Genomic DNA, 143,101 nt, shown 5'->3' on the forward strand with positions numbered 1-143,101 from the left:
AATGAAGTAAGGGCAGAACTCAAGAGAAGAGCTCACAGAGAGAGAGCAGCTTCCAGTGAGAAGAAGAAGAGACAATGCATATCTTATCCCTATTATATGGCGCAAGACACATAATATTTTGTAATTGTTTGCTTTGAAGTCCTTCGGGTCACTGGGTTCCATCATCTCACTTGTACAGATTTTGCCAAGTAACAGATGTTTACAAAAAAATGCATAAAAAAAAGTCTGCACCCACTCCAAACTCTATAACCATAAGAGTTAGGCCACAATCCTTGTGAACTGTTGCCCTCTAGCCAGTGCTTCAAATGGAGTACAAGAACATTTAGGGTCAAAAGTATATATATTTTTCCCACAGATAATGTCATAATCTATTCAAATCTCTTGTAGCCTATCTGTCAGCACATCTCACATGGATATGACATTAAAATGCTCAGAGAATGTATTTGCTACCATTTTACTGAACCTTATTTCGGTAAACGCTAGTTAATAGAGTTTCAACAAGTTAGTCAATGCACAGGTTTTAAACAACGCGTGTTTGTCTGCATAAGAATTGGGTCAAACCATTTCTGTAAACCTGGGGGGTTGCCTGGCGCTCATAGGCAACATGCTTCCACCATTAAAGATCATCCTGTTTATTTGTCCTTTTATTGTGTAGTTATTTATTAGTGAAAGTTATATTTCTTAAGATAAAAAGCCAATTTTGCACATAAGTAAACATTCTGACTGTAAAACCATTTATCACACTTTAGTTTTCTTATACTAAAAAACACTAAAATTTGTTTAATAAAAAGTTTACAGATAGTGGTTCTCCAAATTTATGATACATACCTGTTTTGATGAAAAATGTAAACTTATAAATGTGGAGTTTAATTTACAACTATGGCCAGTAGGGTGCAACTAAAATACTCCACAGGGCCTTATTAAGAAAACATCCCATTTTAGACGCATACCTTTCAAACTCAATGTTCTTTATGGGTTCCAAAATCAAATCACAGTGGTTACTAAAGAGATAAGATACTGACTCAAGGTTTTGCTGTATACAGCCCATTTCAGGTCAGCATTTCAACTCCAACCTTGAAGGAGTTGAAATGTACACTGTACACTGCAAATTCACTAGTCAAAATTGTTGTGTTAGAATAGTTTAGAGTAAATAGTTAGGTTTTTGGTGTTGGTTCTTACAGAAAGAACTCTGTACCAGTGACAAATCATAATATTGTAGGGGTAACATCACGGGGTTGAGGATATCACAGGAGTAGAGAAGAGCGTTTAAGGTTACCTTTCCTACAGAACATGTCTATACCTTCTTATTTTATTAAACAAACTAAATAGCATTATGGTCTTTATCTTATTTATACGGCGGCATGTCATTTCAGTCTCTACGTTTACAATTCTCCTTTGTTCTCCGTATCGAGTTCCAGTCCGATGCGTGCGCACACACAGACACGTGCGCTCCGCTCAAACACAGGTAAGCACACTCCGACCAGTGGACAGAGAGCGTGTGTCCGACAATATTTCGAGTCACACGCCGGAAAAGCAAGCAGATAAAAATATTTGCGTTTTAAAACGCTCCCAGGGTGGTGAAAAAGTAAAGGAAGGACGCACGCCCTGCCCCTGACAAGCAGCAACAGTCCAGTCATCACTGGATGACAGGTTTTCGCCCAGCTTGGCTTCGTTCCATTCGGACCGCGGGACATAAGGAACCATTTACATCATCAGACAATTTTTGTAGTTTAAATTGAGCAGCGCGTCTACATACATGAGCTGTACACATCACACGCACTCAGGGAAATTTATTTTAACTATATTTGGCCGATATCTTTAATATCTTCATTTAGTGCCAAACGCATTTCATTTTAACCCTTTCTGCTCCGTAAATGCTGCACACGCGTCGGATATAGAGACCTGCAGACACCAAGATCAGGTAAATTAATGGACACTTTTACTGTAACTGTAAATGAAATGCAGCAGTAATGAAGTATTTTAGGCTGTCAGTCAGTTTACTGTTTGCTATATAAGTTTGTTGCATTATAAACTATAACGTCTTGTATCTACATTTAGGATTACTAATATCAATAGCATTGATAATAAGCATGTTAAGAGCATTTCATAATGAATCATGTTTAAATAAATTATTTTCAGTTGTGACATTTAGTTGTCAGTAGTTTTATTAAAATAGTCCACTTCGCTTTAGCACGAGTGGCTACAAATTGTGGGTATCTGAATAAAAAATAAATGGCCTGATAAAACGTTTTATCTGAAAGAAAGAAAAAGAAGAAAGCGCATACACTATATACAGTCATGGCCAAAAGTTTTGAGAATTACATAAATATTAGTTTTCAAAAAGTTTGCTGCTAAACTGCTTTTAGATCTTTGTTTCAGTTGTTTCTGTGATGTACTGAAATATAATTACAAGCACTTCGTACGTTTCAAAGGCTTTTATCGACAATTACATGTCATTTATGCAAAGAGTCAGTATTTGCAGTGTTGGCCCTTCTTTTTCAGGACCTCTGCAATTCGACTGGGCCTGCTCTCAATCAACTTCTGGGCCAAATCTTGACTGATAGCAACCGATTCTTTCATAATAACTTCTTGGAGTTTGTCAGAATTAGTGGGTTTTTGTTTGTCCACCCGCCTCTTGAGGATTGACCACAAGTTCTCAATGGGATTAAGATCTGGGGAGTTTCCAGGCCATGGACCCAAAATTTCAACATTCTGGTCCCAGAGCCACTTAGTTATCACTTTTGCCTTATGGCACGGTGCTCCATCGTGCTGGAAAATGCATTGTTCTTCACCAAACTGTTGTTGGATTGTTGGAAGAAGTTGCTGTTGGAGGGTGTTTTGGTACCATTCTTTATTCATGGCTGTGTTTTTGGGCAGAATTGTGAGTGAGCCCACTCCCTTGGATGAGAAGCAACCCCACACATGAATGGAGTTAGGATGCTTTACTTAGGCATGACACAGGACTGATGGTAGCGATGACCTTTTCTTCTCCGGACAAGCCTTTTCCAGATGCCCCAAACAATCGGAAAGGGGCTTCATCGGAGAATATGACTTTGCCCCAGTCCTCAGCAGTCCATTAACTATACTTATTAAACCCTTCTGATAATAGTTGTGTTTGTTATAAGTATCACGGGAAGAGTTTGACCAAATTGTAGCAAAAGTGTAGCAAACACTGACGGGGCTTAAAACTGTGACCAGGCTTGAGAAACAGGCTCCATCACCCACCGATTCAATGTTTGACTTGTCTAAAGGATCATAAATCCTAAAAGATTATTCTGGCTCTAACACAGAACAGCAAAGAGTTTAACCATGCAGAGATTATATGGTTGTCTGTGCAGCATCGCATATCTTAGTATTCTATTTACCTATGAAATCATTAGTCTGTGAACAATTTCTCAAATCTAAAATTTATTAAAACTCTTTCTATGAAAAATCACACACCCACACAAAAAAAGGCCATAACTTCGCCATCACAGAACATTACCATTCCATTATATTTGTGTCAGAGTGCAGAATCAGAATAGAAAGAATATGTCAATATCATTTCCTACAGCAAATTTTAATATTGTGAACATATGTAATCACATATTTTCATTATCTTTTTAAAGCAATGACATTAGATTGCAAAGCAGCACCCTCAAAGAAACTGGAGGTGTTTCGGAGATGTCATGTACTAACAGACAAACAGACTGTTAATGTGGGCACATTTTAAAAGCTCCCGTGCTATGCCACTGGACACACATTTCGATGTGACAGTTTCTTGAACGTTAAACTTCAAACAAGTGTTGAAAAAGGAGCATGAGTTCAAATTGCAACATTAAGTTCAAGTTGAGCTTTATTGTCATTCCACTACATGTTGGACATATAGCAGGACGAGATGTCGGGCCTCACAGGACCACGGTGCTACATAAATACAGATATACAACACGAAGTAAAACAGTAAAAACCCAACTGGCCTACTGTCAGCTTTGACTATACATATGCTATATATAAAAGTGGTTATATATACATAAACTAACAAATAAAAATAAAATATAAAATACAAACTGTACATATGTGCAAATGGCTTCAAATACTGTACATGTGCAAAGAGAGAGAGACATTCAAGCAGCTGGCTGGGGAACAGTGTAAGGTGGTTTGTGGTGCATGAGCCAGTAAGCATACCTACAGTACAGTCATATATTACAATCAGTTTTTTGTGGGATTTGGAAACACAATGGTGTGTGAAAGTGTCTAGTGCATGCAGAGGAGAGTGTGTTGCTACAGGTGGCTTGTGCAGGCCCGCTCACCTGAATTGCACAGAAATAAAAGTTAAGCGTTTTTCCTGAGATGTGGTAAGGTGTATGTGGGGGGGGTTGTTAGGGGTTTCAGGGAGGGGCGGTGTGATGTGAGTTCAGGGCTCTCACAGCCTGGGGGAAAAAGCTGTTGTACATTGACTTCATATCCCCTAACATTCATCGATTCACAATACATGATGGTATATGTAACATCCTACAGTAAGGTAACAAGAGGAGAGATCCTTAAACTGTATATGAAATACAGTAAAATAAAGTTGAAGCTGAAGGGTAATGATGAAGGTGTAGAGTAATCAATGAAGAACAGTATTATTTAAACACTATTCTTCACCAAATTTATAAGAATTATCATGAGCTTTGATCACAATTATAAGCAATATATTCTCCACCACCCTCTGTAAGGGAAACAAAGATCAGCCCAAATTGGGATGAATTCAGTTGAATATGATCAATTATACTTATCTGGATAAAAGTTCATGATGTGAGGAAATCACTTAGCATTTTGAGCAGGTAGCAAGAATCTGCATGTTTACAGACTTCAGATTATAAACATGAACTACAAATAACATCACGTGTGAAATAAAACAGGACTTTATTAGCTTGACTAGACACTTACTAATCGAACATACACACACACACATACAGTTTAGCATTGGAAGAAGTTTGAAAGTGAAGCAATGAGAAGAACAGAGCATTGATTTTTGGTATATGATATTCAGAAGATCTATATTTACAGGGATGGTTTACCTAAATGTTAAAATACTGTCATCATTATAATTACCCTCATGTGATTGCAATCCCATACGCCACAGTTCCCATTCACATGACATGTAACAAAAATCGCAGTGTCAGCATTTGTGATACTGTAGGACAGTGGTACTCAAACTTTGGTGCTCGTACCGCTGTGGTAGCCTACTTTAAGAGAGCCCTGGTGATAGTACGTGACATGACAGGAAATTAAAAACTATTTGTTTCGTGGTCTAAATAAAATGTTAAGTGGTAAATACACGAAGTATTAATACAGCTGTATTAATTATTGTTAATTTATCATTGGACTATCAAGGACGAGCAGATGCCCTGGATTTCTGCAGATGGGGAAAGATTACAAAGCATAAAAATCTCATCACATGGATCTCAAATAAAGACAAATACAACATCCTGACTTACAAAGATATGTTCTAGGTAATTTCTTTTGTTGTTGTATGGCACTTTTGCTATATATACTTCAAATCAATGGCTTTAATGGAGCAGTTCACCCAAAAAGAAAATTCTGTCATCATGTACTCACCCTCGAGTTGTTTAAAGCCTGTATACATAATATTTGGAAGACTACTTGTAACCAAAAAGTTGTGGGCCACCATTTACTACCGTAGGAAGAATTACAATAAATTTCCCTCAGATCTGTTTGCTTTTCTTCATTCTTCAAAATATTTTATTTTGTGTTCAACAGAGCAAAGAAATGAATACAGATTTGAAACAATTCAAGAGTGAGGAAATGAAGACAAAATTATTTTTTTCCCTAAACGGTCCCTTTAACACAACAAATTTACATGTAACGTTTTCAGCTACATCTACTGATTCTTTTGCCGTCGTTGTGAAAATCTGTGAGTTTGTGGTGGAGAATTTGTCGTATGAATTTGTCATACGATTGATGAAGTTGTGGAAACAGCCACTTTCAGCAACATGAAGAAAGACCCCAAAGCCAACTACGAATTCCTTCCTGATGTGGTCACAGTCTGTCCAAAAGGACTATTTGTTCGCTAAAGTCAGACAAAATCGTATAATCATTCTCATCCATTGCAAGTTAAAAGATTTTAAAGTCCAGTGTATGACATTTAGCGGCATCTAGGGGTGAGTTTGCGACTTGCAATTTGCGACTCATTCAACTGTTTTTCAGTTAAAGAAATAAATGAAGAGATAACAAAAGTAGTATTTTGATTATTAACAAGTTCGTCTTTAAGACGTATTTAGGTTTAAATGTGTAATGTTGTATTAACGTAACCCTCTTAACATACAGGAACAGTTGGAGATTGGAAGAACTCTGACTGTAGCGTTGAATGAAGGATTTGACCGCGTCTACCCGGAAGTTAGAAGGGCCTTCCTCTTAACTTCATCTGGGACATTAGTTACACCACTTAATAATAATGCATTTTGCTTCAAAATCTAAGATACACATTTGAGCTCTTCTCTGCATATACAGGTTAAAGTATAAATAAATATGAATCTGTATATTATAATGGCCTTCCATATTCATAGCAATAACATGCACTTTTCCACTTCTTGCATATTTGCCTGGTTTTATATTGATCATGAGAAGGATTCATGTTGATCTATTTTCTGTCAATTTTAGACATTAACAAGCATATACGATACAATCCCATTTCATGTGAATCTAGTTTAGTCAGAGCTCAGACATCGCTCGACAAGAATACAAGGTGCTCGGTGAAAAACTCCTCACACACAAAGGAATGGTGTTACCATGTTTAAGACAGTTTGAGGGATTTTGAAATAAGGGATGACGACATTTCTTTGTTGATTTGTCATTACCTTGCTGATGTCTGGTAAGTATATATCTTACAAAGTCGTTTTTTAAGTGCATAATGAGTCTTGCAGTAGTCGACAGTAAGCAATACAACTATGAAGTATAAAACGATGATGAAGTGCAAGACAAAATTATATTCAATGTTAGTTTATTAAAACACATTTATAACGCTGATAAAACACAAATCTTATTGACAAAAGAACACAAAAGAAAAAAGAACAGAACAGAACTATTTACATGTTTATATACAGTACAGGGCAGAGAGTCTGCAGAAGGGGAAAGATTAAAGCGAGACTCTTCTCCTCCTTTACACGGGCACAGAGGACTGCAAGAGAAAGGAAAAGTGTGAATGAGTTAAGAAAAGTTCACAACAAAATGAAACAAAATGCCTTTCATCATTTACACATCCTTAGAACTTTCTTGAACACAAGAAAATTGAACACAAACAGTTTAATATATATATATTTTTTGCACGAAGTAACATATACATAACAAACTGCCGAGGCTCTGCAGTAATTATCACATAAGAAAAGAATACAGTTGTAATTATCAGAGAAAAAAGATTGAACAGCTTCTTTATTTGTACTATAGAAAATAGCATGAAGATCATTTTAAATGTCCACTTCTAATATTGTTCAATAAGAAAGTTTTTTTTATACCAGTGGCGTGGTTCTGTAGTGCACTAGCTTGGTGATCATGGTTTTGTCCCCCAAATGAACAGCCGCCTCCATTGCTGTCCACCCATTGTAGTCAGTGGTGTCCATGTCCACCCCTGACAGAAACCAGGCATGAAGTAGCGCATGATCTCTCTTTCGTACTGTTCTGTAGAGGGACAGTTGAAACAAAACCATTTATGACTCATAGATATGTATGTGTTATAGAAAATGTGTGCAATTTGGGGAAAAATGCTTGTTGCTTATATACATATGTAAGTGAAAAAAATGAAAGAATTGACAAAATTACTGCTTACTGGATCATTTCAATGGCAATTCTCACTGGGTGTAGTTTCACAGTGAACCCTCTCAACCGCAGAAGCTTGATAACTCTAAAATGCCTACAAGACACAGCAGTCTATACCTGATAAATCCGGGAGCATGTCATAGAAGAACTATTTTTAGTAGTTTAACTTTTTATCTCCATGCACCTGTTCAGGTTGCCAGTCCATCACAGTTACATATAAGGTCAATTGAGCATCTCTATTTGAACATGGCAATAAATGAATGAATGGCTAGTGAATGTCAATTTAGCTATACAAAAAAACTTCTTGGGCTGGTTTCCCAGATAGGGGTTATTTTAAACCGGGACTATAGGCCTTAGGTAATTTAGGACATTAAGGTAGTTTTTAAAAACATGACTTGTGTGCTTTTTAAAACAAAACAACTCCACTGATGTATTTTAACATATGTCAGTGCAATTTTAGTTTAGACAGCTCTTACATTTTTTTTAAGTCTAGACTTAAACCCTGTCCGGGAAACCACCCCATTGAGTTCACAGCCTGTTTAAATTCCAAAAAGGCTTTTTTTACCTGTTCTTAATAGCCAAGTGGAATGGCCGTTGTCCAAAGCTGTTGGTGAATTCAGGTGAAGCCCCTTTTCCCAGCAGGAACATTGCCATGTCCAAGTTGCCCAATTCACTGGCTGTATGGAGAGGTGTATGTCCATTATAGTCTCCTGAATTGACATCCACCTTCAAACGATTGTCAGAAATGTAGAAGAAAAGGCAAAATTTTGCCAATTACACATTTCACTATTTGCTGTGTTGGTTCAGATATATTCTCACATGAAAAATTGTAACAATGAGTTAGATTACGTGTTCTAGGAGGACTAGAAGAGAGTTGAAATCATTGTTCTTCACAGCATTAGACGCAAACGAGGGAAGGGTTTTTTCAATCAATATATGCTTCCCCTGGGAAATAGATGTTTTAATCAAATTAACAGACGACCAAAGCATTGATATAACTCTCAAAAATGAATTCACAAACTAGACTTAAATGTGTAAGGCTGCGTCTAAAAACAATACAAATTGAATTGTATAGTGAATATATAAAAAATGTGAACGTAAAGCACATCTGACACGGCTCACAACTAAACATACCTGCTGGCTTCTGATATCAAGCCAGTTGAGTTGCATCACTTCCTCCAACATGTGCAGGGGTGGTCCATCACACAACACAACACTCTTATGGAGGTCTATCTTTAAAGCACCTGGTGTCTGCATTATAAAACTGTGAAGTGGACAGAAAAGAAGAATACACTCAACAAACAAAAACACAAATTTGAATGAAAGTAATATTCCCTTTAAATTCACTCTAAAAACGTTTCAAGCCCGAGTGATGATCGGGGGCCAGTTGTATAGCTAAAAAGTCTCAACAACTATTCTCACGGACTAGCAATTAGTTAGGACTAATCGGTCTTGTGTTTCATATTTCAATGAGACCAATTTGCATTTTTATGTAACTGACTTGAAGTTATGACCAGTCTTGAAGAAAAAAACAGACGACTAGTCAAGCAGATTATGCAACTGGCACCTGATCAGATGTCTATGTTCTGTAGCCTTCAACTTTTCTTCAGCCGAGACCTATGACGCCCCAGTGGATAACTGCAGTATTACACATTCACACATCTAAAAGGTTTACGGAACATTTTTGGCATTCGTTTTTAGGGATGGTTATAAAATGTTCATCTAATATGTGTAATGGGGTAAAAGATATAGGGACTACAAATGAGATGAACTACAAATCCCACAGGTCAGATTATTATAAAAGGAAGTCCAATTTTAGGGACTTCCTCTTTGAAGCACCATGTGGTGTGGGTACTTAAGGCTGTGTAAGAGCTGATGATAAAATCATTGATTAACAGAACTGAATTGGTGAGTGCCCCATCAGAAAATGTTGTTTGTTGCTTCAAAGAATAAAGCAGACCTATTTTAGAGCATCAATGGTAATTTTAGTCCAATCCTTTTTGCTATTGCGAGTTTGCTTGGTTTTAATATTTATATCTGCCTCTTGTTTTAGTGCCTGTTTGGATCAGCGTACTTTGGGTGCCTCAGAGATTTAAGCATGTAAATGCAGGTATTAATCCGTACTAAATTCGTGGATTAAGTTTAAACGTTTGATAGTTTAATTTGTTTTATACTTGATTGTAAATGCTTTTAATTATAGTAACTTTTTATATGGCAATTATACTTTGTGTTTCTTCTTTTGCAGAGAATGCATGATTGCCGTTTACTTTTACTTTTCTTGTTTTCTTTACCAGAAATTATGATGGCTTAATGGGTATCTTGGTATGATCCAAATGTTAAACCGGGTCCTTTATGGCAACGTGATTTGAGTTATTTTTGTATCTTTACTTTCTTACTTTGTTTGTTTGTTTTCTATCCATTGTGGACCCACGAACTGTGGGGTTCTCGCTTGTGTATGCCATGTGAATTACTCCGCCAAGGTGAAGGTATATAGGTGTTGTGATTTTGATTTTGGGTGATTACCGTTGTCTGGAATTTGAAGTGAACCTTTGCTTTCTCTTGTGATGTAGTGTGAGTGGGCACTTATTGGTGGAGTATTCTCTATGTGATATAACTGGTGGGCCCCATGCTCTGTAGGTGTTCAAAAGTGTCTTGTCGTTTTTGTTTAACTCAGTTTCTTTGCCCATTACATTTATCCTTGAGTTATTCTTATTATTGTTGAATAAATACATTTGTGCAGAGAAACAGACTGTGGTTTGTGCTTTGTTGAGTACTCCTAATCCCTAATTAGATGTTGGGGTTACATATGTATATATGTGACGGAACGGACCACACCTGCTCCAGGCGGGCTTCGAACCGAGTCGGTTCTGCACGGGAGTCACGCGAACTAGCGAGGAGGCTAACGACCGCAGCCTCTAGCGTCTGTCGCTAGAGAGTAGTTGAAGCAGATGAGTGAGGTTTACATACTTGCTCAGCACTTCACCGGCTTGACTCTGTTACATTCACCCCTCTAAACCTCACTCCAAATCCGGGTCACGGCACCAATGTGACGGTCTTCTTTTGCGTGGATGGAATCACACTGAGAGCAGGTGGATGGTCACTCAAGATCTCTTTATTGGAATCTGGGACAAACACGACCAAAAGCTGGTTAAAGGACAGCGCATCAACGTTGCATAAAGTCAACAGCGAGAGATGTGAAACTCTGCTGAATATACATAACATATAGTGGATAAAACATACATTAAAGAAATAAAATATAAAATCACTTTCTCTGTTCTCATCAAATCACATAAATGCAGAGAAATTATAAACTTAAGTAACCATCTTTTACATATTTTGTATAAGTGAGATATTAAGAGAGAAAACGCACATCTAAAATGGCGCAGTTACACAGGTCAGCACGTGCGAGCACATAGCACGTGCGTTAATGCTAATACTCAACTCTGAACGTGACAAATCTGAATATAACACATACCTGGGACAAACACGACCAAAAGCTGGTTAAAGGACAGCGCATTAACGTTGCATAAAGTCTTGAATGAAATAAACAGAGATAAATCAATCTAAACTCATTGTTTATAACGCAGCGCTTATTGATGCGACTTACCAACTGCCAGAGATGTGAAACTCTGCTGGTGTTGACGTAGCTCCGCCCTTAATATCACGCATGCTAATGCAGGTGACGCAACAGCCAACGTCGAGTTTTCCCAATTAATGCATGAATTTAACAACATTATTTAAACTCTGTTACATATATATATACAGTGTATATTGTAGTGATAAATTGTCCTGCATTTTTTTAAGTTCTTTCTTCAGTTTTGGATGAGAACATGTTGGTTTGGAGTCAGACCGTTTCATTTAATGAATGCAAAATCTCACAGTGAAATTAACAAATGTATAAGATATATTACATCTTTATCCAATCCTTGATCATTGAAGTATAGTAATATGTCCAATCCCGTCAGCTGTAAAGCAATGTTTAACTCTTCATAATAAACCGTTTCATATCAACCCAAAGCAATTTTGTGTGAATGCAATGGAAAAATAAAAAATAAATGGTTTCTTTTTCAATATGACAAGAACAACAATGGTAGTAAATATTCAGTTTTAAACTTTCCAGCACATGTTTAGCTGTTTATATCCTATGCATAATTTTAATGGACACTTCTTTTACTTTATTATCAATAAAAAACTATCCACTGTTCGCCAAGCTTTACGTCAATTCACGTCTCCAAACACTGAAGTCCAAAAGAAATGAGCATGACGAATTCTATGTGAGGGGACCTGCGGTGTATGTAGATAGAAATAGCTCATTCTAAGACAATAATAACATAAAGCTTCTGTCTGGTCTAGCACCTATGGGTTTTTTGTCTCTGTCCTCAGTTTGTGTCGGGCACATGGCTTTGTTGTGACAGCTCGCCATGTGTCTGGAGTCCGTGTTGAACCAGCCCCTCTTGTTACCTTGTTAATTCTTTCAGTACAGTTTCCATGTTTCACCTGGGGTTTCTGATTTTCAGCTCTTTTCTTTGGCTGTTCCTCGTTATCTCACTGTTTGAATTCCCTTATAAACCCGTGTTTCTCTTGTCCTGTGTCAGTCCGTTTTGGTTTAATCACCTTATGGTTGTCCGTGTTGTATCATGGCCTTCCATATTTATAGCAGTTTGTGTCGGGCACATGGCTTTGTTGTGACAGCTCGCCATGTGTCTGGAGTCCGTGTTGAACCAGCCCCTCTTGTTACCTTGTTAATTCTTTCAGTACAGTTTCCATGTTTCACCTGGGGTTTCTGATTTTCAGCTCTTTTCTTTGGCTGTTCCTCGTTATCTCACTGTTTGAATTCCCTTATAAACCCGTGTTTCTCTTGTCCTGTGTCAGTCCGTTTTGGTTTAATCACCTTATGGTTGTCCGTGTTGTATCATGGCCTTCCATATTTATAGCAATAAAAAGCCCTTTTCCACGTCTTGCATATTGCCTGGTTTTATTTTGATCATGAGAAGGATTCTTGTTGATCTATTAACTCCCATCTTATTAACAAGCATACGATAAAAAACCATTTCATGTCAATCAAGTTTAGTCAGAACTCAATATAAAAGGTGCTCTGTGAAAAATACCAAACACATCGTTTCCAAAGAATAGTTTGAGGGATTTTGAAATAAGGGATGATGACATGTCTTTGTTGATTTTTCATTACCTTGCTGATGTCTGGTAAGTTTATAACTTACAAAGTCTTTTTTTACAAGCATAATGACTCCTGCTGTAGTCGACAGTAAGCAATAAAACTATGAAGTATAAAACGATGATGAGAATGCAAGACAAAATGATATTGCATGTTAGTTTATAAAGTTTATTCAAACACATTTATAACGCAGATAAAACACCAATCTTATTGACAAAAGAACACAAAAAGAAAAAGAACAGAACTATTTACAAGTTTATCTACAGTACAGGGCAGAGAGTCTGCAGAAGGGGAAAGATTAAAGCGAGACTCTTCTCCTCCTGTACACGGGCACAGACGACTGCAAGAGAAAGGAAAAGTGTGCATGAGTTAAGAAAAAGTTCACAACAAAATGAAACAAAATGTCTTTCCTCATTTACACATCCTTAGAACTTTCTTTCTTTAATTGAACACAAACAGTTTTAAAATATAAATATTTTGCACAAAGTAACATATACATAACAAACTGCCGAGGCTCTGCAGTAATTATCACATAAGAAAAGAATACAGTTGTAATTATCAGAGAAAAAAGATTGAACAGCTTTTTTATTTGTACTATAGAAAATAGCATGAAGATCATTTTATAATGTCCACTTCTAATATTGTTCAATAAGAAAGTTTTTATACCAGTGGCGTGCTTCTGTAAGTGCACTAGCTTGGTTATCATGGTGTTTTCCCCCAAGCGAACAGCCTCCTTCATTGCTGTCCACCCATTGTAGTCAGAGGTGTCCATGTCCACCCCTGAGAGAAACCAGGCATGCAGTAGCGCATGATCTCTCTTTCGTACTGTTCTGTAGAGGGACAGTTGAAACAAAACCATTTGTGGCATAAAGATATGTTAAATAATATATTTTAGAAAATGTGTGTAATTTAAGAAAAAATGCTTCTTGTTTCCCATATACAGTTATATGTGGATCGAAAAAGTCTACACACTTTTGTTAAAATTGCTGTTTTTTTTGTCATGTAAAAAAGGAAATCAAGAAGAATCATGTCGGAACATGTTCCACCTTAACTGTAAAATTGCAACCTATATATTTAAGTGAATAACAAAAAGAATCATTTAAATGAAAATAATTTTTTTTTCAATAACCAGGTTTTAACCTTGCAATCTGATCAAGGGTGTGTAGACTTTTTAGATCCACTCTATTAGTAAAAATGAAAGAATTGACTAAATTAGTGCTTACTGGATCAATTCCACGCCAATTCTCACTGGGTGTAGTTTAACAGTGAACCCTTTCCACCTCAGGAGCTCGATAACTAGAAAATTCCTACAAGACACAGCAGTCTATATGCTAAAAATATGGGAGCAGTTCATACTAGAAGAACTATTTGAGCAATTTAAAGATTTATTTCCATACACACTTTCAGGTTGCCAGTCCATCACAGTTACATGTATGGGCAACTGAGCATCTCTAATTCAACATGTCAAATTGTGATAAACCACCTTTGAAAACTGTTTTTGAAATTGACAATGAACAGTTGAATAGTTTTTGTTCATGAAGAGATGGAAACACCCCCATTCAATAGGTCTGGTGTTACGCCTGATGCTTGTCAAGAAACTGAACTATTAATTTGGCCTGAAACTATGGGATTCTTCCAAGGTAAGATTGGGCAACATAAATGAATGAATGGCTCTTTAGTAGTTGAATATCAATGCAGCTAAACAAACAAATCATTGGAGCTCATTGAGTTCACAGTCTGATTAAATTACATAAATGCTTGAGATTACCTGTTCTTAATGGCCAAGTGTAATGGGCAATGTTTAGAGCGGTTCACTGCACCATTGTCCAGTAGGAACATAACCATTTCTCCATTTCCCAACAGACAGGCTGTATGGAGAGGTGTATATCCCATATAGTCTTCAGAATTGACATCCACCTTCAAGTGATTATCAAAAATGAAAAAGATTTTCCAATTATGAATTTCACTGTTTGCTGTGTTGGTTACAGCATATTTTTACATAAACATTGTAACAGTTAGTTGATTACATGTTCTAGGAGGACTTGAAGATCGATGAAATGATTGTTCTCCACAGCACGAGAGGCAAGGGAACTAAGAGTTCTTGCCATCAATTCTGACTTCTCCTAAGAAATATTTGAAAAAGATTTAATAAAAAAATAACCGACCACAGTGCTGATCTAACTCTCAAAAATGTATTTGTAAGCTGAAATTAAAATGTGAAAATCTGCGTCTAAAAAACTACAAATTTAATTGTAAAGTGTAGGGCAGACTATATAAAAAATGTGCATGTACAGCACTGACAGAGCTCACAATTACTGTACAACTAAACATACCGGCTGGATTCTTTCATGAAGCCAGTTGAGTTTCATCACTTCTTCCAGAATATTCAGGAACTTCTCGTTGTGGATCACCAATCTACTGAGGTCTATCTCCAAATAATCTGGTGTCTGCATGATAAATCTGTGACCTGCACACAAAAGGAGCATACACTCAACAAACCAAAAGAAATGTGAATAAAAGATGTCTTCCCTTAAAATTTACTCCATAAACCTTTCAAGCCCAGATCAGATTTCCCCTTTTCTTCAGCCGAGACCTATGACGCCCCCCAGTGGATAACTGCGATATTACACATTCACACGTCTAACAGTTCACGGAACATTTTTTACATACGTTTTTAGGGATGGTTATAAAATGTTCATCTAATATGTATATATATATATACAGTGTATATTGTAGTGATAAATTGTCCTGCATTTTTTAAAGTTCTTTCTTCAGTTTTGGATGAATACAGCCCCTCGTACTGCACGACCAATTTACCGTCGTAATGCAGCCAGAATCGTGATCGTACACGGAAAGCTTCAAGGCGGTTTACGATCTGTGTGAGGTAAACTATTACATACCAAAAGCTACCAGATGAAACAAACCTTAAAAGTTGTGTCTGGAAATATCTGCTAACCTGCTTCAAATTGAACAAGAACAGAAGCTGATGAATGTTTACAGTTCGTGCGGTTGTTGCCTGGGTAACCTGCCTCTCAACGTATCCGCCTTTTCTTCACAACAAGATATCGCGATAACAGCGGCTTCTTCTTTTAGAGATTTATGGTGGTTTGCAAACAGATATTTGGTGCATTCCCTTCACATACTGGGCTGGAGTGTGGAATGGTGATGGATAGCTAAACGGAGAGTATAAGATTGCTTCATCTTGTTAAAAACACATCTTTATGACGCGATTGGCAAAGAGATCGCAAATATTGTTATTGGAGGTGAACATATTATAGATAGAAAATGTAACAATTTTCCTATTAGAAAGTGTCTCATCCAAAATGTTTGTTTCTGTCCAAATGCACTTGTGAAACGGAAGCCCATTTTTTCACATCTCTTTTATTGAGAAAATATGGTGAGAATGTAATAGTTTCGTATTGCCCAATAAGGTAAAGGAAATAAATTTTAAGACATTGCACAGATATTATCCATGTAATGCTTTCATTAATAAGTTTAATAAGGACGTCTGACCATTAAGTTAATTTTAAACTTAAACCAGAAACACTTACACATTTCTTCTGCAGCGGTAGTTTTCACAAGATTTTTGAAAGTGTTTATGCTGATTTTTGATTTCATAAGTTCATTGTCAAAGATAATCCTATGATTATTGTCTTGGACTTTAACACTGGCTCTTCTCGACAAAACACTGAAATAAATTATACTTCTTGTGAAATTTCACCTGTATAAAGCTAAGAAAATATCTATGACACCCCCTTTTAGCTTTTTATTTTTACTTACATTTCAAGCTTTGAGTCACTTGGCACAAACACTTAATACAAGAAAGGTTTTAGAAATATCTGCTCTAATAATAGAAATACATGATAGATTGTGTTCTTGTATTATCTGGAAAATGTCCAATGTATACTGTGTCTAACAACATTGTTTGATTTTTTTTCTTTTGATTATGTATATTGATGTAGGAGGATGTGTTATTGACATAAAGCCAGTTGACTTTCAGCACTTTGTCCAGCCTTTCCAGGAACTCCTTTTCACGGACCACAATTCTACTGAGGTTTATCTTCACAGTGTAAATCATCTAATGTTAGTGACTGCATTATAAAAACTGTGACGTGGACAGAAAACAAGCATACACTCAAGAAACAAACAACACATTGTGAATTAAAGATGTCTTCCCTTGACATTCATTGCATAAACTTTTCAAGCCCGGATGATCAGATCAGATTTTATGTACGTTTTTTGGAATGGTTTTAACACTTACATCTTCAAATATATATTGTTGTCATATAATGTCCTGCGTTGTCACAAACATTTCTCTTTTTGTCATTTTCAGTAGTTTTGGATGAATACAGCACACAACCAATTGTCCATCGTAATGTAACCTGCATTGTGAACAGAAAGCTCACGTTCTGTGTGACGTAAACTATAGCTTGGCTGTAAAAACAAATATCTTAACCTAACTTACCTCATGAAATATACCTTTAATCCAGTTCAGAAACATGTCTTATAAACATGATGCAAACTGTTGTCGTGTCAGAAATTACTGCTAAACAGCTGCGAATTTAGGAAGAACAGAAGCCAATGAATGTATTTTTGATGTCGTTGTTGCTTTTATTAATGCCATATCGTGAATACAAAGAGAAACATTCACATTATATAAGCCGGAGTCTGATTACTTGGAGCAAAAAAGAGAGAGAAAAATAAAATAAATAATAAAAGTATAGGGTTAATCAACAATAGCATATTTGTTCGTAATTTTAAAAGCTCTGATTGCTTTTAGTTGTACAATTTTGTGAAATATTAAAATAAACAATCATTTCATTTCAGGAATGTTAAAATTTCCCTGTAAAATTAACGATTGTTTAAGATATATTTCATCTTTATCCAAACCTTGATCATTAAAGTACAGCAATATGTCAAATCCCGTCAGCTGTAAAGCAATGTTTAACTCTTCATAAAAAAACGTTCCACATTAACCCAAAACATTTTGTGTGAATGCCATGGAAAACTATATGGTTTCTTATTCAATATGAAAAAAACAACAAGAGTAGTGAATATTCAGTTTAAAACTTTCCAGCACATGTTTAGCTGTATATATCCAATGCACTATTTTAATGGACACTTCTTTTACTTTATTATCAATAAAAAAGTATCCACTGTTCGCCAAGCTTTACGTCAATTCACGTCTCCAAACACTGAAGTCCAAAAGAAATGAGCATGACGAATTCCATGTGAGGGGACAGTAGTGTATGTAGATAGAAAAAGCTCATTCTAAGACGATAAAAACATAACGCTTCATTATGTAAGGTCTTTACAAACCTCTTAAGACATACTGTTGTTGATTTGTCATTACCTTGCTGATGTCTGGTAAGTTTATAACATACAAAGTCTTTTTTTTTAAGTGCAAAATGACTCCTGCTGTAGTCAACAGTAAGCAATAAAACTATGAAGTATAAAACAATGATGAGAATGATATCGCACAATGATATCGCATGTTAGTTTATAAAGTTTATTCAAACACATATATAAAGGTAACAAAAAAAATATATTTTTTAGTATATGAAAAAAGAACAGAAAAAAGAACAGAACTATTTACATGTTTATCTACAGTACAGGGCAGAGAGTCTGCAGAAGGGAAAAGATCACAGCGAGACTCTTCTCCTCCTTTACACAGGCACAGAGGACTGCAAGAGAGAGAAAAAGTGTGTATGAGATAAGAAAAAGTCTTTTATCATTATAATCCTCATAACTTTCTTTCTTAAAATGAACACAAACAATTATATACACATTGAATTTTACTCAGAATCCGCTCACACATTCTCACCTTGATCATCTCTTTGTAAGTCAGGAACAAGATGTATTTGTCTTTGTATGAGATACATCCTATGATGTGGTGGAACCAACATCCATCAAGCACTAAGAACCAAACAGAACATTTATTCAACCCCAAGGACACAAAAATGCATTAAATAGCAAGCATGACATCAAGACAGCTCGATTGGTTAAAACTAAATATATCAAATTGTTTGTGTAAAATTTATCTCATGCACACTTTTCCTTTCTCTTGCAGTCGTCTGTGCCCGTGTAAACAGGAGGAGAAGAGTCTCGCTGTAATCTTTCCCCTTCTGCAGACTCTCTGCCCTGTACTGTATATAAATATGAAAATAGTTCAGTTCTTTTTTGTGTTCTTTTAAGTTTTGTATTTTATCAGCTTTATATATATGTTTGAATAAACTTCATAAACTTACATGCAATATCATTTTCAATTCATCATCAATTCATCATTTTTATACTTCATAGTTTTATTGCTTGTTATCAATTAACGTAGGCTTGTTATCAATTAGAGCAAGAGTCATTGTGTTTTTTTTTAATTTCTTCTAAAGACAAAGACATCTTCATCTCTTATTTCGAAATCACTCAAACGGTCAATATATTCTTTGGAAATGATGTGAGTGTCTTTCGCATGTAACACCATTCCTTGTGAAAAATTTCTCACCGAGCACCTTACATTCTTCTTGATTCATTTTTGAATTCTGACTAAACTAGATTGATGCCGAATCATTGAGATAAAATGAATTTATATCGTCTGCTTGTTTATGTCTTAACTATGGATTTAATATATCAACATTAATCCTTCTCATATGAGGTCATTATTATATACAGATTTATATTTTTTATTACTTAATATGCATTCATACAGAGTATGCAGAGAAAAGCTCACAATGCATTATTATTCATTATTGTGTAACTCCTTGATGTCCCAGATGAAATTAAGTGGAAGGCCCTCCAATTTTCCCTTGCAGACGCGGTCAAATCCTTCATTCTGAGATACAGTCAATGTGTTCTTCCAATCTCCAACTATTCCTGTAACACAGTATGTTAAGAAGGTTACGTTAACACAACATTACACATTTACACTTACTACAATAACATTTAAAGACAAACTTGTTAATACACAAACTACTTTTGTTATTTCTTCATTTATTCCTTTAACTGAAAACACCTGCATCTTTGTAGCATTTATGTCTTGTGCATTTAAAAGGACAAGCTATGTCATTTAAAGGTCGTTTGTAGTTTGTGGAGGATCTATTGACCGGAATGCAATATAATATATATAACTATGTATTAAGAGGTTTATAAAGACCTTACATAATAAAGCGTTATGTTTTTATTGTCTTAGAATGAGCTTTTTCTATCTCCACACACCGCAGGTCCCCTCACATGGAATATGTCATGTTGTTTCTACAGTAGCCCTATACGGACAGACTGCTACAGAGCTCCATAAATAGGCTATGTCGTCTTATTCGGCAAAGAAGCAAAAACGTCACAGCCATCTTAGCCCTGTGAGAAAGGGAGGTGGGAGGAGTGGAGTGAGTCGCTGGTTGCAATTTGCAACCTCACCCCTAGATGCCGCTATTTCAAACACTGGACCTTTAAATATTTAACTTGCAATGGACGAAAATTCTTTACAAAATGATTAAATGCTTTTGTCTGACCTTTGCGCACAAATAGTCCTTTTGGACGGTCTGTGACCTCCTCAGGAAAGAATTCATAGTTGGCTTTGGGGTCTTTCTTCATGTTGCTGAAAGTGGCCTTTTCCAAAACTTTATCAATCGCTGCGTCTGACAGATTCTTCCCCACAAACTCACAGATTTTCACAACGACGGATCTGAGGTCCTGTCAAAATTCAATGGATGTAAATGTGTTGTCTTAAATAGACAGTTCACCCAAAATTGAATATTCTGTCTTTATTTACTCACACTTTACTTGTTTCAAATCTGTTTTGAATGTCTTTGTTCTGTTGAACGCAAAATAAAAAAAATTGAGGAATGTAGGAAAGTAAACAGCCCTGGGGCACTTTTGAGTACCATTGTCATTTTTCTTCTATGGTCAATGGTGGCCAACAACTGTTTGTTTACAAGCATTCTAGCAAATATATTTCCTTGTGTTTATAAGATTAAAGAAATGTAGACAGACTTTAAACAACTCTAAGGTGAGTAATTGATGACAGAATTTACATTTTTGGGTGAACTGTTCCACTAAAGCTATTGATTTTAAGTATATACTGTATAGCAAAAGTGCAACATAGAAACATTTCTCACCTTGATCATCTCTTCGTAAGTCAGGATCAGAATGTTGTATTTGTCTTTATTTGAGATCCATCCTTTGATGTGATCAAACCAACATCCACCGACCGCTACAAACCAAACAGAACATAATTTATACTGCTTGTGTTTTAGTTTGCGTATGCTTTCACCCCATAGTATACATTTATTTGCCCAGATTTGTGTTGAAATGACATTTTACATATGAAATTAGAGGTTATTGGTTTAGTAATGTTCTCTCACTCCATCCAGTGAAAAACTTTTCCAGCATCTCGTCTAAGTTCTTGGAAGAATCCAGGGTCTTCATGTTTTTGGAAAAATGAAAATAGGACACCATGACATCCTTTGGGTTTCTCATAACGTAGATGATCTTAAATGAAGAAAAGGAAGTAAATCATGAAAGACATTTCATTGGTGAATTATATCTGTAACGCATACACACTTTTCCTTTGTGTTGCAGTCCATTAGGCACCAAGTGCTCTTGTAAATGGGAGGAGAAGAGTCTCGGGGATGGACGTGCGTTGTAATCTTTCCCCTTTTGGAGAAGCTCCAACCAGGGCATCTGCTCGTACGTGGTTTCGCCTTCTTTTCCCGACAAATCATTCTCATACAATAAAGTCATGATTCTCTGGCTCCATATTGTTCCTGAAAGAGAGTAATACAGGCAAGCATAACATACATTTGGGACAGAACTACTCTTTAAAGAAATTATGGATCACATAGAAATTAAAATATAGTCGTCATTAAATTGGAATGCAAGAATGTTTTATTAGGACTAAAGTTGAACATTTTTAAAAGTTTGCAAAAGAGATTTGCGAGTGGGACTAAAGCAAGTTTAAAATGACTGTTTTTGTGGAAAAAGGAAAGTGTGAGATTTGGATGGACTGATCCTTCTAAACACACTTATTGTCTGAAATTTTATCGATTCAGTCAAATTAGATTTTTGCTAGAAGTAAAATGAAACAGAACATTTAGAGATTGCTACATCAAACAACATCTTAAAGCCATTTTTCTTTTGCCTGCTTTGTCTTGCGTTCTTTGTTTTATTTTGTAAGGACAACTACTAAGAATCACTTTTGCTTGTGAAACAAGTAAATGATAGACTTACCAGATTTCGGGAAGGTAATGAGAAAGACGTCCTCATCCCTTATTTCAAAATCCCTCAAACTGTCCACATATTCTACTGTATTGATATGAATGCCCTTCAAAGGTAAAACCATTTTTTTGTATGTGAAGAGTTTATCACCAAGCACCTTGTATTCTTCTTGTGCCATTTCTGTGAGTACTGACTAAACCAGTTCAATGCCGACTCATGAAGGAAAATAGAGTTACCATTACCTATTATCTACTGGCTAAACTTCGGACTTCGTAGAGTTAAAAATTAACAAGAATTTATTTGAGATTTCCTAAGACCATTGTTATATATTTGGCCTATTCTTGTACCTAATCTTTTGACTTCTAAGTAAAGCCTACATGGCCTGTACTTGTGTCTATTTTTTTGCTTGAGTAGCCTATTAAATACATTTTTCTCAAAGTTAGTAGTGCTCTTCTTATTATTCAGTTGTGTTTCTGGACAAAACTTTGGTGCATAACTTGTCTCGCCTTTGCAACATCATGGCAACCACCTAAAAACACTTAAGCAAATGAGTGCCAAGTTTTGCCGCAGCAACTTAAGTTTATTTACTTCAGAGTTTTACATACTTCATAATCTTCTCATGTCTTATAATTAATTTACATCTAGTTTACACAGTAACAAGTATGACTTGGTTTGAAATAAAATAAATACAAATGTGTGCAACTTTAATGGTTTCTTAACTGCATTGGAAATTTTTCTTTCTTTAGTTTAACTAAGCAATGACAACTCTGAATTATAGAATGCGATTAAAATCAACATGCTAATTTATTAAATGTACTTACAAGTGTAAGTTCCTTGTGTATATTGGTGCACGTGCGCAGTTACACAGTTCAGCTTGTAGGTAGAGTCCATCTGAACATTACCGAAGGGAATGAAAGTGAAGAAGAATGGTGAGGTATGTTGATGCTTTTCTAGCATATTGTTATTGCTGAATTGCTTTATTTCATTGTTCAATGACATAACAGTCATGTTTAGTGAGTTCTAAGTTAACATTTCGTGTGAGTTCTCTATTTTAATTTCTCCACGTGTTGAATTCCGTTTAGCAAACAAGCAACTATTTATTGTTTAGATTATTTGTAAAAGATTTTATGTTGTTATGAGTATAATATAGACTAGTATGGAGATTAACACATGAATTCCTGAACTAGTGATATGTAATGGTAATGTAAATTTTGTCTGTTGAAAACGTGTGATTTATAGATAGCTTTTAGTATTACTCCATACTTTATGGATTATATAGACTCCTTTTCTCTTTCATTTGCAGAAGTTGGGTTCTGAAACAAGTGGAAGGATAGATGGTAAGTATTGTGTGTTGCATACTGGCTTATAACATAAAATCTACCAGACCCTCTCAAAGTTGTGTCAGTTTGTTTAATTCAAGTAATGGATGTATCGAACATAAAAAAGCACTCCTGGTCTGTTTATCAGTTCTTTAAAAAGTGCAGCTCGGACAATCAGATTCTAAGTTAGGACACAATTTTATTTATTCTGAAATGTAATGTCTATCAAATGCTTAAAGACTCACAAACGCTGCTTTGTGAATTCTTCTTTATATGAAAGCTCTACATTCTGTATGATTTTGAGTCATCTGTACATGTACACTACGGTTAGAGGTATGTTACAAGTATTTCAAGGGTAAAATAATATCTAAATAGTAGTTTACAAACAATACACCTTGAAGTGTACTTGGAAGTGTACTACAAGTATAGATAGTTACCTATCAGTATATACGCAAGGTTACCTAAAGAAAGCTTACAAGCATACTTAAAATAAATGACTTCCAGTATACTTCTTTTCGATGACCATTTTATTTAAATTGTAAAATTTCCCTTTTCCTCATTTCTTCTATCGTATTCCTTTCTTGTTCATTCTTACTGCACTCAAGAATCACGTGTTATTGTTTTCTAACATAATCCGTTTGGATGTATCCCTATTGTTTGTACTATTTAAATTGGCTCTATTATGTATTTACTTTACGTTACTTAAGCTTTAAATAGATCTACCTCGTTTTTCAATATTCCACTTTACTTTCCATTCTTCTGTTGCTTTATTTCAAATTCAAATCTTAATTTCTGATATACTTAATTGAACGTGAATATTGTTTCTCTTGTATCTTGTTTTGCTATTTTATCCCCACCTCATTTTCCTTTACTCCCATGTGTGCTGGAACCTGGTGAGGTGTGGAGAGCTGGTAGCGGGAAACAACAGTTAAGAAGTCTGTGGAATGGGAGGGGGCCGGCCAAGGGGGGATGAGCTGTCGGCCGGTGATGCGGCCGGGACCGATTTCGAGAGACCGATATGGCTGCATGGTTGCGAATTGCAACCACTCACTCTAACCCTCCCCCTACCTTTCGAAACACTACAACGGCTGACAGAAGAGGGGACCTGTGGTGTATGTAGATAAAAAAAGCTCATTCTAAGATAACAAAAACATAACGCTGCATTGTGAAAACTCTTTATAAACCTCTGAAGACATAGTTCTGTAAAAAAAAAACATTGCCACTATAAGTCTATAAGAAATCTTTTGCACATGCAGGGCTGAACTTAGCTATTATTCTGGTTTACCCATTAATTTCCCAAAGTTGGGTGATTTGCGAGAAATGCTGGGAGAAAGTTAACATCTCTGAGTTACTTAAAAGGTTTCCGAGTAGTCTATGTAGTGGTAAGAATAACATTATTGGGGCGCTGTTGAGGTGTTGAATGGAGTAGACGCGTTTTTAACAGCTCTTCACTGATCAAAAAATTTATACAATTAAAAACCTTGAAGTCGACTGAGACTGAACATTTATTTTGAGTAACCTCCTTTCGTAATGCTGACAAGACACAAGAAGGCAGAAAAGGCGGATATGGAAGATGAAAGTGTAATGAAGAACTCAGAGGAGCAGTCAGCTAATGCTAACCTAATTAGCGTGAAGGCTACGGCGCCGACAAATCTGGACATCATGGAGGCTATAGCGAACTTGAGTGGCTCTTTTCATAAAAAACTCGAGGCCATTTCAACAACTTTGTTAGAGGTAAACGTTTCTCTCGCCAGCATATCAAACAGGGTGTCCCAGACGGAAGAGGCAACAAAAGCGCAAGAAATTCGCATCGAGTCGCTGGAGAGTCTGTGCGCACGACTGGAGAATGACTGTGAACGGCTCAGGGAAAAGACCAGCGATTTAGAATCACGATCTCGACGGCAAAATATTCGGATTGTCGGCATTAAAGAAGGAGTGGAAAATGGTAGACCTACAGAGTTCGTGACGAAACTTCTGACACGGGTACTGGGTGAGGAGAACCCGGATAATCTAGTCAAAATCGATAGGGCGCACAGGTCACCACAGCCTCCAAGAGAAGGCCGTTCACGGGCGTTTATTGTCAGACTCCATCACTATCAAGTGAAAGAAAACATCTTGCGCTTGGCGAGGTCGAAACCCTTGGAATATGAGGGTCGTAAAATTCACGTGTTCCCGGATCTAGCAGCGGATGTCTTAAAACAGAGACAAAAGTTTGACAACATACGGAAGAAATGCAGGGAGCACGAAGTGAGATGTGGCTTTCGTTTTCCATCAAAGTTTATGGTGACTGTAAGTGGCAAGGAAACAAGGGTCTTTGAATCACCGGAATTGGCAGAGGTTTACCTTAGAGGCGCTGTGGAAAACTGGTGAAATTGAGGAGTTGCTGCTTTGACACTGTGGACAATAAGCGTTAACAAAAAAAAATTATATTTGAGTTAGTGGTAGACTACAGGGTTTCTATAGTGATGTCAGTAGATCAATGGGGAGCTGTCTAGTAGACAGTATGCCAGATTGCATCGAGGGTGAGTTGACAGATGCAAATGTTAATAGTATGGGGGAGGGCATCTATGTTTGTACAACGGGATGCTACAAAGTGGGAGGGGGAGGGGCTACTAATGCAAAAGGGTTTTGTTCTTAATTAACAAAGTTCGAGTTCATGGGTGTAGGAGTGCATTTGAGTTAAAGGTGAAAGGTTTAAATACAGTCTGTGTTTAAAAATGTCACGTAAAACACACCTTACATTAAAAAATGAGTAACAGTACAAATAGTAAGGGTGACGGCCAATTGAAACTTTTAAATTGGAATGTAAGGGGACTAAATAATCCAGTGAAAAGAGGAAAAAAGTGTACTCGCATCCCAAGAAACTGCAAGCGGATATTGTGTTTCTTCAAGAAACGCATATTAAGTCTACCGCAAAATTTAGTATTAAGGCTCCGTGGATGTCACACGTGTACCAATCGAATTTCTCTACCAAGGCAAGGGGTGTGGCGATTTTGATTAAAAAAACAATTCCTTTTATACATAAGCAAACAATTACAGATATAAATGGCAGATACCTGATTGTATGTGGGGAGATAAACTCCTTACCTCTCACCTTGGTGAATATATATGGCCCTAATTATGACGATCCTCCTTTTTTTCAGAAAGTCTTCAAAATCATACCAGATTTTTTGCATTCACAAGTCATTATGGCCGGTGATTATAATTGCGTGCTAAATGCTAAATCAGATACTCGTCCCCCTCGGACCACAATGAGTAAATCCTCAAGTATAATAAATAACTACACGAAAAAGCTCAATTTAATAGACAGCTGGAGGGCTATGCATCCTGCAGATCAGGATTTTTCATTTTATTCGTCTGTTCACAAAACATATTCAAGGATTGATTTTTTCCTTATAGACTCTAGGTTATTGCAATATGCAGTTTCGACACAATATCACACCAAGTTAATATCAGACCATGCCCCAGTGTCTCTTCATTTAAAAATAAAAGAGTGCAGGGGAACCTACACCTGGAAGTTCGACAACACACTGTTAAACGACGACAAATTTTGTGAATATTTATCAAGTAAATTAATACATTTCTTAGGAAATAATGATAAAGGGGATGTATCTGATTCGGTTTTATGGGAGACAATTAAAGTAGTAATTAGGGGCGATATCATAGCGTACCAGTCCAAAAAGAACAGGCAAGAAAGAGTTAAACTGACTGAAATCGAGGAGCGAATAGACGAACTGGAAAGGGACTATAGATCAACAAGTAGCGAAGCCACTCTCAAAAAAATAATAGTCCTACGAAGCGAGTATAATTCAATACTTTCAAAAAACATATTTCAGAAACTTTCTCGCATGAAACAAAGAATATTCGAAATAGGTGAAAAACCCCAAAAACTGCTTGCCCGCCAGCTGAAACAGGATCAGGCAACACGAGCAATACATGAAATTCGAACGACTAACGGAAACATCGTTGTTGATCCCAAGAAGATCAACCATTGCTTTGCAGGATATTACAAAGATGGCTATAAATCAAGGTGTGAGGCAGACCAACTAGCCATAGACGAGTTCTTTTCCCAGTTGAACCTTCCTAGCATTAGCGCTGAAGCGAAGCAAGTTCTGGATAAAGAGGTTACACTCGAAGAATTACATGAAGTAATATCGCAATTACCTAACAACAAAGCTCCTGATCCTGATGGCTTTAGTGCTGAGTTCTACAAGAAATTTAAAAATCTGTTGGTACCGATGATACACCGTTTGATAAAAAAATGTTAAAATGGAAGGCAAATTCCCTCCAACAATGTATAAAGCTAATATAGTATTAATCCCAAAACCGGGTAGAGACAAATTAAAGATGTCATTTTATCGTCCAATCTCGCTCATTCCATTGATATCCAAGATTATAAGCAAAATTCTTGCTAATAGATTAAAAAAACACATTTGCTCCATTATTCACAAAGATCAGACAGGTTTCATGCCCAACAGACATATATATTTCAATCTAAGAAGGCTTTTTAATATCTTGTATAGCAAGAAAAACCCTAAAACCTGTGTAATATCACTGGACGCTCAGAGAGCTTTTGACCAAATAGAATGGAAATATATGATGGCCACATACATTAAGTAAATTTGGATTCGGTGCAGGATTTATTAAGTGGATTGAAATAATTTATGCATTTCCAACAGCCTCCATAATTACCAACCAGGATGTCTCAAACTCATTTAAACTTTTCCGCGGTACACGACAGGGATGCCCCTTATCCCCCTTTTTATTTGCAATTTCTATGGAACCATTAGCCACTATTATCAGGCAACATCCTACTATTACTCCAATCACAGTGCAAGGCAGACCTCAACATATATCGCTTTATGCGGATGATGTTCTTTTATACATTAAGAATCCTGAACTATCTATCCCTCCATTACTTAAGGTTCTCGACCAATTTGGAAGGCTTTCTGGATTTACAATAAATTGGGAAAAAAGTGAATTAATGCCCGTCTCTGATGATATAGACAAAAAGTTCCTACAAAATGTCAAATTTAAAGTTGCAAATCACTCTTTTAAATACTTAGGTATAATTATAACTAAGAACCCTGACATGCTATTAAAATTAAATTGGAAAAAGAAAATTGAACAACTTAAAGACAACATTATGTATTGGAAAACTCTCCCTATGTCTATGGTTGGCAGAATCAATGCGATTAAAATGGTAGCACTTCCAAGATTTTTATATGTCTTCCAGGCGATTCCTTCCTTTATTCCCGTTCTCTTTTTTAAGCAACTTGAATCTATCATATCTAGTTTTATTTGGGCCAACAAAACTGCTAGGATTAGCAGAAAACATTTAAATAAAACAAAAGGTGAAGGAGGATTTAGTCTATCTAACTTTAAATTGTATTATTGGGCAGCTAATTTAAATGTTCTGATGTGGTGGAGGAAAGTTGGGTCTATTGACCCAGAAAACAAGCCAGAATGGCTGAAAATCGAAGAAGCCTTTTGTAATAAGACTTCCCTCCCAGCCTTGCTCAATAGTAAAGACAAAATAAATAGCACTAACTTTAATGGAAATATAATAATTTCTAATTCAATTAAAATATGGAAACAGATTAAGACACATCTGAAAATCCCAGATACATATCTAGATACCCCAATATGTAACAATCATACTTTCCCCCCTGGATTATCGGACGTGCTTTTTAATCATTGGAAGCATAAAGGGTTAGCAACGATTAGAGATCTTTATAAAGAAGGTATCTTCTGCTCCTTCGAACAGCTTAAACAACAGTTCTCTCTCACTCCTACAACTTTCTTTCGCTACTTACAGGTCAGAGATTATGTCAGGAAAAACATTGCTAACTTTGAAACGCTTAGTGCAAATCCCATTTTGGAGGCAATTGTTAATGTTACACCAGGGGAGAAGGGGAATGTGTCTCTGTTTTATAATTTATTATTGGGGGAAATAGAGAGTAATACGGATGCAATAAAGGGTGAATGGGAAAAGGAATTTGGTAACAACATTCCCGACGATGTGTGGAATGATTGCTTGCAGAACGTTCATACATGTTCTGTTAATGCAAGACATCATTTAATCCAATATAAGATAATACACAGGCTTCACTACTCCAAGACAAAACTTCACAGAATTTATCCAACAATTTCTCCTGTATGTAACAAATGTAAAATGACGGACGGCACATTGTTTCATTCTTTGTGGGCTTGCAGTTGAATACAGCCATTCTGGGATCGTATTTTCAAATTTCTCTCAAAGGTATATTCCACAAACATGGAACCAGACCCTTACATTGGTATATTAGGAGCAGAGAACGGATGCGGTGAACGTCACCAATCACAGGCCATATCGTTTTGTATGTTGCTTGCAAAGAGACTTCTACTACTGATGTGGAAATTAGATTCTGTTCCCACTTTTGAGATGTGGATAAGAGATTTGGGAAATATGTTGCATTTAGAGGAGCTGAGATTTACTTTAAGCAACAAAAGATCAACCTACAATAAGATATGGGAACAATTTAAAGTGCACTTACAAGAAGACTGAAATGATGCGCAGAGTTTGTTTGTTGTTTGTTTTCTCCCTATTTCTTCATTTCAATTAAAATCTGCGGCCGCTCACCAGAAAAGGTGATTATTCTGTACTCTTACCTTATTGCTTGTTAATGTACTCTATTACGTGAGCTGAATAGACCTTTTACCAAAATTGTAGGAATGTGGGTGGGGGACGGGAATGTAATGTTATACGGTAAAATGTTAATATCATTATTTGTTAACCAGGAACAGGCGTTAAAGTGTAATATTATTTTATGTTTGTAACAGCAAAAGGCACTGTACATGTAAGTTATGTTTTACTTGTGTGATGAAAATAAAAAAAAAATATATAAAAGAATAACATTATTATTTGTGTTTATCTATTATGTTGTGACAACAAGATTGTTTCCTAATATCAAAATTTAATCTACAACATCATCTGCTATGATGATGTTTGTTGCTGTTATTGGGGATAAAATAATTATTTTCAACATGCACATGTTGTCTTTGTTATACCCTTTAGTTTGCATAGAAAAATAGGTAACGCTTAAGATTAAGGCCTGCAATGTACCGCATAACTAAACAGAATTTAAAGAGTAACTAACTGTAACAATAATGTACCTTTACAGTACATATCTGTAGGTAACAGGGAACAATAGTCAAAGTTTGGGGAATAATGAAGTCAGGAAGTCTAAAAAATATTTCTAAGTATTTTTTAAACAAAGGGGTAATTGTTTTAATATAACGTGGTATAAATGACCTGCAGTATGCTGTACAACAATCTTAGCATGAACATAAACTCAACTTTTGTAATCACAAAATACCCATAAATAAACTACCGTGGATATTAACTTAGTATAGGGTTCTTATTTTATTATCATAGCAAATATGAAATACGAAATGATGCGCAAGCAAATGTATTTTCAGATTGTTGGTCACAAATTAATTTTATTATGAGCTTGTTTTTATGTGTAAAATTTGCAAAATCAATGTTGATATTTCGAGACTATAATCAAGTATTTCAAGAGCAGTTTGATTTGGATGTTTATATGGCATGCGGTATCTTCATACATATTGTTTTAATTTTCCTTACTCTTTGCCCTTTGTTACCCTCACTTTAGATATTGTTCCCCTTTACCTACAGATATGCACTGAATAGGTACATTATTGTTACAAGTAGTTACACTGTAAATACTATTTGATTATGTGGTACATTGCGGGCCGTAATCTGAAGCGTTACCGAAAAATATCATGTGTTGTATCTAGGGATGGGTACCGAAACTCGGTACTTTATCGGTCTCGGGGCTAAATTATAAAAGACCGAAGTATCGATAAACTCTGACGTTAACGGTTCTGCTGTCGGTACTGGAGAAATTAAGAAAAACATTTCTTATTTATTATTGATAAATTAACGTTAACTAGCATATTTTAACTGACCAACCATTTCTAATTTGCGATAATATTTAAGACATTTACCTGCATTTTCGTTATTCGCAATCTCGCACGCGAATTGTCCGTCTGTCCCACACTACACAGAGCTCGCGCTCACACAACACGAGAGCTTGCGCTTAATAGAGTGATGATCGCGGAGAGAATCAAACGGTCTAAAGTATGGTTACATTTCACTCGAGTGGATGCAGATAATGCTCGTTTCAACAAGTGCGACAAGATTTTTGCTTGTAAGAGCGGAAACACAAGCAATCTGGCAATACATCTTTCAAAAGTGCTTAATATGCAGACAGAGAAATGCAAAGTTTTCGACTGCCTAGCTACTATTTCATCATCTACGTCCTCATGTACATGTATACTTGCCTAGCAGTCTTCCTAAATTCCCCGACATAAATATTGCTTAAGTTTCCTTTAAATTAGTATGTAATCATTTAATAAACACACCTCACATTAAAAAATAGCCTACATATAATTTTTACAGAGTATTTTTTTCAGCAGTAGCCTAATTAAATCTTAAACATTAAAAATGCTTTCACAGTACTGCATTTAAAATGGATGAATAATAATAAATTATGCTTAAGAAATTATAAAGCAGAGCTTACCTAAAAATTAATTTGTGTTGATGAAATACATAAACTTTTATTTGTGTGTACTTTGCAAGAGGTTCCAAACCTATATAACTTAAGCCTAAACAGAGTTAACTACATTATGTGAATGTAAAGCTCCAGTTACAGTGAACCAATCCATTCCAGCATCTGGTCCAATTATGGTTATTATTAAACAACAACAAAAAACACAAACAAACTTAGGCCCACATCCACTTTATTTTATTTCTCTATGAATAATAGGCAGGTATCAGTCATCTTTTACCTGCATTAAGATATGTTGGGTCAGTAAAGAATGTTTTAAATAGTGAAAACAACACCAGCTTTAGTTTTGTCTTTTATAAAAAAACACAACAAAAAGTACCGATAAGAGTACCGTTAAAGTACCGGATCGATAAGTGGTATCGATAAAAGTAGTAATACCGTTAAAACCTTAACGATACCCATCCCTAGTTGTATCATAAGGCAACACAATTTTACTGTACGTAAATATAATGACCTTCCGTTGTAATATTATATAGCAATAAAAATGCATTCGGCATAATGTTATGAACCTTTTACAGGTTTTCAATTCAACTGAACTGAACTAAAGTGAACTTTAGTAACTTGTATTATTTGAAGTGTACAAATAAAGAGAGACAGGACCAAAGAAAGACTCGAGTTGATATATTCAGTCCAAAGTTTACCATAAACAAACAGACAGTGTAATTCCCTGTTTTTCAACCACATTATACATCTGATTTGGCTAGATCTCAGCAATGGCTCAGCAGGAATACAAGAAACTTAGTGACAAATTCTTCACATACAAAGGAATGGTATTTCCTATAGATGAGACACATGATCTTACCACAGATATTATTGACAGTTTAAAGGATTTTGAAATAAGAGATGATGATGTCTTTGCTGTTACCTTCCCAAAATCTGGTAAGTGACTGAAGATGCTGAGATGAAGTTAACAAAGTATTTTTACCTTCAAGAAAGTTCACTTCAGACTGATCATGTTTGGCGCTAATGCTACAAATGACTGAAGAAATTTGCCAACCCCAGTCAACGTATATTTTTAAGGAGTTTAGAATAAAGTGATGACAATGATGATGTTACTTTATGTTCTCATTTCCTCTTTCTTAGGTACGGTTTGGACCCAACGTATTATTACTTTACTCTATGAGGAAGATTTCCCTGACAAAGCAAATGAAACCACGTACCAGCAGATGCCTTGGCTGGAGTTTAGGCAAAAAGACATGGATTATGAGTCCCGTCCATCTCCAAGACTGTTCGCATCTCATTTACATGAGCAAATGGTGCCCAAAGGTTTGGAAGAAAAAGGAAAAGTACGTATGTGATAATCTATACGTTACAGTGACTTGCCTTTGCTTATACAGCACCACTTTTCCCCCCTAGATTATCTACGTGATGAGAAACCCTAAAGATGTCTTGGTGTCTTATTTCCATTTTGCAAATAAAATGAAGAGCCTGGAATCTGTGGAAAGCTACGACGAGTTGCTGGATCAGTTCTTCAGAGGATGGAGTAAGAGCCTTACACTTGAACTCTGTGCAAAGTCATTGAGAAATGTATAATTGTTTTAGGTTGTGTTTTTGGTTAAGTGGTCGGTGGATGTTGGTTCGATCACATCAGAGGATGGATCACAAACAAAGACAAATACAACATCTTGATCCTGACTTATGAAGAGATGATCAAGGTGTGAAATGCTCGGTTGATTTCTCATTCAAGTCTGATGTTTTGAAAAGACTTTAGTGTTTTCATCTTTTCTCAGGACCTCAGATCCGTCGTTGTGAAAATCTGTGAGTTTGTGGGGAAGAATCTGTCAGATGGAGCGATTGATAAAGTGGTTGAAAAAGCCACTTTCAGCAACATGAAGAAAGACCCCAAAGCCAACTACGAATTCCTCCCTGAGCAGATGACTGACCAGCCAAAAGGACTTTTTGTGCGAAAAGGTCAGAGAAAATGGAATAACCAAAAGTTTGGGTGTCATTATCATAAAGTTATTTAAAAGTTATTTTTATGTTTAATTTGATAACTTTTGTGGTAAAAATGTTTTTCAACTGTATTACAGGAACGGTTGGAGACTGGAAGAACTCATTGACCGTAGCACAAAGTGAGCGCTTTGACCAGGTTTACTACGATAGAATGAAAGATCTTCATCTGAAATTTAACTGGGACTTACACTGAAGAAATAATGTCATGAAATGTTATGAGTCTAACATATGAAGCCTGTATTTGACCACCAAAGGGATTTTCTCACTATACAGTTTTAATAAATGTATATTAATCATATAATGTAGAGCCACAGAAAAATATTCTGTGTTAATATACCTATATAGTGTTATATCAATTACAGCATCTGTTGAATTTTATCAGAAACAAACCTGTATAATGACATAAAGTCACCCAATAGCAATAAAAGACTTAGAGAATGCAAAGATGGATGAAAGTTGAGAATCTGTATTTAATAATATATTCAATTTGAACTTATCCCAACATAAATGTAAAAATATCAGTATTGTGTTTAATATGAATATTTGCGTATATTCCCAGATAACCACTGATTTCATATTATCCAAAAATTAAAAATAAATATCTCTTTTAAAGGTCCAGTGTATGAAATTTACGGCATCTAGGGGTAAGGTTGTGAATCAACCCTTTGGATAAGAAAGCCGCCCCCTTAGATACTGTTGCAACCTCAGACAAGCAGACAGAGTTAGAATGGCAGCTGCCAGTTTGAAAACCTTGTCTGAAGATGTTTTTGGACATTATGGAGACACTCCCGTCGAAGAGCATTCAAGTGAGACTTAAATATGTCATGAAGAGATGGATAAAAGATTTTCAAAAAATATGTTGGATAAGATTAATTTGGAATCGAGGGTTTACATGTCACAGGTCGGAGCGGACCACAGGTGTCGTGAGTCACGCCCCTTCCTTGTTTCCCCCTCGAGGAGGTCCCAAGAACACCCCAATGACCAGACACACAAGACAACCAGTAATTAAAAGATTAAAACCACTTTATTAAATTACTAAAAAAAGGTTATTGTGGAAGGGAAGCTAAAATCCAATTCTCCGATTGGGGAGTAACAGTCTCGGGTCTCTTAAGCTCAGTCACGGGAGATCTCAGGTGAGCCCTTCACTCCTTTTTCCTTTGGGCTATACAGGCGGGTGTACAACACAATATGCTGGCTTTAGCTTTGGGCATAAGGCAAGTACATCAAAGTAACTGGGGCTTCACTTGGGCATACAGGCGGGTGTACAACACAATATGCTAGCTTTAGCTTTGGGCATAAGGAAAGTACATCAAAGTAACTGGGGCTTCACTTGGGCATACAGGCGGGTGTACAACACAATATGCTAGTTTTAGCTCCGGGCATAAGGCAAGTACATCAAGGTAACTGGGGCTTCACTTGGGCATACAGGCGGGTGTACAACACAATATGCTAGCTTTAGCTTCGGGCATAAGGTAGGTACATCAAGGTAACTGGGGCTTCACTTGGGCATACAGGCGGGTGTACAACACAATATGCTAGCTTTAGCTTCGAGCATAAGGTAGGTACATCAAGGTAACTGGGGCTTCACTTGGGCATACAGGCGGGTGTACAACACAATATGCTAGCTTTAGCTTCGGGCATAAGGTTAGTACATCAAGGTAACTGGGACTTCACTTGGGCATACAACACAATATGCTGGCTTTAACTTCGGGCATAAGCTTACGGTGAATCGCTAGCACATAAAGAAAGGTAAGGTGTCGTCGACGGCATATAATTTGAGATGGTTTCTTCGCCCGCCTCAGCACTCTCTTCTTTTACAGGGTTTCGACAGGCCTGAAAGGTGGTTGTTGACGACACAAATACAGCACCACACTGCAATTTTCTAGTGCATACACTCACAGCAACGGACAGAGACTCACCCACTGCATTCCACACACTCTTGGTGAATTTAGGGTCACAACCCCATCTGACTCAAGACTCATCCTGGAAATCGTAGAGGACTGATGCAACGAATATTCCTTTAAAGCGTCACCGCCACGACTCCCCAAATTTTTGCTCTCGCTCTCTGGTCCCGGCTCACCCACAATCCTCCTCCACAGTGGGGCCGCACAATTACTATGCCACAAACTCACAAATAGTTCACTCTAAAGGATATTGTTGCTGTACGATGGTTTAGGGTACTCACACCGTTATTAACCAGAGGCCTCTTTTCCCCTCTGCTTCCCAGCTCTTGGATACTCCTCCAGCTGTTACATAACCCGTCGAAAGGGCCTCCTTCGGCGGTACTTCCAGTGAGTCTTCCTGTTTCCAACCACTCAAAGTTTGTTACACATGTCCATAAAGTATTTCACAGTCAAGTAGACATCCCAATATACTCAGCCCAGTTTCTGTTTCTGCCGAATCCTTGTCTCCGTCTTCGCCCAGCCCACAATATCCTCCGCCTTCTTCCTGCTGCACTCGCCCAAACACTCCAACTCACTCGCCGAAACGGCTGGAATAAAAGACCTCCTCTCTGCAGTTTCTGAGGCCCTCTTTATCCTCCTGCTGCTCTTCATACTGCCCAATCCGCGATCGCGCCGGTCATCTAACCACCTGCGAGCGATAAACCCCTGATTTCTTTTCCCGAAAGTATCCGGTGTTTGAGGATTACGGTCTGGGCGGAACCAATCTCCGTCGTTTTTTCGTTCCGCCCTTACAAAGTCACCCCGTGACATCCTCCTCCGCCAATCCGTTCTAGTCCCTAGAACGTTCTTCTGCCCACTCACCGTAACGTGCAGGGGGGCGTCCTCGGTTCTCTCGCTGGGACCGCCGAGGTGGCGAAACAGGGTCAACTCTGGCTACTCGACCAGTCTCTTCCCGGTCCCTCCGGACCCTGGTCATCTGTATCCGGCGACAATCAGCCACAACGCGTTCCCATTCTTGTCGTTCTGCGGGCAGTATTTTCCAAACGGGCTTAACCCGAAATATTTCCTCCCAACACTCCGAGAAGACATTCATACCTAGGAGGGCTCTATGAGTTCCCAAGCAGTGGTCTTGGACGATGATCACTCCTTTCTGGGTCACAACAATTCCGTGAATTTCCAAATCCGCTAATCTGTAGCCAATATAGGGGATGTCTAACCCATTTGCTCCCTTCAGGGTAAGCCAGGGGGCCTCTGTGCCTTGCACATTCTGTTTCCCAAACAGCTCTTGTGACAGACTCTCAGAAAATAGGGTGACTTGCGATCCAGTGTCAACGAGACATTGCACCTTGATGCCACACACTTGGACCTCCACTACAGGGCTATGCCCAATCATCTTGTCCTTCGAGCCAGCTTCTATGGATGGGTCAACTAAGGGGGTCCCGACCACACGACCCACTGTGGCCGGTCGACCTAAAAAAAACCCTCCGAGCCTCTTCGGGGACCACACTATCGACTGTAGTGGCCAGGTTTTCCGCAACGGTTACAAATCGGTCGCCCCTGTTCATCCCACTCAAATCGAGGGCGGTCAGGTCGGCTAGACCGCCTTCCTAGGTCTTGGCCACCCTCTGAATATACACGGCCTCGGGGGGTCGGCCCTTCCTCTTGCCTCGAAGTGCCGAGTCGCAGTTCCTCCAAAAGGGTTTTAGACAACTCTGTTATTTGTTCACGGACATCCTTGAGGAGCTCCGTTTTCAGGGCCTGTTTCCAGCCGGCTGCTGCTGGAACAAACGTTGCAGTACCACTTACGGCCGCACACACAGGGGGATCTTTTACTTCGGCCTGATCTATCTCCAGGGCCACCGCCTCCTTCAGGTCCTCGAATGTAAGCTCCGGGTCTCTTCGGAACTGCACTCGCAGGCTCTGACGTACTGGGCCTTCTCTCAACCCCAGCAGAAATTGGTCTCTCAGCAAGGTCTCTCCATCCCCGAGACCATGATCTTGGCGTACTTGTAGCCTTGTGAACTGCTCTCGTAGTCGCAGTGCAAAAGCTCTGATAGGTTGTCGGGGGCCTTGCTTACAGTTAAAGAACTGGGATCTAAGGACAGCTACTGGGGTGGTATCTCCATATTGTTCCGTCAAGAACTGGAAGACGGTTTGAGCGGTGGCTCGGACGGCCTCGGGGGCGGCCTGGACTTCCTGCCGTGCTTCCCCCTCTAGAGAATTTAGAACAAATTGCAGCTGCTGTGCCGCACTCAACCCTTGAATCCCGGCCAAGTATTCGATCTGAGCTTTCCATTCGGCTAATCGTACCTCAGACTCAGTTCCGCCATACTTCTGGATCCAGGGGTTCCCCATGAACACTGGAATGACTCGGGGGAGGGCCTCTGGCAACTCGTGGTCGGCCATTGGGGGACCTTGGTCGCTCAACCCGAGATGGAACCCTGGCGACTACGCCAAAAATCTGTCACAGGTCGGAGCGGACCACAGGTGTCGTGAGTCACGCCCCTTCCTTGTTTCCACCTCGAGGAGGTCCCAAGAACACCCCAATGACCAGACACACAAGACAACCAGTAATTAAAAGATTAAAACCACTTTATTAAATTACTAAAAAAAGGTTATTGTGGAAGGGAAGCTAAAATCCAATTCTCCGATTGGGGAGTAACAGTCTCGGGTCTCTTAAGCTCCGTCACGGGAGATCTCAGGTGAGCCCTTCACTCCTTTTTCCTTTGGGCTATACAGGCGGGTGTACAACACAATATGCTGGCTTTAGCTTTGGGCATAAGGCAAGTACATCAAAGTAACTGGGGCTTCACTTGGGCATACAGGCGGGTGTACAACACAATATGCTAGCTTTAGCTTCGGGCATAAGGTAGGTACATCAAGGTAACTGGGGCTTCACTTGGGCATACAGGCGGGTGTACAACACAATATGCTAGCTTTAGCTTCGAGCATAAGGTAGGTACATCAAGGTAACTGGGGCTTCACTTGGGCATACAGGCGGGTGTACAACACAATATGCTAGCTTTAGCTTCAGGCATAAGGTTAGTACATCAAGGTAACTGGGACTTCACTTGGGCATACAGGCGGGTGTACAACACAATATGCTGTCTTTAACGTCGGGCATAAGCTTACGGTGAATCGCTGCCACATAGAGAAGAAAGGTAAGGTGTCGTCGACGGCATATTATTTGAGATGGTTTCTTCGCCCGCCTAAGCATTGTCTTCTTTTACAGGGTTTCGTCAGGCCTGAAAGGTGGTTGTTGACGACACAAATACAGCACCACCCTTCAATTTTCCAGTGCATACACTCACAGCAACAGACAGAGACTCACCCACTGCACTCCACACACTCTTGGTGAATTTAGGGTCACAACCCCATCTGACTCAAGACTCGTCCTGGAAATCGTAGAGGACTGATGCAACGAATATTCCTTTAAAGCGTCACCGCCACGACTCCCCAAATTTTTGCTCTCGCTCACTGGTCCCGGCTCACCCACAATCCTCCTCCACAGTGGGGCCGCACAATTACTATGCCACAAACTCACAAGGCTCACAAATAGTTCACTCTAAAGGATATTGTTGCTGTACGATGGTTTAGGGTACTCACACCGTTATTAACCAGAGGCCTCTTTTCCCCTCTGCTTCCCAGCTCTTGGATACTCCTCCAGCTGTTACATAACCCGTCGAAAGGGCCTCCTTCGGCAGTACTTCCAGTGAGTCTTCCTGTTTCCAAGTTTGTTACACATGTCCATAAAGTATTTCACAGTCAAGTAGACATCCCAATATACTCAGCCCAGTTTCTGTTTCTGCCGAATCCTTGTCTCCGTCTTCGCCCAGCCCACAATATCCTCCGCCTTCTTCCTACTGCACTCGCCCAAACACTCCAACTCACTCGCCGAAACGGCTGGAATAAAAGACCTCCTCTCTGCAGTTTCTGAGGCCCTCTTTATCCTCCTCCTGCTCTTCATACTGCCCAATCCGCGATCGCGCCGCTCATTTAACCACCTGCGAGCGATAAACCCCTGATTTCTTTTTCCGAATTTCCCGGAAGTATCCGGTGTTTGAGGATTACGGTCTGGGCGGAACCAATCTCCGTCGTTTTTTCGTTCCGCCCTTACAAAGTCACCCCGTGACATCCATTCACAATGGAAGTAGTCGTCATGAATACGATCGCATATTACAACATCCAGGATCAACACTCCACATATAACACAGGGGAAAATTAATTATTTTTTATTAATTTATAATTTATTTTGCACCAGTGTTTTATGGAGAGGCACAGAAATGTAATTAGACCTTAGTTTATGTGTTTTTGACCAACACTGTACATGACGTGAGAACAGTTAGCTATTTAGGTTTGTACATATTGTAGTCTGTTATTTTTAAATATTATTTACTGTAATTATGGGCTACGCTCTAATTTCTGTTAATATTGCAATTAGGCAAAGATACTTGAAAGAGTTCAAAGAGATAGAGTCAGAGAGAGAAGTATTATTGATCCAGCAGGAACTTTGATTCGACGGAGGCGTGTCATCGGTTTATTTTAGCATTGAATATTACATTATTAAAACCAAATGTTGTGACGGTTAACATTAGTTAATAATATGAACTTACATGAATAACAGTTCTGACGTGAACTAACATTAGCAAGGATTAATAAATGCTGTAAAACTAAAATGTATTCATTGTAAGCTAATGTATTTACTAATGTTAACTAATAGCACGTTATTGTAAAGTGTTACCACAATTTCTTAACACAAATCCTCAAAAAGCATAAACAAACTATTTTAATTGTTTATACTGCAGAATGTTTGACACTGGTATTTTTCTCAATTTTAAAATCAATGAGAGTTATATAAAAAAATCATGTCTTATTAAAGTATATTGTATGAAGTAGCCTGTGTGCCTTAACATGTAAATGTAATTAACTAATTAACAACTTGCAAGTCAAATCTGACAAAGTTGTTGATCACAAACTAATCGGGTCTCATTTAGACTCATTTACATCTTTCTTCAAGAAATTATTATTAAAGGTATCATTCAATTATTCTTTAGTGTGGTCAGGAAAGGTCTCATCCATACCGCATATACACTCTAACCCATGGTGTCCAACGTGGTGTCTGCGGGCACCTGGAAGCCCGCATGAACTCTGTACCGGGCCGTTTAGTCACCTGTCAATGTCGTCATATCTGCCTTACACTTTTTTTTAAGATGTATCCCTTTTTCTCAAAGACATAATACATCGATGTTACATCCCATTTGCCAGAGAGAGAGAGAGAAAAAAAAGAAATATAATCACTAAATAAAGTGAAGTGTTTTTAAAATATTACATGTTTCAGAGCTTTTTTGTTATCCAATTGTTTAAGTGTCATAACATTATTTTTAATCATTAACAAAGTGTGAAATGTTTGGTTTACATGAGGCCCATTTCGATTTATGTAAATTATATTTAGCTAATACAACAAATAACTGTATAATATATTGTTCTTTGCTTTGCAAAAGCAAAATCAAAAGCGAATCACTATAATGATGATTTGTTGAAATTTCAACATTACTTCTATATTTTCTCAATATTAATAGCAGGTGCAAAAGTGATAGTGATGCAATAAATTTAACATTGACAGATCAACTATTTTTAACATGGTTTCTTTAAATGCTGAATTAAAAAAAATCAACGAAGAGCTACAAACCTGCATATTAAATACACTTGGCTATGTTGAAACAGAACAGCTGTTTAAATGTAAGATACAGTATAACAAAGAAAAGTAGCTGTAAATAGAGGCTGCAATCATGTGAACCAAGTCTTTTATATAAAGGTAATGTAAAATTGGACGACACACCCGCATCCCATGTTAATCAAGCAAAGATTGAAGGATACGCTCCGGTCCGCTCGAATGGATTGTTAAAAGAACAATCCATTCAGAACTTCTGTGCCTGAGTGTTCGTCATGTGGCTGGTTGGATTATCCTGTAATACACCTAAAATAAATAACACTGCTAGTTAATTCTTGCACCGTTTTGCAACTTGACAAAGCACAGACTCACTAGTACGAACAGTTTGTTAAATGTGACTGCATGTGACATTCAGGTTAATATTTGGTTACCTAAACGCTGATTTCTATCTTTGACATGAATATATATAGTATCTCAATGTTTAAGATATCGATTCATTTAATCAAATTTTCTTTACATTACAATCTTTACATTGTAAACAGATTTTTACTTAAAAAACAGTAAATAGCCTTACAAACAATTGCTAGGGTGACTTTCTAATTGTACTGTATAGCTTTACATTTACATGCTGTGTCTCAGCTCAGGTGCTCAGGTGACACAAGATCTACAGAACTCACATTTGAAGTTCTTGCATTGATCCATTTATGCAACACAGGGGCCATCGTATACATTTGTATATACATATCATATACATTTTAGGCAGTCTTTTCAAGTATCATCCTTTTGCAGAATTAAAATTAGGTGATGGATGTGTAACGGTATATAGCTGTGTGTGGGCTGGTGATAATGACTGGAGATGAAGTGATTATACAGATGGTGTCTGATGACTGGAGATGAAGTAGATCTTAAGCCGGTGTCTGTGCTGTTGATGATGACTGGAGATGAGTTTGGACTAAGGCTGGTGTCTGTGCTGCTGATGACTGAAGATGAGGTGGAAATACAGCTGCTGTCTGTGAAGCTGCCAGGTGATGATGCTTGTTTGTCCCTGGACCAGTGATGGTGCAACAACTGTGGTTTGGGCCTGTGTTGAGTTCTTAGGAGAACAAGAAACACAATGTACATCCAAACAAAAGACTAGTCGTACCAGCTATCCTGAATGTAAAACAAATCTAAATTTTGACTATGTATTGTTATAAGTCCATTAGTTTCAAGTAAAATCAGCATCTACTATTTAAAATTATATTGTTTTTCCTAAAATTATAATAACTTAAAAACGAAAAGATGATACCGACAAAAAATATTCTGTCTAGATCTTTTGGAATATGATACCTTACCTGATCAGACTGAGACAGGCTGAAGATAGACGGACACAAGTAGATGATTCCGTCAATAAGAAGCAAGTAAAGTACCGAACCACTCAATGCCTGGCTCCATTGTAGGTTTTACAAGATGTGTTACCTTGACCGGCAGATGTCAGCAAATGCAAATCAGAAAAACATTACAGCAAACAACGTTTTAATTATTTCTCATTGTGGACTGTAATATTTCAAAAGCAGTGATATAAAAATGTACTGGTATAAGAAGTAAAGGTTTGAGGACAAATTCAAGTCAAGGGACCTTTTACACAGGAGGGCCTTCCTGTCAAAAGTGTACCCCTGGTTTTAAAATATCATCAGCATGGGCTCAACCTGCCGAAGCAATTGCAGGAACTATTATTTTATAAAGTTATAAAGTAAAGTTATAAAGATGTGGTTCCTGAACTTTTAATAGTTCAGCAATTTGGCAACATGTTGTTCCTGATAAAGCTACTGAGCTTGAGACTATGTAAGCACCATTTTTTGTCTTTACGCTAAAAAAAATACATTTTATAACCAACATTTGCTTCAACTTTGGTACGTTTAAGTACTTTTGGATACTTTAAGACATTTACTCAAGTATTGTTTAAACATCACTATGCTCACACAAAACATAACAAACATCAACACAAGGGAAAAAGCAAAGACACACTAGACTGACAGGTTTTATAATGTTCATGTGCATTTCACTAGTTTTTCCATTAATGCCAACTGACCTTTATTACATTTCTTAGTTGTGTACAAAGAAAAGTCACATACAGTACAACTCGAGAAAGATTCATGGTGTTACATTAAGTCTAATGTTTACCCGTTTCCTAACAGATCAAATATAAAAAACTTTTCTTGGTGTTCATTTGGATCATAATTCAGAAATGGCTCAGCAGGAATACAAGATGCTCAGCGACAAACTCTTCACATATAAAGGAATGGTGTTTCCTGCAAATAATGAATGGTGTCAAGTTAATCCAGACTATCTTGACAGTTTACAGAATTTTGAAATAAGAGATCATGATGTCATTGTCATTACTTTCCCAAAGTCGGGTGAGTTAAGGGAAATGCTGAAAGAAAGTAAAGGTTTCCAAGTCTATGTAGTGTTAAGAATAACCTTATTATTTGTGTTTATCTATTACTTGACAATAACATTGTGTCCTAATATATCAAAATTCTATACAATTAGTCTTTAAAGTGTTGTGATGGTGTTTGTTGCTGTTTTTGAAGAAATATTTTACACATGCAGGGCTTTACTTTGCTGTTATTCTGGTTTTTAATTTGCATTACAAAAAATATCACACGTTGTATCATAAAACGACACAAATTGACTGTACGTTAATATAATGACCTTCCGTTGTCATATTTATGACACTGCTTTCTGCATAATATTATGTGCCTTTGACTGGTTTAAAAGGCAACTGAACTGAACTAAAGTGAACTTTACTAACTTGTCTTATTCGAAATGTACATATAAAGACAGACAGGACCAAATAAATACTCAAGTTGATATATTAAGTCAAAAGCAGCCAGAAACAAACAATATAAATATTAAACAATATAAATACAACATAAATCCCGTTTTTTTCAACAGGGATTAGATCTAGATCTGATCCGGCTCAGTTAATTCTCAGCAATGGCTCAGCAGGAATACAAGAAACCTAGTGACAGATTCTTTATATACAAAGGAATGGTGTTTCCTATAGAAGAGACGCATGATCTCACCACAGATATTATTGACAGTTTAAAGGATTTTGAAATAAGAGATGATGACGATTCTGCTGTTACCTTGTGACTATAGATGGTGAGATGAAGTTAATAATTTTTTTCACATTCAAGAAAGTTCACTTCAGCCTGATCATGTTTGTGTTTGGTGCTAATGCTAAAAATGACTATGAAGAAAATTCCCACAACCGCTCAAGCGCTGTCGACGTATATTTTTAAGGATTTCTTAACGCAGTTTAGAATAAAGTGATGGATATGATGTTGTTACTTTATGTTCTCATTTCCTCTTTCTTAGGTACGGTTTGGACCCAACGTATTATGACTTTACTCTATGAGGAAGATTTCCCTGACAAAGCAAATGAACCCACGTACCAGCAGATGCCTTGGCTGGAATTTTGGCGAAAAGACATGGATTATAAATCCCGTCCGTCTCCAAGACTGTTCGCATCTCATTTACATGAGCACATGGTACCCAAAGGTTTGGAAGAAAAAGGAAAAGTACGTATGCGATAATCTATACGTTACAGTAACTTGCCATTGCTTATACTGTATCACGTTTTTGTTACTAGATTATCTACGTGATGAGAAACCCTAAAGATGTCTTGGTGTCTTATTTCCATTTTGCAAATAAAATGAGGAACCTGGAATCTGTGGAAAGCTACGACAAGTTGCTGGATCAGTTCTTCAGAGGATGGAGTAAGAGCCTTACAGAACTTTACTGAACCATTAAACTCTGAGCATGTTCACTGAGAAATGTATTGTGTTATGAAGCTCTAAGGGTTATTTTGTTTTTGGATTAGTGCTCGGTGGATGTTGGTTCGATCACATCAGAGGATGGATCTCAAACAAAGACAAATACAACATCTTGATCCTGACTTATGAAGATATGATCAAGGTGAGAAATGTTCGGTTGGTTTCTCATTCAAGTCTTTTGTTTTGAAAATATTTTAGTGTTTCCATCTTTTCTCAGGACCTCCGATCCATCGTTGTGAAAATCTGTGAGTTTGTGGGGAAGAATCTGTCAGATGAAGCGATTGATAAAGTGGTTGAAAAGGCCACATTCAGCAACATGAAGAAAGACCCCAAAGCCAACTACGAATTCCTCCCTGAGCTGATGACTGACCAGCCAAAAGGACTTTTTGTGCGAAAAGGTCAGAGAAAATGGAATAACCAAAAGTTTGGGTGTCATTATAATAAAGTTATTTAAAAGTTATTTTTATGTTTAATTTGATAACTTTTGTGGTAAAAATGTTTTTCAACTGTATTACAGGAACGGTTGGAGACTGGAAGAACTCATTGACCGTAGCACAAAGTGAGCGCTTTGACCAGGTTTACTACGATAGAATGAAAGATCTTCATCTGGAATTTGACTGGGACTTACACTGAAGAAATGATGTCATGAAATGTCATGAGTTTAACATATGAAGCCTGTTTTTGACCACCAAAGGGATTTTCTCACTATACAGTTTTAATGAATGTATATTAATCATATAATGTAGAGCCACAGAAAAATAAGAGACCACACCAGGCTTTACTCAGCATTTCTCTGTGTGTTATATCAATTACAGCATCTGTTGAATTTTATCAGAAACAAACCTGGATAATGACATAAAGTCACCCAATAGCAATAAAAGACTTAGAGAATGCAAAGATGGATGAAAGTTGAGAATCTGTATTATTTAATAATATATTCAATTTGAAACTTATCCCAACATAAATGTAAAAATATCAGTATTGTGTTTAACATGAATATTTGCGTATATTCCCAGATAACAACTGCTTTTATATTATCCAAAATTTAAATATAAATATCCATTTTAAAGGTCCATCCATCTAACATCCATCTATCCATCCATTTTCTTCCGCTTATCTGGGGACGGGTCGTGGGGGCAGCAGTCTAGGCAGGCTATTTTAAAGGTCCAGTTTATTAATTTTTTTGGCATCTAGGGGTAAGGTTGTGAATTGACCCATTGGATAAGTAAGCTGCCCCCTTAGATACTGTTGCTACCTCAGACAAGCAGACAGAGTTTGAAAACCTTGTCAGAAGATGTTTCTGGACATTTTAGACACACTCCCATCGAAGAGCATTCAAGTGAGACTTAAATATGCCATGAAGGGATGTATAAAAGATTTTGAAAAAATATGTTGGATAACAAGATTGATTTGGAATTGAGGGTTTACATTCACAATGCCTTAAAATGTAAATGTAATTAACATATAAAATCAAGCAGTTAAAAAATAACTCCTTGCAAGGCAAATCTGACAAAGTTGTTGATCACAAACTAATCGGGTCTCATTTAGACTCATTTACATTTTTCTTCAAGAAATTATTATTTAAGGTATCATTAAATTATTCTTTAGTGTGGTCAGGAAAGGTCTCATCCTTACCGCATATACACTCTAACCCATGGTGTCCAACGTGGTGTCTGCGGGCACCTGGAAGCCCGCATGAACTCTTTACTGGGCCATTTAGTCGCCTGTCAATGTCTTCATATCTGCCTTACCCTTTTTTTTAGCTGTATCCCTTTTTTTCTAATACATCAATGTTACATCCCATTTGCCAGAGAGAGAGAGAAAAAAAGAAAAATAATCACTAAATAAAGTGAAGTGCTTTTAAACTATTGCATGTTTTCAGAGCTGTTTTGTTATCCAATTGTTTAAGTGTCATAACATCATTTTTAATCATTAACAAAGTGTGAAATGTTTGGTTTACATGAGGCCCATTTCGATTTATGTAAATTATATTTAACTAATACAATAAATAACTGTGTAATATATTGTTCTTTGCGTTGTATATTATAATTTCGTTATTTTGTTATTTTTTTGTTTTCAAAATAACAACATGCATCAAAAACACTCATTTCCACCTTAGTTCCCTATTTCCGGTTTATATAATTTTCCAAGTCTTTCCAAAATAATCTTGAATAGATAAAATGGTAAAAATGAATGTTTAATTGTTTCTTTTTACATCCCACAAAATTCAAATATATATGATATGTCCAGTTTAAATTTTTCTAAAACGTGGATAAGAGGATAAAATCTATGCAAAATGTTATACGATACCATTACATGGGTCTAATGCATTATAATAACAAAATGATTTCATCAAACGCAACATTAAATACAACTTTTTTACTTTACCTATTCAGCAAACATGATTTCTCGTTCCCGTCTGATTGATGTATCAGCGTTATCATCAGCGGTGGAGTTGAAGACAGCATATCCCATCATTCCACGCTTCTACACAGCGTCATCAAGCTGCGCGATTGTTATTGTTTTGATCGTGCGCCATCTAGCGGAAATTTCTACAAACTGTACCTTTAAAGAAAACTTAACATTAAAATACATAAAATACAAAAAGCAAAATCAAAAGCGAATCACTATAATGATGATTTGTTGAAATTTCAACATTACTTCTATATTTTGTCAACATTAATAGCAGGTGCAAAAGTGATAGTGATGCAATGCAATTAACATTCACAGATCAACTATTTTTTAACATGGTTTCTTTAAATGCTGAATTTAGATCCAAAATATTTCCTACAATTTCTTATCGTCGTGGTTTAATAATTACACAGCAATAAAAGAACAACAAATCCATTCAGAACTTCTGTGCCTGAGTGTTCGTCATGTGGCTGGTTGGATTATCCTGTAATACACCTAAAATAAATAACACTGCTAGTTAATTCTTGCACCGTTTTGCAACTTGACAAAGCACAGACTCACTAGTACAAACAGTTTGTTAAATGTGACTGCATGTGACATTCAGGTTAATATTTGGTAACCTAAACGCTGATTTCTATCTTTGACATGAATATAAACAGTATCTCAATGTTTAAGATATCGATTCATTTAATCAAATTTTCTTTACATTACATTCTTTACATTGTAAACAGATTTTTACTTAAAAATAGTAAATAGCCTTACAAACAATTGCTAGGGTGACTTTCTAATTGTACTGTATAGCTTTACATTTACATGCTGTGTCTCAGCTCAGGTGCTCAGGTGACACAAGATCTACAGAACTCACATTTGAAGTTCTTGCATTGATCCATTTATGCAACACAGGGCCAACATTGTCCTGCAAAGTATAATATACATTTTAGGCAGTCTTTTCAAGTATCATCCTTTTGCAGAATTAAAATTAGGTGATGGATGTGTAACGGTATAAAGCTGTGTGTGGGCTGGTGATAATGACGGGAGATGAAGTGGTTATACAGATGGTGTCTGTGTGATGATGACTGGAGATGAAGTGGTTATACAGATGGTGTCTGTGTGATGATGACTGGAGATGAAGTAGATCTTAAGCCGGTGTCTGTGCTGTTGATGATGACTGGAGATGAGTTTGGACTAAGGCTGGTGTCTGTGCTGCTGATGACTGAAGATGAGGTGGAAATACAGCTGCTGTCTGTGAAGCTGCCAGGTGATGATGCTTGTTTGTCCCTGGACCAGTGATGGTGCAACAACTGTGGTTTGGGCCTGTGCTGAGTTCTTAGGAGAACAAGAAACACAATGTAAATCCAAACAAAAGACTAGTCGTACCAGCTATCCTGAATGTAAAACAAATCTAAAGATTGACTATGTATTGTTATAAGTCCATTAGTTTAATAGATCACTAGTTCAATGGCTCGCTCCAGTGTAGGTTTTACAAGATGTGTTACCTTGACCAGCAGATGTCAGCAAATGCCAAATAGAAAAACATTACGGTAAACACCGTTTTAATCACTTCACATAATATTTCACAAGGAGTGATATAAAAAAATTGTACAGGTACAAGAAGTAAAGTTATAAAGTAAAGTTATAAAGATGTGGTTCCTGAACTTGCATTTTTATAGTTTAGCAATTTGGCAACATGTTTTCCTGATAAAGCTACTGAGCTTGAGACTGTGTAAGCACCATTTTTTGTCTTTACGCTAAAAAAAAATACATTTTTATTACCAACATTTGCTTCAACTTTAGTACGTTTAAGTAATTTTGGATACTCAAGTACAATATGTATCTGATACTTTAAGACATTTCCTCAAGTCATATTCTAAAAGGTTACTTTCACTTCAACCAAAGTAATTTTCTGGAAAGGTATATGTACTGTTACTCAAGGATTGCTTAAACATCACTATGCTCACACAAAACATAACAAACATCAACACAAGGGAAAAAGCAAAGACACACTAGACTGACAGGTTTTATAATGTTCATGTGCATTTCACTGCATTTTCCATTAATGCCAACTGACCTTTATTACATTTCTTAGTTGTGTACAAAGAAAAGTCACATACAGTATAACTCGAGAAAGATTCATGGTGTTACATTAAGTCTAATGTTTACCCGTTTCCTAACAGATCAAATATAAAAAACTTTTCTTGGTGTTCATTTGGATCATAATTCAGAAATGGCTCAGCAGGAATACAAGATGCTCGGCGACAAACTCTTCACATATAAAGGAATGGTGTTTCCTGCAGATCATGGATCATGTCAACTTACTCCAGATTATATTGACAGTTTAGAGAATTTTGAAATAAGAGATCATGATGTCTTTGTCATTACTTTCCCAAAGTCGGGTGAGTTAAGGGAAATGCTGAGAGAAAGTAAAGGTTTCCAAGTAGTCTATGTAGTGATAAGAATAACCTTATTATTTGTGTTTATCTATTACTTGACAATAACATTGTGTCCTAATATATCAAAATTCTATACAATTAGTCTTTAAAGTGTTGTGATGGTGTTTTTTGCTGTTTTTGGAGATAAAAGAAATATTTTACACATGCAGGGCTTTACTTTTCTGTTATTCTGGTTTTTAATTTGCATTACAAAAAATATCACACGTTGTATTATAAGACAACCCAATTTTACCGTACGTTAATGTAATGACCTTCCGTTGTCCTATTTTATGGCAATAAAAACAGCTTTCTGCATAATTTATGTGCCTTTTACTGGTTTACAACGCAACTCAACTGAACTTTACTAACATGTCTGTTTGAAGTGTTCAAATAAAGATAGACAGGACCAGAGAAACACTCAAGTTGATATATTAAGTCCAAAGCTGCCATAAACAAACAATAAAAATATAAATACAACATAAATCCCTGTTTTTTCAACAGGGGTTAGATCCGGCTCAGTTAGATCTCAGCAATGACTCAGCAGGAATACAAGAAACTTAGTGACAAATTCTTCACATACAATTGAATGGTATTTCTATAGGAGCCGCATGATCTCACCACAGATATTATTGACAGTATAAAGGATTTTGAAATAAGAGATGATGATGTCTTTGCTGTTACCTTCCCAAAATCTGGTTAGTGAGATCTATGCTGAGATGAAGTTAACAAAGTTTTTTCACTTCAGACTGATCATGTTTGTGTTTGGTGCCAATGCTACAAATGACTGAAGAAAATTGCCAAGCCCAGTCGACATATATTTTTAAGGAGTTTAGAATAAAGTGATGACAATGATGATGTTACTTTATCTTCTCATTTCCTCTTACTTAGGTACTGTTTGGACCCAACGTATTATGACTTTACTCTATGAGGAAGATTTCCCTGACAAAGCAAATGAAACCACGTACCAGCAGATGCCTTGGCTGGAGTTTAGGCAAAAAGACATGGATTATGAGTCCCGTCCGTCTCCAAGACTGTTCGCATCTCATTTACATGAGCAAATGGTGCCCAAAGGTTTGGAAGAAAAAGGAAAAGTACGTATGTGATAATCTATATGTTACAGTAACTTGCTATTGCTTATACTCTATCACTTTTTTGTTACTAGATTATCTACGTGATGAGAAACCCTAAAGATGTCTTGGTGTCTTATTTCCATTTTGCAAATAAAATGAAGAACCTGGAATCTGTGGAAAGCTACGACAAATTGCTGGATCAGTTCTTCAGAGGATGGAGTAAGAGCCTCACAGAACTTTACTGAACCATTGAACTCTGAGCATGTTCACTGAGAAATGTATTGTGTTATGAAGCTCTAATGATTGTTTTCTTTTTGGTTTAGTGCTCGGTGGATGTTGGTTCGATCACATCAGAGGATGGATCTCAAACAAAGACAAATACAACATCTTGATCCTGACTTATGAAGAGATGATCAAGGTGAAAAATGTTCGGTTGGTTTCTCATTCAAGTCTTTTGTTTTGAAAATATTTTAGTGTTTCCATCTTTTCTCAGGACCTCAGATCTGTCGTTGTGAAAATCTGTGAGTTTGTGGGGAAGCATCTTTCAGATGAAGCGATTGATAAAGTGGTTGAAAAGACCACTTTCAGCAACATGAAGAAAGACCCCAAAGCCAACTATGAATACACCCCTGAGAAGATGACTGACCAGCCAAAAGGACTTTTTGTGCGAAAAGGTCAGAGAAAATATAGTAACCAAAGTTTTGGGTGTTAAAGTAGACTAATAATGTTATTTAAAAGTTATTTGTTTTATTTTTTATGATAACTTATAATTGGTGGTAAAAATGTTTTTCAACTGTATTACAGGAACGGTTGGAGACTGGAAGAACTCATTGACCGTAGCACAAAGTGAGCGCTTTGACCAGGTTTACTACGATAGAATGAAAGATCTTCATCTGGAATTAAACTGGGACTTACGCTGAAGAAATGATGTCATGAAATGTCATGAGTTTAACATATGAAGCCTGTTTTGGACCACCAAAAACTCATTATACAGTTTTAATGAATGTCAAGAAACAAACCTCAGGAATTACATTAAGTCACCCATTGTAAAAGACTCACAAAAAAAGAAGAATAAAAGTTGTTATTCCATCATATATTCATTTTCTAATGTAAAACATCAGTATTGTGTTGTTAATATTGCATAATATTTGACAATTTCACCATTTTGTCTTTTTTCACTTCTTCTTTTAATAAATTGTAAGAGAAATGTTCATAGGAATTTGGGGGAAATGTATTTACTAGTTCACAGAATTTTTTATAATATATTATAATGATTAATATTAAAATAAGTATAATAAACAATTATAAAAGGAAATTAAGATCCGGGCTGGAAATGGAAGAGAACACAGTTCTCAAATATTAATTGAAAAGCATCATGACTGCATGTGTTGGGTATTTATAAATGTACAACCACATTCAAAACAATAAGATGAAATGATACGGTGTATAATAAATAACTGGCAAAGGGTTAAACAGGGTTCAATCAAGTAAAAATGACGAACGTTAAAAAAAATTATAGACACAATAAATAGACCATATGTGACCCTGGACGACAAATCCAGTCTTGTGGGTCAATTTTTCGAAATTGAGATTTTTACATCATCCTGAAAGTTGAATAAACAAGCTGTCTATTGATGTATGAGTTGTTCGGACATGACAATATCTGGCAATATCTATTGAATATAAATTAAATATATTATATACAATATCTATTGAATATAAATTAAATATATTGAAAAATATATTAAATATTGAGAAAAATTGCCTTTGAATTTGTTAATAAGAGGCACTGTGGTAGGTCCTCCACTCACAAAAAGAAAGTTTTGATATATTTACGATAGGAAATTTACTAAATATCTTCATGGTCCATGATCCTTACATAATATCCTAATGAATGTTTGGCATAAAAGAAAAATATATAATTTTTTATCATACTATGTATTTTTTCGGCTTTTACTAAAAATGTTGCCATGCTACTTAAGACTGATTTGTAAACCAGGGTCACATATGTGTTTTTCAGACAATTAAGTTAATTCGATCTTAAGACCAGTTCTATGTGGAAAACTGTGTCCGAAACTGTGGATAACATTTGTTAAACTATCGTAACAATATAAAATGTACCAAATTATATTACATACGATATATAATTTAAAATGTATAATTTATTCATTGATTCTTTAATATTTTAGTCAAAAAGACACAACGAGTGTAGACTCTTACTTTGACAGGAGAGTTACACAAAATTCAGAGGCACTTTTATTTTGAAATGCGTGTTGTGACGCGCAGGCTCCGTTCTCCGACCATACGCACGTGTTTACGGAAAGAGGTTTTATACCAAATGCGTGTTCAGAGTGTTTTACATTAAATTACGATTTAATTTTTATCATAATCTGTTAATTTACATCGTGTTTAATCAGTAGTAAACATGTCATGTTAACGTTACTGAAGTGGATTCAAAACAATTTGAGAAATGTAACTTACCTGATTGAGTAGTAAAAGGAGCCAGGTTTTACAGGTTTGGGTCATTTTTTACATTTTAACTTTTAAATAGTTTTATTTGATAAAATTGATGACACATATCTTTTCTGTAGTTTATAGCGACCCCCAGAAACACGCAGTCCTAGTTGTTTAGGAATAAAACTAAGCAAAAATGCCCAAATCTGTAAAGAAGCACCCTAGGATGGATGATCAGAGCTCAGACGATGAAGATGATGCTTTAGAGATGGAGAAGAACTTTGCTTTGCTCAGTCAAAGGGGTGCGATGCAGACGTCTGCAGAGGATGAAGAAGAGTACTTTGACGATGAGGATGAGGAAGATGGACCAGGAGAGGACGGAGATGAAGAAGATGCTGCGGTGGAAGGAGATGACGACGATGCTGCAGATGACGAAGAGGTGTCAGGAAGTGATGAAGATAAATTAGATAGCGCTCCTGAAGAAGCCTTTAAAGAAGAAGAAAGAACATACATGAAATCACATACAAAGGGTGATGTTAAAATAGGTAAATAGCAGTGACAGAATTATGATCATTTGATAATTTATGCATTTGGCAGAATTGTTTATCTTTTCATCAACTTATGATTGCATTTAAAGTACATCGCTGCTGTCTTTCTGAAACTGGGATCTCCATATTTAGTGATTTTAGTTTTTTTCAATGTCATGTTTTTTCAAAACCCATGTGTTTTGGATATGCACTTTGAATAAAAGTGTATGCCAAACGCAAGTAAAATCAATATCCACTTTTCCAATCTGTGTGTTTATCAGACTTATCGAGCATGTCGTTTGAAGAAATCATGAAGCTACAGAATAAAGTTGGAACCAAAGCATACAACAAAATGGCTTATGGTGTCACGAAACAGAAGCAGCAAAACACAGAGCCCAAGAAAAGACTGAACAGATACAAGTATGTAGGATTGTTTAAACTTTGAACTTTCTTTTCAATGGTTTTATTAACCTTTTGTGATACATCTTCAATGATAAAACAAGATCACATGTGTTTTTTTAGTTCTGTATAACAGCATTTGTATTTTTCTCTCAGACCTCAGGAGATTTCTGCAAAGAAACGCGTGCCTTACATCAGACAAGTGGTTCCTGTCAAAAAAAATGTATGTGAAATAAAATCTTATCTACTTGAATTTAGTTTTTTTTGTTGTCCATGCTTGTGGTTTTAATTGAGCACTACATATAGACTGCGGCTTTATCCCAAACCTTGAGGACAGTAAAATTCATATTTTTGATTTGCTTTATTTTTGTTTATTTTTTCTTCCAGATTTCAAGAGACCCCCGATTTGATGACCTCTCAGGAGAATACAAGCCTGAAGTTTTTCACCACACATACAAATTCATCGGCGATCTCAGAGAACAAGAAATGCAGGTTTGCTGCTAAAGTCTGTTAAATTTGTGTGATGCCTTATTGACTTCTGTTTTGTTTGCGTTCTTATGCTCACTGCTATTTTCACAGATGGTGAAAAAAAAGCTAAAGAAAGCTAAATCGCAGGAAAAAAAGGAAGAACTGAAAGCTTTGCTTAAGAGGCTGGTAAGTTTACCATACAACTAAAGCATCTCATTTGTGACATATACATTATCAGGATACCGCAACTTTTATAGGTAGAAGCCTGCATAAACCGTATTTACAGCCGTGAAAACGTATCCATATGATGCTTGTGTGTGTGTACAACAGGAAAACCAGCAGAGAGCTCGGCAGAGGCAGGAAAACGAGAGAGAGAAGGAACTTCAGTTCAAGAAGAAACTAAGAGGCATGGTTGGTCAGGGACACAAACCCTTCTACCTGAAGAAATGTAAGTCCATCCATCTTTATCTTCAAAAAACATTGTATCATTTCCCAGTTCTAATGGGCTGTTAGTTTACAAAGAGGTGATGGAAAAATATACTCATTTGATATTTTAATATAAATTTCAAGCCGACAAGAAGAAGATGGAATTGGCAGAGAAATACAGCGAACTGAAGAAGAGCGGGAAACTGGAGAACTTCTTGAGTAAGAAGAGAAAACGTAACGCCACTAAAGATCGCCGGAAGCTGCCCAATCAGCACAATGCTCGATGAACATAGTCCAATCACGGATCAGCCTGCATAGATTTGTCTCTGTATGAAACAATGGACACAAGCATCTACTGGAAAGTTATTCTTGTTGTTCTTGCAGTTATTCTTGCAAATTCAGAAATTTAGATTTTCACATGCATGTACACATAACTGGTTATTTTGTTATTAAGTTTGATGTTTCACCTTACTTCTGTATTTTAGTGTTTACTTGATTAAAATGTATGACTTAATGGTTAGCACACAGACATGCTTAGTTTGGCAAATCTCCTGTATTTCCACCAGATGGAGCCGTTGGTTCTTCCAAAATATCTTGGATAAGCCCACTGTCTCGGCCACCCTTTGAATTTCTAACAAGCCACACTTATTATGCAGAAATATCAGCTATCTGAACTGCCACTGAATGACGTTAATCCATTCTGTGACCTCGAGGGCACTAGACATAAAAACACGTATCAGACGCCGATATTTGTCTGGGGGATGAGTCAACCCGCCGTCTTATCTACCCCTTTTAAAATCCAATTTTTTTTTTTTCCTTTCGTCTAAATCGTGACCCATTTTAACACAGTCTGTTTGGGGCTAAGCCTGTTTGTGGTGAGTCCATGGTTTTGCTTTGATAATTAAGACACGAGTAGGCTACTACTCTGAGTAGCCTGGTGTTAAACAGATTCACAGAAACCACCGTTTCCTCACGGTGTATTCTTTAAATCTGTTTATAGAAAAGGTCTCCTAAATCTCGTAGTCAGGGCACAAACACTTCTTTCAAGCGTTAAACCCCAATTAATCATTTCATTACGTTCTCGGGTAAACGAAAAAATGGGACCAGCTCTGCCATACATCTTCCTAACCTGCTCTTCCTTATGCAATGAGAGTCTCCTCTTTTTTTAAAGCAGGTCACTCCAGCTTAGATTTGTACACGTTCGGTGTTTGCAACCGCTCGTGCTGAATACAGAACGATGGATTAGTAGCCTTCCTTAACTTCAGGTTTCTTGTCAGAATCATTCCGTCAGTTAATCCTTATCTTTGGGTCATCCAGGGCTTGTTGAATTCTCGTCTCTAGAATCTAAAGCGAATGATCTCCTCTCTTTTATCTCCAATACGTCCTTTTAATACCCAGTTGGATTTTCAGTGCTATTGACAAAGAATTTGAAACGTTGACTAAAAGGACAAATGTAGCGTTTGTCATGTTGCCCACTGGACCACCCAATGGACGGTGTCATTACTGGAATACATAGAGAAACCTTAGGGAACGTTAAACGATTAACGGTATTGCAACCATTATTTTCAATCAACAGCCAGGCTATTGCTTAGCTATTGGAATAGGTGGGAAAAGGTAACCAAGGCAACCCAAGATCCCCTTCAGATAGACACATAGAACCTATTAAGAAGATTCCTTAAATGTTATGATATTATTTTATTATAGGACATCTGCTCATCATCCATCTAAACCCCGATTATCCTTTTCAGGGTAATTTAAGGGTGGGTGTACAGAATCTTGGACAATAGACAGGACCAAACTGATCCTGTAGGAAAATGCTAATATTTTACGTTGTGGCAATTTTGTATGACTTTGTACAATGAACCACAACTAACACAGCTATCTAAAGATTAAATGAAATATTTTCATAATATTCCCCGGGGCTTTCATCTGTAGTCACCCACATGTCATTACAAACCTGTATGACTTTCTTTTGTCTGTAGAACACAAAAAAAGATATTGTAAAGAACATTGGTAAACAAACAACATTGACCCCCGTTGACTTCCACTGTATAAACACAAAGCCAGTGAGACATTTCTCAAAATATCTTCTTTTTGTTTCCACTTAAGAAAGAGTCATGTACAGGTTTAAATGACAGATAATGATGACATAATTGTTTTACTTTTTATCCGTTTAAAGTTGAATGATTTACAAAGTCAATTTGATTATTCTCACAATTTTAAGGGGGCGTTTTTTTTCCTTTGTATGAGATTAAGTTGGCAAAATACACCCTGGACCCTCGGCCAAGCCCAACCATTATCTCCACCACAAATAGTTTATCAGGTAGACATTACCTTTAGACTCACTATAATGTTTGCTTAAGACTTCTTTTGAATTGCATTCAACCAGCTTTGTTTATAAACTCCCTTCTTGGAGACTAAGGAAACGGTGGGTCGCCTTGCCAAGGTTCAGCAATCCATTTTAGAGATGGCCTGCTGGGAAATCTCCCGCCAAATGAGGAGGGAACGGTCTGTCTGACAGGCGCTGACTCTGCGACAGCCCCGTGATGTCCCCTGAGACATAACCATAGTCCAATCCGTAATGACATTAGCCAACTGAGTGCTGAGAACTAAACCGCTGTTTGAATCGAATTACCCCACTGCACCGTTTCTCAGTACCAGCAGATTATCCGTCTGATGGACTGCATGGGCCCAACTACGTCAGGATTTTAAAGATGCTGCACTTTTTCCTCTCCAAGGCCAGGGATTTGCGGATGGCCATGGGGCGTGGATTTTACGAACGATTAGGCCAAAGGGAAACAACGTCACGTTTAGGTATTGGACAGGTTGCGGGTGGGATCGATGACGTTTCAGTTTAGCTTCAACTGCATGGATCTGAACTTGGGAGCAAAGAGGGCGTCCTTAAGGCTATGCATGTAGAATGGAAAACAGATATTTAAGAGAGAAACTGTTGAAGGTTAAAAAGCTTTTGGTTTAATCAGTCGAATGCCATGTGTGGTGGTCTTTCAAATGTCTGAATTTGCATAGTGACTCTTTTGCCACACGAGCACCACAACCCAGAGAAATACAAATACTGTATATAGGCATTACAATGCATTATGGACGAGATAGTGCCATGACAATTCCCACATATACATATATATATATATATATATATATATATATATATAGATTTATGAAACAATATTTATTTGAGGTTAAGATTTTCTGAAAAATTAAATATATACAGTATATGGATGGATGAATGGATGGATGTTGTAACCCATTGACTTTCAACCAGTCATTTAAAAAAATATCTACTTTCATGTTCCACTGAAGAAAGCGTCATATACAGGTTTTGAATGAAATAAGGATGAATAAAAGATGACAGAATTTTTATTTTTGACTGAACTATCCCTTGTGATGAAATCACTATAAACTCACAATATTACTTCGCTCATAGTTAAGTTTATTAGTTTTGAGTTAATTTGGTTAAAAGCATCAGCATGTGGGGTTTGTTGTTTACGATAAATAGTACACATCTTTCATAGTTTGTTTGCCTTTGTAATCTTTTATCAAAATGCATCCAAAATCATATATTTTACTTGTTAAATGTCCTTAGCAAGGGTATGAAGTAAAAGCTCCCAAATGCGTTTTAATATTTTTGTGCACTGTATGTAGTGTCCAACTACAAGTTTACGTAAATACAAGGTGTAAAAACACTATTATTTCAGGGTTCTTTTACTTTTTTTTACCTTACTTCTTGACGGACTCTCAAATTATTCATTTGGTGAATCATCCGTCTAATTCCCTTCTTTCCGCCACCATACTCTGATCTAATTGGTCAGATGGTCTGCTGTGATTGGTTTACGAACAATGAGGCTCACGAGCTTCAGTGTTTGGGGAGATGTTTTCGAAGGCAGTCGTAGGCGGGGACTGTAGTGACGAAAATCGCGGTGGTTCGCAAATCAGACTAGGGAAAGACCCATTTTAGAAAACCAACTCCATTTTTCTAAGCCAATAAGTTTGTTATTTATTCACCTTTGGCTATACAACTTGGCAGACTGTTTACATTCACACACGTCAACATTACGCACTGCATGAAATGTTATTTACATGATCTAGTAATATGTAGGCCCTACTCTTTAACGCCGAAGTCACTTAACTGTGGGTGACCTGTGTGATTTTGGTGTGCTTGCAGGCGAAATTGACTTGAATTGAATGTATTGAAACCTTAATGACTGTTTTCAAACTAACCCATTGCCCTTTTTTGTCATTTCCTGGGTATGCTGTGATGCCGCATTAAATTGTTACAATTGTGAAAAATCGACATGTCGGATGTTTAAAACTAACAAGGAATTGTTTTAAAAGTGAAACAATGTCTTAAAGTCTTACAGTCTTTGAGGGAACATGACTACACATCCTTCACTCATCTCTGAGTTTGAAGTATTCTCGCAAACGTCTTATTAAACTTCATCCTTCAAGTAAATTATTTTTTAGATTTTAAAAAGGAAACCTTTTCTCTCGGATTTGTTTGATTAACATAGTTAAAGGTGTGAAATTGAATTTTAAACTTACAGAAGACAGACGTAGACATGTTGCATGATGGGTTGTGACATCGATTAATTTGCCGCATCAATCAAACCCGAGGAGAACGTCATGGCCATTTCAGCATATTAAATGAATATTTCAGCACAAATTCCTTTTCTCTGAATTGTCAGAGTTTCGGATTTAAAATTACATTTATTCACAAAAACAATAAAAAATCAAAGCCTATAGATATTGAACATCGTTACAATCCACAGCAAAATGACCTCAACTGTCCAACTCAAGGAAATCCCCCTTGAACATCACTCAATTACAAAAAAAGTTGAGACGCAGTCAATATTAGTTCAATGATTCTTGGACTCGCCTCTAAGACTTCACTTCTCCAGATTAGAAATGGCAGGTAACAGAGTTTGTATCTTAAAAACAAGGCTTGAGATTTGATTTGTGTGAAAGCCGATACAGCAAATGGCGTCTGAACCCTTAAAAAAAGCTCCTCAGTCCTGTTTTGTTGTCAGGGTTTATTATGACAGATACGTGTAAAATGCATCTTATGCACAAAGACAAGAGGGGGGCTGAAAGGCCCCTTGCGAGAAGCGCTTCTGACAGCGTAAACAACTGTGCCACAGACTTTGAGGTTGGTGTTTTTTATAGCTGCTCTTTCGGCGTTCTCCTAGGAAAGGAAGTACTGATTCGCTTTTCATTACGTTGCTAAACAAATCAGTTTACCCCGACCTATCCCACTTTGATTAACATTTTGTGTTTTGTAGAGAAAAGTCTAATCTCTTCTGGAAAAAAACTGTTGTTTGAAAACACCTTTCAAATGTGTGAAATGATTTCTTACAGTTTGGAGTTCAAAGGCAGGTTTTTTGCACTCTTGTACCCTGAAATATTTATTTCATCAAGCTCATGAAACATGTTTAAGAGATGGTAAGAATAAAATGTGACTGTGTGTTGCATTTTAATGCGTTTTATTATATTAAAAACTATTAAAAGCCGAAGAGAAATGAATGTCAATTACAAATGAATGTTTGAATTCAAGTGTGGTATAATGGCAACCACAACCCTACTAAAAATAACATTTTGGAATACAACGTATGAAAATATAAAATAGAAACATTAAATACTTAAATATTAACCAAGATTTTCAAGCCACTCACCTTGAACTGACACAAATGTAATACTGACTTGAGAAAGAGAGATATTTTCTTACAAACCACATGGTAACCAAACCAGATAAGTCCTTGGTCTTTATCTGAAATAAACGGTGAGGTATTAGAAGGGACAGAATAAACGTTCGTTGAAAAATGCTTTTCAAACCATACACAACATTGAAAGAAAACCATTTTATAGTTTACCGTTGACTTTGCTTTGTGTCTTTATTAGGTTTCTTTTTAAAGCATCAGAACACAAAGTATCACCTGTGGCTCACGTTGCCATGGAAACCGCCTCACGTGCGAGGTAGCAATGACAACCGTCTCAGTGCTGCGATGGTGCTCTTAGATGAACTTCCAACATCTTCAAACCTGGAAAGTGAGAAAGAAAAAAACGATGAGAGATTTGAGAACTAATTAAAATTCTGATGGATTTAAAAATATCTCGACTCTCAGTTTCGAAAATTCTCACCAAATTTGATCCAAAAGTGACTTGTAGTCACAAACTATATACAAACTATACATTTTATCAGTGTGTGTGTTGCATGAGGATCAAACATTAACATGTATGCATTCAGCAGCTGCTTTTATTCAAAGCGACCTACAGTGAGTGACCTTTTGTAACATTAACGCAATGCTTCACTAGTTAAACTACAGGAAAACAAGATTCTTGTCGAAATAAAAGAGCCATAGTAACAAAATGACAGCTGGCATACTGTGTATATGACACATTGTGGTGCAGTCCCGTGTTGAGTTGTGGACGCTGAGGTTGATCTGAATACATTGTTAGGCTAATTGAAGCAGAAAAACACAAGATCCCTGTAGTTCAGAGCCCGGAGCGCATATATACGCAATCACATAATTCAAGAATCCAACTGCAGGGCCAGCAGATAATGATGTGTCCAATTAAACGCAACTGAGCCTGTTCCAGTGTGACTGTGAGACAAATGTGCTGAAATGCCAGGTTCCTCCAAACGCAGCTTAATTGCCACCCACGGCTTCTGTCAACAGGTGCCAAAAGCTGAATCATAGCGGAGGGAAGCGTGTTAAAGCTTTTCTACAGGTCGTAAGTTAAGGCTCATAAGCCTGGAATATTTGATGTTGGACTGCGTCAAGGACCTGGAGAATTCCAGATGGAGGTTTTAATACATTTACATTTATGCAGATTTGGCAGATGGTGTTATTCAAAGTGACATACAATGAATTAAAGATACATTTGTATCAGTAAGTGTGTTCAAAAGAGATCAAACCCATGACCTTTACTTCAGGAACACAAAAGAAGTTTGAACCTCAAATGCATATTTCTTAAAAGTGTTGGTTTGGGTTGTGACTAATAATAAACTATATTTTTGTTTCTTTTTCACAAGATCAGATCGTATGCCATCAGGACATTTGAAAAACTCACACAGGTATTTAATGATGATTTTGTGGACATTTGAAGCTCGAGAAGAGGTATCACAATCAACTCATCACATTGTAACAAGAAAAAATTAAACAAATTGAAAAAAAAAATTACATCTTAGGGCCAAAGAGCAAAAAAGCCATAGTGGGTTAAATGACATAAAGGTGAACTATTGCTTTAATTTCAGAGATGTTGCCACTTCCTTTCACAACCAGTATACATTTCTAAGCAACTTCTTTCAATAGATGCTGTAATTCTCATATAGTTGCTGTCTTTCTGAAACCTTGTATCTCCGTATTTCGGGATTTTTATTTTTTGCCATAAATCATTATTACTGGTCACCCTTTATGTTTGCCACTGGTTCTTACTTAGTAAAAATTTGCAGTGTTTACTACAGTGTTTTTTCCATTTCCCTTAAAAACAGCGAAGTTGGACATACATGGATTCCGAATGACAGCGATTAAATATTTATAAAAAATATAACTTGAATTCATATTCATAGAGTTGTTGTTTGTAATATCAATCTCAATGTGCACCTTTGTCATTTTTATCACCACTTACTTACTTGACTCAGATTAATGCTATAAATGATTGATTTGTTTTCAATAGTAAATTCAAGTTTTATTAATTAAGTGCTGCATTTTAGCATTTTAAATTAATTATTTACAGTATTTGGACCCAGTGCCCTGGGTAAAACAACAAGTCTGTTGTTAGTTGTTCTGTTAATAGTGAAAAACATTCAACATTAAGCTAGTCCAGAATTTCACACATGTTGGGGTATCATCAGTTAGTAGATCAAAAACCAGGTCAGGATCAAGGACGAAGATATTTTGAGGGAGACATCATGCTGAGAAGTTATAAAACGATAAGAAAGTAAGAGCGTTTATGGTTATCCTGTAAATTTTTCAGGGAAAGAAACTAAGACTCCATCACTTCCATCATATATTCCTTTTTTAACTGATCCTAAGATACATGTAAAAAATTCAGTTTTGTGTTGTTTAAACATGAGCATGAACTTGTTTACTCTGCAGTATTCAAGATATGCAAACATTACATCTTTTTTTGCAAACAAATGCAAATTAAAACAATTTACATTTTATATGGGAGAATTGTTCATAGAATGAAACAAAAACACAATCGTTTTACTTAAACACGTAGCTACAGATAGTAAATTCCGAAAATGGAAAATAATACCTGAAAGCACACATACATCTGGAAGACATCTATTTGATGTCTGTATTTACATTTGCGAGAGTTATGTTTTTGGAATATGTCTCCGAGACTGTCATATTGACATCTAGAAGATGTCTGTAAGATGTTTATGTTTTAGAATGGATGCATAGCATTAATCAATTAATATAGCTACCCAACACATCTAAACTTACAATTCCTGCAGTGTCCGCATCCAGAATAACCAGGAAGAATATTTTTTATCCCATCCTCAATTTCTAATTTGACTTTCATGCCTCCCTCAGGATGCATTTATCAGCTGCGGGTAAGTAGGAAACCGCATTGGAGCACAGCCGGCAGTGGCCCGGCGTCGTCGCAGACCATTTTTTTCAGTTTTACCCCACATTAGGACTGACTGACAGATAATCCCCAGCTACAAGAGTGGCCTCCATTTCTTGGCAAATAGCGGCCGGCTCGCACCTCCCTCCGTCCAAAATAACCTCTCACACAATTTTGTTCCTGTAATTGCACTATTATCAGTGCAATGTGAGGTTCAACATTGTCAGGGGGCTTTCAACAGTCAGCCAGGAATTGCTTATTGAGCCATTTAGCCAGGGCTGGTCGTGGTTTGATGTTTTTGTTATCAATGCTCGGCCAATAATCCTAATGTAGCTGATAAAATTGTTCCTAAAATGGATGGTACTCATTATGTCAATATGCCTTTGTTTTTACCCTCACAGCCCTCTTGCTCGGATGTTGGATAATTCCTACTTGATAACTTACACTTTCTTAACATAAAGCTGATAAGAATTTTGCTGTTAATAAGGAGTTTGAGTTTGAATGGAAATGTCAACCTTAGTTTTAACAAACATTTTCACTGATCATACTGATGTCAATATTTGGTGTTTTAAGTTCCCATGTGAAGTCTCTCTAGTTTATTTGGTTTAAAAAGTGTGGTTTATTAATCACGTAAGTGAATTGTCACGTAAGTGAATTGTCACAGAATATTCCTCATAATGCTTCTGATTTGTAATTCGCAGAAATCCTGCAAAGCATGTTGTCTCTCAAAAGCGTGTGCTATTTTTTGTCACATCCATAACTTATGAATTGTCTCTCTTTTAAAGAAAACTTGTCCATGCTCTGATAGCACACAAACATATGGGAGACGTCTATTTAACGTCTGCATTTACATCTGCAAGACACCTGCAATACATCTCGTAGACGTCTGATGTCAGATGTCATATAGACATCTAGAAAATGTTTGTAAGATGTTTATGATTTAGAATGGATGTAAAACTGATCTTTCTAAGATGTCTAGCATATGTGTTTACACAGAAGATGTTTTCCAGGTCTCAAGATTTAGCAGATGTTTTACAGACGTATCTGATGTTTTTATACAGATGTTTTCCAGATCTCCAGATCTTAAGCAGACGTACCTGTGCTAGCAGGGTAGGACTGCTATTTTTCAGATGTATGGATTCAACAGCTGTTTAGTAAAATCTAAACAGATGATTCAATATATTGATAATTAATACATTCTCTAAGAACTTATATTTCAAGTTGTGATTGAAAAAGTTTTATCAGTAACTCTGGAATTGCCCAAATGTACAACATTGGGAACCATAAATGCCAAAGACTGGATATTAACAAGATGCCACAGCTCTGTCAGGTTTATTTGTTGGTGGGAAATATGTTGTGTTTTGTGACCTTAGCAAGCAATTTAAAAGATCATAAATCATCCACCATTCAAGTAGATAAGACTTGGTTCTGTATGAGTGAAACAGATGCCAGGAGACATTGCAAATATGGCCGCCGAGTGCAATGACTTTCCTCAAAGGGATTTTGGAAGACACTGTAATTAGCTTGGTAAAAAACAAAGCATTAACCCATTCATTTCTTGTTTATCTGCATAGCCTGTATATCATGCATATTAAATGAACCACAAGAGGAAAGCTGAATAGTAGTGAACTATAGTTGCAAAGCTGAAAGAGAAAACCAAAGATGATAATATTCATCGAATGCACTGATTCTGATGGATTTCTGTATCAAGTTATAGATCCTCTACAGGTTCATAACACTCAAGTAATTTTATTACCTACTGTTTGGTCGAATCTCACAAAAGCAGGTCATTTTTACACTCAACATCAAATGAAATTTCACAAAAAACTGCCTATGAGGGATTTGTCTGGCGTGATACTTTCGTGAGAATTAATTACACTTCACAAGTTCTCATTACTGTAATGAAGTACTGTTATTTTACCCATTGCAGTGATTTTTAAAGGGATAGTTCACGCAAAAATGAAAATTCTGTCATGAATTACTCACTCTCTAGTTGTTCCAAATCTGTATACAATTCTTTGTTTGGTTGAATAGAAAGAAAGATATTTGGAAGAATGTTAGCAACTGACATTTCTGGGGCATCATTGACTAGCATGGTAGAAATAATGTAAACGGTAGTCAAAGGTGCCCCAGAAGTTTTTGCTTTCCTGGAGTTCTCAAAATATCTCCTTTAGTATCAAGTAGAACAATATATGCAATTATTTTCCTACTATGATAGTCAATGAGTCCCGGAAATGTCATTTTCCAAATATCTTTCCTTGTGTTTATCAGAACAAAGAAATTAGTACAGTTTTGGAACAATTTGAGGATAAGTAAATCATGACACAGTTTTCATTTTGGACCATCACTTTAACAACAATGCAGTGATGAAAGAAACATTTTAAACCATCATAAATTAAATGCAAGAAACATCACAATGATGTGCGAATACCTAATTACTTTTCACATTACTGTAATGATAGCCGTCAAAATCTAATTTATCATCAATCTTATTTTTGATCCAAACGCAAGATGATAAAATTAACTGTCGACTGCCAAACATCATATCGCTTGTTTTTAATGACTATATTCTGCTTGTTTTTAATGACTATATATAATGCTTAAAATAAAGTGATATGATCTACACTGTCATTTAAGAAATGAAAAACATGTCAAATGTGTTTACCGTCAGCTTTATTCTTTTCGAGACATTTCTTTGTGCAATACTTATTGACGGCTCTAATCTTACTGTAGTCATAGCAACCTGCTAAAATGATAACTCGGGCATATCTGCTCATTATTGTTGAAATACCGAATTGCTAATTTTAGCAGCTGAGGTGCCCCGATTCTCAGCAGCTAAAATGCTAAACATGACAAATGAACCTATCTGGACTTGCCGTCTGATTTTGACAACTTTATTCACATGAGCTGTTCTCACTCTGGATTTGTCGAAGAGAAACACTGCGTTTTATCATCTTGTGGCCCAGATGAGATTAAAGTTTATCCCCAACTTGAAAGTGCGATGAGACCCAATAACACCATCTGGATTTGTGTCACGCTTTGAGGAAGTCTTTGCTTTAAGCGCACTGTGGAACTTTTCTCCAAGAAAAGAACAAAGGATTTTTTTTGAAAGATGAAAAATTTGTGACTTGCTCGTCTGCGTGAAGCTCACCAGGTGGTTGCGAGGGCATTGCTATAGGTATAGTGAATAAGATGCTGTGAGTGGTTTTGAGGACGCTGCTGAGCTGTTGCTAGGGTGTCTCAACAAGCATGTTTGAACCTATAGGTAGCAATCATGTTGCTATACCCCAAAAGGAAAAAAGTCCAGCAATTCCAATGCTTACCTCATCAAAACACCACCAGAAAAACTAAAACAGCAAGAAGGAGCCGGCAATAAAAAACAGTTTCAGATAAAAACAAAAACAGGTTTAATAACAAAATATCGTCAGTCTGAATCTGATAAAACATCAAAACAGAACACATGAGCGGAACATCCATTGAATATAAAACATTCAGTTTTTTTGAACAGGTTGAGTAAATTGAATGGCGTTTCTGCCAGGTTGTATAAAACACATCATTTCACCACTTTCACCGAATAAAATATATGCAGAACGTGATGAAAACACATTTTTAACACCTACGGGAAGAACAGAAAATAAATTATTCACAGTTATCCATGATGATACAATCGTGGGGTCATTGAGTTCCTGTGAAGTGTGATTTTCTCCAAATTAATTCCTGCCACGACAACTAATGGTTTTCCGTTTCAGCTGCCGCGAACAATACTTTTATTCTCAAGTTTTTATGGACCCCATGACTACAGTTTCTTTATCTCACAAAAGTGTTTCTCATCTCATCAAACAAGCGTTTATCTCACTTATATACATTAGGAGTAGGTCGCCTCTGGTATTGCCCAGCTGGACTTTTCTTGTCATGTGTCTTCAAGTTCAGGTTCTTCTGGGAGCGTAGTAAGATCTTGTATGACTACCTGCGGTGTTTTCATGGTAACCGGCATGGACATTACAACAGGCACCGCCCCTCTTGAACCTTGTGGCGCCGCATCCCTTTGCAACTCTGGCGCGAGAGCGGCCGCCGGTGGTTCCTGCAGATGGCTCCGGTACTGCACAAAGCTGCACGTCTTCAAAACAATTGCTAGGACGTTCTTACCCATGAGTATCCCAGATGCTCGTACGTCCCTATAAAACACCATATTTCCACCTCGTATAAACAGCGTAATAATGTTGATAGCCGCTAAACTGAGAATGGGATACAGCAACATCTTGTGCGGCACAATGTTCACCCCCTGCATGCTAATTTCGCTCAGCGACACGCAGGGAAGTATGAGCAACAGTATGTAGCAGTAGAAAAAAGTAAGACCTTCTACCCATAGGGGGAGCCCTTTCCTCTGCGGCTCCCATAGGCTGGCTTGAATATCCAAAATGTCCAGAAGGTCCACCACGACCCAGAACAACCGGCTCCTCAGCTCCTCTCTCTTCTTGATGGGCCGGACATATTCCATGTGGTCGATGGCGGCCAGGGTGACGTAAAGGCCCGGCACGAAAACGGAGAGCAGCACCGTTAAAGCCTTGCAGGTGAGGGCGTCCGCCCTGTCGCCTTCTGCCTTGTAGTTCTGGTAAATGAAGTAGACCTTGATCTCCAGCACGAAGACGTAGAAGAACCAGAGGATCATGGCGTAGCCGCGCTTAGCCGTACGGACCTCCGCGCCCACCCAGACCGCTATGTATCGGAGGACGATGAGGAAACAAACGTCCCCCACCAGCACCATGATGCAGACACCCACTTTCCTCGGACCCTGATTTTGCTCCACTAGGTAGGCGTCAAGTAGCGCCATGCTGCTCACGATCAGCACACACGAAAGGCAAACGTGTGGCTTGTTGGACGGGGGAGGCGGGACCATGCTGAAGCAGAGACAAGATGACAATGCAACTGATTGTTCAATCAAACGGGACAGATGATTTGGAGATCCATAAGAGCAAACACTCGTATGGTATAGATTGACCCCAGGGGCCAATTATGATTCGCTAAGGTCAACGCAACACTCGATATGTCAATAAATTTACCTTTAGGATGCTCTTCGAAACAAGGAGAAATGAAAGAAGAGGGAAAACATCAGCCTGAAGCATTCACTGTAATCCACAGGATATACTTTGTGGTAGCACACGTCAAACCTGGAGCCGCTGTCAGTCACGTCAGTCTTTTAACTCAACCCCGTGGATTTCCAATTGAACACCGGCAGTCTTCGCATACTGATGAGGGCTCCTTAATTTTCCATTAATCGTTAATTGCATCATTCACGGCTTTTAATATTTCAGATCCTCAGGTCTGTAAGCAGAGCCGTCGGCTGTTATTTTCTCCCGAGGAGTCGTACGGCACAGTGTGTCAGAAATGATTGGCTGCGATAAATTTCTAATTTGACGCCAGAAGTGAAATTGCAGGTCCCAGCAGTTTTTCCTCTTCAGAGTGGCAGGGACAAGACTACAGTTGACACGCTTTTTCAACGTCCTCCAAAACAGATTTTGAGACGTAATCCGTGTGTATACGTTTGGTTTACGTACAAATATTATTCTACACCTGAAAACTGCAGTGAAACGTCTCAAAATCCCACAAATCTTAATCCCAATCCATATTCTGTCGCCTCCCTAAAAAAAGGCAGATTAACGTGGGTTAACATGATATAGAACGCCAAGTAATTTTAAGTAGTTTATCAACAAGAAAATGACCTGTTTTCTGAAAGATCATAAGCACCTACTTCGAAATAAAATCACTCTCACCTCATCTCGATGTCGAAGCCAAAGAAGTCAATAAGTTTACGCCTCCCGTCCTAAATCTTCACAAGAATATTCTTGACGGCAAACAGCCCTCAGATCTTTCTCATTTCATCCCGGTCTCCTCTGAAACTCCACAGCAATGTGATGCGTGCAGCCTGTGGCTTCCCAGTGTAGCCTGTTCGGATCGTAACCGCCTCCTACATTTTTCTCTCTCTCTCTCTCTCTCCCTCTCCCGCTCGCCTTCACTTATGCGCAGTCAGATGGGTGTCAAAGAGGGACGCTTGGCAACAGCTCCGGATAAAGATTGTGTGAAGCTCTCATTTGATCTCCTCGGCGCTGTCACAACTTGTAATGTCTTTCCAGATGCCTACATATGAGGCTCTATATACAGTAGATCTCTTAGGAATTCTCTTTATTTATGTCCGGACATTGGGTTTCTCAGAAGTTCTGCTTTCCATTCTGAGCAGCAGAGTGCTAGTGGTCCTGGAGGAGTAAAGAAGGAGATTATACAGTACAGAAGGAAACGCTCAGAGCATCACTACTGTATAACTCGCCCGTGTGGAAGAGAGAGAGGGAGAGAACTGTGAAGTGCTGATGGTTTAAATAGAAAACCTAAAAGTCAGAATTCACATACACATTATATAAAGGTAAAAAAAAATACAGTGAAATTTGTACTGCAGTGTTGCCATAACGCTAGCTGTTGAAGAATTATGACTTCATTTGTCTTTGCAATGTTTGTGACTTGGAACATATGTGACTACATGAAATGGCTCTCATTAACAATGTTATTTACATAATGTAATGTATTTGTAAACCAATACATTTGATAAAAAGATAAACAAGTACATGTGATTTCACACGTGAGGAAATGATTGGATTGTGAAACGTAAGCGTCTACATATGATAATGGTCTATATAGGTCTATACTGTAAATGACAGGGAATTGTTGGCATCATCCTAAAAGAGACATTTAAAGCTGGAGTGAGTTGTGACATGTACACAGTTCACAATAAAACCAGAAAATAATATAAAAATGTGATTTTGAATGAATAGCTTACATATTGTCAGGTGTTTGTGTGCATGTTATATTCCAGCTCTCGACATTTTAGGCATAATGCAAACATGCAACAATCCCAAGTCGCATCTCTGTCCCTATCATTTCCCAAGCAAACAAAAATAATTTTTAAAACCAAAATTGACAACACAACACAATGCTTTCCAAGATAATCCATTGGAATCTGCCATTTTGGCAATGCGCACATTAACTGGGTGGGTTTTCAAAAAAATTCAGACAGGGCTTAAGTCCCCTGTGATAAAAACATTTAATTGTAAGCTTAACTTCCCATTTACAAACAAAGAACATTTTTATTTTAATATCATAAAGGTGTGGGATATCAAGACGTCTTTGCAAAAGATCTACTGCACCTGCAACGTTTGTATCCGACCCAACAACTTCAAAACCAAGTCAAGGACTTAATTTAGAAATGACAAGCACATGTTAGAAAAACGTTCACAAAACCTCCATATAACGTTCAAAAGAATGCAACCCCCCAGCTTCACTGGCCTTTAATTTTGCTGATAAGTAACTGGCAGACTAAACCAAACCACCGGTAATTTCAACAGGGACGTTTATAAAGATGGAGATGACATAATTACACTTTACCCATCAAGACTTAATCTAGTGATCGACAGCTTATTAAAATCCACAGAGCCTTTGTTGATAATTATGAAGTGCAATTATTTAAAAACGACCGTCTGTCTCCGATTACCCGAGTGTTAGACAGTCATGAATATTTGACATGAACTCACGCCATTAGTTCCAACAACGAGATGGGTCTCGGTGCAGCGTCGCGCCATTGTTAATTGGACGTGTTGGATCACTTACCCTGCCCCTCGTGAAAAGCACGGGCCATCAATCTCGGCGTGCCACAGAGAGCAGTTTGAGAACGATGAATCGTCTGATAGATCGTGCCTTGTTCCATGGACGTGTCGAAGAGAACATCCATCCGCCAGCACCACGAGAGACTGATTCGGATGGGTACACGATCATAAATTATCATTCATAAATTATTTGTGACAGCGGGATGGGTGGAAATCAAGTTTCTGAAAAATAAGGAGCAAACATTTAGGGGCGGTTTCCCAGACAGGGTTCAAGACTTGTCCCAGACTAACCGAAACGTTAAAAGTGTCTTGATCGAAAACAACTTATACTGACATATCTTAAAAAAGGTCATTGCCATCGTTTTGTCTCAAGATGCAGTTATGTTTTTTGTGAGGTATGTTTTAAAAAAACGTAGATTTCCCAATTTAACTAAGGCCTAGTCCTGGCTTAAGCTAAGCCCTGTTCGGGAAACTGCCCCATAGTGCTTGATATATAAATAAATAAAAGAAGCACCAGTAAACATTTCACCCTGCAGTTTGGAACAAAATGTTGTGGCATTTATATTTAAAAGAGTTGAACATCCAATTTTGTGTAAAAATGTATTTTGGCGGTCCTATCATTTGCATAAAAAATAAACTAATAAAAATGCTTTGATATTATTTCTGGTTTACACCAAATTTAGGCGAAAGTTCCACCGCTTCGCTGTACCGCAAGATGCAGATTTCAAGCGTTATCATATTCGATCAAAGAGGCAATAAAGCGTGAAAGCAATATAACAAGCTGTCCGTGCTCAGCAACATGCATTAAACATGGGGCACGGATGCTACGTACGAAATGCAGAAATTCCTGCCTGCTCTTGATGTGTTAATGCAAGATGTATAAATCTCACGGTGCGCTTGCTTACCGTGAGTCGCTATCAAATAAATCTTTCACTTCAAGTCTTTAAGCTCTAAGTAAGAGGTGGTTCTGCGTTTTACACACCTAGGCCCGCATCTGTTCGCATTCACGCTCCCGTCGTGCTGTAACGTCTTGATACACTGCCTGAAATATTCAACTTAGCTTTTAAAAATGGAGATCAGATAAGTTTATAATCCGAATACCACAAGTTTCAAACCAAACACAGTATCAAAGAAGCAATCTTTCACCCAAAAATTAACATTTAGTAATTTATTCACCCAAACCTTTATATGATTCATATACTGTATAACACAAAATCATATATTTTGAGAAATGTCTCCTTGTGCAGGAAATGGAGGTCAATGGATACCATTGACCTCAGTGGAAATGGACGTCAATGGGGTCCATTTTTGCATGGTTACCAACATTCTTCAAAATATCTTCTTTTTGTTTTGCAGGTCCTACAATGACATGAACGTGAGTAAATTATAAAAAAAAATTGTGTGAACTGTCCCTTTAAGTAGGCTACTTTCTTAAACATTTAACAAAAGCCAGTTCTCTTACATTTATAGTTCGTCAGGTATTGCATAACAGAAATGACCCATCTTATGTTTAAAGGAAGAACTGCTCCTGCTAAACAGACAATTGTTTACCATTTACTGCAGCGAGCAAACACTTATTTTCCTGAACGCTTTTTTTCTCTCTTTCTTATATCTGTGAGTAAGCGAGATCGAGCTCACAGTGTTCATTTTTAGCGGTGGCCTAGTTTTATGTCACCGTGAAGAATTGTCTCCGGGCATGAGACCTGTTCCTCGTACCCCTCTCCTTCCTCGTTCCTCTATTCTCTCCCTTCTATCACTCCATGTGGCTCGATATTCGCCCCAACCAACGGACGGGTTCAACGGCTTTGAGGCTAAAAGTGTGTTAGGTAACAACTCAAATCGATGCGGTGCCTCGTTGTTAAGACGAGCTGAGCAGTACACATTATGCAAACATGCAACGATAGATCATAACCCTAAACGCATGCGTTTCTGCATTATTTAACATATATAACTGGATTCCGAGTGCGAGTGTGTGCGTTCGGCGTGGGTGCGCAAGGTCTCTCGTTTCTGCCTGGGTGACTGCAGACAGAGGTTGCAGACTGTGCCCTCGAGCAAATCGACATTCATTTCAAATGGTTCACGCGGCAGAGTTGCCTACTGTACTTCTCGCCGATAATAACTCACCGACGCGTTCCAGCGGATTTATGGAAAGCAGCTGCAGGTTAACACATTGGTTACTCTCGTAAATTTCCATGTTTATGGAGACATTGGTTTGAACACATGAGGCTTTGTTTACAAATGAGCATCTGAAACATCTCAATTAAGTCTGATATGATAAGTGATATTCAGGGGCCCGAATCTTCTTCTTGAGAAAGAAACCCCCCCAAGAAACTTCATATTTCATCTTCATGTCATTCACCTGTACACGACTCTTTATTCTGTGGAACACAAAAGAAGATATTTTGAGGAATGTGTCAGTGGTTCTGTGTCCATACAATTGAAGTCAAAGGGGTACAATGTGCTTTGGTTATCAACTTTCTTCAAAATTTCTTCTTTTGTGTTCTGCGTAAGAAAGAAAATCATACATTTGGAACGATACAAGGGCGGGTACATTATGAAAGGACCTCGGTTTCAATATAGTAACAATGGCTTTTGATTACCATTTGTATTAACACCTCTGCTGAAAAAAACAATAGTACACTCCCCAAAACACAAATTTAATGGTTATAATGGTTGTATTGGTTTTAGTGATGGATGCTATATGTTATGTGAAAAAAAAAACAGAAACCATTAAAGACGTTATAATGGTTTTAATGGTTTTTAAAGGGATTTTTATTGGTTTTAATGGAAACTATAATGGTTCTACTTGTATGTGATGGATTCTATTGTTGAGATGTTTCATCCTATTGGAATAATGCACAATACAAAAAATGTTTTTGATGGTTTTAATGATAAGAGCTAATGGTTAATGTTTTTTTTATTAGAAACCAGAATTTCTGTTATGGTTTATGTTGGGTTTCTTTTGTTTTTTTAAGCATGCAGGCCCTGCTAAAAAACATCCCTGCTGGAAAAAAGCAATAGAAACTATTAAAGACGTTATAAAGGTTTAACGGTTTTTAAGGGATTTGTATTGGTTTTAATGGAAATTGTAATAGTTCTACTGGTATGTGATGGATTATATTGGTGGGATGTCAGATCCTATCGGAATAATGTCCAAAATAGATTACAAAAAGTAACTTTGAAATGGTTTTAATGGAAAAAGTTAATGGTTCAAAACGGTATTTTAATGGAAACCATAAGAATTTCTGTAATGGTTTCTGTTGTTTCTTTCAGCAGGGATAGAAACCATCACAGAAACTCTAATTCTAATAGTTTCCATTAGAATACCATTAAAACCAAATAGCTTCTTCCATTAAAACCATTACAAAATTAATTTTTGTAGCTGTTTTTGGACATTATTCCAGTTGGATAATAATGGTATTTTAATGAACACCATTGTAATTTCTGTGATGGTTTCTATTGTTTTTCAGAAGGAATAGTTTGACTTCAGAAATCATGGTTTAACTTGTGCTGGTGAATTTGGGTAAACTATGGTTTTACTTTAAGAAAAACAAAAACTGTATATTGTTAGGATAGTTAAATAATGTGAGAAAACAGCTAGGTGGAAAACAGATCCCACATAGTTAAAATATTTTATTGCATGTTTCAGAAACCCCAGAATTTTACTGCGTGTGCATTTATTTTAGACGCAAAAGCATGCCTTACGTGTTATTGACACAACGGCCATGTCAACAATTAACCCTTGCTTATATGCAATTAAACGTAATGCAATCATTTGGATGCAGAACCATCACACCACAGGCAGTTGGTTTTTAATGAACCCAATAGAATAATCACAGTAAGATTCTGGGCCCACAATCTTCATGAAGGCTGCATCTGACCCACAAAAGTAATTCCAGCCCCTCATCTTTTCCCAACTTTTATGGCGCTCATATTAAAAAGTCATGAGAATTCATGCTAAAAATGCATTCGGCTGCATCAAATTAGCCCAATTAAGGCTGGGAGTGAAGGAGCATGCTTATATCCCAGCATGCACCACAATATTTGCCCTCCTGTTTCTCTTAGCTCTGATTTCATCTCCATCCTCATCCTATCCAACATCCAAGTCTTTATATGAAGACATATTTCCAATGTATTCCGACAACCACCGCCCGCGTGACTTTAGCATTAAAGATATATTTTTTAAATCGTGTTTATGAGGCACAACGGCAAACCTTGAAAGTCTTTGATCAATATTAATTTCACGTCTCCTGCTGACATTTCGAAAGGGTGAGCAAGGAAGGTTTTATTTCTTGATGCGTGTTATTTTCAGCAATGATCTCAAAATAAAGCAGAGTTCTTGCGAAGGCTTCGCTATAAATGCTATTTGAGAATTTCAATGATCTGTCCGTTGAGTCAAGTGATCACACAGCTACAACATGTCATTTATAGGCCTACTATGCAGTAGATTTCAAGGTCTTCATCATCGGATAAAATGTTAAACACACATTGATTAAAGTGAATAAAAATCACAAGTGAATATAGGTAGAATTTTTGAAATATTAAATCATTTTATGATTGGCCTTCATTTCCCAGCACTACTGTCCATAGTAAAAAGTTGAATGTACAATATTAATTGATATAAGTCTGTCTTAATTTTTCATTTCTATAATCAAATTGTTTCTTGGTAGAGTTTCAATAATTTTTTAAGGTTTTTCTTGTGTCCCAAAGATGGTCGATACATGATAACATTAATATTCCCTTAGGCTCAGTGATTAGAGCATAGTACTAGCACTACCAAGTCATGGATTCGATCCCAGGGGATTGCATCAGGAGCAAATGCATAACACAATGCAATGTAAGTAGCTTTGGATAAAAGCGTCTGCCAAACGCATGAATGTAGATATAATGAATAAAATGTCTCGAGGACAGCAAAATTCTACATTTTCAAATTGTAACAAAGCATATTCATCTTTTTAAGAAACAGCAGGCACAAAAAAAGCAGTTATTCATCTCAGAGAGTAATTAATATAAACCACAAAATCGTAAATCCTTTCAATAAATGCAAGCATATAGACAACATCTACAACCTACACAACAAATTACACGCATTGGGGGCGGAGTTACTTGTATCATCAATCACACATATGTAATCATTGATTAAATGTGCTCTAGTTGAATCTGGCTCATGAAATCTCCGGGGAGTCTGAGCGCGCGCGGGCCCGAGCAGATGTTTACTATAGTGCACTATCCAGAGTTTTCAACCTTTCCGTTTCTCCATACCTCGACTTCAAAGCAGCTGCCCACACATTTGCATATATTTGCATACCTGAAGAAGCATGTTAATTTGAGGCAGCTGTTGGCATAAGTGGATAAAATTACGGAGAGAAAGAGAGGCCTTCAGGCCCGATTGAGATGGACTAATGAAGGTCTGTCCCCCCGTCAAGGCCACTTTGGACAAAAATGTGCTAAATTCTTTGACTATTTGGTGGCAGCTTGTTGGATGTAAAGTATGTTACAGAGACTTTCCACAAATAGGGTCATACAGAACTTTTTGTTGAGAATTACATGCAGAAATCTATCTTTTTGTATATGAAACTTGTCGATTATTCATCATTTATTTAAATTAAAGGGACAGTTTACCCAAAAATCTAAATTCTGTCATAATGTATTCAACCCTAATGTTGACCGTTCATGACTTTCTTCTGTGGAACACAAACAAAGTTTTAAGAAATTTTTTGTGTTCTGCAAAAACTGTGGTTTGGAAAAAAAATGGTTTGGAATGCCACAAGGAGGATGTCTAAATTTTGATTTTGGGTTTATTTGGGGATTTAAATGTAAATGCAAACAAAATTCTAAAAATTTTACATTGACTGAATTCTTCGAACTTAACCACTCGCCCCTGTCACTCAAATGATTGTAAGAAAAATGAACAAACATTTTCTCAAACTTATCTAAAGTTTAGAGTATCTAAACCACAAAATGTCAATCTATAGCCTTTACTCTGTTGCACCATAATGTAAGATACATCTTCAACCCCGTTGCTGTTTTATTAACGGGGAAAGTGCCAACAAGCTGTGGCATTCTCTCTCAGAGAATTCAATAAAGTAAAACAGCCAAAGAAAATATTACTCCATAAACTCGTCCAAAAAATATCCACAGCTTCCTCTTCATTTAATTCCGCCTCATTAACTAGAAAGCAGCTATCTATTCAACCTCGTAAAAAAAGCCACAATTACCGTTATTAAAATGGCAATTTCGCTACAAGATCTTCCTCTTTGTCCGGTGCACATTTTCAAGCAACACAATCGATTTTCCACACTGCTATATTTAAAGGGTATTTAAACCTAAAGAGATTAGCATCTGACGCTTTCGCCTCTGTGGTCCCTCCAATACATTCTCGCTGCAATTTCCCCATCTAATTTTTCTCATGACTAATACCGCTTGGCTCGTGTTTATGGATAATCACAGTTGACAGCCTCGGCTATGTAGTGGATAATCTTTTTAGCTCTTTTCTCCTCGTTCAATTTGTAGGAGTGTTGTATATCCAGAACCGGCCCACGAGCTGGCCAACATTTGCAGGCATGTTTTGCGAGGGCTGGTGAGAGGTTTTATCATTTATCAATACATTAAGTCATTAAAATGTTTATGCCCTGTGCACCTTATCTTTCCCTGCGAGATTACAATATTATCTACTTAATACCGTAGCTGCCAGAATGCTTTATCTGTACCATTATGAAAGTATTTCTTTATTCCTACTGATATGCAACATACAATCATTTCGTTTTGTGTCATACGTTTCCTGCAGTCTTATTGCATAATTACCATTTCTTTGTGTTATGTTGGGGAATTTTTGTGCTGTAAAACAAAGCTATGAGTTTAATGTTCTAGAGATCTGTTGTTAATACATATTGCATACAAATCTGGCTAAAGCTTTCCAAAACCCCAAGCTGCTATGTGATTGGCTGGATATTAATATGAAGTTATCTCCGAATAAATCTTTACAAGACAACTCCAATAAATATGACATTCTCCGCCAGAATAATTTGCAATATGGAAAAACAGATTGAAATGACTATATGAAATTCAACATACCGTAAATGTTGGCTCTAGCTTGTGAGCTGACGCTGTGATATTCCCTCCATGCCTTTAGATTTGCTGCACAGCCAAAAACAATCAAGAGCTATTGGGCATGCAAAATATTTCTGACAATACAGAAATGGTTTTGTTTTCCCCTCGGACGAAACAGGGCAGACTGACATTCTAACACAGAAATGTCACAGCTCAGAGGAACGGTGGGCACACTTTGGGTCATTTTACAGAGAGCGTTTCTCGACATATAAAAAATTCATGTACGAAGAGGATATATTGGCAATATGCATCCTGCAGAGTCAAATGCATATTTACATAAATATTGGTTAAGGTGAAGATTAAAAGGTAATTTTGCCTTGGGGAGCCTATAAATTGACTTATTAAACAAATGAGGCACAGTCAAAGCTGCTGTAAAATAACTCATAACATGGGTCCAATAAATTATATTTTATATTAATTCGGCGAGTTGCCTTAAACACAAAATAATTATAGCATTTCTACAAAAATACAAAGTATCATTACATAGATTTATGAAATCGACAAAACCAGCATATAAATATCACGTAAATTGGCCCCCATATTCATTACAGTTTGTTAAAGGGATAATTCACCCCAAATTAAAATACTTACATTGTTACTCATTCTCGCATCATTCCGAACCTGCAGGACTTTCTTTCACCTGCAAAACACAAAAGTCGACATTTTGAAGAATGTTTGTAACCAAACAACATTGGACCCCATTGACTTCCATTGTATAGACATAAAACCATCAAGACATTTCTCGAAATATCTTCTTTTCGGTTTCATAGAAGAAAGAATTATAAACAAGTTTTGAACTTTATGAGTATGAATAGAATTTTGAGTGTGTGATAGGATCATGAAAAGGTACAGAATCAAAACTGATCCAATAGATCTAAAGCATGTATTCAACCTTTTTTTCACCTCTCATACTTCTTAGCACAAGATTTTAATTTCTAATGTACTTCTACTGACACCCTTCGATACAAATTGAATTAAATCCAGCATCCTACCTATATGCATCACGTCCCGGCCTTCATGGGAATAGATTCAGTTCCTTCATTCGAGAAACAGGGAGAGCCTCTTTGGCTTAGACGAAGCTTCCTGGTACTGTGTGTCGTTGCCGTATTGACAACCCATAAATCTCTCTGGGATGGCACAGTTGTAATGTGTTTAGACACGATCCATATCCCATCCAATTAACAACATCAGCACTGGCCGACACACACACACACACATGTGAATAAATGTCTTAATATCTCTTATAAATGATTGACATGTTACAGAATATTATGAATATACAAAAGCGATGAGATTCCAAGATTTTACCCATAAAAGATTTATAATCATTCATGATCATGCAAAGATATGCACACAAGCTTTAGTTGGGCCCATAAACATCAAATGCGGGGGTATCAAAACTTTAACGTTCATTGTGGGGATACACAAACATCAAGAAATCATTTCAAAGCTGACTGGAACACTGCTTAAAGGCCAAAAGTAGAAACTTTCGACAAATGTTGCTTCTTGTTCATTTAAAGTTATTTTGTAAAAATGTCTTAACACAATAGAGTACATTTCTAAATTATAGAATGATTACACTAACTAGCAATGACAGAACAATTTCTCATCCCAGCCCTCAATTCCCAAAAATTCCTTGCACTCAGGATTACAGAAAAAAAGGCTCTTTAATTGAAATAACACAAAAGTTATTGTGATATTAAAATAAGTATAACATTTCAAAAATAAAAGCTATTGTCAGTGTAATTCAACCACTTCAGTAATAGATCCTTTTCGAGATTTCACCAGAGTAAAGTTCAAATTGCAATTCAAGCAAACATAAAAACAAATGTTGCTTCCAACAGTATTGCACAATTTTCAATGTAATAAAAAAAATAAAAAAAGAATGTGTTTGAGCGAGTCGTCCATGAAGTCTTTGAAATGTATGAATGCGTCAAAGACAGTACAGTGACCAATGGGCTGAGCTTTCACAAGCCGCATTGGTCTATGCTGTTGATGAAGTCTTTTCTTTTGTGGCAGCTTGACCTCTTGAAACACTCGCTTTTGTACCTTGGGTTTTGGATTTAGATGAAGGACCAGCATCTGTGGACAGCAGATAAATACAACTTGATAAACCACATTTACAATAAATGCTTGGACAAAACTTAATTTCCATAACAAAAAAGGTGCAGATATCATTGTACGGTTAACCCCTAAATAGGGGTTTATACCAAGAACTAACAAACTTGTGTCCTTTTGAAATAAAATACAGTGTTTTTTTTAAATGTATTACACCACCAGCGAATGTAAGGTTTGTGCCACAGCTTCCCTAAAGTATCAGTATTGGTGATTACACAATTTTTTTTATGGTTAATCCACTCTTGTGTGTAAACTCTTTAGTCTCTAAAATATAGTCAATCCCTAAAATATATATTTATTGTTGTAACAAGGCAGAAAAAATAGAAAATCACTTGTTTTAGCAGATGCCCAATTCAGTGTTGGGCAAGTTACTCTGAAAAAGTAATGAATTACTAGTTACTAATTACATATTCAATAGTGTAATTAGATTACTCTACAAATTACTCTCTCCTAAAAGTATTTAATTACTTATTACTAATTACTTTCTATATCCTATAACAACCTTGATTAGTTATGCGATTCGAGGATGGACATGAAACGGCTTATTTAATTCATTAAAAAGAAATAATATTAAACTACATGAAGTATACTTTTATTTACTGATCAAATGTGAGAATTATAAATTAAAGCACGGATTTTAAAGTTAGACTTTTTGAATTTTTATGTCAATTCCACTTTTGCTCACATATATATTACACAAAGTATTTAGTTTATTTACGTCAAAAGTAATTCAATTACAGAAAAATAAGAGTAATCCCTCACTTCACTTTTTCAAGGGAAAAGTAATTAAATTACAGTAACTAATTACTTAGTAACTAGTTACACCCAACACTGGCCCAATTACAGTTATTTACTTGCAGTCCTTAAAAGAAAAATAAGTTTGTAATGGTTGAATGTTATTGATAATTAATTTTCAGACCTTAGAGCAAAGTTGAATGTCCCACCAGCTCAAATTTGGGTATAAATACGTGAATAAAGACTATTAAGTTGCATTAATTTGTTGTCTGATAAATGACAATATAACCTTTAGTCTTAAACATTTTAGGTATCTTTGAAAAACTTGTTTGTTTTTTCGCTTTATTATGACAGAAAGATTCATGTAAGTATGAATGCTTCACCTGGTGGAGTCTGGTTTTCTAGCTGAGCCTCAGGTTGGTCCACCCACAGTTTATGCTTGGGGTTGTTTGGAAATCGTTTGGTCAGTCCACAGCTCAAACATCGTACAATGGTCTTCCGTTGTCCTCTGGGTCCCCCTTAAATATTTAATTTGAATAAATATTTAATGTATAGATCATAAAAAAGTGTCCTGTAGCTCAACTGGTAAACAGACTGAATCCTTAAATGTGCTGTAAATAACTTTGGATAAAAGTGTCTGCCAAATGCATAAATGTACGCAGACAGATACACAGGCAGTCTTACTTTTCTGTCTTACTGTTGATGTGACACCTGGTATCAATAAAGCGCAACACTTCTTGCAAATGGTTCTCTTCACTGATGGATCTCTGCGGAGAGAAAAATGTCACGCTATAATGAAACTCCATCACAAATGTGTTTGTTTATTCCAAATCAACATTACACCTAATGGGAATGTCACAGGCATCAGTACAGTTACTCACTGCCTGAGCACCAGTCGTTTAGAGATGGTCTTCTGGGTGAAGCAGTAAAATCTCGCCAATTCAATATTTTCAGGATCTTGGGCCAAAACACAGTGAGCCGCCTGGAACACAAAAACAATGTCAAGAGAGTGTCAACACAACTAAAACCTACAAACGCAGTCTTGCTAACCTGATAGAGAAAGTTTAGACGTTGAAATGCTTCTTTATCTTTAATATTTCCGGCCATGTTTATTCACAGACGTCTCGGTTGTTTGGTATCCAGTATCAAAACGTTAACGATAAAGTCCCCAATAATGTCAGTGATATTAAATACGATTAAATATGATTCTCACGCAGCGCTTAAAAACAGCATGACTGTTGTTTCCTCTTCTTCACAGTCGCGCTAAATCAATATATATGTGACGCATATCGCCATCTGGCGGATTAGCGGTGCAAGTAAACACATGCGCGACAGAGAGTGCATGTGACGAGTGCGCATGCGCGGCTGACAGTGCATGTGTCTGACAGTGCATCTCGTCTGCAGCCAGATGCTATTGGACAGACGTGCACAGCTCTGCAGTTTTGTTGGTAATAGATCATCTACGATTTCATTTTTTTATTCATGCCAGAAGTCACTAAAAGCTTGTTGGGAAACATAAATCACAACACCAGTAATGCGGTCAAAAATAAAACAAAGCATAAAATTAAAAACCCACAACCCAACCCTTATTTATATAAGGTTTCACAATGAAAGAAACGTTGACATTTTTAAGATTTTTAATAATCTACAACGTCTGTATTGTCTGTTACCATTAACTGACACGATACAGTATGCTCTGTTCTGTTTTAATGTTAAAAAATCATTGTAACATTCATTTTTTTAATGTTAATTAATACGTTTATTGCTAATAAATCCAGATATTATTTCCGGGTTTGATGTGGGAATTATCATAAACCTAGGTTAGTTAATTCACTGATTATTCAGCATCCTTCATATTCACTTTCGGTGACGTTGATTACACGTATAATTTTAATACATACAAGAAACTATTTATTGTAGACTACGCACAGTTAGTGTTATGAATATGATATTTCAATGTCCATAATTCATTAGATATCGTGGAAATGTTTTTATATGAGGATTCGTTTGAAACCAACATTTCTGTATAGTCTCTTTAACTTATTGCTATTATTTAGGATAAGTCCACATCGTGGGACAAGCAAAGGAGGGTAATGGGCACACACGCGAGCGCGCGCGCACGGACCTCACATGTCTCCAATGCAGCCTGTCAATTTACGCCATCATGTGAAGACCCCTGCGATACAAGAGGCTGGAAAACTTTCTTTGGATAACCGGCTTTTAAATGCGCCTCCCCTCTGGATAATATTTCGGGACTTTTTCTTTGTCTTTTAGAGGGCTTTATATGGACTGAGATGGTGCAATGCTCCGCAGGACAGTACCGCGTATATGTTGGCTTTGGTTTGTGCTCCTCAGTGCGTCGATTTGGGGAGCCGAGTGCGTCAGTGCGCAAAGCTGCCATGAAGTTAAAACCGCGTTCCAGCTGCGGCAGGTCGGTCCATTAAAATGGGTTCCGGAGACTGCAGCAACAGGTTCGTTTATGTCACATGTTTAAAATGCAATTTAAATACGAGGCCTAATACTTGCAATTTGTCCAAATGTCTTTTTTTAAGGAATAAGTTAACCCCCCCCCCAATTTTGACTTGACCTTTGTAATTTTTTAGCCTACTATGAAAAGTCAATGGGGAACATTTTTGGGGTAAACTATTCCTGCAGACTTTTATCTGAGAAATCAATTAAAATACTTTGGCTACTTTATTACACAGTTGAACAAAAGGAGTGGTTGACTATAAAAATGGTAACCAGTTACAGCATCTCACAACCTACACCATATTATATAATTTATAAGACAATTCCATAAAAAATGTTTAATACATACAATTTAAATACGCACACTTAGAATCACCCAAAACTAAAAAAGTTACCATGTTCTAAAACACTACTTATGTAAACCTTTGTGAACTATAATGTTATGTGTAATAAAAATCAATTTCGGTGACAGGGCATAAATCAGAAACGTCGCTGGTGTTGACAAAATGTAGTATAGACTGTCAAGTGCCTCACATGCACCACATTTTGTATTAGAAGAACATTGCTGAGAAAGAAGTCAGCTCAAAAACTTGAAGAATGTGTCTCGGTCACTTCAGAAATGTGTCTAGCAAAGTTGCTTCTGTGTGGGATCAGCACGGCCTGGGGGTCTGTCTGACCCCAAACGGTATGTGAGGGGTTAAGTGTTGAGAGGGTTTCGAGAAGAGGCGTCACATAGGAGGTGAGCGAGGTCAGGAGTATCACTGTGATTGCATTCAGCTGTTCTATTGCATGACTTATGGGGTCCCATTGGTGTAAAATTGGTCACATGGGACAAGGCAATCTGACAGAGCAGATCATGCTGATCTTGCTGTAACTCGTGTACTCTGCTTCACATGTCATTTCGAACCCTATTGACTTACATTCTTTGGTGAAAAACAATATAAGAATCACACTGAATCCACTTAATAAATGTGGATGGTGACCGGGAGCTATCAAGCTCCCAAATTGATAAAAATAAACAACATGCATAAAAGTGCGAGAGTATGATTTTTTTAATGAAACAACTTAAATGAAATCCTGCCTTTAATATTTATATTGTGTGCTATAATATGAAAGTATTGTTTAAATGTTGTGGTCACCATTCACTTTCATTGTATGCAAGACAGCAGTTAGCAATATTTTGCAATACATACCCAAATAATTATGTTAATAAATACAAACAAATAATAAAAGTAGTAAAAGTAAGACTAATTTTGTTTGAGTTTTAAAAGACATGACTGAGTAAATAATTGGTACACTGTCTCTTTAAGAAAGACATATGTTACACACGTATTTTGTCTTGTTTATGACTCAATCTCCACAGATGCAGATCTTCTGATCTGTAAACATCAGGGTCCCACCTGTTGCACTCGCAAGATGGAGGAGGGCTACTACGCCGCCGCCCAGAGGGACATGCTCCAGAACATTGAATCCTATAGCTTTGAACTGAAATATCTCATCCATGTCTATGCCTTGTCCTTCCAGGGTACGTACGCAACCTTTTTGGATACTCTGCTATAGCATGCACATAGAAAAGACGCAAGATTCTCTGAATTGTGTTCCTAGCAGTATTACGGTCATTACTGCATTTGCGAAAGCTTAAGAACGCGCATTTCAATGAGTTGCAAACTACAGTACTCCGCACACCTTAGCAACCGCATGGCAATGCCCTGGCAACAACCCAGAGTACACCAGCATTGTGATGGCGACTTTTGCGCCAGGGTGCAACTCGCACGACTCGAACACACAGCTTTTCTTTATGTCTGTTATTGGACCTTTATGTCCTTGTGTGAAGCGGTACATGCCTCCAAGGGGATGATTGGCATTCGAGGAGTAGAACAATAGTGTTCAGAATCAGTGTTTGGAAAGCCAATGTACAAAAAGAATCGAAAGACGTGTCTCGCTCTCACACAGTTGAAGGGATAGTTCATCCAAAAATTACCTGTGTGACTTTCCGTCTTCAGCAGAACACAAAAATATATATTTTAAAGAACATTGGATCCCATAGTCAGTTTTATTTTTGGGGGAACTATGCCTTTTAGCAGGCTCTGTGCATATCATCTACATTTGTAATTTAGGCCTGTAACATATGAGGTCATAAATCATGTTAGATTCACATTTACAACCATAAAGCCTTGCCCAACCAAATATTTAACTTCATCCAATTTGTCTGCCCGAACCGTCCAAAAAAAGACCATTTAGTTTCGTAGGAAAAGGCCACCGCTGCTGTCTTTTCCACCAGCCGAGCGAATATTTAGCGAGTAGAAAGCAAACAAAGAGAGAAATGTTGAAATACTTGGGGTATCCTTGGAGATCCGTTTCAGGGGACTTCAATGTATCGCTCTATAATGAGAGCTTCAGAAAAGATCTGTCGTCTTTCTCTGCTTCTCCACGAACGAGTGTAGCCGGTGTCCTGGTTAAAAGAGAAAATCCGTAAAGTGCTTTACATTCCCATGTGAAAGAGAATTGTTCATGTAGGCAGCTTTGATCTATATGCTTTTTTGTCTAAATGAGTTTTAAAATGAGGGTGAAGGAATGATTCAAGGTTGAACTGCATTGATTCGCAAAATAAAAGTGTCATGTTGTGTTTCAAACCCATGACTGTGTCTTATTTTCACAATAAAGACTAGAGCTGTCAGGTCCAAAAATGACAAAAACAGCATAAAAGTAGTTCAGATCTGATAAACATTGCATGCCTTTAGAGTTTAGTTCCAAAATGAGATAAGCCATAATAACTAAATAATACAACTAACTAACTAACACAATAAATCAAATTAAAAACATTTTAACATAACAAAAACATGATTTTTGAATCTCATTACGGAACCAAACTCTTCAAACATATTTTGTTATTTTGAGTGCGCTGTTCCTTTAAATCTAATATCAGTATAACAACCTGCGAGCTATTTCTTAATGCCTAGTTTTATTCAGCATTAGGTCCCATCATATGACTTCAAAGCAAAAATAAAATATGCTACTCACAAACTCGCCACCTAACAAAGCCCAACCATCCTCCCCGACCTAAAACACGTTAAAAATACCACACGCTACATCACCTTCTCTTGAACTAAATTCAGTACTGGACTTAGTACAGCACGCAAGCGTTTCTGACGCTCAGATCAACTCAGATCCAGCCGGCACTGACCATTATAGAATAAATAAAGCCATCAGCGGTATGGTCACGCAAGCCACCCGAAAACATGCTACCCCAGAGGTTGGCAGTCAAACAGGTCGTGATCTGCGTGACTTGATGGTGCGTGCATTAATGGTTAAGAATCATGTTACAAAATCGATGTTACGTGATCTGACCACAATCCCCTGACATGTTACCCAACACTGGGGTGTCTGGGTGTCCAGCAGTTGCCAGGGACGCTAATATAGTTGTCGTATTGGTGTGAATGGACCTCTAACAAAACTTAAAAAAATAACTTGCAGTTAAATCTAGTGTCATGCTACATTTTGTTTGGTTTTGTGGTTTCGGGTAGGAGGGTTTGGGCAGATAGTGTTCCTTACGCGTGAAGGTCAGTCGCATAATATTGTTGGAATTATTGGATGGTTGGAGTGCCATAAGGTGACTGTTGAAAGCTGGAATGCAAATGCTGTTAGAGAAGCAAGAACGAGACATTTTACAATGCGGCAAACAGATGTTCTTTTATTCATGTTTCAAAGCACATTCATAACGCTTGTTGCAATCGTTGGCATGCTAATTGTTTTAGTGCATTTAACAAAAATGCCACACTTTGAAGATACACAAAAGCCATTGTAAACAATCCACGTGGTACTGTGCTATCCTTCCACATAGGGATTCTGAGGTATAATATTTCCACCGACTGCTAAAATTGGTTAGATGCTAGTCGCATGTGTTGCATATCTCCAAGCTAACCTTCAGCTCCATAGCGCTGGCCCTGAAGACCCGTGGATTACAGCTTGTCCGACCCCATAAATCCAATGGAAAGAGAGATTACACGCAGGAGAAAGAGAGTCGTAAGCAATGCGAGACAACCACTGGGGTTTACAACGAATGAGACCAAAATAAACATTTGTCATAATCACAAATCATGTTTGGTGCTGTATTTTTGTGACAGGTGCTATTTTATGGAAGGTTGCGAGATACACTTACATGCAAAAAAGGTTAAATAATCATTTTATTTCTACTTCCCACAGATACTTTCCATTCCCTGCTCTCCTTTAGTCTCAATCACACTCACTCGCTCTTCGACAGCGCCTACAAGCCAATCTCTGGTGACGCCAGACCCTTGGTCTCCGAACTCTTCTCCGATCTAGCCCTCTACCTCCGTGGCGATGGCAACGTCTCCGTGGAGCGCTCCGTCCACAACTTCTACAACAAACTTTTCCCATTAGTCTATCAACAACTGATCAATCCCGGTCTAGGTTCCCCAGTATCCGCCTGGTCTGCCGAAGGAAGCGAGTGCTTGCGTGCCACGAGGCACGACGTCAATCCCTTCGGCCCTCATCCCCAGTCCCTCGCTCAGGGGCTGTCCATCGCACTAGTGGCAGGCCGTGCCCTGGGTCGAGCGCTGGAGATGGGCAATGAGATGCTGCACGTCACGGAGTTGATGGGATTGGCACGCCAGTGCGGGCAGGCATTGGTGAGGATGCACTACTGCTCACACTGTCGCGGGCTGACCCTCATCCAGCCATGCGCGGGACTGTGTCTTAACGTGATGCGGGGATGCCTGGCAGGCCTTGTCGAGCTGGATGCGCCATGGAGACGGTACGTGGCATTTCTGGAGGGGCTGAGCGGGGCACTGGCAGGGGGCTACGAGATGGAGCTGACGCTTTTGAGCATCCGAGAGAGGATCAATGATGCCATACTCACGGCGCAGCTGAATGGGCCGCATCTCAGCGCGGTGGTGAGTCATTCTATTCAACGCTTCAGGTTTATTTTTATTGCATACTGGAGCTGCACCATATGCTGGACTACTCAAGATACGACATGGATACAAATGCAGCAAAATGCTTAGTGATTAGTGCAAATCAATGGTGCCAATCAAATGCTGTTGCAGTTGTACCTTACGTAATGAAGCATTATGTTTTTATTACCTTAGATTGAGCTGTTTCTATTCACAGACACCGCGGGTCTCCTTACATGGATTTTATCATGTTGTTTCTACAATATCGCTAAACGGACAAACTGCTCTACAAGAGCGCATTTCGTTAATACGTTATCTCCTTCAGCAAAGAAGCGAAAATGTAACGAGATCTAAGTCCTGTGTCAGCCACCTTCGTGCTTCGTAAGAGAGGGTGGAGTGAGCAATTGGCTGCAATTCACAACCGCTCAGCTAGATGCCGCTAAAAATCGCACGAGGGTTCTTTAATAAAGTTGGTCAATTTACTAAAGTTGCCCCACAATTTACTACACTTTACTATGGTAAATAAATAATATGCAGTATTGGTGTACTACAGTATTTTAACTTGGAAATCATGAGACGATTTGACATTTGATCATCTTGGCAAAGCAGAGCACAGTTTGAGGTTCAAGGAAACGAAACGGAGACACAGGAGACATCTCCATTTTCGCCTCATCTCATTGCTTTTTGAGAGAAACAATTGATTAGTCATTTATTTATGCAGATTTATGATGTGTATTATTACAAAATAATGTCATTCTTTGTTCAACGTTCAGTCCAAAATGCAAAGCTCACAGTGTTATTTGACAGCATCCACTTAAAACGTTATAATAAAAGTTAGAATTCTTCTTATTGAGTTTTCACCCTTAAAGCTCTTGACCTGCTCTCAATGGAGAAATTAAGTCTTGTAATTATAACATCTACAGTGGGCTATTATTAGCTTGGTCATTAGGAGCGTGATTATGCAGTAACATGACACACTGCAAAAAAAATCTGTCGGTCATGACAGTGTGGCTGAAGCCGTGTGTAAATGAATACCCAACTGCCCACCCCGAATCTATTCATACCTTCCTACGTGTGCACGGCACAGGAAAGCCGCCTGCCAGTCTTTCTCGCCCAACTGCTTCCCTGGAAATGAAAGCGTAGGGTCCCGTGACAGCTCGGCTTTGCACTCATCAGGAGCTGCCATTCACAGCTGCGTGCGGGTATAGGTCAGGTTGGAGACGCATTCCCGCAAACCGGTCTGAAAGAGGCTTGGCAATCAGATTTAGAGATATTATTATAGAGTCCCCCAACCTCAACCGAACTCGAACCTGAGGCCGGTTGATGTCGGCCTTCCGCCTCTTTTGGATCAGATATTCCTCTCACCGATGCCATGAAGCTGGCATGACTTTAGGTTCAAGTTACACACAATGTGGAGCCAGGCTTGCTGGGTCGGGTTGACCACAAAGTATTAGGGATCCACTACTAGTTTTTAGTGAAGACGGCAAATTTTATAAAATTATTATCTAATAGATCAAAAAAAGCTTAAAAAAGCATCTTAAACTTTGATAAGTTGATCCAAAAGGTTGAATTCTGATTGTTTTCATATTATTTGACTGCCTGAAAAGTTAATGTACTGCTACGTTAGCGCCTCCTGTGGCACGATGAGATCTTGCAATATATTTTAAGAATTCAGAAACATTTCGTTAAGTCAAAGTAACAGTACGTTACTCAAAATCAAACTTGTGTAGCTTGACTTATTTATCAATGTATTTTTTATATATTTAGGTATATTTCAGGCATTAGTAATTAATAATATTAAGACATACTACAAATGTGATAAAGCATTTCGTCCTTGTACTTCTCAATTGTAACCACATTCTTATATTATAAGCCTCAGAATATCGTATTATACCTTTGTTGTTTATAAGATGTCTATATGCATCCCCCAATCGTTGGCAAGACATGCAGGACGACAGGGCATCTCATGTCCCCCACGCTGCATGCGGTCTGGCACTATCTTGGTTCTGCTTGAGTTGTTTGGGTGATGTCTGGTCCCCGTCAGCCTGATGTCCTGCATGCAAATTCACCTCTGGACAAAGGCGCCTCTCGCAGACCGGACGGCCCCTATCCCACAATGCAATGCAGTTAGCGAGGGGCCCAAGCGGGGGAACGAGATGGTCTGACTAATCCTTGGATAAATAAGAGATCTGTAAGAGATAAATACAAATACAAACACGTTTACACACTTGTATATAGACAATTCACTTAGCTGGTTATTTGTGAGAAAAAGTTTGTAAAAATGTGCATTTTACAAAATAAAAGTATGCAACAAAAAATGGAATTGTCAATTTTTGGGTCATTTAATCAGGATGAAATTTTCAGAGAACTGTATGAAAAGTAAAACAATCATTTTAAGCACACAGTACAGAAAAACTCTTACAAAACTTACATGCGCATTTGTGAACATTTTACACATTCAGTTTACAATACAGTTAAATGTTTAAATTTATTGTGTGTTTTTAAAGTTTGTTCATTTAAAAAAAAATTGCTATTGTGTTACTGTGATGTGGCCACCGGGTGGGGCAATCTCTCCAGTTGAGTAAATACAAACGCCTGTTACTGTATATTATTTATTGCAAAACCTAAAAGTATAATTTTTTTACTAATTTAGTCAGAGTTATACTAAAAGCAAGACTAATGTGACAATGTGCCTGTGGTGTAAGAGATAGCCTATATTATTTGGAAAAAAATGTATCCAACACAAATGTACTTTTATTTTGTTCCAAGATTATTTCGAAAATGACTTATTCTTCCTCTTTTTTTCCTTAAGGTGGGCAAAGTTTGCGGTCCCTTGACTCAAACGATTGCTGCGACTCCCATCAGTGTCACCTCAAAGAGTTTGACTCCTTCAGTGAACCCCACAGTACAGCTTCAAACGGCAGTCACGTCCTCCAGCCCTACAACATCACCTGATACAGCCGAACATCATCATATCATACTCAAAAAAAGGTAAGGCGTCCAATGAAAATCCCACCACTTATATTTTAATGTGCCTGTTGTTATATTGCAAATCATTGGAAGATCTTCTCATGGCTGCAGGTCTTTTCCTTTGAAGCCGTCCAAAAATGACAAAACCAGAAGTTTGAAAAAGATTTCAAGGTAAGTGTCCATATGTGTTACATAAGGTTGTATCATCCCTTATAAAAATAAGCGTACTTCATTTTTTAAATCATATGTTCTTTTTATTATGTGTACTTTAGGCCTACTTTAGTATACTTGTAAGTGTACTATTTCAAAAACTGCATAAAAGTATACTTTTAAGTATACAACAGATTAAGAACAAGTATTGGCCAAATGTACAGACATTTTTGTCAGCATAAATCAAGTATACCAAGAATATATGTGCATTTATATAATCAAAAACTATATTCTGACAAGTATCCTTTCTTACTTGTTTAGTTTAAAAGAAGTGAACACACTTGAATTAACTTCATTTGTGTAAGGTTTAAATTAAAATGAAATAACGTTAGAATAACGTGCATCAATTTATATGTACAAGAACACACAGAAAGGGTGTTTAGAAGGGCTCTCAAACCATTGTTCATGCTTAATCGCATCCAGAGTAAAAGTTTGATAACATAATACATGTCTGTGTACTGTGCCTTTTAATTTTGTATTTATAATCACATACACATACATGCATGTATTAAAGTATATATATTTAAATATATATTATGTAAAAACAAACTTTTATTCTGGATGCGATTAGTATTTCTATAGATATGAGCCAAGTATTTTGTAGATGTGGTCCTTTATGGTGCTTTATTTATTACAATTTTACACCTTTAAACAATAAACAGTACCAACCCACACGGAAAAAACCTATTTAAACCTATATGTTTTAATATAGGTTTTGATATAGGTATTTAATATATGTGACATATATAAAATTGGCTGTTTTCCTATATAATATGTACATATATGCACATATATGCACATATAAGCGTACATATATGCGTAAATATATGCACATATAATACAGGAAAACTGCCAATTTTATATATGTCAGATATATTAAATACCTATATCAAAACCTATATTGAAACATATAGGTTTATATAGGTTTTTTTCCGTGTGGGATATAAGCTACAAAATCACCAGATCCTGCCATGAGCTATATAGGAGACATCTGTTGTATTTACATATAGGGCTTATATGTGGATATAAAGAAGCAATACAGGAGGCCTATATGGCCTGGCCTGTATATGCACATATATGCACCTCAATTTTGCCTACATGTGGCATATATACGCATATATGCAGCAAATATAGGCATATATGCAGCATATATGGTTTCATATAGGCATATAGGTTTCATATATGTGCATATATCCTCATATAGGTTCTTTCCATGTGGGAATCCTTCCTCAGTTAAGTCAAGTAAGAACATCTCAGAGACGCGACAATATACAGGAAGCTCCACTAATATTGTTGTGTCAGCAATTTTTATATCATACCTTTAAGGTTCATCACTTTAATTATCCTTAATTATTTTGCCATTGAAAAACCAAAGTTGGCTGTCGGCCGGAGAATGTTCTAACAATTAAAATGCACACGAAACTTGCGCGAACAAGGATGAACGCTTAAAAGCATTAGTAACCATCACAATAAGTTATGGGAAATCAATCCAGCATTCACCTCATTCAGTGTTTAGACATGTTTGATAAGACAAGCGTGAACGTTTTAAATAAACACACCGGACTGGTGCAGAACAGGTTGTGCTGTATAATTACATGTGGTTTGATGTCTTTATTACCTCCTAAATCGTCTGAACTTCCTACAGGGAGTTTATGGGCTATATCCAGAGGTACAAAACGTTCTTTTCCACCCTTCCTGAGATGCTCTGCGAGGGACAGGTGGAGATTGATGAAAACACATGCTGGAGTGGAGAAGATGTGGTGGAGAGGTAGGCGTCGGCCACTTCTAATTGCATGAGTGAATTTGGCAATTGATAGCGTGTCACTGGGTTATTCAACAATAAAGTCAGTGAGTAGTCATGGATTTTGGTGGCTTTTCTCCAATCGTCTGGACAGAAGCTTCATTCACAAAGTCCTGGAACCCTTTACTGACACAAATGAGATGCCTAGTATCACACACACTCAAATACACATTTGGTTATATGCAATTTTGCAGTCCGTCAGGAAAAAATATAGAATATGAAGATTAATATGTATGTTTGAGTTTGTCCACATAATGCTCAAATATCTATTGTATGGACTCATTTAGTTTTGGTTCCAGCACTGGCTCCGCCCCCTGGACGAACTGTTTTATCAGTCTGACATGACAGCAAAAACATTGGCCTGGCACCGGTCATACTAGGGGGCCCATGATGGCACAAACACAGGGTAGTCCGGGAGACAGTCCACAGTTTTCATGAAGGAAACAGACAGGATTGTTAATCTGGTGTTTTTAGTTTGTATTGGAAAAAGACGGACAGATTTGTATCATCCTAAATGTGCGGTTGAAGGCTGTGACATTTCATCATAATAGAGAAGTGCACACTTGATGGCTTTTTTTCACATTATATAATGAAACTGCCCATGTTGTGTAAAGTATAATAGGTATACAGATTTTTTAGTAGGTCATTGGTTCTCATATATCAGTAGGTCAAGAACCACTCTGATGCAAACAATTGGCAATGTACTTGGTAGCGCAACCTCCTTAAAATAGTTTACACTGCCCCCTTGTGGCCAAAACAACTTGATGCATTTAAAGGATAGCTCACCTAAAAGTGCAAATTCTTTCATCATTTATTCAGCTTCATGTCAATCCAAAAAGTTTCACTTGCTTTCTTCTGCAGAACACAAAAGAAGATATTTTGAAGAACGTTGGTATTCCAACGGCATTGACCCCAATAAACTTCCATTGTATGAACACAAAACCACTCAGACATTTCTCAAAATATCTTATTTTGTGTTCCACGGAAGAAAGAGTCGAATACGAGTTTGGAATGACATGCAGCTACCATCCAGAAACCTTGTCGTCTGTTAAAATTTTTTTTTGGTGGAAAACGTGTTCACAACATGCCCAGCTTTCGCACAAAGTTCAGTCCAAATTTTTTTTTTCATTTCTACCTTTAAGGTCCATCTAGACTGTCACGTTTCAAATTGAGCAAACAAGGTATTTTTGAAAATGCTTAGTTGAAGCTGCGGTCCACCTCCCGCTGCTCATTGAAGTGTATAAATAAATGTTTTGTGGGATGTCAAAAATCGCTTCCAGACCCGGAAAGCATTTTTAGTCAGTCGGAAGTGATGATGTGTGAGGTTTCCATGACAACTGCGTGTGTTTGTTTTCATTTTAGCCGAGTAACGTCTGCAGTCCAAATCCATTTTCTCTCCACTGGTATCCGCCAGTGGCAAACTTTGACCCACTTTGGAGTCTACGTGTTGCTGACAAACATTTAACCATCTTCAATTTAAACAATGTTGTTTTCAATGTGACATCTGCGATCAGTTCGCAATATTTGATGGTATTTTGGGGCAAGATATAAAAGTAGTCTGTAACAGATACAGTATAACAGCGTACAAAACGTCATTGTATTACAACTTCGTATCCGACTGCAATGTTATTCCAGAACATCTACTTTAATACGGGTTGACATTGTTGGCTTTGTGCACTTCAAAGCCGACTAGATATATTACAGATGTCCTACATTAGCACGGGCCCTTCCCTTCTTTATAGACCACAGACAATAAATAGGACGGAAAACTAGCAACCCCAAGGTTTTGCATAGCCGGTTATTACACACATCAAGCCGCACGGCTGAATTGAAGACAAGCCCATTTAGAATAGACCAAAGTTGGGATACGTTTAGACAAACGTAACATGAAATATTAGTGCTGGTAAGTTTTTTTTGTCTAAGCCAGAGCTCTTGGATGAGTGGTCTTTATGTACAGTCTGAGCAAATACATGAGCTAATCTAATATAGCAGATGAATTTAATTGCTTATGTGTGTATACGATTCTGTGTGTGTGGGAGTGTATATAAAAATAAACAGTGGGGAATTCCAAACTCTTTGATCTTGAGCTTTGTAAATATTTTTTTAAAGTTAAGATTCATTCGGCCATTTTTGTTATCACCGCTTCATCTGTTCAAAGAGTCCAACAGAAGTCTTTGTAGGCTGTTTGATGGTCATAATCAAAGTCGTTGAGGTTGCGTGTTTGTTGCGGCTTTCTGCATTTTTATCTAAACATGCGTATTGTTACGAGCCATTAAAATGAAAGAATTCGAGAACTGCTACTATAACATTTGAGGATAAAATATCAAAAACAAAATTCAAAATTAACCATAAAGAATACTAAAGATTGGTATTTTAGAAATACTTTTTGCTTGACATCATATAGCAATGTCACCTCAACCTAACTTTACCTTTAACCTTTGCCTCAATATTGCCAAAAATAAAATTGCAGGTTAGTTAACTTACTTTGTTTTGGTCAAATATTATCAAACTGTCATTACGTGTGAAATAATACCCAACTTAAAGGGATATCTCACCCAAAATGATTTATTTTCTTAATTTATTTGCCCTCATGTCATTTCAAACCTTTATGACTCTCTTTCTTCTGCAGAACACAAAAGAGGTTTTGAAGAACGTTGGTAACCAAACAACATTGACCTCCATTTTATAGACACAAACCCAACAAACATTTCTCAAAATATCTTTCTTTTGTTGGATTTAACGTTAGAAATCACAACGGTCATCTTCACACAGCGCCAACAAACACCAACAGGCGTTTCAAATTAATCCGACAAATGATTTTCGGCAACAAACGTGTATGTCAGCGCTTGTCCGACCAATATGAATAAGCCCAAGGCACTCACAATATTGGTTAGAGAATTATATTTCCTCGTCAATAAGGCCTTGTTTACACCGCTAGTTATGAAAATGAGATCAAGAAAATGGTTATGAACCAATTACAAAAATTATTTTGTTGTCTTAGGAACACTGTGCAAAGATGAATTATGCACAGCCACGAGGAACGTTCAAAACGTGATCAAGGTCCATTTTAATTTCCAGTAGCTTTAAATGCTCGTAGCTAAGCGCATGATCAGTTGCGATCACATGCACTTCATTTCAGCAGTCATGCAATAATGAATTTCATAAATATAGTAATAATCCAAATCTTAGTTTGGCTCTCACCTTATTAAAACAAACCGAGTAGATTGCAGCCTCTTAAATTATGCGCATACAAATAAAACAACTGCTTCCCCCAAAGAAAGAACGCACCGGTGAAAAAATGACAGCGTCCACTGACAGCTCGTTTTTCATTTAAATAAGCTAAATAATCCACCGCTGTCATACAGTGAATACTCATTTATCTCTCCTCTATATACCTCACATGTCTACCGCCCCAGGTACGAGACCAGTTGAGACTATGACAGCAGCTGAAAAGGGCAAACCTGCGAAACAGACAAATATACAAATCTGTCTCGCATCGGTTCTAAACAAAGTGCTCCCGCCCCGCACCGTGAACCGCCTGTTGGGCTGCTGTAGAGATGCAGGAGAGGTTTCTGGGGTCATTATTTATTCACTTGGATTAGCTGCTGTGGAAACAGCAGGCCTATTTCACCCACGAGCATTCGTGTATTGATGCGGAGGCAGACGGATACATTATTCTGCCCTCCTGCTGGGCTTTATATGACCCCCCACTGTTCACCCTTTGATCCGTCTGTCTGGCAGTCTTTCTGTCTGACAGTCTCAAGGACATTGCTACACTTCTTGTTCATGGACCCTAGCAATTTCATAAACAAATGCTTTTGCATAATTTTTGGAGTGTCTGACATTTATTTTTGATATGGAAATTTGCATTGAAAAAGAAAGACTTATATTTGTAGCTGTTTATATTGAGTTGTGCTTAACATTACTAGCATTCGCTATTACTCATATTAAAGTATCGAATTTATCCTGCGTTGTTTTTTATTTGAATGAATCAAAATGTACCATTACTTTTCTAAGTGATTCGATTTATGATTCAAAAGATGAACACAATTCACCTTTAAAGAAGACAAACAAAGAGGTTTTATTCAGTGTTACGTGCCTTGTGATTCATTGTTGTATTTTTAGTTCACTTTTGATTCTTAATCTAACTTTTGACCTAACTGACCTGCCTGTGCTTGACCTATTGATCTCATTGTCTGCTAACCACTGTACACTTCATATCGTCATGACGACCAATGTTGAGATCCCCTTCATCTAAACTTCTAGTAAATTGTGTTATTAGAAATGAAGTGATCAGAATGAGATGACACAATTATCCTGATGTGATTGAGTAGTTTATACTTGGTTTCCCATTAAAGATGTTTAAGAAAAGAAATACTAAAAAGAAATACTTAATCAGATTTAATAATGCTTGCTCCTTTAGATGAACATCTTGAACATATATAGCCTACTGTATATGAAATATGCCCAGTGGTATAGAGGTTAGCACTGCAGTTTGATGGTCAAATCTATTAATAGCTGGCTTAAACTCTCAAAACCTACTTGTTATGAGGAAAAAATAACAATATACATTTTAGACATTGTTGAAATTTCTATCTTATAGAACACGAGGGGAACAGTATGTGATAGTGACATTCTCACCTGTCAGGACATGTTCCCCATGCTGTGATGGACAAATTTAATGCTAGCCAGCTCAAATTTACAAAACGTACTTGATGTGGGGTAAAAAGTCAACAACGGAAATTGGAGACATTTACGAACTTTCTATCTTATATAATATAAGGGGAACAGTATCTGACAGTTATCTCTCAGGATATGTTCCCTCCAGTTTGTTGTGCAAATTTAATGCTAGTCGGCTAAAACTAACAGAACTGTTTGAATATGTTGACAATGCTTTCCCTAATACCATTTAGTAGCAATACAGTTAAACATTCAATCTTGCCAGTTTTGGTTCCACAAGCTTGTTTTTTCTGAAGAACGCCCCCTTATCTCTACTAGAGGGCATGGGGTCAATACCCAGATTTGCATCACCTTTTTTGTATCCAGGCTTCACTCTAGGATTCTTAATAAGTCATTTATGAGGGTGAAACGGGTCTCTCTGTTTGTCCGATCAATGTTTCAATTAGCCTTTGAGCTCCCCTGCATTTTTGGCCTCTAGAAAAGACAGAATTAAATGATGGTTATCAGAGTGCTTCATTTAAGTAACTGTAACATATCTCTCGCTCCATTTTTGTCAAAGTTATACAGGTCGCGTGGTTGGAAACGGTTTACAGGCCCAGAGGCACAACCCAGAGATAAGGGTCAAAATTGCTCATCCACTCCTGGTCAACATTAAGGAGAGACTTGAACGTTTCAATCAGGTAAGTCCATAAACTTTTGGACATAAAAATGTTTGAATTTTAAATAAGTTTAGGAAAAATTTGATCAGACCACCGACCTTGTCGTTGCTAGTGTAAACCTTTACCATTCCAACAACCAGAAACAAAGATTTGCTTTGTATAGAAGACATTACGAACCACCTAAAATGCATAATTTCAAGTGCGCCCACCAAACAAAAATAGTCCAGGCCCACATCGAGTGTGGTGTCATTACCCTCGGCCTTGCTCTGTGATCAGGCTGTAGCGAGATCAGACCAAGCCTCCCAAACGGGAACGCAGAACACCTTCTATTTGGCTTGATGACAAAGTCTGTCGTTCTTGCAGCTGTGTTTGGGAGGGAATGAAGGTCAGTGCTACCGGCCCCTCTGGAAGCCATTTTGTAATGTCTTTCATTGCTCCATTAAAACCAGACGCTGTGGTTTCACATTATGTATAAACTCGACCAAGCCCTGGCCCACAGCACTGCCGGGTGCAGGTTGCTGTGAGGACTTGCATCACCAGCTGGCAAGAAGCTGGGAAAGTACAATACATTTGTGTAAGGGGTTGAGACGAAGTTCACTTTTGGCCACTTGTTAAATAAGTTTCATTAGTTGTAAGGGTCACAAGTCCATTGTAAGGTCTAGAAGAAACGTCCAAAATTTGCATGCTTCTGTTTCTGCCTTGTTTTCCAATAAAAATATCCAAACATCTTTAAAACAAGACACACTTGAAAAGTAAAATTACAAGATATTACATCTAAAATGTCTTAATAGCAAGGAGGGGGATTCTTTGCTTGCAACTTTTTTGTGCAATGAAAGCAAAACTATGAAAGTAATAAAGTTCACCCCACTGGCAAATATAACACATCTTTTTGTTATAAGACAAGACATAAATATATTTGTCTGCAGTGTTCTGACAAATATTCAAGCAAATAACTACACAATACGTAAAATTAGAAACTTGTATAGATGCTTTTCAGAAGACTTTAGGTGGGTGCCAAATTTGCATTCTTTTGTCCTTTTGATGTGCTGTGTACATGGAAAACTATATGCACTTAAAAGGGACGGGCTCAATATTAAAACATTATGCAAACGAATTACACAATACATTGCTGCAAAAATAAAACTTTATAACTTCATTTTTGTATGGTGTATTAAATATTTCATATTATTCAGATCACTTTTTCATCTACCCAAGGGAGTGGATATATCTCAATTCCGTTTAACAAATTCGCTCAATTAAATTCATTCCACTGAATATTTTCAACCCAAATTGGGACAACATTTTTTTAAATGTCCGTCTTGTGTCTGGCCCTGGTGCACAGCTTCATGCAATGTGTATTACGGCTTATTGAAATATTAATATTGCATCGCTGTGTCACCAAAGTGAGTCATCTTAGCCTGCGCCTGCAGGACGGATTTATGCCTCTGAAAGATGAGTATACATCAAATGTTGCTATTATCCCCCCCAGGATCATCTGTGCATCCTTTAGCTTTGAGCGGACGATATGATGTAACACTCATTTGCATAAAGCCAAGTTATTGATGAGTCCACCTCGTAAAAACGGCGAGCAAAGATACGGCGGGCGTGATTTGTACAGCCAAGATGTGTCATGGGGAGAAGCTAATGAGTATGAATTCTTTCATAACCCCCTCCTAGTATATACATATATCAACACACAAACACATACGCACACGCTGATGTCATAATTCAAGGCAATTTAAAGACAGCCGAGCCTTCCGTAATTGTGACAAGGCACCAATGGCTCAGTATCTTTGCGAGATAGTTTGGATGTGAGCTTGATGTACAGAGATATTTATCAGACCGCTGACAAATGTGACCCTGTATCGCCTTCCTCTGACCATCAGAGGCATATCCAGCCGACGGGGTTGAGTCCCCAGATGAGCCCTGTTGTCAAGGAAACATGTCTTAGCAACAAAGACCACCTTCATCGTCATCACCATCCAAAGAATTGTATTGATTTGTACACATACAGATATTACATGTTCTGTTTTACACACTTGTAATTGGTAGAAATGCAGAAAAAACTTTTAAATTAGCTTTATGGATAAACACATACTGTATCTAATACAACAGGCATCTATCTTCTATGACAAGACTTCACGTAGCTCAGCTGGTGGGTTCGATTTAAAGAGGATACTGATAATATGTATATTTCAAATGCACTGTAAATTGGTTCAGATAAAACCATCTGCAAGGCAGATCATTTCAAAGGCTGATGTGCTGGGAGATGTTGGGAAAATCTGCAAACCAAAAAAAGAGTTGTCCTACTCTATACTTTTTGCACAAAACTACCCAATTAGATACATGTTCTGCCTGTCAATCAAAAATTGCTGGGTGGGGATTTGGGAAGAGGGTGCATTTAAAGGAATAGTTCACAACCTTCAAAATGAAGATGAAAATTCTGTAATTTTTTACACGCCCTCTTGTCATGTCAAACCTGTATTTATTTCTTGTGCAGAACACAAAAGAAGATATTTAGAAAAATGTTGGTAACAGAAAACCGTTGGTCCCCATTGACTTGCATTGGTTTTGTATCGTTTTCCATTTTTCAAAATATATTTTTTGAAAGCTTGAAATTATTAATTCTTTATCAGTTAAAATTAGTAATTAGTAAAACAATGTGAAAAAAAGTTTTATTTTCAAACAGATATTAATACAAATACATACTGTATAATACGGAGTACTGTGGTTAAGCAATGTGGACGAGAGATTTTTCTGTAATTGTATTTTCTCGTATCACAAACAGGACTATTAAAATGTAATATGCGGCTAAATTGAATAATGAATCAGGCAGTGAAAATGAAAGCACTAAAAATTACATCCCTGCTTTTTTATCTAAATGGAGGGGAGGCAGAAGACATTCCAGTTGTGTTACCATGGCATTCGCCGGACACGTGGCATAATTCATTAAGCACCGGTTCATTAACAGATCCCTAGAGGACCTCATTCGGTCACTGTAATTATCTGAAGTTCACCGCGGTTTGGTGTCAAAGAGTGTGAAATGCAGAATTAAATTCTTACGGAAGAATTTTAACTAGTATAAACCAATCTATCTAAACGAGTCTATATACCACAACTATACAAATGAAAAAATTATTGTTGATATCACTTCAATTGTCCAAAACAATAGATCAAATAATATATTTCCATTACATAGTCTGCTCTATATAGCTGTATATAATACATATCAAAGTTAAGACTGGCTATTTAACAATTTTAAGGTAAAATTGTACACAATGGTAAAACATCCTTGATTTTAAATAAAAGCATTCTAGTTTTGAAGCATCATCAGCTTGCAGTGAAAACAATTCAAGATAAATTTGATTCTCCGAAACATGCTTCTCTGTAAAAATGTTCGGAAGTATATAAAGCCAAATGTGACCCTGGATCACAAAACCAGTCTTAAGCAGCACAGGAACTTTTTTAGTAAAAGACAAAAATACATTGTACGGGTCAAAATTATAAATTTTTCTTTTTTGCCCAAAATCATTAGGATATTAGGTAAAGTTCATGTTCCATGAAGATATTTTGTAAATTTCCAACCCTAACCACATAAAAACTTATTTTTGTGAGTGGATGGTCTGTTACAGCACCTCTGACGGATAACTTTAAAGGCAATTTTCTCAATGTTAAGATTTTTTAGCACCCTTATAAACGTCTTTACCTCCACCATATATTGTCCTATCCTTAACAACTCATACATCAATAGAAAGCTTAATTATTCAGCTTTCAGATGATGTAAAAATGTCAATTTCAAAAATTGACCCATAAGACATTACAAATGATTTACTTGTACAATCTCAGAGCTGTTTTTATGAACAGCACAGTTCATATTCTCTCGCTGTGAAAATAAAGGTTGCACTTAAGTGAATCCATGTTAAAAGCTGTATGCTCTTCTGAGCTGTGACATCTTGCCTGAATGTCACTCTCTGGGTCAAAAGCAAGTTCCAGTGAACAGACTTTAATATATTGTCCGGGAAAACAAAGCAAGAAAAACAGGTATCCACAAAAGCAAGTCCTGTCTAGAACAGGAATCAGACACATGTAAAAGAACAAAACTAACATCAAAACTCGACAAAGAACAAGACAAAACATTGTATAAATAGTGTCCAGGTAATGATCATCAGGTGTGGGCGCAACAAACGAGGTGGAGGTAAGGGATCATGGTACTTGAATCAAAATTTACCCATGTTATACTCACCATCAAGGCAACCGAAGTTAATGTGACTTTCTTCTTGAAGAATAATGCGGTTATAATGCCACCTATTCTTTAACTTTCAGCTCCAAAAAGTGCATCCATCGGTCAAAGAACGCCTATTAATGAAAATTTCTTACATCCACTGCAGGTGAACTACAGGCTGGTTTTTCCTGCAAATGATGGTGATGAAAGCTCCCGCACAGAGGAGGCAGTGTTTCTATTGACTGAAAGTGAAATTGCTGTTTTAGTCACAGGAACTTTTCAAAATAAGCCTCTTGTTTGCCTAAAGCGGATGTTAGACATGATCGTTATTAGTGGATATTTCTCTTAAACAAACGCATTGATTCTCTTCAGAATACCTTTGTTAAGACCACAGAGCCGTGTCGAGTCGTTCTTTGCCCCCCATTAATTCCCATTCTACCATTTGGAAGTAAAAGGATACGTGGTATTATAACTCCGACTGGGGAACATGGGGAAATTTTGATTCAGACCTTAAGTATCACTTTCACCTTCACGTAATTCAAAACCTGTATGTGACTCTTTTTTTCCTGTGAAACACAAAAGATATTGTATTTTCAGACATTTCTCAGTGGTTTTGTGAGCATACAATGGAAGTCAATGGATTGCAATGTTGTTTGGTTACTCACGTTCTTCAGAATATCTTATTTTGCGTTCTGCAGGAACAAAAATTCATACAGGTTTAAATGACATGAGGATGAATAAATGATGGGAAAAAAATTATTTTGGCTCAACCATCCCTTTAAGAATCTCTAATATATTGTAATGTTAGTTATTATTTGTTACCCTCAGATATCTTTAAGTTATAAACTAAAAACTAAAACATGTGAAAGTAGTAAGTGAATAAACACTTTCTGAAGTCCACCCAGTCATGCATTCATAAGAACGTGTGTGTGTGTGTGTGTTTTAAGAGCTGTCTGTGATTTGTTTTGTTACAGGAGATGAGAGGTGAGACTGGTTTTGGAGCAGATGGTCACGGAGATACTGAGACAGGCAGCGGCGACGCAACAGACGGAAGCGGCGAGTGCGATGATGAAGACGGTTGTCAAGAATCGGGCCACAGCGAGAGCGAGACAGGTGAGTTTGTTCTCGCTCGTCCTCTGTGGCGACAGCTCACAGTCAACTGTCTGTTTGCGTTTACGTGATCCCGAGCTCCCAGGAGTCGACATTGTACCCACGTTGCTTAGAAACCCAGAATCATTTTCTGCCATTTGTTTGCATTAGGCGGTCAGTCTCTTCTCATTATTTACAGTTCGGACAATAACAGGAACATTTGGATGTTATTGATCTCTTGCATCTAAATATTAATCATATATTGAATTAATACAATTGTATTTTCTTAAATAAAACATAAATAAATCACATTTATATTTAAATGGCATTGTTAAACTATTGTTCTTTATTTTGTTGATGGGCAATAGAATAAACTACTGCTTTAGGATATCAGCTTTGGTGGAAAAGAACGCTTCACATAACAGATTCACCTAATGAATTGGGTGTCGTGGGATATTGCACCATTTTTCAAAGCAAAGCTCCGACTCCTTGGATGAGTCCATTTGTCCTCTCTCTTAGATACAGGCACTTTCCAAATGGCATCCCTCTTTTAAAAGTTTAGCCATGTTGAATGTTGGTTACAATGTGTTGATTAAATTGGCTGGAATAGTACTTTTGTATAACAAAAACAAATTGTGATGTCACCTTTATACCCCTCTCCAAGTTGTATTATAATTTACTTAAACTGCAACTATAAAAACACTTAAACTAATCAAAAATTTGAAATTTTGCGCAGCAATAAATTGAAGTTTGAGTTGCGGTACTACAACTATTTATAAAAAAATAAGGCTGACAAACGATTATCCATGATTAATTGTATGCAAAATAAAGATTTTTTTACATACTATGTGTGTCCACTTTGTATAATAATTATGTATATAAATTAAAATGTGTATATACATTTTTACATTTGTATATAATTGAAATTATATATATATATTTTATTTTTACACAGTATGCACTATTATGATACTATGTAAAAAAAAAATTTTGCATACAATTAATTGAAAAAAATAAATAAATTAAAAGGGATGTTGGAATGAAAATAAACATATGTAGGAATACATTTAAAAATAAAAAAAATAAAAAAGTAAACTAAAAGTAACATGAAAAAATAAAAGCTATTTCAAAATATTTATACAGTACAATGCAATACAATATAACTTATATAAGTATAATAACTCTTTTAAAGAATGTTAAAATATTTGGCCTGTGTAGCCATGTAGATTAACCCTAAAATTTGCACACCAACTATTTAGTAATTTAAGAATACCTTCCAAAGCAGAGATTTATTTATTTTGTCTTACTTTTCCTGATATCCTCACCAACAGAGAAGCTCTCTGAACTAAATAACCCACTTTAAAGCATGAATTACTGTGCCGTGAAATTGACGATAGTTAAACATGCATTTCCCCCTCTCTATTTTAGTATTGCGGTTTTTAATCTATCTTCTTTCCCCAATACCGATTACTTGCTTAAATGAACTGCTAGTATATGGCCATTTTAAATCCCTCAAATCCCTTTGGCTTGATGAAAAATGAATTGCTGAATGACAGCCAGTCTCTTCCAGGGTCACTGAAGAACACCTCCCCCCCACCCGGCAGCAACCACAGAGCTGATGATAATCAATCAATTATTCATTTCACAGGAAACGGTTCATTAACGGTGACCAGAGCATTATGATACCCCCCTATCTATCTATCTCTCTCTCTCTCTCTCTCTCTCTCTCTCTCTCTCTCTCATTCCCTTCCCATTGATGATGCTGCGATAAGACGAAATAGGACGTGCAATCTGCATTGTTTGCTTTTCTAGAAGTACTTTGTTGTTATTGGCTGTGACTACAACACACACAAATAAGCACTGTGGTTTATTGTCCGTCTCCATGGCCACCTCGGACGAAAGCCAAGGTCTGTTTTAGGGGGTGCCCTGAGCTCCCGGATGCAAAATGGGAATGTTTTTGCTTGCATGTCCTCTGAGATCCGCATAAAAATTTCACATTGATCTGTTCCTCAAGCCCCTGAGAGTCTGATGTGACGTTCACCGTCTGCGTCAATAATGTAATACAGCTGTGTTGATTCTGAAGCTTTCTATCTGTTGTGCTTAAACGTTAGGCCCAGTTTTGGTTGCCTTGGTAATGAAGGATGCTTCTGTTTTGGTTCTAGGTGGACTTCACCTTTAACTGCTTTTAGAGGGTTATTCCAGCATAAATTAATAGCGGTCCACTATCGGCAAAGACAAGCCTCATTAATTATTATTGCTCTCACTTATGCTCAGTTGAAACATCTAACCCTAAGTATTAAATGTAAGCAATCAAACATGTTTTTCCAAAGTATAAACCAAAGAAAAAAGCGCTAACTAGCATTTTTACCTGACAAAGAGAAGGTTAGAAAGAGCAAAAAGATCACAACATTGCAGATTTGACCCTGCATCAGTCACATGAGCACCACACCTCAACATCTCAGAGACACAGAGGCCTGGGCCGTGCACGGAGGGTGGCCCGGTGGCTAGAACCACGGCCCCACTGCCCTCATCCTCTAAGGTGCCCCTCTAAACCCCACCCCCACCTCTGGGCAGGCCTTCACAAAGCTGACAGTTTGTCTCATTGTAACTGCTGTGCAGTACATTTCCCATTATCTATGTTCTTAGTTGAAACCAGTAATCTATAACATATATCATATAAATACATTTTTATTAAGACCATATTAATAAGAACCCAGATAGTAGGAGAGCATGTGAAAACTATTGAATCATTTGTTAATGTTAATGCATCAATATTTCCTTTAGCTCAGTGGTAAGCGCATGGCATTAGCAACGCAATGGTCATGGGTTTGATCCAAGGGATTGCACATACTCATAAACAAATGTAGTTTATAGTATAATGCAATGTAAGTCACGTTGGATAAAAGCATCTGCCAAATGCATAAATGTACTTATCACTTTTCCACACGCAAATATTGTTGAAAAATGTTTGAAATTTCAACAAATCAACACTACAAATGTGTTAAAAGAGTTGTAACTTACATAAAATAAAGATTTATCATATTTACTGAGCGCTACAGTGTGAAGAAAGACATTTCTAAAAGCGTAGGCTGTGTTCTCCTGTCCCAACCCAACAGTGCCCTTTTTTTGTTTCAAAATGTCTGTGCACGGCCCTGACCGAGGCTCTATCCACTGCTCCACAGCACCATACGTATCCTATCCTATTTATTTATTTATATCCCTGTTTTGTCCTTTTCTGTCCGTCATCAGACCTCTGATTCTGCAGAGCGTGAGGGGGATGTGGTATTTAAAATGTAATTGTATACAGTTGTTTATAGAACCAGAGTCTGATAAGCACTTGCTGAGTTCCAGCCGAATGAAACAAATCCTTACCGCATACATAAAAAAACTACACTGATCTTTGGGATTTTGAGACTATCAAAGAATATCAAAAGAAAATCTATATATTTACCCATCATTTACCAGCCAAATAGTACACTTGACCTAGCAAAGAATGATGCAAGGGACAGTTCACAAATGAAAATTCTGTCATCACTTATTCACCCCTTGTGTCATTCCAAACGTGCATGAGTTTCTTGAAGAATGTTGATAACCAAACAACATTAATTAACTTCTATTTTATGGACACAAAACCACCGAGACATTTCTTAAAATATCTTCTTTTGTGTTTTGCAGTAGAAAGAGTCATATACAGATTATGAACAACATAATGATGAATAAATGGTTGAACTTTAGCTTTAAATTTCACAACTGTACCCTTGAGCAAGACATAAACCCCAAGTTGTTTCATTTGGCCTGTCTTTGCAATGTACAAGTTGCCTCATCCAATCCTGGTCGTGTGGCAATAAAAGACTCCGTCTACCTCTATCAAAGCCAAAATGAAGGTCTCCGATTATGTCGGCGACTGGACTGTCCTCCAAACTCTCAGCCAGCTATACTTTGATTAATTAAGTGACATTCATACCCGCGCAATTGAATGGCTGTTGTTGAGATTGAAAGAAGCCTCATTACTCAATGTGCCAACTCAAGAACACTCTAGTTTAATAAATCAATTAATGATGTTAATGTGCAAGGATAAATTACAAAAGAGACGGTGCGTTTGCTTTCGTATAAGCAGGTGTACATGTTGGTTGTGATGTATGGGTCGGCTACAATTGGCGCCTCTGGGGAATCGTGGCTTGGGTAATAAAGAACTCATTAGTAATTCAACAAGGATTGGACGAGGAGAGATACCTTTACACCCACCAACCTCAAGCATCTGATGAAGGTCAAACAGTAATGGTGTTTGTATGCAGGGACGAGCGTGTGACCCGAATTTTTGTTCATGCAAATGATCTTCGCCTTTTTCAAAGTCGACACGTAAGGGCGTTCGCGACCCAGTTTAATTCCATTATGCGGCTTGTTTTAAGATCAAACAAGGTATTAAATGGAAAGATTTTATCTGTTGGAAATCGTATACGATCGTGAAAAGTGGCTGTGTATGTATTGCAATGGAACCAAGCAGTTAGAGACGGGTTTGTAAGTGATTTGTGACGTAAAATAAGGCATTTAAGCTTGTAGCAAATTATTCAATTGAAAAATATAATTAAAGGAGTAATGTGGAGAATTTAGCGGCATCTAGAGGTGAGGTTGCGAATTGCAACCAATGCCTCACTCCACCCCTAACCCCACCCTTTCAAAGTACTATGATGGCTGACAAAGGACAAAGATGTTGTCGTGTTTTTGCTTCTTTGCTGAAAGAGATCCTATTTACAAAACATGCTTCGTTTTTTACGCAAGCTCTGATGAAACACACAGCAGTTTGTCTGTTCAGGGCTACTGTTGAAACAACATGATGAAATACCCGTGGTGTATGTACACAGAAATAGCGCTTCATTATGTAAGGTCTTATACATCTCTGAAGACATAGTTATTCATATTATATTGCATTTCTGTCAATAGATCCTCGAAAACTACACTATGGACCTTTAAATAAGTATTCATTTTTTGTCATTTGGAATAATATGCACCTATAGACGTACATAAAATACCAGGAACATGTTGACATACAACAGTTCATGTACAAATTTCTGAGACAAAAGATTATTGTCAATAATCTTTGACTGTTGTTTGTATGGCACACAGCGGTGAACGCTCTCATGTTACGGTGTCGGAATTCATGTGTGTCTGGGTTCATAATTATCAGATTATTTTCTCAGCATCAGACATCTGAGCGGGCATGCTCTGACAGTTTGGTAAACTCTGATTTAGGTGACCTCATCTGACACGAACGTGCTATCTTTTGTCTATCACCACCTGCAGCACTACATTTCTTGCGTATTATATTCGCAAACTGAATTTCTGGCCTGGTTGTCGGTGGAGCTAATGCTAACATAATTTCAAGCTTCCTATAGATCTGCTGCTTTCTCTCACCCTTCCCCCATTTATGTGAAGGAAGATTAGATTGACTCCCAGGGGTAAAACAAGGGAACCGGCTAGTTTAAACCACCAGCTGTGGGAAATATTGCAGACGTTTTGTCTAAAACAGCAGGTTTGCTTTGATTTAGCCCTTAGTGTTTAATAAAAACATCATTCGTTTGACATGGTGTTGGTCATGTACACGAGTGTATAATAGGTGTAAGGCTCTGAAATCATAAGCTTAAGATCAATAAAAATTAAACAAACACTGAAATAAAAACACATGATATAATATAATAGATAAATAAATATGATAAAAGCACTGCTATTTTTTTCCAAATTAACAGGGAAAAAAAACTACAAAAAATAATTAACTAGAGACTCACAATAGTAAATAAATACAATGCCCAGGCAACACCTCAGAACATCTAAGTAACGTCAAAACAACACACTAAAAAACACCCAAAACCTTGGAAACTCCACAGCAACCAGGACAATAAAAATAAATCTGCGTCTTTTTGAGAGTTATGCCATTCTGTCTATCTATTTACAAAACCATGTAACTACTGCACATGGCTTTGGCATAATATGTATCTTTTATAGCACTATAATAAAAACCAGCAGATTTACAGTCTGTGCGCTGTTTGATCGAAGGTGAACATGTTTTAACAAGAGTACATTAACGACAAATACAGGTTTCTGTGAAAACAAGCCACTCTAATGTGAAATTTATTCACACATTAACAGACATTACTGCAGAAGAGAATCGTTTTTTTTCTAGCCATTACCAATGCTCCGAACGCCCATCGGTATGTGAACATCTCATTTCTGTGTCATTTTCCGTCACTTTAGTTAAAAAGGAAGAGGTAATTTGAATGTCTCCTGCCGCATAAACTCTCATTTGTAATTCTGCCGTTTCTAGTAGACGATCACATTTCTCACATCTGCTTTTCCAACCTATGGTTCAACAAAAACAAAACTAAATGAATGAATAGAGATGTTTTGTCTTCGGGCTTATAAACATCAAGAAGGTTAGCGGCTGCCAACTACCACACATAATTATACCTACATTGTGGGCGGACAAGCTAACAATAGCGCTCTGTCTGCAAAGGGACGTTATCTTTCGAGGGAGTTTTTCCTGAAAACGTAAGACACCAAAAGTTCTAATAAAAAAAAAAAATCCCAAAATGATTTAAAAAATATAATTAGCATAGAAAAGCTGGTTTTAGCGCACAAAGAGGTGAGCCCCCTAGTGGTGGCCGCCATTTTGAGAACACATGACCTGGTTTGCACTCAATTAATTGGTTAGCTACACTAAACAAATCGTTTTTAAGCTTTTAACAACCAAATCTAATGAAGTTGTGTAGACTTCTCACAGGTTCATGTTCGTTATGGATTAGGCTCTACTGTATGTACGTTGTCAAAACTAGGTCAAAGAAGGCCCAGCTCACACTTCACTGTCATGCTAATATATTAAGTCTCCCGGCTGTGTTCTGTGAGGCGTTGAGAATCATCCACTCGCTTCAGATCTCGAGTGCCTTCTGAGTTCTGTGGCAGCTTGTTCCTGAACACCTAAAGGTTCATGGGAGAATGTGAAATGCAATCATTCTTTTTGTCACATGTGGTCACGCTTCACTTGCGTATTTGATAGACAGAGAGTATACACCTTTTTTCCGTAATTATATTGTTTGCCGTCGCATTACGAATGAGTGGGCGCATGTCAAAACAATTAGGGCTTTTGATACGTTGCCTGTTGTTGTATGTTGGCATTTAACAACCGCCTGCGTAGAAGCTGAATGCATTTTTAATATCCGTCAAATCATAATTTGAAGCTTTTAACTGCACACCCAAAGTCAGCTTTCCATTACTGTTTATTCTGTTCAAGAACCGACCAACTTGAAATACTAGACTGCCAGCAATAAATCTGCAGCTAATGGACTCCCGAAGGTCTAGCTTCAACACTTCCAGTGTAGACAGTCTGAAAACGGCGTAGACTGGCCATGAGATTAATTATTTAGCCAAAGGCAGCTGTTTTGAATGTTGGTGGACATTTCTGCAGGTGTGGAAATGAATTGAGTGAAAAAATCTCTTTGCGTATTCAAACATGCCAAGATACTTGTCAGCAAACATGTAACCGTGCAAATGAATTCCTCTGATTTGCATTTTGATAAAAACAAAAAGCACCCTTATATGCCTATATGCTAACAAAAACAATACTCTAAATAAATCTCCAATAAACACAAATTTATTTGCATGACATGTTTAGCATTATATTACATGCCACATGTGTTAATACTGTTTCACACACACAACGTGTTCTCAGTATACTTTTTATGCATTTCAACCATCATTACCAAACAGCCCTATGGGCATTAGCTCTTAACCTCGGTACAAATCGCATCACTTTACCGTTTTTAATCAACATCAACAGATCACCGTGCAGTGATTGGAGATGAATGAACCCCATTGTGTATTGTGCACAAGTCACAATGGCTGTTGTGTTCGAGTCACAGGTTGAGTTTCATTGGAAAGAGGCGTGTTTGTTTGTTGTTTCGTATCCTCTTGTTTATGTTGAAAAACAAGCAAATTGATACTTAGAAAACATAGAGACCCTCATGCACATACATCTGCTATGTCGACACACTAAAGTCATTTGTGTCCGCATGGATGCTATGCATCATTCCACCGTGACACATTAATGTGCTGGATTCCGTCTGTTTGTTAGCGCACACCGCAGCTTGGCTCTTAGCCTGGTGTTGATATATCACCCTGCTTGTCTGCTGCGCAATGCACATATGTTCAACCCAAAGATAAAACTGTTATTATTGTGTTTGCGACAAGCATTTATCACTGCATCCACATAGGTCTTTCTCATTTACATATTTTCTCATGGTAAAAGGGACAGTTCAGCCTCCCCAAAAAATAATTATAAAAACACAGAAGATATTTTGAGAAATGTCTCTGTTGTTTTGTGTACATTCAATGGAAGTCAATGGGGGCAATGTTGTTTGCTTACCAACATTCTTCAAAATATCTCATTCAAATGAATCACTCTCAAACATTTTTCACAGATCCTCAAGACCTTGCCAAGAGGAAAATCAACGCACAAATTCCTCCATGGGGTGTCATCACCACAAACCAGCGGCCAGACTCCAGACCCAAACCTGGGGTGAACTTCAATGGAGCCACGCCAACCATCTCAGCCACCCAAATTCTTACTCTGTTACCCATAATGCTGCTCTTCCTCTCGTCTGATGCTGTCTGACGCTCACGATCAAGAGCACAGACCTAACTGGAGTATAAAAGAGAGACTCATACATTGCATTAGTTCCCTTAGAAGTCTGCACATTTGTTTCAGGTCAGCCTCCCAGCATGTGGCTATTCACGTCGCCTGTTTAAAAGCACCGCTTATTCGTACTGTTTATTTGCTCTGTCCTGTTTTAAAGGGTTCTATGTAGCTACTAAGTAGTGTACTGTTAATGAAATGTACAGTAAGTGCCAGTGAGAATATTGTCACTTTTATTGTAATTGGTGGTTTACTGTAATATTTCATATCAATTTAAATTTCAGATCATCGAAGATGAATGTTTTACAAATATGCTTGTATGGAAATATATTTGAGGACGAATGAGGAATTGTAATATTTTATCTGCTTGTAGATCTATATTTTAATATCTCTGCCTGGGTGAATCTCCGCAAGAAATGCCTGGGTCATTTTTCACCTCGAAATAAAAGTAAACAGAAATAAATTTATAAAAAATGTAAATAGAAAAAAAATTGTTCTTGACATTTTTGGCATGATTTCTATTACGGTGCACATTACCCTTCTCAAGATCCTTTTAATATCGCCTTAATACCAGTAAATTAGTAAAAAAAAATTGTATTTATATTTGTATTTAATAAATATTTCTAAATTAAAAATGAAAACAGCTACATTGTTCTGCTTTACAAATACATAATATATTTACATATTAAAAATATATATTTTCATTAATATAAATAAAATGATGTTTGGCTTAACATTATTTAAGGAAATTACTTTGGGGTTAAAAATGCCCAGACATTCATTCACAGTTTGTCTTTTCACGAGATTTACCCAACTGCTTGTGCAATTGTACGTTTTTTTGTACATTAATCAAATTGTACATTAACATATTTATACTGAGATTTATGTATACAAAGTGTGCATATAATATTGTTGTGCACAACAACATTTAAAATAACAAAAATAGGTTTTTTTTTATCCTAGAAATTTGATTCACTTTATTTTTTGCCATATGCAGGCCCTACAGCATTGCACAACGCTGACATTTAACTGTTCCTCCACATGCATTTACCGCTTTCTTTACACAACGTGTGGATGACGTCACGGTCTTAAATCTTTGGCTTGAATTCATTAATGTCACTTTTCATTGTAACTCTGTTTGACTGTGCTATATTGTCGATATAAAACCTTGCATATAAATCCATAAATAAAATATCAGATTTTAAAGTAGGCCTATACACATGTCGTTTTGATCTCTCCCTCTCGCGTCTCTGTGAAATGTAGATTTTTAATTCTTGTACCTCCTCAGTATCAACCACCGAGACGTGTAGGGCTAATTCTTATTTGACATCAGCTTTAGATTTTATGTACATGGATCCCAGGCTGCATGGCAGAAGAAATCTGCTTGTGACTATTTTGTATCTCCTACATAAATCATTTCCGACATATTCTAGTCAACAGAAAAGCAATGTTTGACATTTATACCAGCCACACCCAGACAGCACAAATCTGAATCATGTCATCTTGATGCGTTTTAATTTATGCGGCTTCGTTTGATCTGCTGGGTTTTGTTATTTAGATGCGAATTAAGCTGTCAATATTTTCTGGTCTCCTGCCACAATGAAACCCTGTATTTTGAGGTTGCTATGTTTTTGGTGCCAACAAAGTGCATGGCAACTGCCATAGGCATGCCGGAAAATTTCCTTTGAAAGCTTGTAAAGGTGAACCCTTTATTCTTTTTGTACGGTCACTTCTGACTCATTTTTAATTTTTCTCAGGCACCTCTGATCAAACAATCAGGGGTTGAGAGCTTGTGGAATACTCAAAAAAAGATTTTACAATACTGTTCACTTTAATTAAACAATTCATTTTTATTTTAATTAAATGTTTTAACACCACTGTGTTATGTATTATGTTCATCCACAATTGCATTGTGTTAAATGGACTATACTAACTTTTGCTGAACTAAATGTTTACATTTTAAATGGTTAAACATGTTTCAATCAAGTAGATCAATACAATATTTGATGCTTGTTCTATTTACTTAAATAAATCAAGTTAACACAACACAATTATTTTGAACCGCTTTACTTAATCCATTTGAGTTGAGATAACCTTAGTTGTATTAAAGTAGCGTAATAGAAACAAGGAACAGGATTTCCACTTCCCATCATGCTTTGCATGGGGCTTAATAAGAAGAATAAAAGTTTAAATAAAATTTTAACTTTTAGAAAAATGATGAAGCAGGGATATTTGTTCATGTTTAATACTATTTTATGTTTGTATTTAAACGAGTTTCTAGTATGCAGAGCCGTACGAAGTATACAACTTCCTTACTTGAATGTAAGTACAGATAATACTTGTCAAATATTACTCCACTACAAGTAAAGACAGATTCTTACTCAAGTGAAAGTAAAATCGCCTCTGCCTCAGTGGCCTGAGCCGCTTGCTTCGCCTTGGCCCTCTGTATTATGTTTACACACTTATGGTTTATCATTTTTCGTTTAATGTCAATCAATGTTTTTCCATATTGGATATATGGCGTGAAAAATGAAAACAGCATTGTCAATAAGTAAATTAACTATAGAGCTTGTTAATCCACGACATGCCGCATTGAATGTTGACCCAACTTAGAATGATGGCTGCTGTGTTCTGTTATTCTTGTTTGATTAGGAAATATTACTGTGGTAGATCGGTTCAGGAAAAGTCCATGGTTCATTCGCTTTCGATTTCTCCATTTGTCAAACAAAACAAGTACAACCGGTAGGTATCAAAACAATAATAGCAGTGGAGTATTATCCTCCCAAAATGGTGGCGCCACTGCAAATGCAACATAGGGCGTGACGTCAGCTTCACATTCTCATAAGGTATTCTGATGTGGTTTCATACTGTTGAAAGGCGCTCAAATCACTATATTAAAAAACGGCATGTTTACATGACAATATGCTTCCTTATAGTTTCACTATATGCCTTAAAACATTCAGTCTTACTTAAATGAAAAAAAACGATTGGCTCACCCATTGTGTCAAAAGTTAGACAGACAGATAGACAGATAGACAGATAACATAACAACGACACTCATAGCTGGTAATTCATACCTGATATCTCGCACTGCGAGATGCCATTTAACGTGAACCCTTTCCCGCTGTAGAAAGGGCGCATGTCCATCACCATGCAGATGCCACAGACATGAATACAGCAAAACTATCACACAAATTATATTCTGCAGCGGAGTGTTGAAGAAAATTTACTTCACTTGTGATTTGACAAGAAATATCCGTAAATGTATTTTTCTTCCCTGTCGCCTCATAAGTACAGCCGCATGTATGAACGCGCACAAACATGCACGCGCTTGCTCTGAAACACAAAGACACAGAGGAAGAAACTTAAACAAACAAACAACCAAGAAACTGTTAAGTGTTGAGAATAAAAACACAATAGAGACGATTGTTGACAAACACTGTGTGTTTAGAGCTATTAAATGTGTGTCAATATCATTTTGGATACATGAGAATAAAGGAATTTTCATATATGTAGATGAGCACAGAGATTTGTCTGTATCCTCATCAACTTTCCATTGATCAACTCTGACCTTGAATCACTTGCTATCACTTGCTATTTCAAATAGCCTAGTTTGAAAAAACATTTAACACTGTTTTCTGTTTTAAGATAAGCTACTTTCATGACTTATCTATTAAAATGTAATCTTAATACACTTTAAGCCATCCATTCGAAAGGGCGAGATTCTGTTTGACCTCTGACCTGTGTCAGTAAATGAGTTTGGAGTGAAGTGCATAAAGATGCAAGATATGAGTGGAAAATAAGCAGCTGTTCACCAGACAACAAGACACACGCAAACTGACCTCAAACACATTCATTAATATACTGTGAGAAAGTCTCAAACACAGTTCTGTGGCACAAGAACTTAAATGTGTAGGAGTCCCTGTTGAGTTTAAGTCGAACTTCATTGTAAGAATTAACGTCATTATGCTTCCAGTAGCAAACAAAATACAAAGAATTAAAAAAAGCTTCAGAAGATGATAGAAACTTTCAGATTAGATGTATGTCAGATTACATCCATACATTTATTTTTTATACCTCTTATCCCAGTTGAGATAGTGAAGAGCCTATACAGTTTATGCGTACTCCAAAAACACAACTTCTTCATAACCATATCAGTGCCACAATATTTAACATTGATGAAAGGACAACATAGGTCCTTTTTTCTTTCAGAAATGTATCTATTGGCTTCTCAAAAGGGCAGCTAATCGCTTTCCCGCTCATTCACCTTCACAACTCCTCCGTGGTGTCAAACACATCTCTCACAACATTCAAAAAACGACTTAAAACCCATCTCTTCTGTGAATATTTGACAGGCAAATTGAATTTAAGAGTCGAGCGTCCGAACTGTTTCGTCCGAGTCGTTCAAAGGAACCGACTCGCTTGCGATTCGAACACCGCTATTGTTCAGTGAGAACGGCACAGCGGAGACAGACAGCGCGAGAGCGCGCAGCAGTAGCACCTGGAGACGGCGTAATTCATACCGCAATCTCTAGCGGCACTTTATTTACAGTCCGGACTGTAGTGCTTTTAAAGCTTATATTATTTAGCTATGCATTATTAATAGTGCGTAAAGACATGAGCGCCAGAAACAGATCCCCACCGGACTGATCAATAACCGACATCCTCTGTCATCAGGACCACCAGCTGTATACCTGGACGAGCGTGAATACACAAACCTGACAAGTGCATTTACATCTCAAAACAAGTGGATTTTTGTACATTTAGAGACAGTGGGTGGTTTTATCCGCTGTCCCGGACCGGTTTTGAATAGTGGACTTCATTGAGTTCAGTTCGCTCTCTGGATACGGACACAATGGATCTTACACCGGTCGCGCTGCTCGTGTCCATTATCTCGGTGTCTCTGTCTGCGGATAACGCCGGTGGTAAAGCGCGGAGCTGCGCGGACATGCGCCAGTTCTACAGCGGGAAAGGGTTCACGTTAAACGGCGTCCCGCAGTCCGAGATATCAGGTATGAATTACCATCTTTGGGTCTATCTATCTATCTATCTATCTATCTATCTATCTATCTATCTATCTATCTATCTTTCTATCTATAATGTGGCAACAGTTTTGCTCCTGACGCGTTCTCCAGTGATTGTCAAGTTCACAAAGCGCGTGAACAGATGGAGGTCCCAGACAAAAGCTCTACTTGAGAACAATAGACAAAGCTGTAAGTGCCCAACAGGACTACACCTGGCTTCATCTTTACCGTGACTGACATCAGAAATGACCTTTCACTTCATTCATCATGTTGGCGAAGACACCCACCTGATGTCTCGGTCACCATGTGGTTGGAGCGGGTGTCTGTGGTGGAGCTGATCTCCACAGGCTTGTGCTCCCTGTAGGTCATGTTACAAGTCTAACACCGTTGGGCCCCTAACTCCCTCAGGGTTGTGATTTTGTAGTAAAGATCAGAGATATCCCCACACTGTAGTAAAATTGGTCAGGATGGGGTTTTATTTGAGATGTAAATTGTGTAATTTGACTAGCAGGTCTTATCATTTTCTTTGCCATTTCTAGGTAACAGGGGATGAAACCTGTGTAGTCAGCATGATTGTCGGTGCGGCCAGTAATTTTCAATGTTGTTTCCCATCAGAGATCAAAAACTGTTGGCAGGTTGTGAACCCGTCCGGTGAGAAATGGCCATCAATCACTCTGACCCAGCCTTGCTAATGTTGATAATAGATCACACGTCATACCCAAGTGCTGCCGTAAATCAATCTGCATAAACGTCATTATCTCTGTGCATGTTGCACTCTGCTTTTTCCACGAGAACTCCTGCGGGATGCACGTGCCTAATTGTGACGTGTGTCCAAGATGCTAAATGAGATAAACGATGGCACATGCGCCACGCTTGCGGTTATAAACACATGTAAATAAAGCATAAGCTATTAAAGGCAGGACAAAATCACAACACAATTTGCCCACTATTGCATTATTTACTATGTACATTTGGTATAGGATTAAAAAATATATGATGCATGCAGTTGTATTCCACACACACACACACAGACGCTCAATGCTCTCCATGGCTCTTCATAAGTGTATTTGAGGCATTATGCATTGCCATCCTCAGCAAATCAGAGACCAGGAGAAATAGACAGTTCCTATTGGCCAGGAAGAATTTCTCAAGGTCATCGCCTGTGGTCTCAATGACAGAACGCACAATGAGGTTGCTGAGGAAAGTGTAACATGTGGCGCACTCCTTCCAGTGGCTCAATTAAGGCCTCTGTATTCATTTATCTCAAGCAGAATCCGGGATACGTCTTTTATTTGGGGCTCTTTTAAGTGGTTGGCATCTTTTCTTTGACAGTCTTTGTTTGCTTGAAGTGCATATTCATTTCAGTGATATCTTCAAGCTTCCTTAAGTCAATTAGGATTTTTTTTATAATAATTGATAATCATTTCATCATATATGATTAATATAATTACATTATATTATAGTGAATTATCATGTACATGGTATAAATGTATATAAATAAAGACATGTTATGAATATATTAAGTAAATGTATATTTTAAAAATATTTTGTGATCATTTATCCGAATGCAATAACTTGCTCTACCCCTTAAATATTTCACATGTTTAAGCTTTCATGAGAATTTATTTCATATATTATTATAATATAATTAAATTCATTATATTCATATTTTTTAATTGTCACATCGTAATATAGAAAACATCTTATTTGCTGGTAAATGCAGTATTTACAATGCTGTCAAAAAGTATTTAGATGCTAAAACTAAACTTTAAATGTAAACCCTCATAGCAGACATAGACATATTTTTTATTGTTTGCTCATCTGCAATACGTCTCAGAGACATTTCCTATCAGATGTCATAGAGAGGATGTCTGTAAGATGCTAGAATATACTGTATGTAAAACTGCCTTTTCTAAAACGTTGTTCAAATGTCTTTCAGATCTTTAGCATACATCTTACAGACGTACTGGGTATGTCTTTAAAATGTGTGACGTAGACGGTTTCGTTTTGTTTTACCGCAATGATATTCATACATTCTTAAATGTTTAAAAAAGTGACAACATTTTTGGGCTGTATTTGAGCACTCGCTGTATTTGAGCACATGCTGGGAACACGATTTCAGATCTGACCATTTCTAACAGTGATGTTATCTGAAACTAGTCAATTATTTCCTGAAAGTTGTGGAGATTACGATTGTCATTGTCATCTTTTCTTATGATGAGAATAAGACGTCTTTTGATGCCACTTCTGTGGGTGTGTCCGTGACACACATATTGTGCATTCTGAGGGTTCGAGGGTCTGAGGTTTCCACCACTTATTGTTTCAGCATGTTGAGCGTGTTTCAGAAAGAGCCGATCATAAAGAATTACCTAAAGGTCAGAGAGGAACCAGTGCTGAATAGCCGTGGTCTAGAATTACAGATGCAACTAGTGTGTCTTCCATTTTAAAAACACGAAGGCTCAGTATTGTTCAACTGGAGACTATGTGACACTTCAAGCCCACGGTGCCTCCCAGACAATGACAATCTCACGTTTCACTCAAGTAGGCCATGAATATGGGACTCTCGTATTTATTTGTGATCAGAACAATGTTATTTTTAAGATATTTGTTTTCCAGTTTTGAAAGCAAGATCTAAGGGTGCTGCATGCAGGCGTGTCTGTTTTGAAGAAAGGTAAGGAGTTGTGATGTCTTCTGGTTTCAGAACTCAACTTTAGCTCATGTTTGCGGTTCCCCTATACAGCGAGGCACACGCCCATGAGCCTTGTGTGAAATGAATCCGGCACACCCATGTCTTGATTCGCCACCAACCTCAAAGCACTGCATGTTGTACAAATGCAGAGGCCTGATTTGGTTAAGCTCCTAGCATAATATTGAACCTGTGTGTGCACACAAATTCAGTCGTTTGTTGGAACACTGTGATCAAATGTGATTTCAAAAATATTCTTTGAATTTACATTCACAGCCGTTTTAAAAAGTTGTTTCAGAGGAGGATTAAGTTTGTGAAAAGTTTGAAAAGACAATAGGGCTATTGCGTGAAAATGTTTTTAACAGCGATTATTACTATGGTAAAAGCACAGATATTAACATTTGGTGGTTCAAATACCCATGTGAATTCTCCAAATTTGTTAAACATTTGTAAAATTTTTACGTAAGAGCCATTTTCAGAAGTCTCACATCCATAACGCTACATATTCCTTATAAAAGGACACACAAAAATTATTATAAAGTAATTGTTTTATGTTCTATAAAGAGACATCCCTTCTCCGTTCGTTGGGTATTATTGCTTCAGGATCGTGCATTTTATTTGACAGAAATATAAGTTTATTCCCCAAAAACGCGTCTTTTTTGTCAGATGTTTATTCACTTTTTTATTTTATTTTTCATCGACTGCCGTGTTTTTATGTTTAGACTCTATCAACAAGGGTTCAGTAAAATATAAACAGATGGTTCAATATAATCGTAAAAAATTCATTCTCTGAGCATTTTTATGTCACGTCCATACACAAAACGCTGGAAATTAGTTAATTTAGGAAATAAACTGTGCATAGTTAGTAAAAGAAGGCATATAAAGATAACGTAATTTACATATTAAGATATTATACGGATACGTATTAAGATAAAGCTTTGAATTCAAGTTGACCGATTAATCATATTTTAATCGTTGTAATGATTTATTTACGCATAATTGTCGCAATATTAATGTGTAAATAGGATCTACAGACATCTTCACAGTGTACAGTTTAATAAATGTGCTGAAGTGGGAAAAAGTTTCAAAGTGACAGAATATTCACGATTATTAATCGTGATACCATTTTTGAGCAAAATAATCGTGATGATCATTTTACCCATTATTGTAAAAAAAATTACATTGTAAACACCCATTCACAACAAGAACGATATCTATAAAGATCAAGTTCACATCATTTACCAATTAAGACAGAGAGGTACAATATTGTTTTTGATCACTTTAAGAGCCAATCAAAATTAATTAGAATTTAAAGGGCTCTTGCATTTTAAATTTGCAGAGCGTAAGCTTAAAATGCACACATTGTTATCATCCATTGGCGTTGACGCCAATACTTTATCTTTATATTGTTAGGTTTCTTGGTCTGAACTGTCCTTTACACTTCAAATAACGCAATTAAACACATACATGCGTTTTTGCAAAAACTCCATGATTCAATTGATGGATCGCCGACTGTTGATTATTTGAGCATAATTACACTCTCTCCCACACGTTTCTCTTCCTGTGAGCGCCGATTGTTTCTTTTGATGCGTGGGGGGTGCTCTCCTGTGAGGCCCCATAGGGAGCCTGCAGCAAGAGTCGAGATTGTGCAGATCCGATCAGTGCCCTGTTGGATTGTAGAGAGATGCGCCAACACAGTCAAAATCCTAAACATGTTTGCCTCACCACTAACCACAAATAAAAGCACACCTGGCTTCGCAGGTACAAGCAACAGCACCTGGAACTGCCAACAGGCCCCTTTTGTTCAGGTGTGTTGGAATGGTTTGTAAAGTCTGAAGCACTGGGCTTTGAAAAGCACAGATTATCTGTTGAAAAGAAAAAGGGCATTTCTACACGTTAATGTTTGTGTAGTGGGCCTTATTCATAAGATAAATACAGATCAAATATGCATAGGACATTTATTTTGGGGGGAGGGTTGAGAGGAAGCCAAACTAAATATCTGAAAGGAGGCATTTTGTGTAAATTGTTATGTCACAATATTAGATTTTCACAACACGGTTACTGTGGCCAAAGCACAATACGATAACAATATTATCAAGTTATCTATTGAATTTGTTTGTGATTAACATTACATTTGGTCAAATTCTCTACATATTGTGTTTTCTCATTTCGGCCAATGAATTACACTTACAAGTGTAGTGAGGCAGAGAGAGAGAGTTTGTGACTATTGTGACTCTGAAGGCCAAAGTTTAAACAAGAGCCGAATTATTTACGATATTATGGCACGTAGCATGAACACCATGTCGATCGTCATGGGGGTGTATCACGGTTATTGAACATGGCGGGGGTATCGCAATTATTGCAGATACCAGTATACTGTTGCTGTAAAAGCTCTTTGTAATACTTTTCATTTGTTGCATATTTGCAAAACACAAACAAATGATGATTTATGCAAAAAAATTACAAAATGTGGAAATACAAAGTTACCACCCGACAGCAACAATTTATTTAATTATATGAAAGTAGAATAAGCAGATATATGTAATAATTACATACTTTCCATGTAGCAATGGTTGTTTACTACATACATAGCTTGAATGTTACAGCACACATGAATGAAAGCCAATTATAATAATTACTACACCCCACATTTTACAAATAATATCAAGTGTGGTTGATAACATACATCCATCTACACATCATCATTCGGATTCTCCACACATACAATTAAAGAAAGATTATGTACCATATTTATCAATTCAGAATACAGCCACAGTTCAATGTTTAACATAACCACGTCTAGTTGAAGAAATGACTGCGTGATTAGCCTTTCGCAGCCATCGACAAATGCTGATCAACAGCAGCGTTGTGAATAATTCACAGTAGCACCGGGCTTTTATCCAGCCAGTTTGTACTGTCAATATTAATTGTGCGTTTTTTGCATTAGCCAATTTGTTGTGAGCTTATCTCGCTGCCAAACATGCTGGTAGATGAGAGGGAAAAGTGATTGATGAAGATGGAGGGTTGATTATTAGCTTAGTTTTTCTGGTCCTTCGAGGTCGAGAGAAAATCAGACGGAGTCACTGAGCCTTGTGAAATTACAGTCGTGTCAGCGTTTGAACAAGACTTGCATGAGAAAGAGGAAATATTATATGTCATTCTTAAACTATGTACCTTTAAATCTTCTGCAGAAAGCAAAAGAAGATACTTTGAAGAATGCTGATGTTCAAACAACATTGAACCCTATTGAACCCATTGTTTGGACACACAGAGACCACAGAGACAGTTTGGACCACAGAGACATTTCTCAAAATATCTTCTATTGTGTTTCACAAAAGAAAGAGTCATATACAGGTTTTGAATGATATGAAAGAGATCTTTACTTTTGCGTGTACTATCCCTTTAAGGATTTTAAATCTCTCCAACCACCTGTCATATCTTTACTGCATATCACAATCCAATCAGTATCTGAGCGCTGAAAGAAATTCCTGATTTATTTGTTTTTTTAATATGTCACAAGATGCAAATGTTTCATCTCTGCTTCATTAGCCAATCACGCTATTGGTCTGCACACTGATAGACACGCCTCCAATTAACAGTATGCCATTGGCTGAGCCAGTGAACGTTTAAAGGGATAGTTCACCCAAAAATGAAAATTCTGTCATCATTTACTCACCCTCAGATTGTTGCAAACCTGTGTCAAGTACTTTGTTCTGCTAAACACAAAGGAAGAAATTTGGAAGAATGTTAGTAACCGAGCATATCTCATCCCCCACAGACTCCCGTAGTATTTATTTTCCGTAGTAATTGATGACAGAATTTTCATTTTTGGGAGAACTATCACTTTAAAGAAACAGATGTTTACATACAGTAACACACAGTAATGCATAATATTTCAGATTTTTCAGTTAAGATGGATAAGATAGAAAGTATTTCACCATCAGACACAAAACGCACAGACAGCTTGTTTGTACAAATCCTGTGTCCTAACCACAGGGTCATCTCGGGTTAGAGTTCAGGGAAGGTTTGGACATTGGACACGTCTTTCATCCTTAACTGTCTTACTGAGGTAATCTCTTTATGGTCTTGAGGTTGAGTGAATTATCTGTTAGTTGCCACTTACTCATTAAGTGTCTCTATGTAAAACGATCTAATGGAAATAAATGGCTGTCAGAACCTAATAAAGTGAAAGTAGTGTAAAAAAAGTCTTAAAGGGACAGTTCACATAATGTAAATTCTGTCATCATTTAGTTACTTCCTTGTCATTTTAAAACTGTATAACCTTCATCAGGAGATCACAAAAGATGATATTTTGATGAAATATTCGTAAGTGAACAAATATATAATAATATATAAAAAAAACATATCTTATTTTGTGTTCTGCAGAAGAAAGTATGTCATACTGGTTTGAAATGGCATGAGGATGAGTAAATGATGACGGAGATTTTTTTGAGCGAACTATCCCTTTAATGCTTAATTTATTTCACGATTTCAAATCATGCATGTGCTTTCCTAAACATGCACTTCTGACTCCAGGCGTGACAGATCGGGATTAGGATTTCTTTAAGACATCTGTGCATAATCCAAATTCTCTGCGCATAATCCAGGGGCTCGTAATCCCGATCGTTTCAGTATCACGCATGGCAATTTGAGTTTATCCCACTCCCCCTCTCAGAAAGAAAAGATTTTAAATGACACAAAAGCCCGTGATTTAATCAATTACATCCCTTTTGGCCACGTTTTGCGTGTTTGTTTCGACTGCGTCAGCCAAGATAACGGTCCATTTAGATGATGAGAATTATTTATTGTGACATTTTTTGTTGTCATGGTCCGATGGTTTGAGTGGAAGCAATTATGAAGAATTTATTGTTGTGGGTAATGGTGCGCCGTTTCAGTCTTGGCATGTTTTCCTCGCTTGCATGAAGGGCCTTGCACACCGAACGACAGCCACCGTCTATAAAATTCACGTACTCAGATATTATAAAATTAATGCATCGGATACAGAGTCATCACTTCTTATTTTTACAGATGACTGAGCAAGCAAATTTGGTGTATCTCTTGCAGGGGCCCACAACCCCGAGCCATGTGATATATACGCTTTATTTTGGCCATTCTTTTACATATTTTCTATTTTTCAGTTTTAATATGTCATCGCCAATATTTTATGTCCCTGTGAACCGGAAGTTTTCTTGGCAGCAGACTGATAGTTGAAGCGGAGGAGTTAATGGATGCTCCGCCCAAGCCGTCTAACATACTTCATATCTGAAGATTATGAGGGCTAACATAATCGTTTTAAAAGAGAGAATGACCTTTGAACTATTTACTATAAACAATAATAATAATACAAATATTTTGTTTATTTCACAAAATCTTTTTCAGAATCTTTCCATGTCCCTAATATCACACGTATCCTTTAAAATTTTATGAGAAATCTGGATGTACGTTTTAACAATGTTTGGCAAACACTGTAATACCGTACACACAAGTACAAGTTGTTTGTGCACACACATGCTCATTGGCACACGTGTCTGCCTGGCAGGCGAGGCACAGTCTTAGCTGCGGGTTATTTTTAGATTTATGGAAACCTAGAAATGTCCAAATCAAAGAGCCGGCCTGTCCCTTCCTCCATTTTTTGCCATTAGCAAAGCGAGACGTACGCTTTAGAGCGTATTCATAATGCATGCTGCATGTCGGTTACTATCTGGAGGAAATGCTCAAGAAGTTAGGGATATAACTAAAGAAACTGTCTAGTGTTTCAAATTCTGAACGCAGCAAATTAAGTTTCTTTGTTTAAAAGTGACTTAATATAATATGAAAAGCATTGTAAATGTATGAATTGATTGAGTAAACAATTCTTTGCTATGAAAGATTTCTAGTCAGTTTTGATGTCTTATGTACATGTTCTTGATAGCATTTTGAATGTTGGTGTTGCTCTTAAAGGGACAGTACACTAAAAAATAAAAAATCTGTCATGATTTATTAACTATGTTTCTGGTATATGGCTTTGGTGTTTCACAGAAGAAGATATTTTGAGAAATGTCTCTGTGGTTTTGTGTCCGTACAATGCAAGTCAATGTTGTTCTGTTAGAATCCAAATCTTTTATGTAAACACACACAAGGAACTCAGCAACAGGAGCTTAAATATCTTCTGTTGTTGTCTGCTGCAGAAAGTCATACTGGTTTGAAATGACATGAGGGCGAGTCAATGGTTGGTGAATCTTTTTAACATTAAACCCTAAAACTGCACTTTTAGCTTTATTAGCTTTCCAAATGGCTTCTGTGTATCAGGTTCTATATAAAATTCAACAGGGTTATATCTTCGCTTTGAACCCTCTAATATACTGCATGTTATGGGATCAAGGCAGCTCATTAGACCAACCTGTTATGGCCTTTATATTTCACACTCCCTTTTGCTTCCTCCCTTCCCCTGGGTCATAAAACCGTAAACAGGCACATGAGGCCAGACCACGTGCAGACTAAATCACAATCAGATCCGTGCGGTTTTCACGACGCGGGGCTTGGCGATCATCCCTCTTTATCCGCGGAAGGAAGGGCGGGCATGTCAGAGTTACCTAAGAAATCAATTAAAGGCTGTTTTTCAGCGTTTTATAAGACGTGCCGGGCTCGGCTCTGAAGTCGTCTCTCTTGGCAGGGTGGCAGTCAATCGTCTTTATTGCGGCTTCGTGCAAGGCCCGGTTCAGGGGTCACACGCTCTTAGTGCAGGACGGCGAGGCGCCAGGGACGCTCTGGTCACTTTGAGCGGTCGTGGGACTCAGCAGGGTAGCAGATAAAAATGACCGCGGGCGGATGTTTTAAAGAGTGAGAGAAACGCGGAAGGAGGGGAGGTAATGAGCGCTAATAGAGGCAAGAAGAGGTTGAAAGAAAGGTTGAGGAGACGAGGCGGGTATTAACACAGAGATTGAGTAAAGGAAACGTTTTCTTGTGACAAAAATACAAGTTTGACAATAACAAAGTGTAACAAAGTTTTGTACTCAGCATAGTTTGAAATCCACTAAAAGGAGTTGAGAAATTATTTTTTTATTTATTTCTACGGCAGGATTTCCCTCTCCAATATGACGGCGCTGTTGACCAATTGTGTGTTTCTGTTTTGCAAACTTATTATAAAAAACAATTCTACAGTAGTTGATGTACATTGTAGAATAAGGGCAACAAAATCTGTGTCACTGACACAAATATGGGGTTTGACACACTTCACACTTTTTAGCTAACAGATCATTTGTTGTGGCCTACGTACTTCCTTATATATATTGCTATATGTTTCTAGGCCATTACTCTGTTTTTCCTAAAAGGTTGCTTAGTGTCTGAAGTAGGTTTCTATTCTAGTCTTTAGAGGTAGTTTTTCTTAAAGTTTGTGAAAAAATGTAGGCTCAATAAGGTAAATGATTTGACCGCTATTAAAAGTGAATGATTGTGTTTCAGTGGGTTTGCTTAAGCACTTAAGACTGAATTGTTTCATATTTACTGCTCACTAAGCTGGTTCGTAAACACTGTGCAAAGTCAACTTATGCAGTAACATCGCTGTGTATGTTTATAAGGGTACCAAAAGGGTTTAGTAGTGAGCTAAGCTTACCAAACAAAGTCTAATTCCTCAGAGACAGCCTGATTATCAGGCACAGAGGATGTAAGCATGTTTTTAGCTAGTACAGGGATTTAAAACCAGGACCAGGCTCACCTTAGAGCCTTGCGCACCTGCTGTCGGTAAACCAGTGCCTGAGGCGGCATTCGCTCTCATCTCAAAGGAGTCCACTCAATCCTCTCCAGGAAGAGCAAAGATGGGAAAATAAAAGCACTGTTCACTTTGGTATGTCAGGGCTTTGAAGGTGAACTTCAAGACTGTCCCTCAAAAGAATTTCCTCTTACCTTTCGGTTGTTCGCTCTTAAAAGTTTGCCTCGCCTTTTCCGTCTGAAGTCCGTCCAAGGTAGTTTTTCAGTAGGCAGTCCAGGAGGCATGAGGGTAGTCTGTCGTGTCAACATCTGCGCTTTTTATAAAAAAAGTTCCTTGCAGGAATGCGGTCTACACATAGCGCTCGGAAAATCAATCAACATATTGCAATTGACGTTGTATGAGCCCTCGCAGAAACTCACTCTGCAAGTTTTCTTGTTCTTGCGTGAAGATAAATATCTACAGAATTTCACAATACTTTCATAATTTTACAAAACACAGTGACACTTGCATGGCCAAAAGTTGTTGTTCTTGCATTAAATGTTGCTTAAACGTTGGTGTGTGGTTGCTAAGATGTTCTGTGGAGGGTTTTTTGAACGTTGTTAAGGGGTTGCTAAGACGTTTTGAGCAGGGTTTTTGGGGACGGAGTACTTTTTGTGTGCTTGTATTGTATGTTGCTGTGTTGTTGTTAAGAGTGTTTTTGGGCGTTACTATGTGGTTGGTACTGTAAGTTCTGAGTAGATGTTTTTGAAGGTTAATAAGATGTTTTGGGTGCTTTTTACATTACTGTGTAGTTGCTAGATGTTCTAAATGGGATTTTATGCACATTGCAATACGATTGCAAGGTGTTCTCAATTTGTTTGTGCACGATGCTATTTGGTTGCCTAGTGCTCTTATATATATACCTCTGGAGGCATCTTCGATTTTCGTTTATGTATTTGATTCTATGTTTCAAATGGATTAGGGCATGAATGAAAATCAAAGATGTCTTCAAAGGAGACGGTAACAACACTACACTGCATAAAGCTTTTGTGTGATCAAACACTCACTGGCCCTGCAGGTATTGAGCCATTTGGGTTGAAGGTTGAAATCTACCTGCTAACAGTTTAGCATGACGGCCTTCCAAGTTTCATCTGAAACACGAGGACTCACCCCCATCTGCCGTCCTTCTTGCCTGTCTTTCTCACTGACAGTTGGGCTGTCTGGTGAAACCCTTGATTTTTCACGACAGATGTCAGCAGCTGAGAGGTGCTTATCTGTCAAGTCTTGTTCTATCGATTTTCATCCAGCAAAAGATAATGACTATATTTGCTTTAAGCTTATTCTGAATAGCACCTCAGTGACCTACAAAGACGTGTCATCTCTAAATCTGCCTGAAATGGTGGGATATTTTGTTTTTCACACGCATGCACAAGATCAGACTCCAGATGTCCAGACTGGAATGCCAATATACCGTCTACTGCATACTAAGCAAGCCGTATATTTATACTGCCTAACGCTTTTTTAAATAGTAAAGTTAGTCCACTGTATGTTTGTAAATGGGTGCCGGTTGCTGTTTCTTCCTTTGTGCACCAGAGCTGAAAGAAACACTTAATCTGTCTTGGGTCTCTCGGTCCCTCGTCAGCGCGCATTGATATGCAGGCTACACGCCCGCACTGCTCACGGACCACAACGAAGAGCACGGGACGTGCTGCGTGATGAGACTCAAGTCTCCTTACCATCACGAGACGTCATCGGGCACGGAATATGAACTCGAGAGACCGTCGCTGGTTTATGATCTCTTTAAAATGGGCTCGCGACACGCACACATGTGATTTAATACAGCGGAGCGTGTTTGATACCTCACCCTTTGAGACATAAACCCCCACGATCAGAGAGAGAGAGAGATGTTGTGAACAGAATGCACTTAAGTTAGATATCCAGAAGCAGATAGATTCAAGAGTTTCACTGGAGTATCATGTCTGTCTGTCTATCTGTCTGTCTGTATGTTTATCGCTCTCTGTTTGTCTGTCTGTCTACAATTGTTTTTTTCTGTACGTCTGTCTATCGAACTGTTTTTCTGCCTGCATGTCTGACTGTATCTGTTTTTCTGTGTATCTGTCAGTCTGTCTGTCTCTCAGTGGTGTATCTGTCTGTTATTTGCCTGTCTGCCATGTCTGTTCACCCTGTTTGTCTGTTTATCTATCCCTTTTTGTTTTTCTGTCTGACTGCCTGTCTCTGTCTGTCAATTTACCTGTTTCTCTGCCTGACTGTCCGTCTCTATTTCAGCTATTAATCTGTCTGTTGTCTGTCTATCTATATATCTGTTTTTCTGTCTGTCTATCTCATTGTCTGTCTATCTATCTGGTTTTGTTGGTCTGTCTGTCTGACTATCAGTCTGTCTGCTTTTCTCTCAGTCTGCCTGTCTATTAATTTATTTGATTTTCACTCTCTGTCCGTCTGTCTGTATGTCTATCTGTCTATCTGTTTGTTTTTCTGCTTGTCTCTGTCTGTTTTTGTCTGTCTGTCTGTCTATCTTTCTGTTGTCTGTCTCTATTTCAGCTGTTTATCTATCTGTTATCTGTCTATCTATATATCTGTTTTTCTGTCTGTCTATCTCATTGTCTGTCTATCTATCTGGTTTCGTTTGTCTGTCTGACTATCTGTCTGTCTGCTTTTCTGTCTCTCAGTCTGTCTGTCTATTTATTTATTTGTTTTTCTCTCTGTCTGTCTGTTTGTCTGTCTGTCTGTCCGTCTGTATGTCTGTCTGTCTGTCTGTCTGTTTGTTTTCCTTCTTTTCTCTGTATGTTTTTGTCTGGCTGTCTATCTGTCTGTTGTCTGTCTATCTTTCTGTTGTCTGTCTGTTTCCTTTTCTATCTCTTTTGTTTTTTCACTCTGTCTATCTTTCTGTCTACATTTTCTGTCTGTCTATCACTTACAATTATATAGTTATGATTAATGATTTCATTTACCATGAGTAGTACTTTGCATTTCTGTAAAAATAGATAAGACAGACATATGAGATCTAGATGCTCTCTAGGTTGTGCAGTCTAGATTAAACTGCACTAGTACACACACACACACACACACACACACACACAGAGACAACATGCCTAGACAGTAAACTGCTGATACGAAAGATGTGATCGGACATCTCTCAGGTTGACCATAAAATGGCCAAAGGTAGCGTTCATTCTCCTCTGCTAAAGCGTAACTGCAGTGAATACATAAAATTGTGCTTCCCCCTGATTTTCCACTCTCACTGCAGTCAGGCGGCATAAAAAATGCATGATAGCAATAGCGTCTCTCGCTCCAGTTCTCTAAGCCGCGACCCAAGACGGGCTTAGCTTGAAGAGCTTCGGGCTAAATGTCAACGGATCCAGCATCCACCGAACCAACCTTAGTTCAAGTACTGTACATAGAACAAACAGATAGAAGCGTATTGTGTTGATTTTCTGGTAACAGTTTCATTTCATAGCGATAAATGCTGGTACATAACTATTATATACAATTATCGTAATAGAAATGAATTGTGATTAATAATTAAAAGGTTACCAGGGACCAAACTGAATCTTCAAATCTTTTGTATGCAAGAATCTTCTGAACAGTCCGATTCACCACATTGAATCAAATATCACAATATTCAGTTTTATATAAGTGTATGTGGCTTTTGGATAGGTGCACAAATCCATATTTATGTCAGTGATATATTCAAGCCCCTATGTGAGAACCTTCTTTTTTTGTTTTAAGCTTTTTCATGGAAGTATAACATCACGGTTAACCATGTTCTCGTTGCCAAGAATAAAAGTAAAATATGACTGAACTCAACGCATGATGTCATTGATCATCCTGGTGTTAACAAAATATAAAAGCGCAAATCGTGTTAACTTTCAATTCTCTCTACAGGGGAACATCTGCGCATCTGTCCACAGGGTTACACCTGCTGCACCAGCGCTATGGAGGAGACGCTGTCAAACCTGAGCCGCAGAGAATTTGAGGGCCTGGTCAGGGAGGCGGGACGCTCCATCCAGGCCTCACTTAATGCCCAGTACAGAACCTTTGATAGTGAGTTCACTATTTTACTTTTTTTACATGCTAAATCGTCTGACCCCTTCTTTGTTTTAATGATCTTTTGCGTCCCTTTAACAACTTGCAAATGGTTGGTGATGTACACACAGTCCGCGATTTTTCCAAATTCTTAGCTTAACTTGTCGTGAAGTTAAAGAAAACCAGAGAACCAACAGCTGCGACTTCGAAAGGAAATGAGCTTTAGGGATACCTTACTGTCTTACAGCGTTTATGAAACGTTCATCTGCTTTACGTTAAGGTTTTTCTTTTATCGTAAGGCACCTTTAAATGCCGCGGGGGTTAACGAATGTGAAGGGTTAAGAAGCTGCAGAACTTTGAAGATCAAGCTCTCTACTGGTTTGTGTCATTTTGAGTTTAGATTAAAGGAGAACTCGGAAGCTCATGTGCTTTCACACCGAGCGGTCTTCACGGGGCAATTACAGTGTGGTTTTTATGACTTTTTACTGCAGTGCACCATTTAAACAGGATAAACTGTAAAGACGGCTGGTAATGAAAAGGTACTTTGATACAATGATATGAATGTATAAGATGATTTATAGATTTACTACTGTAGCATCAACTCTGTTATTTTTACTTATGAAATCATGTATACGTTCTGTACAATTTATTGCTGGGATATTGGGTATATAACATTTAAAGACAATTTAATGAGTAACAACATTCTTGCATTATGTTGCAAGTATTTGAGAAAAAACGCTGGGTTTAACAATGAGGTTTCCTTTTCATCTTGTTAAAAAAACTCTTTCTGCTATGATTCTTGACTAGAGAACACATATATTCTCCTAAGACAAAGATTTAAAAAAAAAAAGTTGTTTTTCTACGTCTCAAAAGAAAGGAATAAATGTAATGAAAGCAAATAAACCTAATGGCATCATAACCTGAAAAGATTCCTTTATTTAAGATTGATAACAAACATTTAAAAAATAGCAAATAACTGTCTGTGAAAACCAAGCTAGTGTTTTTTTAGGGCGTTTAACGCTTTACTACATAAAATCATCCTACATAATGAAAAGAACATTTTGTAAAAATATAACCTCTAATATTGATCAAGTAAAATGTTAAAGATTAAAATAGTTTTTTCAGCCTGCTCTAACCGTCACAGAAATTCAAATGGTTTCTATTGGAATACCATTACAACCAAATAGTATTTTACATTAAAACCATTACAAAATTGATTTTCTATAGTGTGTTTTAGGCATCATTACAGTAGGATTTAATATCACATACCACAACATTAAAGGTTTCCAATTAAACCATTACAAATCCATTTAAAACCATTACAACTTCTTTATTGATTTATTTTGTAATGGGTTTCACGTAAAAACCCTTTTGGGTTGTGAAAGTATTCGAATGGAAACCATTAGAAATTCTGTGATGATTTTTATTAGGCTTCTATGTTTTTTTTCAGCAGGGTATTAAAGTGACTTTGTTTCTTTCTCTTCCAGCATACTTCCTTGAACTTCTCAACGACTCTGAAAGGTGGTTGGAAGAGGCTTTCTCGGCAGCCCTGGGGGATCTATACCGGCCCAACGCTGGAGTTTTCCGTGAACTGTACAGCGACCTGCGTCGGTACTATAGCAACGTGCCGTTGAACCTCGAGGAGGTCTTGGATGAGTTCTGGATGAGGCTTCAGGAGCGTCTTTTGAAGGCGTCTGACCCCGAGACCGCCTCCCTGCTCTCCGATGACTTCCTGGAGTGCGCCTCCAAGCAAACCGAGACCCTGCATCCTTTCGGAGATGCCCCGCGTGAACTGAAGGCCAAGCTGGTGCGTTCGTTCGTCGGCGCCCGGGCGTTCGTTCGGGGCCTTAATGCGGCCGGGGAGATAGTGAGGAAAGTGTCACAGGTATTGCGTGTGTATTCTTGTCTTGATCTTATGTATGATGGCAGTCGTTTTGTACTTGAATGCATATTTCCTTCTGGCCTTAATTAATTTTCCAGTGCGAGTTTCCAAAAATGCGTTCGTGCCAAATATAGCGCTTCGCATCAAAGCATAGAAGTTCATTTCAAGGACCCATCAGATCATTGATTCATCTCTAAATTAATGAATCACTCACATCCCTTTAGGGCAAATACCAGCAAACAAGTGTTAACAAAAGCATCCACACTTCCACACATGCCAAATTTATGAAGTTTGCGTTGAAAACGCTGCCTCGAAATTTCAAATCAATCATGTATTTTGAAGATAAGGTGTATTTTGAATGTGTTATGTTCTGATCAGTTTCACAGTTCTTCTATATTTCTTACCGGCATTACATTTTTGAAGCCATGCATGAGGAAAATAATCCTAAAAGAGGTTAATTGAAAGTGACTTTGCTCTACAGAATGCCATTCATCCAACTCTAACTTAGTCATCAATATTAAACCCACTATGAAACCGTTGAACTAAAGGATTCTTGACATCAAGACAAATGGATAAACTGCAGCATTCCTGCTGATGTTTGCCCCAAACCCACACAAAGAAATGTAGTTCACATCCTCAGTGGTTATCCAGCTCTTTCCCGAAGCTCCCCGCTGGTTTGACAAGCGTATGTAGGACGCAATGGTACGTCTACTTACTACAACCGCTTCTTACAAGAAATGGATTCCATCTCCTAGTGACCAACTCTCTGGAGATCCCTTCTGAGAAGACCTAAATTCTTGCTGACATAGTGAATATATCAAGTCGGAAACTAGAACTTGCTTTATATGATCATAAATCAACTGTGTGGCACATATGCGCTGTATTAAGCATAAATACATTTGTTTTAAAAGATAAAATTGTTGCTTTTGAATCATGACAGAGGTTTAGTTTAGAGTAATATGACTGAAGAGGTATACAGCACCATATACTGTAATATTTCTCCAAATACTTTTTTTGTGGAATTTATCAATGGGGTGACCTGAAGGCAGAAGCAGAAAACTTGCTAATCTAAACATTCATGCTAGCTAACAGCTAGCTCTCTTGTGTTTGCTAGCATTCGTGCAAAATGTACTAACAAATGCATCGGATGAGGATTTGTAATACACTTACTGGATTACAAAAACGGTCGCCTTGGGTTGAGGATTCCAGAAAACGTCTTGGTTACGTATGTAACCTCAGTTCCCTGATGGAGGGAACGAGACGTTGTGTCGAGAACGACAGATGGGGTTCGCCCTTGAGAACCAATCAACTCTGACTACTATAGAAAAGGCCAATGAAATTTGGCGAATGCAATTTGCATGCCGGGCTCCGCCCCCGGAAATCCGGTATAAAAGGATGCCGGCGTGCAGCATTCACTTACCTTTGTTCTGAAAAGCCTGAGACCTCTCAAACTGCAGCAGAATACGATACGTGTTCGTGGCATAAGGGACACAACGTCTCGTTCCCTCCATCAGGGAACTGAGGTTACATACGTAACCAAGACGTTCCCTTTCTGTCGGTCTCTCGACGTTGTGTCGAGAACGACAGATGGGGTTGCCTATGGAAAACGCCACAACGCTGTATCGCGTAACAATCTCTAGCGAAGCGACGGTAACAAGCCTGGGCGTGTCATCTCAAAGCTTTCGTGAGACTGTAACCTTCCAGTGTGGTGGTCGGGGGGTTCCAGAGCTTTCTTGGAGAAAGATGGGTACAGCCCTGACCGGTAACTTTCACGGACGGGGCCTTAGCTCTCTATAGGCGAGAGGCCGTCCAGATCAGTTTACACCGGGTAAGCGCGACTCTTAATCAGGGAAGTGCTACAGAGGCCACCTCCTACCCGTGGGGAGGAATATGGTGGATATAGGTATTGTCTCGTCCTTGGAGGAGAACGCATGGAACGTGCGGACTGAGTAGTTAACCGCGAGGTGGAGGCCCACCTGGGGAAGCTCATGGGTTACCAGGAGTGGGAACCATTCTCATGAGGATACATCAGACGGAACAGCCCACGGAGGGGGTGTTACAGACGTCCGGTAGCACTAGGTCCGGTTAGAGCTATCTGTGATAGCTCACATGGTATCCCGGCCTAAGGGGGAAGGCTGCTCTGCCCAGCCAGCCCCCAGGGGGTGCTTGTTTGGTGATGGATGGAATGCCTATTCTTAACCAGTGTCTGGGTAAGAAGGGAGGCTGGTGAGGTACCAGTTTCTTAGCGATGTGTTCGGGTAAGAAGAAAAGGTAAATAGCACACTGACCCAACCTGTTAGAGGGTGGAAAGGTGCTTTCGCAGGCATACGCCCCCCCGGATGCCAGTCCTACATGTCGCCACGCAGGACGTGGGCTGACACCGGGTTTACGCGAAGGTTGTTAACCCTTGCGAAGGTGTTTGGGCATAGCCCAACCCGCAGCTCTACAGATGTCTGCTAGAGAGGCGCTTCTACCAGTGTCCAGGAGGTGGCTAAACTCCGTGTGGAGTGAGCCCTCACTGCCAATGGGCATGGGAGATTCTGAGATCGGAATGCCGTCGTAACGGCGTCCACAACCCAGTGCGTTAGCCTCTGTTTGGAGACAGCCTTCCCCTTCTGCTGTCCTCCAACAGACACGGAGCTGGTCAGAGCTTCAGAGCTCTGCGTGCGGTCCAGTACGTACTGGACACAACACTAGTCGGGTTGGGTCTTCCTCCCCTATGGGGAGCGCCTGCAAGTTCACCACTTGGCCCCGGAGGGAGTAGTGGGAACTTCTTGGGCACGCATCCGGGCCTGGGTCTCAAGATAACGTGAGAGTTTCCAGGGCCGAGTTTAAGGCAATCCAGGGACACGGAGGATGCTCGGTGGTCCCCTACCCTCTTGAAGGAAGTGAGCGCCGTCAGGAGGGCCGTCTTACTCTATGAGGAAGATCGGAACCTCCGAGGGGCTCTTTGGGGGGCCCTGAGGCTCCCCAGGACCACTTAGGGTCCCAAGAGGATATGGAGCGGAGATGAGGCGGATTCCGCCCTCTCGCTGCTTAGGAACCTGGTGACCAGGTCGTGTTGCCCTAGAAACTTTCCACCGACTGAGTCGTGATGAGTGGCAATAGCGACTACATACACTTTCAGTGTGGAAGAGAGATGTTAGTCTCCAGTCTCGTGAGAAGGGGAACACAATCCTGATCAAGCACCTCAGTGGGTCTTTCTCGTTGAGAAAGACACCAGGACGAGAAGAGGCACCGTCTAGAGGCGTGTAACCGCCTAGTAGATGGGGCCCTAGCCTGGGTGATGGTCTCAGCCGTATAGGGGGAGTAGCCATCTTAGGATCTTCTCGTCCCGTCTAGAGACCAGACATGGGTGTTCCAGAGGTCTGATCTGGGATGCCAGAACGTGTCCTTCCCCTGAGAGAGCAGGTCCTCTGTCAGGGGAATGGTTCAGGGGGAGTCGCTGTCCAGAGCATCGGCTCTGAGGCCAAGTGCGGTTAGACCGGTGTGGTGTAACCAATAACACTTGGTGCTCCTGCTCCCTGACCTTGCACAGAGTCTGTACAAGAAGGCTCCTGGGGGGGGGAAGGTGTGCTTCCGCCCATCCCGCGGCCAGCTGTGCGCAAGGATATCCGTGCCGAGGGCAGGGACTATCAAGCGTGCAAATGGTGGTGTTACGGGAGGTGAACAGGTTTTACCTGGGCCTACCCGAACAGCCTCCAAATGAGCTGGACTGCACGGGGGTGGAGTCGCCACTATCCACGAGGCATAAACTGGCGAGAAAGCACGTCGGCTGTCTAGTTCAGTTTGCCCGGGGTGTGTGGCCTGCAGGGAACGAGTCACCTGTTGACTCCACCGGAGGAGGCGTCGAGCAAGTTGTGTTTAGCTGCTGTGTGCGAACGCCACCCTGACGATCTGTATTCGCTACAGCTATAGTGCTGTCCTCGGAACAGCACGTGCATGTCTCGCACGAGAGGCCGTAGCCTGCTCAGTGCAAGTAGCATAGCCCACAACTCTTGGCAATTGATATGCCAGCGCAGGCGGGGGTTCGTCCAACACCCCACCTGCGTGCCCGTTGCACACTACACCGCACCCCTGCAGGGAGACTTCAGTCGTCACCACGACCTGCCTCATAACCTGCTCAGAGGGACCTGAGTCCGTCGAAAAAGTCATAAAGACTAGGGGTTAGGGTGCGTCGGCAGCAGGGCGGCATCACCATGCGCCTGCTGCCGGTGTGCCACGCTCTCCTCGGAACTCGACTCTGAAACCAGTGTTGGAGCGGTGTCATGTGCATCAACTCGAGGGGTATTAACCCGCGAGGACGCCATGTGTCCCAGGAGCCTCTGAATTGTTTCAGGGGGACCGCTGTCTGCCTAAAATGTTCATTTCAGACAGTTCAACACTGGTTGGGCACAACTGCGGACAGGTGTGCCGACATGGTGACAGAGTTGAGTTCCATACCGAGAAAGAGGATGCTCTGCACTGGGGAGAGCTTGCCCCTCTCTTGGTTGACCTGGAGTCCCAATCGACCTAGGTGCCGGAGCACCAGGTCCCTTTGTGTACATAACAGATCTCGCGAGTGTGCCAAGATAGGCCAGTCGCTGAGATAGTTTAGTACCCGCTCGCCTTCCTCCTCTCAGGGAGAAAGGGCGGTCAGGGACAGACCGAAAGGGAGGACTCTGTACTGATATGCCCGCCTCTCGCACGCGAACCGTGGGAACGGCCGGTGTCGAGGAGGATCGAGACATGAAAGTAGGCGTCCTTCAGGTCGATTGCCACGAACCAATCCTGACACCTCATAGATGTCAGGACGCGCCTCTGTGTGAGCACCCTGAATGGCAGCTTGTGAAGGTGCTCTGTTCAGGGTACGCAGCCTTTGGGGGCAACCCGCCGTCTTTCTTGGGAACGATGAAGTGCGGGTGGTGACCCACTGAATATCTTGGTTTTGAGGGACGAACTCGATGCCTGTTTTGCCAGAAGGGTGGTGACCTCTACCCGAAGTACGGATGCGTCCCTGCCTCTGACAGAGGGAGAGATGATGCCCCGAAACTTGGGTGAGTCTCTGGCGAACTGGATCGAGTAACCAAGACGGACCGCCCTCATTAGCCAGCGAGACAGTGTGGGCAGCTCTCGAGCTCCCAGGGACTGTGACAGGGTGACCAAGGGGACGGTCTGCTTCATCATTCCCACGGGGGGTGGTTCGTCGGCTGGCGGAGCTAACCATGTCGTGGGGAGTCCCCGGAGGGAAGGTTTGCTCCGCCTACTTACCTGCCTGGCGGGACAACGGCACGCACTGTCGGTTTGAGAGTGGTGACGGCTGTCGTATGTGTACGACCTCACGCCTCGCCAGGGTGTGAGGTCGGTTCGCCGAGCACAGTCCAGTGGAGTGTGCGATCGGCTGCAAGTAAACCCGGGGAGATCAGAAAACTCAGTGAGTAAGTGGGCGCCAAGCCCTAACAAGGGCCCGGCTTTGGTGACGAGGCAGGAGTCGTCCCGTACCGACCGATCAGAGCCGTGGCTGTGAAGGTTCGGGCCCGATGTTGTTCTCCCTGGGGTCTTCCCGTCAGTGTCCCTTCTCGCGAGGAGGTTGCTGACGGGGTGGAGGTTTCCCCCTCGACCTCTGCTTCCGGGGTGCCGCCTGTGGGGGCACAGGAACCGGAGCCGATGTCGAAAGGGTCCTGGGTTGCAGGGAAGCAGACGTCACGTGAGATCTCGGAGGCCTGTAGGCGGCCGAGTCGCGGCGTGAAAAAAATGTGGTTAATTGCCACTGTCTGCTTCGCCGTCAAAAAACTGCTGAGCGCAGTCCTCGACGGTGTTACCAACAACCCACCCTGCGAGATGAGTGCATCAAGAAAGCGGACTTCCTTGCTGTCACTCTTCTGCACAAGGTATAGCCGGGGGTGTCTCTCCTGGACCACTACCGTGGACATCGTCCGACCCAGGGCCCGTGCCGCCGCCTTAGTCGCCCGTAGAGCGCTGTCAGCGGTGGCACGGAGATCCTGCATTATACCTGGGTCGGCCTTACCCTCGTGGAGCCCTCTCAACGCCCTGGCCTGGCGGACCTGCAGGATGGCCAAGGCATAGAGAGAGGAGGCAGCCTGGCCCGCAACATCGCAAGCTTTCGACACCAGTGATGCCGAAGTCTTACGTGCTTTGGACGGTAGGAGTGGTCGATCCCCCCCCAGGCGGTAGCCGTCCGCGGCACAGGTGCACCGCAGGCGGACGTTCCACCCGGGGGATCTCGACGCAGTCCTTGGCTGCCTCACCATCGAGGGAAGTAAGGGAGCCAGAGCTGGTTTCACTGGAACGGTCCGTGAGTGGAGCGTTCCAAGTTTTACACAGCTCCTCATGCACCTCCGGGAAAAACATGGCACCCGGGGTGGGCGCGGTTTGCACCGCGCACCGACCTCGGGAACCACGTATCCCCGGGTTAGCACGGATGACATCACTTCTGCTTCCTCCTGAACTCGACCGCTGGGGGTGGAGTTTGGATTCGGCAGAGTCGGATGCCAGTCTCCCTCCGATGCTGCGAGCGACATCTCATCTACGTCACACATCGTTTCCGAGTGTGTGCGTGAGGATCCGGACGGTATGCCACCGCCGGTTGGGGAACGTTCAGAAGAGCGAATCGGGGTGCGATCGGCCCGTGAGCACTTGGCTGGCGGGTTTACGTTCGTAGAGTTCCCCATATCACTAACGCTGCTAACGTGGGTGGTCATCGGGGCCGTAGCCACAGATGTCACAGCCCGGGTAGCAGACGAAATGGTGGCTGGTTCCCGTAGGAAGACAGCCACCCGTGACCGCAACTTCTGAATGACAACCTGCCCGCAGTGCAGGCAGATGTGTCAACGAACGCTGCTTCAGTGTGCTGGACGCCCAGACACCTAATGCAGCGATCGTGTCCATCCCCTTCCTCGATGAGGGTGCCGCACCCAAGAGAACAGCGGGACATGCCGCGCTGGAGAATGCTCAGTCAGTCCTGAAAAGGACTTTTAGAAAAAATCTCTAACACCTCCGGAACCGCCGAGACGCCCAGGGGAAGGTCGCTGCAGGAAGGGACGATCCGCTGTAACACGTCGTAGCACCAGCGTGTAGTTGTAGAGGATTGAATCCTGAGTTGTACTCATGAGCGATGGCTCTGAAGAACAAAAGGTAAGTGAATGCTGCACGCCGGCCTCCTTTTATACCGGATTTCCGGGGGCGGAGCCCGGCATGCAAATTGCATTCGCCAAATTTCATTGGCCTTTTCTATAGTAGTCAGAGTTGATTGGTTCTCAAGGGCGAACCCCATCTGTCGTTCTCGACACAACGTCGAGAGACCGACAGAAAGGGAACTGTTTCCTTTCTGTGGTGACATATTTCCTGTCGGAACAGGAAGTTGGAGGGGGATGTATCGTTCCTTTTTGTTATAAAAGAGCCTTTAGATGAGTGCGTGATCAGACACATTTTGTGCAACTTAATTGACCAATTTAAAATATTGTTATTTTGTGTTATATTACCTTATATTTGAAAAGCATTTCGTCACTAAATTTCTAAACATTTTAGAAATACTTTTAATACATTTTTCGGTTAAATATTTGTAAAACCCACAAACATGAATGGTGACCAATAGCAATGGTTTATTATTGAAATAAAAATTACAAAATATAAAGATGTGAGGTTTTGGCCCGCAGAAACTAAGAATTATTTTATTAGTTACTTGAAGAAGTATTTTAAACTTTTTTTCATGTAATCTGTAATTTATCAGATTGTTTTTACTTTGGAAAACTTCTCTAGCCTATATTATAGAGCATGAATCTTATTTATTACTCCATTACATTTCAAATACAACTTCACGTTTTTTTACCTGTAATACTACTTCACATTTAATATCTAGTAACAATTCTTGTAAAAGTAAGAAAGTACAAATTTTTTGTATTTATTGTATTGAAGTATTAAAGTTTAAAAAGAGAGAAGAAACATGTTTGAATGAAATGTAGTGGAGTAAAAGGGATGATATTGCGCTTTATTATATAGTGAAGTAATATTTCCAAATTAAAAGTCCTCTGATAAGGTACAGATTGTGTAAAAATGTACTTGAGAGTAAAGGTACTGTGTTAACTATTATCTACCTCTGTTAGTTAGTTTTTATAAATGCTAACATGCAACAGTAAATGAAATCATTAACCACTATTTACACATATGCATATCAATATATTACAAACACTCAAGTGGGAGAGCTACTTCCTAATGAATGATCCTCTCTCCCAGGTTCCCCTGAGTC

The 143,101-nt window shown here is 38.2% G+C and overlaps 11 protein-coding genes and 2 long non-coding RNA genes across 23 annotated transcripts in view; 7 read left to right on the forward strand and 6 right to left on the reverse strand.

The window, feature by feature from the left end:
- Nucleotides 1-2,925, forward strand: part of LOC130429775 (uncharacterized) — a 16,919-nt gene extending 13,994 nt beyond the window's left edge. Inside the window, exon 8 of the mRNA XM_056758539.1 lies at nt 2,503-2,925. Coding sequence (XP_056614517.1) covers nt 2,503-2,646 — 144 coding nt within the window. The 3' untranslated portion in view covers nt 2,647-2,925. The remainder of the gene's footprint in view (nt 1-2,502) is intronic.
- A 4,049-nt stretch (nt 2,926-6,974) lies between these two features.
- Nucleotides 6,975-11,468, reverse strand: LOC130429778 (60 kDa lysophospholipase-like). 5 transcript variants are annotated; one of them, XM_056758555.1, is made up of 8 exons: nt 11,409-11,468; nt 10,765-10,919; nt 8,932-9,061; nt 8,647-8,742; nt 8,363-8,523; nt 7,808-7,891; nt 7,497-7,659; nt 6,975-7,162 (listed from the first exon to the last, which is right to left on the reverse strand). In XM_056758555.1, the coding sequence occupies exons 3-8, from the start codon at nt 9,052-9,054 to the stop codon at nt 7,145-7,147; spliced, it is 645 nt and encodes a 214-aa protein (XP_056614533.1). In that variant the 5' UTR covers nt 9,055-9,061; nt 10,765-10,919; nt 11,409-11,468; the 3' UTR covers nt 6,975-7,144. The 5 variants fall into 5 exon arrangements, with proteins under 5 accessions (XP_056614533.1, XP_056614532.1, XP_056614531.1 ...); XM_056758554.1 differs by having other exon boundaries at nt 11,273-11,411; XM_056758553.1 differs by lacking the exon at nt 11,409-11,468 and having other exon boundaries at nt 10,765-11,401.
- Nucleotides 11,469-13,124: 1,656 nt separating this feature from the next.
- LOC130429773 (amine sulfotransferase-like) lies at nt 13,125-22,395 on the reverse strand. 5 transcript variants are annotated; one of them, XR_008907685.1, is made up of 14 exons: nt 22,184-22,395; nt 21,518-21,720; nt 21,319-21,445; nt 21,073-21,167; nt 20,467-20,647; nt 19,692-19,834; nt 19,023-19,111; nt 18,795-18,886; nt 15,895-18,654; nt 15,304-15,437; nt 14,998-15,093; nt 14,739-14,887; nt 14,194-14,277; nt 13,125-13,800 (listed from the first exon to the last, which is right to left on the reverse strand). XR_008907685.1 is itself a non-coding variant. In XM_056758533.1 (6 exons), exons 2-6 carry the CDS (start codon nt 15,421-15,423, stop codon nt 13,386-13,388), a joined length of 864 nt encoding a protein of 287 aa, XP_056614511.1. In that variant the 5' UTR covers nt 15,424-15,437; nt 15,521-15,888; the 3' UTR covers nt 13,125-13,385. The 5 variants fall into 5 exon arrangements, 2 of the variants coding, with proteins under 2 accessions (XP_056614511.1, XP_056614510.1); XR_008907686.1 differs by having other exon boundaries at nt 15,927-18,654; nt 19,023-19,116; XR_008907684.1 differs by having other exon boundaries at nt 19,023-19,116.
- Nucleotides 22,396-32,772: 10,377 nt separating this feature from the next.
- On the forward strand, nt 32,773-34,520 carry LOC130430712 (amine sulfotransferase-like). The gene is made up of 6 exons (XM_056759849.1): nt 32,773-33,002; nt 33,207-33,409; nt 33,480-33,606; nt 33,684-33,778; nt 33,854-34,034; nt 34,154-34,520. The coding sequence occupies exons 1-6, from the start codon at nt 32,837-32,839 to the stop codon at nt 34,267-34,269; spliced, it is 888 nt and encodes a 295-aa protein (XP_056615827.1). The 5' UTR covers nt 32,773-32,836; the 3' UTR covers nt 34,270-34,520.
- Nucleotides 34,521-43,860: 9,340 nt separating this feature from the next.
- LOC130430150 (amine sulfotransferase-like) lies at nt 43,861-46,373 on the forward strand. Its single transcript, XM_056759134.1, has 6 exons — nt 43,861-44,047; nt 45,015-45,217; nt 45,289-45,415; nt 45,520-45,614; nt 45,690-45,870; nt 45,990-46,373. The coding sequence occupies exons 1-6, from the start codon at nt 43,879-43,881 to the stop codon at nt 46,103-46,105; spliced, it is 891 nt and encodes a 296-aa protein (XP_056615112.1). The 5' UTR covers nt 43,861-43,878; the 3' UTR covers nt 46,106-46,373.
- Nucleotides 46,186-48,020, reverse strand: LOC130430151 (uncharacterized). The gene is made up of 2 exons (XR_008907739.1): nt 47,861-48,020; nt 46,186-47,251 (listed from the first exon to the last, which is right to left on the reverse strand). It is a non-coding gene; the product is annotated as an uncharacterized LOC130430151 (long non-coding RNA).
- A 2,070-nt stretch (nt 48,021-50,090) lies between these two features.
- Nucleotides 50,091-52,594, forward strand: LOC130430166 (amine sulfotransferase-like). Its single transcript, XM_056759157.1, has 6 exons — nt 50,091-50,277; nt 51,202-51,404; nt 51,476-51,602; nt 51,707-51,801; nt 51,877-52,057; nt 52,188-52,594. The coding sequence occupies exons 1-6, from the start codon at nt 50,109-50,111 to the stop codon at nt 52,301-52,303; spliced, it is 891 nt and encodes a 296-aa protein (XP_056615135.1). The 5' UTR covers nt 50,091-50,108; the 3' UTR covers nt 52,304-52,594.
- A 1,075-nt stretch (nt 52,595-53,669) lies between these two features.
- Nucleotides 53,670-56,186, forward strand: rrp36 (ribosomal RNA processing 36). The gene is made up of 8 exons (XM_056759173.1): nt 53,670-53,898; nt 53,975-54,382; nt 54,646-54,784; nt 54,920-54,986; nt 55,151-55,255; nt 55,343-55,417; nt 55,562-55,679; nt 55,802-56,186. Exons 2-8 carry the CDS (start codon nt 54,034-54,036, stop codon nt 55,942-55,944), a joined length of 996 nt encoding a protein of 331 aa, XP_056615151.1. The 5' UTR covers nt 53,670-53,898; nt 53,975-54,033; the 3' UTR covers nt 55,945-56,186.
- An 11,450-nt stretch (nt 56,187-67,636) lies between these two features.
- On the reverse strand, nt 67,637-70,147 carry tmem264 (transmembrane protein 264). 2 transcript variants are annotated; one of them, XM_056759382.1, is made up of 3 exons: nt 70,018-70,147; nt 69,307-69,885; nt 67,637-69,144 (listed from the first exon to the last, which is right to left on the reverse strand). In XM_056759382.1, exon 3 carries the CDS (start codon nt 69,141-69,143, stop codon nt 68,157-68,159), a length of 987 nt encoding a protein of 328 aa, XP_056615360.1. In that variant the 5' UTR covers nt 69,144; nt 69,307-69,885; nt 70,018-70,147; the 3' UTR covers nt 67,637-68,156. The 2 variants fall into 2 exon arrangements, with proteins under 2 accessions (XP_056615360.1, XP_056615359.1); XM_056759381.1 differs by having other exon boundaries at nt 67,637-69,885.
- A 10,160-nt stretch (nt 70,148-80,307) lies between these two features.
- On the reverse strand, nt 80,308-83,129 carry rpp21 (ribonuclease P 21 subunit). Its single transcript, XM_056759123.1, has 5 exons — nt 82,909-83,129; nt 82,740-82,840; nt 82,543-82,625; nt 82,242-82,376; nt 80,308-81,087 (listed from the first exon to the last, which is right to left on the reverse strand). Exons 1-5 carry the CDS (start codon nt 82,963-82,965, stop codon nt 80,990-80,992), a joined length of 474 nt encoding a protein of 157 aa, XP_056615101.1. The 5' UTR covers nt 82,966-83,129; the 3' UTR covers nt 80,308-80,989.
- Nucleotides 83,130-83,987: 858 nt separating this feature from the next.
- On the forward strand, nt 83,988-115,570 carry gpc5b (glypican 5b). 2 transcript variants are annotated; one of them, XM_056757924.1, is made up of 9 exons: nt 83,988-84,329; nt 85,691-85,852; nt 88,531-89,240; nt 92,053-92,231; nt 92,304-92,381; nt 94,066-94,188; nt 99,461-99,581; nt 104,757-104,895; nt 113,340-115,570. In XM_056757924.1, the coding sequence occupies exons 1-9, from the start codon at nt 84,161-84,163 to the stop codon at nt 113,531-113,533; spliced, it is 1,875 nt and encodes a 624-aa protein (XP_056613902.1). In that variant the 5' UTR covers nt 83,988-84,160; the 3' UTR covers nt 113,534-115,570. The 2 variants fall into 2 exon arrangements, with proteins under 2 accessions (XP_056613902.1, XP_056613903.1); XM_056757925.1 differs by having other exon boundaries at nt 83,989-84,329; nt 92,322-92,381; nt 113,340-115,569.
- A 2,467-nt stretch (nt 115,571-118,037) lies between these two features.
- gpc1a (glypican 1a) overlaps nt 118,038-143,101 on the forward strand; it is a 27,676-nt gene continuing 2,612 nt past the window's right edge. Inside the window, exons 1-4 of the mRNA XM_056759934.1 lie at nt 118,038-118,566; nt 132,834-132,992; nt 134,462-134,859; nt 143,089-143,101. The exon at nt 143,089-143,101 is cut by the window's right edge and continues 153 nt beyond it. Coding sequence (XP_056615912.1) covers nt 118,410-118,566; nt 132,834-132,992; nt 134,462-134,859; nt 143,089-143,101 — 727 coding nt within the window. The 5' untranslated portion in view covers nt 118,038-118,409. The remainder of the gene's footprint in view (nt 118,567-132,833; nt 132,993-134,461; nt 134,860-143,088) is intronic.
- On the reverse strand, nt 122,674-129,264 carry LOC130430784 (uncharacterized). Its single transcript, XR_008907919.1, has 4 exons — nt 129,146-129,264; nt 128,958-129,040; nt 123,014-123,129; nt 122,674-122,930 (listed from the first exon to the last, which is right to left on the reverse strand). It is a non-coding gene; the product is annotated as an uncharacterized LOC130430784 (long non-coding RNA).

The sequence above is a fragment of the Triplophysa dalaica genome, chromosome 10 (assembly GCF_015846415.1).
Source record: "Triplophysa dalaica isolate WHDGS20190420 chromosome 10, ASM1584641v1, whole genome shotgun sequence".
In the NCBI taxonomy this organism is placed as follows: Eukaryota; Metazoa; Chordata; class Actinopteri; order Cypriniformes; family Nemacheilidae; genus Triplophysa; species Triplophysa dalaica.

What these genes read in the sequence shown, in the direction of transcription:
- LOC130429778 (XM_056758555.1), bottom strand. Translation starts at nt 9,054, where the DNA reads ATGCAGACACCAGGTGCTTTAAAGATAGACCTCCATAAGAGTGTTGTG. An exon ending in TTCTAGTCCTCCTAGAACAC is followed by an intron (nt 8,524 to 8,646) that starts GTAATCTAACTC and finishes AATCGTTTGAAG; the next exon opens with GTGGATGTCAATTCAGGAGA. An exon ending in CACTTGGCTATTAAGAACAG is followed by an intron (nt 7,892 to 8,362) that starts GTAAAAAAAGCC and finishes TGTGTCTTGTAG; the next exon opens with GCATTTTAGAGTTATCAAGC.
- LOC130429773 (XM_056758532.1), bottom strand. Translation starts at nt 22,349, where the DNA reads ATGGCACAAGAAGAATACAAGGTGCTTGGTGATAAACTCTTCACATAC. An exon ending in AAAGTTTTTCACTGGATGGA is followed by an intron (nt 21,168 to 21,318) that starts GTGAGAGAACAT and finishes TTTGGTTTGTAG; the next exon opens with CGGTCGGTGGATGTTGGTTT. An exon ending in CTTACGAAGAGATGATCAAG is followed by an intron (nt 20,648 to 21,072) that starts GTGAGAAATGTT and finishes GAATTTTGACAG; the next exon opens with GACCTCAGATCCGTCGTTGT.
- LOC130430712 (XM_056759849.1), top strand. Translation starts at nt 32,837, where the DNA reads ATGGCTCAGCAGGAATACAAGAAACTTAGTGACAAATTCTTCACATAC. An exon ending in TCAGTTCTTCAGAGGATGGA is followed by an intron (nt 33,607 to 33,683) that starts GTAAGAGCCTTA and finishes TTTTTGGTTAAG; the next exon opens with TGGTCGGTGGATGTTGGTTC. An exon ending in AGGACTTTTTGTGCGAAAAG is followed by an intron (nt 34,035 to 34,153) that starts GTCAGAGAAAAT and finishes ACTGTATTACAG; the next exon opens with GAACGGTTGGAGACTGGAAG.
- LOC130430150 (XM_056759134.1), top strand. Translation starts at nt 43,879, where the DNA reads ATGGCTCAGCAGGAATACAAGATGCTCAGCGACAAACTCTTCACATAT. An exon ending in GTTTGGAAGAAAAAGGAAAA is followed by an intron (nt 45,218 to 45,288) that starts GTACGTATGCGA and finishes TTTTGTTACTAG; the next exon opens with ATTATCTACGTGATGAGAAA. An exon ending in AGGACTTTTTGTGCGAAAAG is followed by an intron (nt 45,871 to 45,989) that starts GTCAGAGAAAAT and finishes ACTGTATTACAG; the next exon opens with GAACGGTTGGAGACTGGAAG.
- LOC130430166 (XM_056759157.1), top strand. Translation starts at nt 50,109, where the DNA reads ATGGCTCAGCAGGAATACAAGATGCTCGGCGACAAACTCTTCACATAT. An exon ending in GTTTGGAAGAAAAAGGAAAA is followed by an intron (nt 51,405 to 51,475) that starts GTACGTATGTGA and finishes TTTTGTTACTAG; the next exon opens with ATTATCTACGTGATGAGAAA. An exon ending in AGGACTTTTTGTGCGAAAAG is followed by an intron (nt 52,058 to 52,187) that starts GTCAGAGAAAAT and finishes ACTGTATTACAG; the next exon opens with GAACGGTTGGAGACTGGAAG.
- rrp36 (XM_056759173.1), top strand. Translation starts at nt 54,034, where the DNA reads ATGCCCAAATCTGTAAAGAAGCACCCTAGGATGGATGATCAGAGCTCA. An exon ending in AAGCTTTGCTTAAGAGGCTG is followed by an intron (nt 55,418 to 55,561) that starts GTAAGTTTACCA and finishes TGTGTACAACAG; the next exon opens with GAAAACCAGCAGAGAGCTCG. An exon ending in ACCCTTCTACCTGAAGAAAT is followed by an intron (nt 55,680 to 55,801) that starts GTAAGTCCATCC and finishes ATAAATTTCAAG; the next exon opens with CCGACAAGAAGAAGATGGAA.
- tmem264 (XM_056759382.1), bottom strand. Translation starts at nt 69,143, where the DNA reads ATGGTCCCGCCTCCCCCGTCCAACAAGCCACACGTTTGCCTTTCGTGT.
- rpp21 (XM_056759123.1), bottom strand. Translation starts at nt 82,965, where the DNA reads ATGGCCGGAAATATTAAAGATAAAGAAGCATTTCAACGTCTAAACTTT. An exon ending in AAACGACTGGTGCTCAGGCA is followed by an intron (nt 82,626 to 82,739) that starts GTGAGTAACTGT and finishes TTCTCTCCGCAG; the next exon opens with AGATCCATCAGTGAAGAGAA. An exon ending in ATCAACAGTAAGACAGAAAA is followed by an intron (nt 82,377 to 82,542) that starts GTAAGACTGCCT and finishes TAAATATTTAAG; the next exon opens with GGGGACCCAGAGGACAACGG.
- gpc5b (XM_056757924.1), top strand. Translation starts at nt 84,161, where the DNA reads ATGCTCCGCAGGACAGTACCGCGTATATGTTGGCTTTGGTTTGTGCTC. An exon ending in GGAGAAGATGTGGTGGAGAG is followed by an intron (nt 94,189 to 99,460) that starts GTAGGCGTCGGC and finishes TTTTTGTCAAAG; the next exon opens with TTATACAGGTCGCGTGGTTG. An exon ending in CCACAGCGAGAGCGAGACAG is followed by an intron (nt 104,896 to 113,339) that starts GTGAGTTTGTTC and finishes CATTTTTCACAG; the next exon opens with ATCCTCAAGACCTTGCCAAG.